We start from the raw sequence: 144,179 nt of genomic DNA, 5'->3' as shown, positions 1-144,179 counted from the left end.
CAGAAAAACAGCCAACACTAGCTACTGAAGCTTGCCTTCCTTTGCAACAAGGAATCCCTGCACATCCTTCCTCTTTGATGTTTTTTTGCCAAATATACTCCATCTTGCTTAAGTCCCTAGATTTATAGTCTCCCTACATAGGCTTTTGCTTTAACAACAAAATAAGTTTTGAAAAGCCATTCTGCTCTGGGGCTTTTTGCTCTTCCATTAGAAAGAAGACAAAAAAACCATCTTTATCACCAAAGAGAAATATTTTCTGGACCATTGATTACTAGTAGAAAAGCATTCTTTTAAAATGACCTGGAATTGAGGAAGTAGAAAATTGTTAGGAAGGTTTCAATAGTATGGATCTCTGTGAACATCATAGGCTGAGATAATTGGGATTAAAATTTAACACTTAGGTAGTTAGCAGAAATTACCCTGAGAAATAGGCTCAGCAAAACCCAGTATCATCTGGGAATTAGAATGGTGTCTTTTATCTGTCTGGCTGGGCTTTTGATCAGAATAAAGTCTTCAATTGTTCTTGGAACACGGGCTCTGACAAGACACCAGGGAGTCGGGGGATGGAGCATTACTGTCTGATCCTCGACTCAGAGGGCCTGAGATCTGCTGAATTCGTGATTAACTGCAATGAAAACGCAGAAAAGGGAACCTAAGATCAAAGGAGAACGGGTAGCAGAAAAAGCATCTGAACAGCCATTCCAAACACAGGCTACTCCACGAAAACGTCGTTCTAAAGGACACACGGATATAAGGGAGCAGAGCTATTGGGAAATGATCGGGGGAAAAACTAAATTGGAGAGAGTGGATGCTTATCCCTTTTATATTACAATCAAATGGTCCCAATTTCTTATATACACAGGTGTTTTCTTTTAATTAAATGTTGCTCACTTTTGGAAGAATGGTTGTCTCGCGATCTCTTTGAATAAGATAAATGGTAATGACTCAAAAAAAATACTCTGTTAATTGAGATGACTGGAAGTGCCTGCTGACCGGCCGAGCAAGGAGTGACCATGTTGTTCTAATTGCAGTTCGGATCCCTTGGGAAAAAGCGAAATTGAGTCAGAAGAAAGCATATGTCCCCGATTCCTTATCCTTCTTTCTAACATGACCTGCCGCTCTGGAGTGACTTCTGCATTAGAAGCAGGTGTTGGCGAAAAGTGAAGAATTGGGGCTGGAGAGATAGCTCAGCTGGTAAAGTCCTTGCCTTGCAAGTGTGGGACATGCATTTAATCACCAGCACCCATATAAAAAGTGGGGGCGTGGCAGCATTCCCTCATAACCCAGTTGCAAGGGAGACAGAGACAGGCAGATCCTTAAAGTTCCCTGGCTGGCCAGCCTAACCAGAAAAATCCCAGGTCCCAGTGAGAGACCCTGTCTCAGGAACCAAGGTGAATGACTTCTGAGGTTGACCTCTGGCACGAGCGCTCACGTTCAAGTAGGCGCACAAGAGAACAGTCTGTACACCCCTGCTCTAGACCTTCTGACACAGAATCTGGGAGAAAAGACACTTGGGCTTCAAAATACAGGTATGTGAGATTACATGTAGATTTTTAAGTGCACCGTCCTATTGCGTTTGATGAATGTTTACATTCTATGTAAATATCACCCGAAGCAAGACTTCTAATACCCAGAAAGTTTCCTTTGGTGCTTTGGGGTCAGTCAGACACCCACTCTCAGGAGCAACCACTGCCCCGATTTCTACATTGTACGCATGCTCTCAGAGGCTGGGATTTACCCCCCATCAGCAGAGGGCTCTGGTTATTGGTAAGTATCATTCACGTGAAAATGCTGGACGATCTTCACGCACTCACCCGCTAATGAACACAGGGGTTGCGTGCTCCTTTTTCTTAAGACCGCCTAATGAGTGGCTACAAATGTAACAGATTAATCGGCCTGCATTTATTATCATTTCTATAAGCTTCCGTCTCCAGCTTTTAGCTCATGTCTTTGTATGGACACTTGCTTTCCCTTTTTTTAATTATAAAAATCACTTTATTGAAAAAAATCACTTTATTTTAAAGAACTTTGGTACAGTGAGAGAAACCATTTTCTGAAGTCGCAGAGCTTCCATTTGGATTGCACAGTTTCACTATCAATTACATTTTAATGCACTTACCCACAACCATGAAAGAAAATAAAAAAAAAAAGTAAAACCCAGGCCAAAGCTAAGCTAGGAAAGCAGCTAGCTTTATAGCCCCTTTACGATGCGTGTGTCCTTTATCTCTCATCCCAAGAGGCTGCCCTTTCTGTTCTCCTTCCTACATGCTAGAGGAGATGTTCTCCTTCCTACATTTGTTATGGTTATTTTTTGCACACTTGACACAAACCTAGGCGTATCTGAGAAGAGGGACTCTCGTTTGAGGAATTGCCTCCATCGGATTGGCCTAGAAGCATGTCTGTGGGGCATTTATTTTCTAGACTGATTTATGTGGAAGGGCCCTGCCCACTGGAGGTGGTGCCCCCACCCGAGAAGGTTGTGCTGGGTGGTGTAAGAAAACAGGCTGACCAAGTCATGAGAAACAAACATACACAGCTTGTTTCGTAGAAGCAAGGCTTTGGTAAATAGTGTTCCTCTACGGCCTCTGCTTCCGTTCCTGTCTCCGTGTTGCTGCTTTGAGCTCTGTCCTGACTTCCCTCAGTGATGGACCATAACATGGAAGTGTAAGCCGAAACAAGTCCTTTCCTCCTTCAGCGGCTTTTGGTCACAGTGTTTTACCACATCAATGGAAAGCAAACTGGGACAAAATGAACCTTATGCGCTAGGACTCACAGACTAAGGAAAACATGCAGCTTTTTAATTCTGAGATTGCATGGCCTCACTTAACGTGATGCAATTTGATTAGTATTATTTCACTTTGGTTAAGTGAATATCTAGAAAGCGAAGTGCTCACTTTCAGGGCTGTTTCCTATTGAACTTCATAAGGAAATGCCAGATAGTTTTTCAAATAGTGATCCCACGTTAAGGCCGGTGAGCCGGCTCGGTAGATAACAACACCTACTACCAAGCGTGATGACCTGAGTCCAGTCTCCAGAACCCACATGGTGCAGGAGAGTACCAGTTCCTGTAAGTTGTCCTCTGACTGGCACATGCTCTTGAGCTCTCTCTAAATAAATAACTGAAAAAACATGATACCATTTCCCTTCGCTCCTGGCAACGCGAAGCTCAGCATGTTTGTCCTATACGGTTGAATAGAGAGGCAGCGTCATTGCATACAACTGAACAGAGAGATAAACAAGGAAGCAGGGTTACTATATACACCTGGAGAAGGAGGCAGGGTTGCATACAACTGAACAGAGAGATAAACAAGGAAGCAGGGTTACTATATACACCTGGAGAAGGAGGCAGGGTTAGCTAATTCCAGCAGGAGCAGTCTCTGTAGGTGAGCAAACTTCTCGCCCTGGGGAGAAATCTATGGTGCGCATTTTCTGCACACACTATCAGCATCCACACATAGGTCAGAGGAAGGCTTTGCCGTCCCTCGAGCCCCACCCTGGGGAGATGGGAACGCACAGAGCCCTGGGAACATTTTGCAGGGCCTGCTTACTTCATGGGGAAGTACCAGACTCCTCCAGGCTTTTGTCTGAAACCAGCATTTTTACAAAATCATGTTCATGAGACTCAATTGAGTTGAGTTTGTCATTGAAGTGCAGTGTAACCCTTCAGACTAGGACAGTCATCTGCCACGGAGGAGACCACACCGGGAAATGCTAGGTATCTTGCCAACGCTGGAGTTGAATGAAATGGTTGGCTGGAGGTACAAAAAAGACAGCTGCTCCACCTGACCACTGGGGCCTGGTGGAGCAGTGGAGAATCACAAGCCCTTCGCTTATCTCTTTGAGATTCATAAAAGTTTTCTTTTACTAAAAATAAAAGCAGTGTGTCAACAACCCGTAACCAGGGGATCTTGAACAGTCTGGGGAGATAAACCTGTTTAAGCTCCATGCTATTCTGTTTCCAAGTAATGTGCTCAAGAATCTTTTCTTCGGTTCCCAAGACAGTATTTCAGATAAGCCTTTCACTTTTCAGTACACTAACTATGGTTCCAATAGTCTGAGAAACATGGAAAGACGGTGCTAACTATGCTTTTCCCAGATGAACAACTGGACTCGGTTTAAATTGAGAAGTCTTTCATCTATTCTGAAAAGATCAAATAAAAATAGATTTAGCACGGTGTTGGAAATAAGCTTGGAATTAGCTTGTCTATGCTGCCCAACTTTCCAAACTCTGTACATTGTTTAAAAGCAGGGAGGGCTGCTGCAGTCAGGATTTCACCCCGTTTGTCCAAGCTCTTCTGAGGACTCTTGGGTCTCAGGATTCATAATTCACCTATTGGAGGCCAAGTTCATTTGCTTGCTCCTTCAGGACAGCAATTGTAGGGTTTCTCACCATGCTTGGTTGCTCATGGACTTTCTACATGCCAGGCATGGTGGCACACACCTTTTATCCCAGGCAGAGGCAGGCGAATCTTTGTAAGTTCAAGGTCTGCCTGGTCTACATAGTGAGTTCCAGGACAGCTACATAGAGACCCCGTCTCAGAGAGAGAGAGAGAGAGTCAGACAGTAGGACCTTCCTAATATTTCCATTGCAGCTTGATTCTGCTAAGAATGGGCCTCTGAGCATTACAGGTTTGGGAAACATTTTTGACACCAATGGACACTAAGATCCCTCTCCTGAGATAGATGGAATTTCATACTCAGTCCAAACTGAAGTACTTACATAACCATGAAGATCAGGAACCCATATTAAAAAAAATAAACAAAAAACCAAAAAGTACCACTTACTTATTTTGCCTATGAAGTTCTTAAAAACAAAGATTTTGTGTTTTATTAACTCCAAACACATGGCTGGCTCTGGAAACCTGGGTCTTGCACTCAAGTGTTTTGGAAACTGGGAGAGAAAATGAGGAGTCACCAGAACAGAGAAGGAAGAGAAAAGCCCTTTAATAATGCTTGTGTTATGGAGCTCAGCAATGGACGCAGGAAGCCAGAGTCCCCGTTCCCTTCAGCTGACAGCAAAAGCTGTAAAGGGAGAGCCAGCTGTCAGTGCTGTGCTCCTGTCTGTGTGGCTGGGCAGGAATTGATGGTCCAGGCATGCGTTCCGGGGCTGACCTTCCCTTGCAGGTGAGGGTACAAGAGAGGATGCGGCCACGAACACTGGGATCTTCTCCATCGGTGTCCAGGAGGCATACAAGTTTTATTTTTTAGTTTCAATGTTACTTTTATTATACATTTACTAACCCATTTTGAACAGGTGGGTAGATAAGAATATGCCACAGTATAAACACGAGGACAGAGAACAACCTTTAAGGCTCTCTTCTTTCCTGTCACCATGCTGGACCCCAGACTGGAACTCTGGTTGTGAGGTTTTAAGAAAAGTACCTTGACCCGCTGGGCCAACATGCCTGCCCTATATTCTACTTCTACTATAAGGAGCCGGTCACATTTCACATCTGTTTTTTACAACAGAGCATCAAAATGATCTATTGCTGCTTGTAATTTTCTTCTAAAATTGGGTACAGTATTAGATCACCTTTGAAAATACTTTTAAGTATAGAATGTCCTTCACTTCCAAGCTCCCAAAATATGTAGGGAATGAGTTAGTCATCCTCAGCCCCAGCTCCCTCCCACCACCATCCAAGCATCCCACCAGTCCTTGCCACATCTACTCACCATGCTGATGCCTTTATTGTCCCCATCCTCACAGACAAAAAGGTAAGCAAGGCATTCCGCGTGCACAGATACACCCTTCACCTTGCATAGGCTCTCGTCTACTTACAGAAGCCTCCCGGGGGCTTCGCGAATAAGAGAAACTGGTACGGGAGAGAGAAGACGTGAATTACTGATCACTTGGGCACAACCTCTCAGTGAGATGAGCCTGAGCAGTATCTCAACCCTTGGGAAGCAGTTCCCAGATGCATCATTTACATCTTTAGTGAATATGTTCTGCCTGGCTTCATACTGGGTAGACAGCTGCTCACAAGAGCCTCTTTCATGAGACATAAGGCATGCACACATGCATGCTTTCTTCTATCCAATAAACACGGTGACTTACTAGGCTCTAAGTACTATGCAAAGTGCAGTGGATGCTTCCGTACCAGAGGGAAACACAGGGATCTTAGAAGCTGGCAGGACCAACGCTGCTCCCAGACATGGTGGCTCTATCTGTGCTTCAGATGGAAGACCTAGGGGAATTAGCTGCTGAGTGGTTGTGGGGCAGTGGAGAGACTTGGGTGTCTAATATAAGAAAACAGTGAAGCCCCCAGACCAGAGGTGGTGGTACACTAGAATCTGCTTTTATAGACTTCAGGAGCTGGTGGTCTGATTCTCTTCCCAAGGCCACGTCCATGGGTATCATGTTAATAACTTAAAACCAGTCACGGGGAAGCTTTAACACAGATAACATCATCATTGGCTTCATTTTTTTAATACCTGAAAAGCAAATTGATAAATATTTACCGACAAAAGTCAAATTAGTATGGTAAGCTGAGTGAAACTGCCAGAAGGTTAGAGTATTACACTGTTCTCCATGACCATAACCAAAACCCCAGACTGGGAAATATTTAAAAGTAGTTTAATTTGCCCCCAGCTCCCAAGGCTCGGAATTCTGAGAACACCGAGCCAGCATGTCCTAGGGGAGGGCCTTCTTACTGGGTCACAACGTGCAGAGCATGGCATGGCAAGGCAGACTCAGTGCTCCGATTTGGGCTCTTCTCCTGTTTATAAATATGATGACATTGTGGAGGCTCCACTCTCGCGACCTGTTCCAATCACCTCCCAAAGGCCCTACCTCTAAATACCGTAAATGCCACCCATATAGGTGTTAGGAGACTTTTCTAACAGGTGGTTTCTAGGGGACTTAGATCCCAATTATAGCATTCATCCTGGGTGCTGTTGGTGACACCAGATAGCAGTGGTGGGGACTTGTTACCTTCCTGTTAGTATGGCAAATACTTGAGAAAATCAACTTTAAAAGAAAAAATATTTACTTGGGCTCACAGTGTGAAAGCTTTCTTTTGCTGAGGGGCTTCGGGCAGTGCCTAGATCACAGGTTCTATCCTGATTAGTGGGGACTCCACTAGGGGACTCATGGCTTCGTAATTTGATGGCCGTATGAGGAGCTGATAGAAAGCAGGAGGCAGGGCCATCTTAGAGGAGATCGCGCTCAATGGGGACAGACCCTGGGAAGGTCTGTTTTTCCCAGTACCCTTTTCTCCTGCTATCTCTCTGCTTCTTGGTGGCTCTGCTTTTTCATACCCTGCTCGCCATGATATTCTGCCTTACCTCAGGCCCAAAGCACCAGTCAGCGAGGGGACGAAAATCCAGAAACCATGAGCCAAAGTGAATCTTCCTCCTTTTAGTGCTGTGGCGTGTTTGGTGTTTCTACTGCAGTGACCAGTGACCGGCAAGTACTGGAAATATTTAAAAGTAGTTTAATTTGCCCCCAACTCCCAAGGCTTAGAATTCTGAGAACACTGAGCCAGCATGTCCTAGGGGAGGGCCTTCTTGCTGGGTCAACAAACCTTGTAACTGCCCAAGTCTGAAAACACAATCTCTGGCTTGTACAAAAGAGTTTCATTGGCTTGTGTGCATGGAAAACTCGGGTTGGGGCTGGTTTTACTATGTGACTTGCGTGTTTAGAGGACATCACCAACATTAAGAGTGCTTTTTTGCCAAAAAAAAAAATCAACACATAGCTTCTTACGTCCAAGTATGTGGGATCCTCATTGCACCCCTCAGATGTGTCCCCCAACTTCTCTGCGCTCTATCCATTAAATGGGAGTAGAAAGGATGACTCTCCCCTGGACTGTTGTGAAGATTATCTAAAAACAGCCTTTCCCTCTTCTTTACAGTAAGCCATAACGCCTTGTCAATCATCTTTCAAAAGTATGTGAGAATGTTAATGACGATGAAGAAAAAAGACTACATATTCTAATTTAAAGTCCTGAACTTTTCTCCGCTGTGAGCATCGCCACTTCAGAAGCCCCTTGCTGCACTCGGAAAGGGTGCTTTTGAGCTGGTGCTTGCACTGGATTTAATACCTTTTATTTGGTCAGGTCTTTCTCATATAGTCAGAGGCAACAAACTCATTGGTGGCCCATCGGTCATCACTGTCCTTGTCAAACAGGGCTAGTTCCAACCTTCCATGTGCCGGTCCCTTTGTAGTCTCCTGCTTGCTCTTATATTGATTGGGTAGGGGATGTCCAATGTAAGATCTCTGAAGTTCAGCTGCAGCAATGTTTATCAAACTGTCATTCTCCAAGCGATCAGAATCGCTCACAGTGACCGTTCACAACGGGGAATCCTGGACTCTTTCCCAGAAGCCCTCAGTGAGAATATCTACAAGGAATGTGCACTTCAAACAAGAACCAGGCTATTCTCCTTCTCATGTTGGAGACTCCATGTTAGTGTTTTCTTTTGTGCAATCCCTAATCCCAGCTACTTGTTAATTCATTCAACAAGTTGTTCCAGTGGGGCGGGCACCATGTAATGTGCTGAGAATTAGCACAGGAACTAGAGTCAGCCAAGTCTAAGTTCCTGTCTTTAGGGGCTTACAGTTGGTGGAGGCAATAGGTTATAGAAGAAATTGTGTCATTTTATAAGAACTAAGGAAATAAAGCACTGGGGAATTAGTAGGGGACAAGTGGCTCAGTGAGCCCTTTCCATCACACGCTCAAAAGGCTCAATGAGAGGGAAGAGTTCCAAATGAGATGTTGTCCTATTGTGTTGTGCCTGCCTAAGTATTCACATTCAGGATAAAACACACATAACACACAGACACATGCACACAGTTAGAAAAAAAAATCCTGAAAATTTGGTTTGAGGGTACTTGAGCTATATCCTCACACATTTTAGCGAACATACCAACCACGGTGCCTACCCCTAGAAGCTGCTCCTAAGCAGGAGGGAGTCCAGTACTGCCCTGGCTAGAGCCCCATGATCCACTTCCTCGATTATACCAGCCTGCAGCCACAACAACCAACCCTCAGGATGTCAAGCAACAGAGTCCTCCCTGCCCTTGGATGAGGTGTTCTAAGCCCCCAGTGAATGCCTGGCCCAGAAAACCCTATAACTAAGCGCTTGCAGTTTGAAATATGACATGAAAACCAGCAAATTCCCCTTCATGATTTCATAGACTCGTTCTTACCATAACAGATCTCAGTAACAGCAGCCCTTTTTTTTTTGTCTTATTAAGTCAAAGGTCTCCCCTTTTACTTAAGGAAGACACGGTGGCTTCTGTTGGCCAGACCTGCATTGCTTCTCTCGCTCCACCTGTGCTCTAGGAACATCACTGAAGACAAGGCGTACGCCAACACAAACACTGAGAGCTGTGCCATCTTTCAGCTAAGGTAACCGGCAAATGACAAACAGGCAGGTAGGATACGCAGGTGTGTATGCTAAGGAAAAGGGATGATTCATGTCCTGGGGGAGATGGAAAAACAAAGATGATTCATGTCCTCGGTGTGGTGGAACAGGGTGACAAGAGCTTCATGTGGCTACTAAAACAGCTGCCAATTTTTACATCTACAAATTACTTACTTATGGAATTTCCCACCTGATAATGTTCAGGCTGATGTTAACCGTGAGTAATCAAAACCACAGGAATTGAAACCACAGGACGGAGCGGCTACAAGAGAAGATGAATTGGGCTATACAATTCTCGCTAGAAGCCAGAATGAGGAAGCAATGAATGAGGGCAAGAGATTTGGCTCTGGAGCTGGAGGAGAGCACCGAGAGAGATCACAAGGTGCCATGGGGTCCACACATGAGCAGAAAGGCTAAAGGAAACAGAAACTATGAGATGACGAGGCAAAAAACTACAAGAAAGCAGAAATAACGAGACCAGGAAGAACAGACAAGTGTCACTGGAGGGCGGGAGCTGGCCAATTCCTCCTTTATCTTTCACCTAGCTCTGCTACAGTTCTTATTCTCTTGGAGGCTAGGATACGTGGGTCTTCCTGCCCCCCCCCCTGATTCTTTTCAAGTCACCCACTGAGGCAAAAGAATCGCTACTTTCAACACTTGCTGAGGTAACTTGAAGTATCGCTGTCCGTAAAATTATGCAGCCTTATTTTGAATGATGCAGGATTCCAGCTTTAAGCCCAGTCCCTTCCCTCTTTGTGCCTGCTTCCTAGATGTGAACGTAGTGAGGGGGGTGTGCACATATCCCTTTACACAGGGCTTGTAGAATTCCGCATCTCAAACAAGGGCCCTGAGCCTAGCTGGTCCTTGCCGTATTCTTTCTAACTTTTTCCCTTGGCAACTGAGCATGGAAACAGGCTGGGTCTGTAACAGCTTAAAAACTCAAGAGTTCATTGATCCCAAATAGTACGAACACTATGCAGGCGCTCCTTTCCTTCTGAAATTACTCAAACATTTATTAGGTAGCAGTTTGCTCCTTAAAAATAGTTTCTAAAAGTGCTTAAATCTTTCCAACACACACACACACACACACACACACACACACACAGAGAGAGAGAGAGAGAAAGAGAGAGAGAGAGAGAGAGAGAGAGAGAGAGAGAGAGAGAGAGAGAGAGAGAATATATGTAAAAGAAAATGCATTTGGTGTCAAGCCCCATTCCCATTCCCTTTGTGTAATATGAAAAAGAATTATTTTTGAGCAGTTGAGATATTTAGCTCTGAAAATTACCCAGTAAGGACCTACTTGGATAATGTTCAGCATTTTTTTTTTTACAAACTCCCCTTTGAAATTAAGCAGACAGAGGTTCCTTTCAGTTCCTTGGGAGTTTTCAGCAACAGGAGAAAGGAAGACTTGATATGCTCCGAACAGCGTCGGAAGCCATGCGTGGACTTCCTAGCACTCTCGGCCATTCCCCAGGGCTGAGGCCCTGAATGTGTCTTCTCACTATTGCCATTGTTCCTCTTAGGCATCAGCCTGGCAGCTGAGCCCTCTGAAGCCCAGAGCCTTTGGTGTATGGGAAGATGTCAACATCAGACAAGTTGAAAGACTCCACAGAGAAGAGATGAGCCAGGAACTGGGGCCATGAGGAGAGGAGGAGCATAAGGCTGTCTGTACACCCTTCTGAGGGCTAGACCCCATGTCCCAGGCCCAGGCTTCCTACATGAAGTCTGGAAAAGCTTGTCATAGGGGCAGACCAAGTCCCTGTGTGTGACAGGTTCTGTTTCCACAGCAACTGTTGCCAGCTTCACCACTCCTTTCTGTCTTCATCAGTTTTTCAGCCGTGAGTGAATTCCCCAAATATCACTTCTGGTAAGAAATGAGTAATCCAGGATGAAAGAACCTCAAGAATAACCCTAAAGGGGCCCCTGTGGTTGAACCAGAGTACATGGGTGAAGACTAGCCATGCTTGGCCTTGCTACATTAGCCAAATAAACCCCCATTCCTTATCTTCTTACCCCCATAATACATTCTGCTCTAATGTAGCTCTCTGGGCTTTTGAGATCTGGAAGCAGAATAGTCTCTATAAGGAGGTGCTGAGTACAACAAGTTACAGCCAGCGGACCTGTGAAAGGGAAGTTGCACTTGCAATATATTTCCTTCCACGTATTAAACTGAAAGCTTTCAGGCTTCAAATAAAAGGAAGATAAAACCATGGCTTAAATTACTTTTACTGGGGAAAGGCAAGATCAGACTTTAGGTGGTGGCGCAATGATGTCACAGAATTACATGCCCTAGTTTTCTGCTCAGAATCCCATAGGAAGTTAGCTTTTCCCCCATCACACCATTGCCTGAAGGTTACATCTTCATACTGCAGAAGATAAGCACAAAAGGATGCAATCTCTCTAATGATCTGTTTCTGTATCTGGAATGGAAGTCACAGCAGAATCACATGTGCACCATTTAAAAAGTCACGATTGGAGAGAAATCACATCTCTATGCCCGAAGAATCTGTCATGAGCAACCTCAGGACTGTGAATTAGCATTGGTCCAACCTTGCTTCACTCAAAGCAAGACGATTGGTAGTTCTTCAGTGAGGAGGGAGGCTTGGTACACTAGTCAGCCTGAAGTAAAGACTGTAACCAAAAAGCTTGCTGATACCTGGAATTACGTTTCAGTTTTTTTTGCATTGCATTAATACATTAATATTTTTCCTCCTCTTCCTCTTCTTCTTCTTTGTCTTCTTCTTCGTCGTCTTCTTCTTCTCTTCCTCCTCTTCTTCTTCTCCTCCTCCTCCTCCTCCTCTTTCTTATTTGCTTGTTTGAGGCAGGGTTTCTCTTTGAAATAGTCCTAGAACTCACTTTGTAGACCAGTCTGGCCTCAAATTCACAGAGATACACCTGCCTCTGCCTCCCAGGTGCTAAGATTACAGGTGTACACCATCACCACCCTATAAAATTTTTAATTAAAAGAGATTTTGTCCCAGCCAGGCAGTGGTGGCACACACCTTTAATCCCAGCACTTGGGAGGCAGAGGCAGGTAGATATCTGTAAATGTGAGGCCAGCCTGGTCTACAGAGCAAGTTCCAGGACAGCCAGGGCTGGCATGACATACCTATAATCCCAGCCCTGGGGAGGCTGAGCAAGAAGAGTCAAGAAAGCTAAGTTCAAGGCCAACCTGTGCTACGTAGCAAAACCCTATCTCGACTCAGATGCAGAATGAGGAGGAGGAAAGAAAACTGAATTCCAAGGAAAAAAAAAACCTTCCATTCATTAGGAGCATTGATGGACTACTTACAACGTGTTGGCTGCCAACTGAGAGGAACCCTGTTTGTGACTGCTGACATTTATGGAGTGAGTATCCCTCCCATTGTCCTTCTAAACTGCCAATCATTCAGCAACAGGCTAGCAGAACTCCTGAAAATGGAGCTGTCAACTTTTGTAAGCATGTGTCAATGAATTCCAGCAAGATATTGACCCCCGGTGTTCCCAGGATCTTGCATTGCACACTTCCGTCTGTGTGGCCCCGCCTCTTCTCTAGTGTGCACACTAAGCTAGGCATTCCCATTGTGTTTCGAGGACGGAAGTCTAGTGCCATAAAGTGCAGATCTTCCCATCCCACCCCAGCTATAGGCTACAACCCAGTGTTTTTTGGTTTGTTTTTATATTTTTTATTATTAATTTTATTCTGAGCACAATAAGAGACCCATGACTCTTTCAATCATTTGAAAGGGCCTCAAATACTGGAATTTTACCCAGGTAGCATTAGAACAGTGTGTGTGCTGGAAACTCTTAATGGCCTTGGGATAACAAAGACTACAACAAGCAAGGATCACCAGAAGCCTTTATTCTTGTTTGGAAGAAAATAAAAAAAGAAAAATGTAAATGATCTCATCAGAAGTCTCCAGGACAGAACGCCTCCCACTCCTGTTGTGAGTGCATTTGAAAAAAATTTTAGGTTCTTCTCATTTTTTTGTAACATCAAAGAAATTTTCTAAAAGCACCGAGATTGGTCCCCCAGCTCTGCCTCCGTACCAAGGAACAGCCTGAGATGCAACCGTGAAGTTTTTACAGCTTTTTTATTTCCTTATTTTGGAAACATTCCCCGGCATTTCTGCAAGCTGAGGGGCTCATTTCTCCTTGGCCTGCTCCAGTTGGTTCAAGAGAAGCACAAACTATGAATGTTGCAAATGCATAAATGTAAGAAAAAGAATAGTTCAAAAAAGCAAATGCTTCTGAAAGTGTGAAGTACACTGTTCCTCTGTAAAGAACAACTTGGTCGAAGTTGAGATTTCTACAATAAGTTTTGCCTCATGAGAAAAAGAAATACTGGTTTCCTCTCCTCTTCTCCACATTTGTTTCACTTTTCTGAATGGATTCCTCTTCAGTCTGCTGATACATCAGGTTGAGAATACTCTCTTGGCTCCAATTCATCCATGGGATCCTAAGAATCTCAGTCATTGACCACATGGCAGGGAGCTTGGGCAAACGTTGACCCATTTCTCAGATTTAAGAGCCATATCTATTCCAATGCTTCACCACCAAGGTCTTAAAGGAAGACACGTTGGTTTTCTGCTGTTTTGTGGTCACTGATCTGGAGATAGGGTGAGGCTTTGGTGTGAATCTAGTTCCCAGGGTGGATTGAGTCCTGCCCAGAGGGCCACCTTCACGGTTTAGATCCCGAGAAGATACAACAACAGCTGAGCTACACTGACGTGAAGAATTTGATCTGTCCTCTTCTACTTTCCGATTCGACCTTGATAGCACTATCACCAAGGTCCCCTCCCCTAGGGCTATCCGTGCAGGAACAGATCCCTATGACTCTCCAATTCACTTCAGCTTGACTGTGAATAACTCCTGGGCTCCGCTCAGAGAATGACTCTGCGGCTCTGACAATATTTAAAAGGATGAATGTGCTCTTCGTTTTAAAAAATAAAGCCCCTTCTGCCAAATATAAACTTGACTTTCTCCCAACATCGTCTTCTGCCAGATGTCACCACATACAAGCAGCCGTAGCATACACTGTAACCATCCTGGAGCGACAGACAAGATGGGACAAAACTGGTCAGAAGTGAGAGCTCAACTCATATTGTGGGGAGCAAGGGAATTTGTAGCAGCAAGCAAATTGGGATTACCCAGCAAGACACGTCCGATTTCTCCTCAAAAGCATGAGCCAGCTGTAGTGGTCCACACTTTAATCCCAGGACTTGGGAGTACATGGCTTTCCATGAGTTCTAGGCTAGCCTGGTATCTAGTGAGTTCTAGACCAGCCAAGCTTACATTGTGAGACTCTGTCTCAAAAACAGACAAATGACTCATTTTGTGTATCCTGAGACGTAGGAATCTGATTTGTGAAAGCCAGCAGAACATAGCAACCATTGAGATGGGCCCTGAAGCATTGTCCTCACAGGCCAAGCAAGGCAGAGCTGAGAATCATCACCACTACTTCCAGATGCTTCCAAAGAGGTTATCACAAAATCATGTGTCTTGCTTATAAATAATTTCTGCTCGCCCACATTTTCTTTCCTCCCGTGGTTCTTGAGCCTTCCTTCGGTTTCGGGTTTACACTGTTTAAACGTGCTTTAAAGGTGTTTACCTGAAGCTAGAAGGTAATGCCACAAATTTGCAGAAGGCGTTTGGGAAACTGATTAGCAAGTAGGTGGATACAGCCAATCTTGGGGTGATCTTTAGCCTCTTAGATAAACATACAAGCCTTCCAAGGTACTAGTAAGTCAAAATGGTTTTCATTATAACACAAGATGCTACCAACAAGGCTCAAAAGCTCGTTGGGTTTCCTTAAGATTAATTAAAATTTTTATGTATCATTTTTATTTTATGTGTGGGGAGGGTCATCATGCAGGTGGAGGCCAGAAGACAACTGTGTACAGCTGATTCTCCTTCCACTTTTATGTGTGTTCTAGGAATCAAGCTCAGGTCATCAAACTGGGTGGCAGAAACATTACCTGATGATCCATCTCACTAATCACAGTTCTCCATCGTTTTCAAGAGTATCTTTTGGGTTCCAAGCTGAGAAAATTTGAAAACTCTAAACTAGGTACGTTGGAAAGCTAACTAGAAAGCAATAAAGTCAGGCTAGAGAAATGGCAGAGCAGCGATGAGCACATGTGAATCTTGCAGAGGTCTGAGCTTAGTTCCCAGGACCTACATCAGGTGCCTCACGACCACGACTATCACTCTAGCTCCAGGAAGACGTGGTGCCTCTGACCTCCAAAGGCACTACACTTGTGCGCATACTCCCCATACACATAACTAAACATCTTTTAAAAAGAAAAATAAAACGGAGGGAATGGACAGATGGCTTGGAGGTTAAGAGCACCGACGGCTTTTCCAGAGGACCCGGGTTCAATTCCCAGCACCCACATGGCATCTCACAAGCATCTGTGGCTCCAGTTCCGGGGGATCCAGCACCCTCACATAGGCATACATGTAGGCAAAGCATCAAAGCACATAAAATAAAAATAAATAAATAAAAATTTTAAAAGGAATAAAACCATTCAGCAGAGTGCTAGGATTTGTCAGTCAATGAATTCTTTTCTGTAGGTTGTACACAGCTCAGGACTTCTGCCATTGGGCACCCATTTAGATCCCTGCATCTTCTGTGCAGTGTGTGTGCGCACACATACAGACACACACATGCATACATATATACATACACACATATATAGACACATATAGACATACACACATACACAACATACACACATGCACACCCACACATCTTACCACCACCTTATAATCAGAACACATTTGAACTAGAGTTCATTATCTAATCATGGCCAACCTGCTTGCTGTAAATTTGACCTAAATAGATGCTTATCTCTCTTTGAAAAGAAAGTTTGTTTTCTCAGCAGCAAGCAAACACTAAAGAACACTAGCCACAATTTAGGTAGCGTATGGAAACTTGGGAGGTTTTTTGATAAGAAGGGTGTCCAAAAGGAGACCATTTGGTACTTCATTTAGAAGAGATTGGCTGAATCTTGTTTTGGTGAATTACCAAGCTAACTGATGGGAATGTATTGCTGAGTAAAACAGACCCAGTCCCAAATCTTATGGAGCAGGATAAAACACTAGACAGGTAAGTATACACAGGTACACACATATGCAGGGATTAGCATAACAAAGGGAAAAGGATTCTGAGAGGAAGACAACAAGAGACTATCCCCTGACTGGTGAGCAGGAAGGCCCCTCTGAGGAGGAGCCACAAAGGGTGCAGAGTAACCCACCATGTCCAGAAAGTTCCCACCTAGAGGCGCTGCTCATGTGAGGGTCATAGCCTATGTACCTGGCACCCGTGGCTGAGAACCCAGGCACACAGTCTTACTGCCTGGGCTTTGCCCCAGCTCCACTCCTAGCTAACTATGCAGACTTAACCATTTCACATAAGAAAGAGATATTCCTTGGGGGTTCAACAGAGAGAAGCGCTGAAATTGATTTCAGCTGAAACATCTTTAGTGACACCAGCCCTTGGTAACAGGGCAAACTGAGTTAGGAGAGCCAGCACGCACAGAATAAAGGTGCTTTTATAGACTTTAAAGGAGAGGTGTCCCTCACTGGAAATAAGGTGGCTTGACATGGGGCAGCCATGTGCCGGGAGCTCAGCACTTAGGAGGGTATTAGGTAGGTTACGAAGGCCTGGTTCCGGTTTCCTTGAGCCTGGGGTGGGAGAGAAGTCACAGAGAGACACAGCTAATTCTCTTTACAGCAGATACATATGTTCTAACACGTACTCACTGCACCTCTATTGTTAATAAAATAAGAATGGGAACATTCATTCACAGATATATATTCCTGTGGATTCTAGAAGATATTTTATGCCAAGTCCTGAGATCATAAGGAAAAAATAAAACAATAAATGTCATCAATACTATGTTGGCTGCAGGTGGTTTTGGCAAGGCTCAAGTATCCTAATGGTAGTGTCCTGAACTTGGTTTAGCATCAACCCCTGTCATGTTCTGGTTACCATACAGGAATCATACATCGAGAGCCAGGACAGTGCCGCGGATCCCAAACAATCCAACTATCGTGATACACACCTGTAATCTCAGCACCCAGGAGTCTGGGGCACATGCCTTTAATTCCAGCACTCCAGAGACGCAGAGAGAGGCCAGCCCGGTCTACAGAGAGTGTTCCAGAAGAACCAAGTCTAAACAGAGAAACCCATCTCAAAAGAAAAGAAAAGAACAACAATGCCAGGCAATAATGGTGTACGTCTTTAATCCCAGCACTCGGGAGGCAGAGGCAGGCAGATCTCTGTGAGTTCGAGGCCAGCCTGGTCTACAAGAGCTAGTTCCAGGATAGGCTCCAAAGCTACAGAGAAACAGAGAAACCCTGTCTCAAAAAAAAAAAAAAAGGAAAAAAGAAAACAACAACAAATAAAGAAAAGGAGGATGGGAGGGAGAGAGGCAGGGAAGAAGGAAGAAAGGAAAGAAGGAAGGGAGAGACGAAGGGAGAAAAGGAAGGTTGGTTCTGAGCACAGCCAAGCTAAGACTAGAGTTTGTAGAAGAGACCCGTGGAAGGCACTGATAGCTAAGGCTGAGGTCACTAAACACTGAAGTGAGCAGGTAGGAGCATAGGTGACCATGATCATCAGGTCATGCGAGATGGGGCAGGCAGAAGTAGGGGCTTGGTCCCAAAGTGCAAGGGTCACGGCACCAGTGGGGCTCGGCACTCTGTTTAGAAGAGCGGCCTCAGCTCTTGTGCTCCGCGTCTGTCTGCGTGCTCGTCTACTGCGCAGGACTGCTCTTCTCTGATTCTCCCAGGATAACCTAATGAAGAGGTTCTCAAGAGTTTCCTGGAAACAAGAGCGAGGGCAGAGGAGTTCACATAGAGCCTGGCAACTCTCGGCCCGCATCTCCTCTGCATTTTCCTCCTGGAAAATAATCCCTGGCCAGATGGTCATCTGCTCTTTGCTTTCTTCCGCAGCCCACATGAAGGCTGGGGTAATTTACGGTGTCTGTCCGCGCAGCTCCATTTATATTTAGAAACAAAATTGGGAGGCAGTTTAAATCTTCTCTTAAAAGCTTCAGGAAATTCCAAAGGGGAAAGACGTTGTATTGCACCACACATGGGCAAACATCTTATCCTTTTGACCCAGTTAGGGTCCGAAGGTCCTTCTCGTCCTCCAATCAGCTGCATTTTTCTCTCTGCTTCCCCTGCAATTTCCTCATACTCTTACACATACTTTAGGTCTTGATGGCTCTCCTCACGTCTCTCTTTCCATCCCAGAAAAAGGGCAAAGGGGAAGCGGTGGTGTTGTGAGACCTCTAACGCCCTTGCCTGCAGGAGGGAGGCAGGTGTGGCGTTTAGTTTAATTCCTCCCACGTATTTGTCCGAGCTCTGTAGTGTGACAGGCAACCGCAAGGACAATGAAAGTGACCAAATCCCGTGACGTAGCCACGCACAGTTTCTTCATGATGTACCAACTTTCAAAGTATATACCGTCTCCTAATTGTTTTGTTGGGAAATCCACGTTCGTTTACAAATCGCTGGCAGTTAGGACTGCAGGAAGGTTTCTCTGGGATCAGATGTGTTTTCTGCCCTTTCCTGTGCTCTCTGGGATGCTGGTAGCTCCAGTGGGCCACCTTGCTGCTTCAAGACTCGATTGCTATCAATAAAAGGGAGCAAAATGAGGCAGCAGAGAATGGGAACGTTGACTATTGATTTATTTCTGTGCTCTGTCACCCCTAGTCACCTCATCCCTGTTCTGAAGGCCACAGACCACTGTGCACAGCCGCCCTCCCCATTCTGTCATTACCCCTTAGGCAGAAAGAGAGAGAGAGAGAGAGAGAGAGAGAGAGAGAGAGAGAGAGAGAGAGAGAGAGAGAGAACCAGAGAGAACCAGAGAGAACCAGAGAGAACCAGAGAGAACCAGAGAGAACCAGTTCCTTTCACTGAACTTTAGTTACAGCACTGGCCTTGTGGTTTCCTAACACACTTTGTAAACCATCTCTTATCGTGTTTTTATTTTTCCTGCCCAGACCCTGACTCCTAACACCCTTCAAATAATAAACAAGACGAAGCATAAACAGTTTAGAACAAGTTTAGGATCTTTTATTTGGAAAGGTGTCATTGATAGCAGGGAGATAAGAGAAAACGGTTTTTTTTTTTCCTATTTTGTTTACATCTCCAGAAAGGAGAATGATCTATTGGGTATTTATTGAAGGGGAGGAAAACTGCTTTTGTTTTGAATTTATTCATACATACAAAATGTTTGAGAAGCCGGGAGTAAATTCTTCACTTGTCCTAGGGTCCCTGGCCACTGTTGTTTGTCATCGTCCAGATCAGAAAGTCCTTCTGTAGACTAGGACTTTATGGGAACTGTGGGTTCTTCAGGGTGCCAACCTCCATCAAACACTTACAGCAAATACAAACAAACATCTTTGTACGCCTGTCCCTTCATTTCCCCAAGGGCTTGTCAGACTCTTCTGCCTTGGTTTTTATGGATGCTCTCCCCTGTCTCTCGGGGTTTTCAGAAAGAATACGAAAAGCCCCCATCCTTTGCAAACTACACTGTTGTTTAAAGACCTCTCTGGTCACGGGGACACACTTAGGATTTCTTGGAGTTTTCTAGAACTTTGCTATCGAGGCAGAAATTATCCATTTCTTTTATGAAGCCAGGCATATGAGCCAGGAACTGTGCTAAGGACAAGGCACAGCGCGGCAGGTCTGTGCTGTCTCGGCTCTGCTAGCCTAGGAACATGTGGCGATGGTTGATTCTAGGTGTCAGCATGCCTGACTTGAGGAATGTTGAGAGAACTGAAAGGCATTCATTACTGCTGGATGTGTCTGAGAAGGCATGACTGCAGGAGAGTGGCTTGTGACCCAGTGGGATGAGGGGGAGATTTACGCTAGACTTGGACAGGAACCATCACAGCAGTTGGAGGCTCAGAAAGAACAAAAGGTAAAGAGAGGGAGAGAGAGAGAGAGTTCCTTCCTCCTGGGCCTGAACACTCCTCCTCCTCTGGCCATTGGACTTCAAAATCGCAGCTTGCCTGGTCCTGAGACTCAGGATTTGGATCAGTAGTCCCAGGAATCTCCAGCCATTGGTGGGGACTGAGAATGATGCCATCGGCTTCCCTGGCTCTAGTCTTGAAGCCCTTCCCCTGAGAGCACCCACTACCCGCTTTTCAGAGAGCCAGCCCAGGGACTTCTCAGCCTCCATGAGCACATCAGCCAATTGTTCTGATGAAATAAATCCTCTGTGTGACTCCTATTGGTTTTGTTTGTACAGAACTCGAATATACATGCTAGTAACTAGATAAATGCAAATCTTAGTATCTATTCTGAATGAATTGCATACACTATTAAAAGAACTGAGAATGTGGGTCTGGAGAGGTGGCGCAGTGACTAAGAACACTGGCTGCTCTTGCTGAGGATCCAAGTTCAACTCCTAGTGCCCACAGAGCAAACTAAGCAACCGTTACTTCAGTTCCAGAGAATGCGATGTCCTGTTATAGCTCCAAGATATTCACAAGGTGCACAAATACACATGAAAGCGAAACACCCACACCCATAAAATAATAAAGTAACAGGACAGGGCATTTGATCTAAGGAGCTCAGAGAGGCTTCAGATATATCATAGCATATTATCTAAAATCTAAATGATAACCGGAATTAATTAACTCAGCTATTTTCAGCCAATAGTGATTCTGCCCTGGAATTACCGGTCAATTGTTTTGAGCCATTTTTCATCATTACAATGTGTGGACACTGCTGGCATCTAGTGGGTAGAAGCAACGGATGCTGTGGAATATTCTGATACCATGAGACTCCCCCTCCCTTTTAACAAACAGGTGTGTCGTTCTAAACATCTGGAGAGCCGGAATTGAAATCTCTCAAGTAGATAAATTATTATAGCCGAAGAAGAGCGTGTCTGGAGATGTACCCTCACACTCAGCCCGGTACAGAGACAATGCCAAAAACTGAACTGGATTTAAGTTTGAATAGGTTGAAATATTACTTCCATTTTTCTCTTTTGTTTCTACTTCTATTGGGTAAAATTCTGTTTACAAGTCAGGGGTAGGAATGACTACGGCAAAACCCATTCCTCTTCCAAATGTGTGTGCAGCTGAAACCTTGATGTCAGCAGACGAGTGAGAAATGATTGACGGGCGTGAAAGGCTTCATTTCACTCCACACTAGTGTTGCTTGAAAATAGAGTACAGCTTTTGACTCCTGACCCAAGACATCCGGGGCTGGGCTGGACTGAAATGGACATGGTGGTTTTAAGAACTAAGTGGAATAGGCGATCAGAGAAAGGCTGAAAGAGAACCAAGGTTTGAGGAGAATTTTCTGAAGTTCAACTCTACGGGTACATTGTTAATCCATTTAACAAGTGTTTATTACGTTCAACTGTTCTAAATGTAATAGCTAGGAAGAAGAAGAAAAAAAAACAACCAGAGGACCCTGGATGTGATGTGGAGATCAATGAATAACGACAACGCGCATGGAAATTACTGCACTATCTTATGTGTGGGAGAAATGTTGAGAGAGTAACTGAGTCACCAAGGCCAAGGGATGAGCAGTATCACCACCAGCTGTCTTTGTGGGAAAGGGGCCGATATTTGGATTTGATGGTGGACTGTAGGGGCATTGAGTGGGAAATCCAGGGAAGAGCAATGCAGAGAAGGAATTTGCAAAAGAGCATGTTCTGCTGGCAGGGCAGTGGTGGGCACCAGCATGTAGGGAGTTGTCACCAGGACTTGGGGTAGGCGCGAAGGGGAGAAGTGACGAAGAAGGGAGAGATTATAGAGACCAGTATGGCCCACACGAAAAACAGGAAGCGTATGCCCAGATTAACACACAAAATAGCCATTCTGATACTCTGTGGAGATTGGGAGGGCAAGACTGGACAGGTGGAGACACTATGCAGGGGACTGGGGGAGTTAGATCAGGCAGAGCTTCTGCTCGTGGGGAAACGATGCCACAAGATAAATGATTTGCTGGGCAAAAGCAGGAGGATGCCACACTTCCAAGAAGTCTAAATGCCATTATGTTGGCAATTAAGTTTCCACACAGGCACTTTGAGGGGCATTCAGACCGTAGGACTTGAAGAGTGTTCAAAGGCTTCGCTGCGTCTCGTGCTCACAATAACCCTGTGGTTCTGGCAGATGCTTATTCCACCATCTGCCGTAAGGAACGCTGGAAATGAAAGAAGCTAACTATGTTGGCGACATACTAGGTTATTAGTAGGCCAAACCTAGCCTGGGAACATCACTGGCTTATCGGTACATGTTTGCACTCCCTCCTCACCGCTCCTTGGGTTCCCGAGTCTGGAATGCCTCCCATCCTTCTTGGGTGTGCTTGCATGCACGCCCTCTTTTCTCAGCCAGCCACAAACTTCCCATCCGTATCTATCTGCTTACAGCTCTTCCAAAGCTCAGGTCATGTTTCCTCTCTTCGACTTCTCTGACATATCACCAACCCCATCAGCCGGGAGCAAGCTCTTCGTAGTTTGTCTCCCCGTTGTGTTTAGGGTCGCATTTTCCATGTGGTACCCGTCACTTTGCATGCTGCCGTGTAGTCAACTACGTTCACTTACACCGTATGCCCTCTAGCAGGCAACTGGCACCAGAAGAAAAAGCATCTTCTTCTGTAAATCCTCAGAGAACTTGGTGGCAAGCCTTACTGAGCGGAGAGCGGAAGGCGTAGTAGACATTACTGATACTGGATAAGAGGAGAAAAGTCAGTTCCAGGGATGTGACGGTCAGGAGGAAAAACACATTGCATGCTTTTCGTTCTCCCTGATAGCCCCTCTTTATTTATGGAGAGGAGGAATGTTCTCTAAAGATAATAGGAAGCTGTTCAGCTAGCTGACTTCCTAATTTTCACGGAGGGCTCTTCTGTAGACATTTCTACTGGGACTGAAACTTTCCATTTGCAGGGAAGCTTTGAGAGAGCCGGGCAAGCTGCTCAACACAGCTTCAGGAATTCCCTGAAACTGACCAGGTTCCCTGGGCACCTCCCTGTGTCAGAACACAGACCTAGAATGGAGTCATGCAAAGTGAATTCAGAACGCTTGTGAGAAAACCCCGAGAAAAGAAGACAAGAGTTTTGTGACCTCAGTTTCTTTAAACCACAGAATTGTTCTTGTGATATGTTTTCACGCTCCCCCCACACCAGGTGTAGCAGATAGGAGTGAGTTTACTTCAGATTATTCATTATTGCTTGCTGTTATTGAATTTAATGTTCATGCCTCCGTAGAAAGAACATGTTTCTGCCACATGTGGCGTGTCCTTGTGATTGTACAACTTGAACACCGAGAATTTATGTGAATTTTCTTTCTTTTTCATTTTATTATTTTATTTTGAAATAGGATTTTTCTGTGCAGCCCTGGCTTCCCTGAAACTCACTTTTGTAGAGCAGACTGGCCTAAAACTCAGAGATCCGCCTGCGAGTAGATACAGTTTGCATCTCCCCAGGAAAAGTTTTGTCATGCTATTAGAAGCTGCTCAACCTCTTACATAGTCACCCAGGAATAGAACATCTGAGTCTAGCTATCTGGAACACCCCTATGATCCTTGGATCTTGTACGTATATCATTTTTGATTGACAGCAAGGACTCACTCAGGGCCATGCCAGGGAAAATCTTACACTGGGTTTTGGAGATACCTTCCTTTTGCTTACTAGTTTTACCCTCATCAGTTCACAACTGTCTATAACTCCAGTTCCAAGAGACCAACACTTCTTGTCTCCAAAGTCACCTTCACTCATGTGCACCCCCACATATACGTAATTAAAAATTAAAATAAAGCTTTAAAAATTAAAATATAATAAAAACTCACTTATTCTTATCATTACGCATACCTGATCTTGTTTATCTTGAAGCATCATAAAAGATTAATATAATTTCATTTAGCATAATGCTAGCATCAAAATGAGCATCGTCAATAACACCCTCCCTTTGATGGGAATGGGCAATGAGAGCTGAGAGGTTGCTTGGTGTGCCAAGGACCAAGGTTAGCTAATGCTAGGGGCAGGTGTAGATGCGCTTCCTCTGACTCCTAAGTCAATGTTCTTCAAACAATATTAGTTTACTATGTTAGAAAAGTGCATTTGAACAAGCCTCTGCACAGCAGAAATAAACAAAAGCAGTAGAGAAGACGGAGATCAGAATAGTGACTGTCGGGAAGTGAAGGCAATAGCCGCTCTAATCCTAGGTCCCCTCTGAGCATTTTTAACGCAGCTTCTTTAAGTTGGAAGGACTAAATCTGGACATTTGCAGGCTTTAATCCAAAACCCGTGCCCATTTCCCCTGGCCTCTGGTGGCTTCCCTCTGTTAACCGTGACTGTAGAAAATTAGGTGGCCTGAGTGTATGTCACAGTTACAGGGGCATGGGGAACACAGTGAGGCCAGGTACTGTTTGATAGTACAGTTGAAGGTGACGGAATCGGTAGTTGTCTTTCTTCTTCATTCCGCAGGTCTCCCCAACCAGTCTCCGCATCTCTACTGCCACCTTCCTTCAATGACTTCCTTCCATCCTGGGAGAAAGAAATTAAAAGGAGAAGAGAGAGAGAGAGAGAGAGAGAGAGAGAGAGAGAGAGAGAGAAAGGAGGAGGAGGACGAGGAAGAGGAGGAGAGGAGAGGGAGAAGGAAGACAGAGGACAGAGAGAGAGGGGAGAGATAGGGAGAGAAGGGAGAGAGAGAGAAAGAGAGGAGAGAGAAAAGAGAGGGTAAGGGAGAGGAAAGAGAGAGAAGAGAGAGAGAGAGCACAAAGAAACATAAGAGAAACAAGAGGAAGATGAAAATTAGAGGAAAGAGTAATCATGAAAGAGGAACCAAAGCAGAGACAGTGTAGCTATTCTGAGGCGGAATCACCTGTATTGTGAAATCGTTCACTCTGGGCCACATCCCAGATTAGCCAAATTGGCATCCATGGCAACAGCATGATTTAAGAGTAAGCGTTCTGATAAAATAATTACTCCCCTTTTTGTTAATTTGATTTCAAATTGTATTTTATTCAAAATTTAAAATCCATTTGCTTTTTTAAAGCTGAAAAAAAAATAGTTCATCTCCTCGCCTAAAAGGCTTTTCTCTTTAATTCGCTTGATAACCATTACTTTGGCGAAGATGTTGGTGTGCTTCCGCGCACATCAAAGCATCCCTGAAAACGTAGCACCTCTCATCAGAAGGCTCCACTCTGAGAACAGCAGCATGATGTCAAAGGTGTTTTCTCCTCTGCCACGGGCACTGGAGCTGGGCATGCAGAAAACTCGTGAACCGCAACAGTGTGTGTCTTGCTCTTTCCTTCGGTCCATTTGCTGGGGTGGTTCCTAAGTATGGATCATTTGTTCATTCTTAGACATTTTCTTATGGACACTTGGTAAAAGTAAAGATCGGAAGCCCCCTGACATCTCGTCTACAGGTTCAGAGTGAGGGGGTTGTCTACCATGCCCATTTTTCATGCTGAAATTATAGTGCATAAAAAGAAGTTAGAGGGGGCTGGTGAATTGGCTCAGCATGTAAAGACCCATGCTGCCAAGCCCGATGACCTGGGTTGGAGCTCTGAGATCCGCGTGAGAGAAAAGGAGAACTGACTCCTAAGTGTTGTCCTGTGACCTTCACATACATGCCATAGCCTGCCTGCCCTCCTTCCACAAAACAGGCAAATAAGCACCATTGAAAATGTTTTAAAAGAAGCAATATTATTGTTACATAATCCTTTAAGATAAACCGAGGCATGTGTGCAGTATGAGATAATTTCTTTTGTAATTGCTTTTTATCTTTGCTATGCCTGTTTCCAAATTTCCCTATGACAGAAACTGCTGTGCCATTGAACAGGACATTGCCACCTGAGTGTGCTGAGGAGTTAGGTGTTCTGTTGTATGTCCTCATCAAACCACTTCTGTAGAAATAGTGTCGAGTTTCTGGTGCTCACAAGTGGCCTGGTATTCGAATCAGGGCTAGTTTGGTGGTTGAGGAGGTGTGGCTTTGTTAAGGTAGTTATGGCCTTGTTGGGGGAAGTGTGTCACTAAGGAGGTGGGCTTTGAGGTCTCGTATATGCTCAAGCCATGTTCAGTGTCCGAGACCACTTCCTGTTGCCTGCATATCAAGATGGAAAACTCTCAGCTCCCACTCCAACACCATGTCTGCCTGCACACTGCCATGTCTCACCACGATGATAATGGATTAAACCTCTGAGCCATCCCAATTAAATGTTTTCCTTTATAAGAGTTGCCGTGATCATGGTGTCTCTTCACAGAAATAGAAACCCTAACTAAGACAGTTAGGGTAGGGGCCATGTTGAAAGGGCCTGTTGGGCAGTGATCCTGTGGTCCTATCATATTGGACAATGCCTGCTTGATAAGAGATCAGGTTGTATCTGAACCTAGATGAGCCTGCTATGATAGTGACTATGTTGTATGTAAGTGCATGGCTTCTTTATTATTATAGATTATGTGGTTGATCAGATGAGAAACCAATTGTGCTGGTTCATGTCTCCTAGTTGTACAACTGACAGCAAACATTACCTTTGAGGGTATGAAACAAATCTTTGGTTTGAGGAAGAAAATGAAGTTAATGCTTCCAGTTCTAAGTATTTGAATTATACTTCTGCTTCATGTAACAAGTTATTTGTAATTGAAAGTGGGTCTAAAAGTGATGAAATACATATAGACTTAACAGCGATATTAAAATTTACAAATGACATCAAACTTGACTCAAGTTTATTTAAGTAGAACATTGGAGCTATTCATAAACTCATAAAACTAATAAAGAACAAGTACTCGTCAAAGAAAATAGTGACAAGCAGGATGTTTATTGTCCTTTTATTTTACTATTTTATTTTGCAAAATTCCAGCTAGAGGAATTTTCTTACTTCCTAGGATTCAGAAACATTGGTAAAACCAACTAAGCCTACTAGCCTTATATCTCAAATTTTCCGTTGAATTTATTTATATCAATGATAGATAAAAGGGGACAAGGAAGGACTAAGGCTGTAGCTCAGTGGAAGAGCAGTGACTTGCCTAGCACACACGTGAGACACTTCTTCAAGTCACAGGACTGGAAAAGGAATAACAAACAAACAAACTTTTTTGATAACAGAGGTCAGAGGGTCAGTGAGTAGGATTCTATTGCTTTTGTTTTTTAGTTTGTTGTTGTTTTATTTTTGTTTGTTTATTTTGGAGTATGGGTCTCATATCCTAAGTTGCCCTTGAATTCCTTACCCTCCTGCTTCTGCCTCTCAAGTACTAGGGTGATAGGCCTGTGTCACCACCACACCTGACCCGGGAACTGGTTTAATAAACACACAATATGTGTATTCAACAGTAGCCTCTTTCACAGGGGAGACCTGGGAACACTCCCTCCATCCTGGGAACTCAGTTTGGAAAGGCATTCAGAGTTAGTCACAAATCCTGTAAGCCAATCGGTCTCTGACCCTCATGACAGGAAAATGAAAAGCCCAAGCCGAGGGCCTAGAGAGATGGTTCAGTCGTTAGGAGCCTGCAAAGACTGGAGCTTGGATCCCTGCACCACAGAACAAGTCTGGAATATCAAACTCCCCAACTCTAGAGTCTGGGGTGGGGATCTAGTACCCTTCCAGGCCCTCATGAACACACACACACACACACACACACACACACACACACACACACAGAGAGAGAGAGAGAGAGAGAGAGAGAGAGAGAGAGAGAGAGAGAGAGAGAGAAACATCTGGTCTTTTATTTCAGCATTCGTGAGACAGAGGTAGGTGGATCTCTGTGATTTAGAGGCCCCCTTGGTCTACAGAGCTACCCAGTGAGACCCTGTTGCAAAAACAAACAAATCATCCTTTAAAAATGCAAACACAAACAACAGCAAATAACCTAGAATCTAACTGGAGTTACAGATGGTTTCGGGGTGCCATGTCATCACTGGGAATCAAACCAATTCCTCCGCAAAAGTAACAAGCGTGGCTTTCCAACCTGGAGTAGAAGTTTTGGCAAGTCAGGCTTTTTAGAGCAATGATGCCGAGACCTTTAATCCAGTTCCTCATGCTGTGGTGACCCCAACCATACAATTGTTTTCATTGCTACTTCATAACCATAATTTTGCTACTGTTATGAATCATGATGTAAATATCTGTGTTTTTTGATAGTCTTAGGTGACCCCTGTGAAAGGGTTGTTCAGACTCTCCCCAAAGGGGAGAACTGCTACTTTAGAGAGTCTGGTTCAAGGTTTAGATACAAGTGGACCTCCATAAATATATACTTTTTCCCTAAGAAAGAAATACTTCTCTTATTCAAAATTCTAAGGTCATCACTTTTGCTGGGCCATGAATATTTGTGTGTGTCTTTGTGTATGTGTGTGTGTTTACTTGTATTTGTGAGTAGTATATGCACACAGATGTGCATGTTGATGCAGAAGCCATAGATTGACATTAAGTGTCTTCCTCTGTTGTTTTCCACCTCATTTTTTTAAAAAAATGTTTTTATTAATTTATGTGTAAGGACGTTTTGTCTGCATGTATGTCTTTGCACCGCTTGTGTGTCTGGTGCCTGAGGAGGTCAGAAGAGGGCCTCAGATCTTTTGGAGCTGGAATCACAGACAGTTGTGAGTTGCTATGTGGGCGCTGGGGATTGAAGGGCCTTCTGGGAGGGCAGCTGGTGCTCTAACCGAGCTATCTCCCTAGCTTCCTTTACCTCATTTTTTTTGAGGCAGGTCTCTCATTGAACTTGGAGATTCCAACTGGCTAAAGTGGCTAAAGTGGCTAAAGTACCCAGGATTCCTCCTAGGTCTGCCTCCTCAGCTCGGGAATTACAGGCAGGTGCCACAGTGCCTGGCTTTTTACATGGTTGCTGGGTTCTCATGCTTGTACTTTATTGGTTGAGCTATCTTCATAGCCTCCCTGCCCCCAACATATCCAACCATCCATCCATCATCTGTCCGTCCGTCCATCCGTCTGTTCGTCCGTCTGTCTGTTTGTCTGTCTGTCTGTCTGTCTACCTCTCCATCCACTGAAACAGGTCTTACTATGTAGCCCAGGCTGGCCTCCAACTTGCGCTCCTCCTCTCTCCTCCTCCTGAGTGCTGGGATTATGAGTAAGAAACCTCTATACCCATCTTTGGCCACCATGGTGGCAATAGTTGGTGCCTACACCTGGCTAGTTGATAGGAGCCAAAAAGGCACAGAGAAAGAGGTGTTAAAGCAAGGGTGAGATAGAATGTTTCATTTTGTTAAGTTTTAAATACAAGACAATTACATTTTAAATGAACCTTGTATAGTTACTTTTCTCCTTTCTGCAACAATATAGGTCACAAGAAGCAATTTTAGAAAGGAAGGATTTGTTTAGGCTGACAGTTGTGGGGGGTCTTAGTGGGTGTTCTATTGCTGTGAAGCAATACCATGACCATAGCAACTCTTATAAGACAAAGCATTTAACTGGGGCAAGCTTACAGTTTCAAAGATTTAGCCCATTATCATCATGGCAGGAAGCATGGTGGTATGTAGGCAGATATGGTGCTGGAGAATTGGTTGAGAGTTCTCCCACTAAGGGGATATTTTGGAAAAAAATTCCAGCCTTACTTCATGCCTAAAGTAGGCTTTAGGAACTGGAGAGATGGGTCAGCAGTTAAGAGCATTTGTTGCTTGTGCAGAGGACCTACGTTCAATTCCAACACCCACATGGTGGCTAAGAACTACTTCTAACTCCAGTTCCCAGGAATCCAATGCCTTCTTCTGACACCAAACACCCAGGTGCACATATATATGCATGAAAAACACCCATACATTTAAAATAAAATAAATCTTTAAAAGTTTTAAATGTAGTTTTCTGGGCCCGTGAGATGACTCAGTGGGTTCAAGCAATTGTCACGTATTATAGTTGACTTTAAAACCATGTACATCTAATAACATGAGTTCTATGCCAAGAATCCCTTGTCTTCGCAGGGCAGGTCCACTTCTGTTATTTGAAGATAGTGGGTCTAGGTCACATGTAGGCACAGGCCCTTGTATCTGTCTTAGAGGGAATGCCAGCCTGGGGGAAGTGTGGAAGACAAGGACTTGGTCCCCCAGTGGAAAGTGGATACTGGGTACTGTGAACTCAGTTTCTTCAAGACTACCCTTTGCACAGTCTGATGGGCTACCGAAACTTTCCATGGCAAATACAAGAACACTTTTTCAGCATCCCCTTCCCCCAGTGCCATCTAACCTGAGAGGGCAATACCTACCTTAGTTATCCAGGGTCAAATTGCCTTTTGGCTCTGCCAGGGGTCACACCCTCAGGTCACTGCGAGATGAAGCCCTGGTCCTCGTTAAGCTCTTTTCAGAGAAGAACGCCAACTCGATTCCCTGTAACATGGTCATTTGAGGCCCGTGAGTGTAATTGGGCACTTAGGAGAACCACACTTCAGGTGAAAAGAACAGAGCCCAATTTTCAGCTCAATCCAGTTTATCAGGAGACAGTAGAGAGAAAAACGCATTGATGAAGAATTGTCTGGGGGTCATGGTGTCCATTTACCCTGAAACCTGTGTGGGCTGGTGCTCATAGCCCCAGACATCCCAGGCTCATTTTACTCTTCTACTTTACATGGAAGGTCACTATAGGAAACAGCACTAGGGTACCCTGTTGTGTCTATTGTAAAAATATTGTTAAGATAATATCACGCCACCTAACTATTCTGTTTACTCCTGCACATTCTGATTGAGAGCAGTGGTAAATATCCGGAGTAATCATATTATCTAATGAACACCGTGAACTGTGAAACTGACACGCTTATAATTTAGGATGCTAGGAATTTAGAGTTCAAATTGCCATCGTACTATATACGTTAGCTACCTTTTAATGCCACATGAACCTCTTTCTGAAGCAAGGTGAGTGAGTTGCTTAGGTAAGCCAGTAAAAATGCAAATAATTAGCGTTTTATTTCAGGGGTGTGTTTCTTTCCAGCAAAGTTTCCTCTAACTGCAGATGAAAGGTAAGTAAATGGCCCTTTGATTTGGACATACAGAGTTTCCTCTGTGCCTCCTGACGATTCATGGTGGGATTCAGGGGGCTCTCCATACCCTGCAAACGCCATGTTCTGGGACCACAACAATAAGGTCAACAAGGCACGATGACTCGTATTAAATCAATTCACCGTTTTCTTCAATTCACGATTCCAGCTGCATACTTTATTCACAAACCTGCGTTTATATAGTAAACACCACCTCTTTGTTAGTGGGAGAGATTAAAAATCCAAACCAAAACAAAACAGGTAAGAGGAAAGGAGCTGGATTTAAAGTAGCTGAGCCCCAGTTTCCTAGCAATGGGGTCCTCTCAGCTAACACTGTCCACCTCAGAGAGCTGAGTGCTCTGAGCCTGTTCATGGTCAAAGAGACCAGGAATGGGGAGGAGAGGGAGAATGTGAATAAATGAATATATCTTCCCAGCTACCTTTCCTGGGTGCTTAAGAAAATGATGAGCCGGTAGGGGAAACTGGGGAAGGCATCTGAGATGAGCCTGTTACAGGAGAGCTATCCAGCAGCAGGCTTGCAGCTACGGCCAGAAATACCTCAGGTTCTTCATTCCCATGCCTTGTAGGAAAAACACAAAAGGTGCGGGAAGCTCTCTGAGTTGAGGCGGTAGCCTTAGCTACATGGGAGAAGTACTGAAGGTGGAGATTGTTTTCCTCAAGTAGCAGCGCTGAAAGAGACCCTATTTTACCATTCATGACTTTGCTTGTATTTCTCGGTCTCCAATTCATTTTTTTCCAAACAGAGCTATTAAAATAAGTAGTACCATATTCATCAGCGGAACAGAAGAACCTAGCGCTTCTAAGAAAATCAAAGTCCCGATATTAAGTAGCTCTCTTGCTGGCATGCGAGAACACAGATCAAGTAAAAAAATAATAGCCCTATCACAAGAGTTTAATTACTTCTACCCCCTCCCCCACTTAAAAGCCTGAGTGTACGGTGTCAATCTATTCCATATGGGGGACATGGTGTGTGTTTTCCGGTCAGGGGTGGGGAGACAAACGAGACAGGCTGTCAGATTTAAAATCAAGCGTTGTAGATGCTCTGGAGTTGGGTGTTTTCAAATTTGTTTCCTTCAATTAATTTGTCCCGTCTCTCCTCTGTTAATGAGATGCAGGGGTTTGGGGCCGACTATTTTTGAGTCCGTCTGGAGGCTTGGTGGAGCGCGGAAGGAAATTGTCAGCTTATACACAAGGTGGCACCCTGTGATTCCAACCAGGTCTGAGAGAGGAGATGCTGCTCCCGTATCTGAGCCGCAGGGACGGATTTTTATTTACTGTCTCACGTTCCCAGTGGCAAGTGGAGGGTGGAAGTAGGTATTTGTCACGTGTCCCCTCAGCACGGTCTCTCTCTCCCAACATCTCAAAAAGATCAAGAGAGCTCTCCGTCAAGCGCACTGGGACTGCAGGACCGATTCCAGTTGATGGTGACGAATGCAGACTCCCACGATTAGATGACATACGGGGAACAAGGAAGCTTTATTAGTACGAGGTTCATTCCTAGGCACGTGGGGAGGGGGAGGGTGGAGATGCCGTCCACATACCAACCCAATTAACTTTCCGTTGGGTTTGCGGAGACTTGGAATCAATTACAAACAACGTGACATTTTGCAAAACCCTGAGATCGCTGAATAGCAACTGTGTTTACTAGTTTAAAGGTTGTTTTCAAAAAGTGACTTGTCTAGTACTTGGAAGCCCTGATTACGGTACTGGGAAATGGAAACTGACATATAATTTCAATTCTTTACAGTTACTTAATATGTGTATTTTTGCATGGTTATAAAACCGGTTCTAATTCTTGACGCTTGTATATTGCATTCGCTAAACTAGATGACTGTCATTTGGACTGTCCCAGAATATATTTGAAGTCGACTGATTTTTAGGATGGCTGTACATGTATATATGTATTGCATATGGAGATTAGAGTGGGCTAGGCTGCATATACATGTGCGTAAGCATTGTATATGGAAATTAGAGTAGGCTAGGCTGAGTAACCATTTGAAACAGATTTTGATAAAGAAGTTTCCTAAAAGGACTTACTTCAGAAGTTGAAAAGATTTCTGTGTCTTTAGCTCTAGCAAACAAAAGTATTTAACAAGTAGAAATAAACTTTATTTATCATAAATAACATTTTTTTTTTTCGAGGCAGGGTTTCTCTGTGGCTTTGGAGCCTGTCCTGGAACTAGCTCTGTAGACCAGGCTGGTCTCGAACTCACAGAGATCCGCCTGCCTCTGCCTCCCGAGTGCTGGGATTAAAGGCGTGCGCCACCACCGCCCGGCCCATAAATAACATTTGTAGACAAGTTAAAACCACTTTTCAGAGGTGAAACAGGCATTTGGGTTTGGGCACTGAATCAGAAGCTAAGGGCTTCTGATCACAATCAGACTGTGGCTCAGGTGAAAGAGCATCGGGACGTTTGTGTCCAACTGTTTTATTCTTAGCTCTGTGATCCTTGCCTACGCCTCAAAAAGCAAAGGGGCCTTCGGGGAAAATTTGTTAGGTGTTCAAAGCGAAAGAACAACAGCAAGCCGACTATGATGCACACGCCGTTCCCATGGTTGAGTTTTACACTAGGGAAAAAGAGTTTCTCTAAGATGTTCTTGCTGCTTCTAAAGTTCTGAGGGCCAAAGGTAAGAATCCGAAGAACAGGGCAGGCCAAAGAAGAAACATTAGCATCCATGAACTTGATGCCAGGTCAGGAAGACACTCCTGCTCCAGCTTGGGGTGGATCAGGGTCCGCAGTACTGCGGGTCTTCACGGAACTGACATGATACGAGTTCTTATCAATCGGCAAACGCAGCAGATGCCTGCCTCGTGTGAGGTGTGGAACTAGGTTCATAGGGATGAAAGGGGAGATGCCATTCTTGCCATCGGTTAGGAGTTCTCACTAATTAACTTTGGGTCGGAAACTTTTGAACACTAGACGGTCAACAGATCACCTAAAGTATCCCACTGTGAGCGCAGAGTTCTGGACTCAGGATAGACCCAGATTTGAATCCAGCTCTGTGACCCACTAGTGGTATTGGAACTTGACAAGCTGCCTTATTAGTAACTTGTTTCCTTATTTGTAAACATGACAGTATTTGTCCCTATGAGGAGTGTAGAGCTGTAAGAATTAAGGGAGCTTCAGCAGCTTGAGACTTCACCACACAATCTGAGCCTGAGAAGGGCCAGGCATCCAGATAAAAGGCCCGGGTGACTCATTTTTTTCAACTACTATCTTCCCCTGCCTTTCAGGCCTGAACTCAGCAATGACACCCCCCTCCCCCCCCATCTAAGAACTTTTTGTTCTTCCTTACAAAGGATTGGAACTACTCCAGAGGGTAGCACCCAGAGCAGGACACATCCACAAGCATGAAAAAGGTATTGCTTACAAGAAGGGAGTCACAGCGTTTGCACCGTTCCCAACAGTGGACGTAAAAACAAGCCCCTTGAACAATGCTCCCAAGTGCTGGTGGGACAACCTGGCTAGGTTATTTAGATGTTCAGATTAACCATCCTGCCTACAAAGGGAAGGGTGGAGACAAAGGGGAAAGAGGGAAGGAAGAAGGGTAGAAAAAACGCAGGCAGAGAAGGAAGTAGAAAAAAAAGCGGGTGGCAATGAAGAAACATAGTTGAGACAAGGTTTCTCTGTAGCTTTGGAGCCTGTCCTGGAACTAGCTCTTGTAGACCAGGCTGGCCTTGAACTCACAGAGATTCGCTTTTCTCTGCCTCCCGAATCCTGGGATCAAAGGCGTGTGCCACCACCGCCCAGCGAGAAATCAAGTTTTTACAGCTGGACTTTAGCAAACCATCTACGTACCCTTTTTTGAGTTAGGTTTTTTGGTCAATGATTAGAAAATGATAAAATTCGTGGAAATTTTCCGAAAAACCTGCAATGCTTAAAGACTAAGAAACTAGGCAACAAAGAGGTTTGTGTCAACAGTAGCTGTATTTAATTATTTTGCGGAGATATTAGTCTACCTCTTCTGGCCAAAGCTAGTCTCCTTCCTCTCACCGGTCACAGCAACTGTCTGTTGATGCCCCTTGGTAATTAGCGTGGCATTACTCTCCTGTACCATCTGTATCGTTTTCTCCAAGTATTCAGGCACTTATCTATATATTTTTGGACTATAATCTTTTTCAGCTGCCCCTTTCTTCAAGTATTTACGACTCTTACTGCTAATTATTCAACAGTTGTAACACAGTAACACGCAAGTTAATTGGATTCAGGAACTTTATTAAACTCTTCGAGTCGTCACAGTAACCAGTATTTTTGGCAAAAGATTTCAAGAGGAACCTTTAAGAACTCGCGTTTTCCTCTTTGAGATCAGAGAATTCCCTCCCATCCACTAAATAACTAGGGAAGTTTGGATGACAGGTGCAAGTCCGCTTGTTGCGCCCAGCAGTCTCAAACCATAAATCCTCAAGGCTACCACTAGCATCCTCCCGGTGAAACCGAGGGTGCCTAACTTTGGGGCGCTGTTTTAGTCGGAAGGAGGGGGGGGGCTGTCCGATTTTTTTTTTTCCTCCGGGCGCGAGACGCAGCAGGGCTGTGTGCCTCTCGGCGTGGGCAGCCGCAACGGACTTTTCGTATCTTCCCCGGGATGCGCAACCCCGGGGCGCGAATCCGGCCGCAGGCGCCCCGGAGACCCGAGCTCTCGAAGCGCAGGCTCGAGTGGCCGCCGGTGGCCCCGGGTGGCCCGGCCCCCTTACCCCCTGGGGCGGGCGGTCCTGAGCGCCGCGCCTTCCCGAGGGAGCCCTGCGCGCCGGACGACTCGGCGGCCGAGGCAGAGGCGCCTGCTCCGGCGCCCGGGCGAGCGCACCTGGCACCTGCCGCCCCGCCTGCGCGCCGAGCGGCCGGGCACCCGGCTTCGGCTCCCTGTCGCCCGCTGGCCGGCCGGCCGGGCGCGCCTAGCCGAGCCGAGCCGAGCCGCGCCGCGCCGCGGAGAGAGTGGGTGGGCAGGCAGGGGAGGGAAAGGGAGAGGAAGGAGGGAGGGAGGGAGGGAGAGGGCGACGCGCGTCCCCGCGGCGGGGGCGCGCTCTCGCGCGGGCTGCCGGGATCGCTCGCCGCCGCTGTGGTAATGTCCGCCATGTTGGCCATGGCGCAGGGAGCGGATCGGGCGGGCGAGCGGCGGATCTAGAGTGTGGAAGCGGCCGCGGGCGGCGGGGGGCTGTTCTGGGGCGGGGTGGGCGCCCATGCTGGGGCCGGGGGCAGTGCGGAGGAGGAGGAGGAGCGGGCCGGCCGCGCTGCACTGAGGAAGGAGGTGGAGGAGGCGGCGGGAGTGCTCCCCCCCCTCCCCGCCCGCCCCGCCGCCGCCGCCCGGGCTGTTCCTGTAAGGCGGGGAGACAATGAGTAAACTCTCCTTCCGAGCGCGGGCGCTGGACGCCGCCAAACCGCTGCCCATCTACCGCGGCAAGGACATGCCTGATCTCAACGACTGCGTCTCCATCAACCGGGCCGTGCCCCAGATGCCCACCGGGATGGAGAAGGAGGAGGAATCGGTAGGGACTCGAGTGTTTATTACCCCCCCCTTCCCTCCTCCCCCCTCCCCTTTGTCAGCCGGGCCTCGCCATTCACAGAGCGCTCTACGCTCGCTGGAGGGCGCCGCTGCCGCTGCGCGCTCGGGACCCTACGCCGGCGGAGTAGCGTAAACCTGTCGGCCGGCGCAGCGCCCGCCCGCGGCCGCCATGTTGTTGCGTCCCAGTGTTGTGATTAGCTCTCGGCGGCGCTTACGCTGCCGTAAGGGGGCTCTGCCGTAAGCAGCGGCCGGGAATGGCGCAGGGCTCCGCCGGGCCGCACTTGGCGTACGGCCTCTGTTTACCTTGTAGACCGGTCCCCGGCGCGGGTTTAATTGATGGCGAGGTGGAGGGGGAGTCGTTTAGCTAGGAGATCTTTTCGTTACATTTTAAAAATTTTTGTGTGCATTCGAGTGCTTTTAAAATGGCTTAGGAAAAGTAAAGCCTTTTCCAGACAAACAGCCTTGGTGCTAGCAGGGGGACGGTCCGTGCTGGCAAGATGACGGTCTGCGCTGCCCGCTGGAGGAGATGCGGCGGGACGAAGCGGTGCAACCCTGCTCCGGAGCAGGGACTCCCGAGCGGGACTCTGCGTTAGCGAGCCCGCTGCTGCACCGCGCGCGGGCTTTGCCTGCCGGGCTGGCCCTGCTCGGTTGCACGGCATTAGGACGGAGCCCGAGCGCTAGAAACCAGCCTCCGGGCCCGCGCTTCTCGGTGCAGCATCCGGGGAGGTAGCTAGCATGCGAGATGGCCATTTCCAAGTTGAAAGACTCAGCGCGTCCACATTGACAGTTGCATTTTTCACCGGATGCTTTTTTTTTTTTTTTTTTTTGGCAAAAATGCTGTTTCCCTCTTCCCAGGGGTTAAATTTTACCTAAGAATGACTTTCCTCTGGTTTGACAGTGTTTACGACTCTGGAGTGTTGTTACTTGCGTGCGAAGTTCATAGTAACTGCACCCTGAAGAATTTCTTCAATGAACCTTCAGTCCCGCCTTATTGTCAACCTCGGGTGTGTGTGGATTGGTTCCCTTGCTTCTGTGACTGTCAAAAGAAAGCTGGAGGTTTCTGTGATTGGTTTTCTCTTTTGACTATTAATAGTGCAGGAAATGCATTAAAGTCTTTGATTGGCTGCTCGAATTCTGACCTCACTGTGTTGGTGCTTTGAGTTAATCACATTTCTCTTTGGTGTTTGCTTACCTGACTTAACGTTTTCAATAAAAGATAAAAAAAAAGCCTCTTTTTAAACCTCCAATTTTTTTTTAAAGGGCAAGTTTTTATACCTAAGATTTAGAGCTTAGTCGTGTTTGGCAAATTTACTTAGGTAGTCATTGACTCAGTTTTGAGCTACCTTCTGGCAGTGTCTTGCTATGGTAATTTAGAAGTTGCTTGCTTTTGGTAGCATTTACTGTCGGTGCTGGCCACATATTTCTCGTAACCATTTCTTTTGACATGTGAGTGTCTTTCCATTGTTTTCTTCTCCTCCTTATGTTGTCTTTTGTCTAAGGCTTGCCAATTGTCGACCTGAGTCTTCATCCCAGTAGTGCTCCTCATGGTGCTTGGTCTAAAGCTCTGTAATTTATTTTTACTCCAAACCTGAAAATCAGGTTATCAGTTATTCTGTTTCTTCATGAATGTTGTATAGTGGTAGCTATTGTTTTTTTAAATCATTGCTTGTCGAATATTTAGATCTCAGATTCTGTGCTAAGAATTCTAGGTATTTTAATATAAACATTTTTTAAACATCTATTTTCCTGAGCTGTAAGTTGGGAAAGATGCAGCAGTTTACAATAAAGATTTAATGAGGTTTCACAAATGTATACATGCAAGAGTAAGAAACATTTCCAACTTCAGAAAGTGTTCTTGTCTCTGTAGCTAATCCCGGGACTATAATTCCAGGAAACTATCAACTTGCTTTACTGTAGATTGGCGCTGCATTTTGAAGTTTTGTATAAATGGAGGATGCCTATATGTGTATGGCTTCTTTTGACCAGCATGATGCTATTAATAATCCGCTCTCTTGTTCCATACATCATGTATTCCTTTTTATTGCTGAATAATTACAAATAATATATAATCCATATGTACTTGTTACTAGACATTTGAGTTTTTTCCTGGTTTATGATTATTTCTTAGTCCTAGTAATGACAGCCTTGTGAGTTGCTGCAGTTTTCTTTTTATAGATAACCTTTTAGGTTATCTATAAAGGCTAGATAGTAATGGTCATCAAATCCTTGCCTTTGATGACGCAAAACCCCATTGTCAGAATCCCCATTCTTTCATACTTAGGATTCTTATAGATCCCAGAATTATCTATACTATTATATTTATTAGATCCCGAGTTATCTATACTATTATATATATTTATTAGCTTTCAGAATTATCTATACTAGTATACTTATTAGAATTTTTGTAAATAATATATTTTAAAATTCTGAGAACTTTCAGAACTGATACTGACTTGCTCAGACTATTAAGTTATTAAGTTGGGTTTTCTCATCACTTAACTCTGTCTGGCTTGGCTGCTTTATTTTCTTTTGCAGGGCTTGGGATAGAACCATGGGCTCTGGACTCTTCCATTGAGCAGTTTCCTCTGCTCTGCTTTGCTCTTTGTTGTTCAGATTCTCTTTTTTTACTAGTAGTTACTTGAGTTTGCTTCTTATTGACACCATTATATCAGACACCTTGTTTCCTTAAGTGTATAAGAAATGTGTGGGAAACAATCCTCGTTTATTATTTAGATTTTTCTCTTGTTAGAATATGACTCTTTTTTTGATTTTCGAGACAGGGTTTCTCTGTAGCTTCTGGTTCCTGTCCTGGAACTAGCTCTTGTAGACCAGGCTGGCCTCGAACTCACAGAGATCCGCCTGCCTCTGCCTCCCGAGTGCTGGGATTAAAGGCGTGCGCCACCACCGCCCGGCTAGAATATAACTTTTGTAATATTCTGCCGATTTTGTTCATTAATATATTCCAAGTGCCTAGAACTGTGCCTAGCACATAATGTATATGCTTGGTAAATGTTTGTTGGATACTCTTTTCAATATTGAGACCTGTTTTTCTGTGGACATTTACTCTTGTACTTATTCATATACATTTTCTGCCTCTGTGTGCATGTATATAGAAAATTCAACAAAAACTAGGAGGTTGTAGAAGCCTTCTTTTGTTGCTTTACTTTGATGTTGCACACAACCAAATATGATTTCATTTTTCCTATTAATTTTGAGGCCATTTTGCTACTCAGTTTTTAAAAATTAATTTGTTTATTGTACATTGTTGTTTTGCCTGTGTAAGGGTGTCAGGTCCCCTGGAAGTGGAATTACAGACAGTTGTGAGCTGCCATGTGGGTGCTGGGAATTGAACCCGGGTCCTCTGGAGGAACAGTCAATGTTCTTAACAGCTGAGCCATCTCTCCAGCCCCCCTCAGTTGTTTTTTTTGAACACATAGGTGTGACCGAAGTATTATTTTTTTTGTTCTGTGTTAAATAACTATGTTATAATTATAAGCAGGTTTCTGTGAAAGAGATCTTTATATGCCCAAGCAAAAGTCTACATGAATCATGATTCAATATTCATTCACATACATATACATACGTACATGCATGTACAGTGTTTTTAAGACAAGAAGAGTCTTGGTTTGTGGCCATCTTGGCCTCAGACTCACTGTCCTCCTGCATCCTCTTCCCATGAATTTATAGCAGTGTCCTCTGCACCTTTTAGCTTATTTTCAAAGAAAAAGAACACAACTCATTTAAAGTTGTAATTTTCCCCATTATTTCTTGATTTTTATCATTTGTCTTTTAAGTGATATTCCAGTGTAAGAAATATATTGAGTCTTAATATCTCTTCAGAATTAACTCAGGCACTGATATTTTTTATGATTTATAATAGAATGTAAAGTACAGTTTTATAAGTTGATATTGTAAAAAACATGAAGTATTTTTTTCAACAAAAGTGTTATATGCCAAGTATTACCTAAATAAGACATTGGGATGTTAGTTATTGAAACATTGGACATCCAAGTTTTATATATATAAGCCAGTGTGCTGAAATATTCTTTGTTCTTCAAAAAAATACATATCTTTATTTCATAGAATTAAAATTAGTCATTTGAAGTAAAAATCATTACAGTATTGGGAAAGTTAGCAAAAACTAGGGGGTCAGGTTAACATGGCAGAAATCAGGGCATGTCAGAAAAAGTTAAATGCCGCTACAGTTGTGAGGCATGAGTGAAACTTCCTGATGTATAGAGCAGGCTACATGCAGAAAGAGAATTTGTTTTCTTTTAAAAAATATATTTGTGTGACTAGTGCATACATGCCAGGGTGTTCCTGTGAGCGTGGAGACAGCTTTGTTACATCATTCTCTTCCCACATTCATGTGGGATCTGGGGATCAAACTCAGGGCACCAGGCTTGTGTAGCAAGTGTCTTTACTCAGTGTGCCATCTTGCTTACCCCCCCTCCCCCACTTGAGCTTTCAAGCTTGGCTGTACAATATATGTTGGTGCAAATACTTGAACATGAGGTATTTAAAGAAAGGTCTGTGGCTATTACACAGACAAAAGGAAGGCCCCTCCAGAGCCACTCGGGCCTGTGCAGCCCTCACTTTCCTCTCGCTGATCCATAATTTAGGAGAGGGCAGTGCTGTTTCTAATTTTATTATTCTTTTAACTTTTTCTTATTTTTGGATATATAGACATCTTTTATTTATTTTCTAACTCATCCTATCTGAATGCTTCCTCTCCTCAGTGATGTTTAAAGTATCGTAGAAATTCAGTAAATATTTGGTAAGTGATTGATGTAAATTGAGCAAAGCATGGGACTACACCAGATTCTAGGTGGCTTTGTGTGTTAGGCCCAGGAGCTGATAGAGTAGTCTGGAAGGGATTTTTCTGATGTGGTTCTGGAGTCAACTTTTCTAGTTCTGGTCATTACGTGGCTTTTAATGAGGGAAGTTGCCTACCTTGTCTGAGTCTCAGATTGCTCATCTTATGTAACCCCGCAAATGTGTTAACACATGTATTGAATGTGTGCCAGGTCTTTGTTAAGTTCAGTTAACTTCACTTTGTTAAGTTCAGGGTTTAGAGCTCATTATAGCACTAGGATATATATGTGCAAATGTCTTATTTCCAGAGGGCAGAAATAGCACTTTAGAAATTAAATGACTGTCCAACACCAACTCTCTAAGTTAAAATGCATTAGTGTCAAAGGCTGAGGTCTTATGTCTGACTTAGGTACTCGAACCTCACCTTTGCATTGCTTCATCTCTTAAATTAGTATTTAAAACGGTATTATTGAAGACACTAAATTGCTTTTGTACATACATTCCTTAAAAATGTTAAGGAGTGCTTGATCTGTGGTGTGAGTTTAAATATTTGTTTCTGGTCTCTTAAAATGAGGCCCTATATTAACATTTACAATTGATTTTGTTGGTTTTAGGTAGCAGAAAACAAAGCTGACTACTTTAATTAATTGTCCAGGAGACTCCAAGAAATGGTTGAGTAGTCAAGGCCAGCACGGTTGTGCTAGTCCTTTTAGCAGCAAGTGACATTGATATCACTGATAACCAATTATCTCTGAGAAGCTCCTTGGTTAAGTGTACCTGTTCCCTGTTCAGGCTATCTAGCTTTGCCTTCTTGGACATGCTACTGTTTATAAGAGTCTATCAGTTTGTTGGAGGATGAATTGCAGTGTGTTTAGAAAAGTTAACAGTGGCATGAGGTGAGCATTCACTAAATATCAGGAATTACTATCTTTTAATTTAAATTTAAAAATTAACTGCAGTTATTTAGTCTGTGGCGCGCGTGTGCACACACACACACACATACACACACACACACACACACACACACACACACACACACACACACACACACATCTTTAGGCTTAGCAGCAAGCACCTTTACCCTCTTAGCCATTTCACCAGCCCTCCTGTTTTCATCATTGCTAATTTTCTCTCAGTTTAAATATTCAGATTCTTCGAATATTGAATGTGTTACCTATCTGGCTTATATGAGATTGCCGTCTCTAAGCCTGGTAGTTACAGAGGTGGTCTATTCCTAGATAGGAGGTCTACCAAACAGCTACTACTGATGATATGGAACACTTAGGGAGCTTAATTTTTTAAATGTTTGTTTGTTTGTTTAGAGACAGGGTTTCTAAGTGTAGCTTTGACTGTTCTGGAACTCTCTGTAGGCCAGGTTGGTCTTCAACTCACAGATTCTGCCTCCACCTGGGATTAAAGGCACATGCCACCTCTTTCAGGCTTATTATTTTAAATCCATGGTTTGGCACATAGTGAATTCATGTACTTAGTTTTTACAAGCCATAAATTTGAAAGAGGTTATAATGAGAGTAGACTAGAAGAAATCTCCAAAATTTATTTAAAGAAAGCCAATCCTTCATACTTTGCAGAACTGTAAGGTATGAGTTTCTGGGATTCAAAGAAGTTACGGAGCCTTCTTGACCCTTAGTGTCCTTATTTCTGAAATTGAATTAGACTAAGCTTTAGATGGCTTTTAGCTGTAAAATTAACTTGCATTGTGAGTTTCCATTTTGTCTAACAGTCTAGACATAACTAGATGAAGAGAACTAACAAATATAATACTGGGGATTAGGAATACCCCTTTAGAAGATTGAACTCTGCAGTTCTTGAGGCCATTGTTTTAAATGAGAATTATGTTTATTCACTATCTGATATTTTCTTATAAAGGGATAGAGAAGTCTACTCTGTATTTCAGATATTTCCTTAGCTTTAGTTTTCTTGCATGATCTTTACTGCTGTTACTCATTGCTATTAACTGTTTTTGTCAGCTTTCTCGTGTCTTGGGTTTGAGTGTAAAATTGTATGAGGGGAGAGAATAAATATACATTTTCCCAATTAGACTAATTGGCATAAGAAAGTTATTATGTTTGTTTTATTAACTACCTTACACAAGCTTGGTATCCAGCAGGAACTTCTGTCACAGCTACTTTATATGATGGAGGACTTTTAATATAGGCATTGCCATGGTCATAGCTACTTGGTTGAATTTGATTGTATGATTGAACATACATCCCTGCATCTTCATTTTAAGTAGAGTGGAAGTGGAAAGATGGTAAAAAATGATAGGACCAGTAGAGGAGGAAGAGCTGATAGGAATAAGTCACGAGGGAGGCTAGTACAGATGGCAGAAGGTTTCTTACAATTTTGGCTTAAAGTTAGTCTTTGATTATTTGCCTTGCCTGTACTATATAAATAGAAGACAACTGTACTATATAAATGGAACAGGACTGTTCTTTGTGGAGTTAATATTGTGAAAGTAAATGGTGATCACTTCCAGGTTTCCCTCAGCAGCATTTTCTTTAGCCATCTACTCTTAGGCTCCTTTTTCCCATAAACTAATATTGTGTTGAAATCAGAAGACTGTAGAGTGAAAATCAGTCTGTCATTTTTATTTGACCCTCCTTGGGCGAAGGGTGTAAGACTTTGGTTGAACTACAAAGGTAGTTAATAGTACTATAAATATGACAAAATAACCTTGGCCTTTGCCTCTTCTCATGGACAAAATTAAGTGATAACTTTTAAAGGGTCGTTTTTGTTAAGATTTATTTTTATTTAATGCGTATGAGTGTTTTTGTTCGAGTGTATGTAAGTAAACTGGTACATATCTAGTGACCCCAGAGACCCGAAGAATGTCCGATCCTTTGGACCAGGAGTTACAGGTGGTCATGAGTTGCCATGTGGTGCTGGACTAAACCCCAGTCATTTGCAAGAATAGCAAGTGCTCTTCACCACTGAGCTGTCTCGCCAGCCTCTCAGAGGATAGTTTTAAATTTTAAGAGTTTATTTTTTAGCAAGACTTAAATCTGCCTTATACGCTGTTTGATTATAATAAAGTAGGAAGGAATGGGAAGAATAAAATATAAAGTATTCCCAAACACATTCTTTCCTATAGTTTCTCCCAGTTTCTCTTTCACCTGCCGATTGAAAAACTATTTTTGTTTTTAAAAACTTTAGTTTTTAAAGCACTAGCAAATTAATAATGTATATTTTTCTCTTTCCTTCTCTGTTTTATGACAGTAATTGTTAAATTGACTTAAAAATTAAAAGTTTTGAAATTACTGGCTAAGAGAACTAATTTTTTAGCTACTTCTAAAGCAGTAATTGGGCTCTAAATTAATAGTTGAGTATTTGTATTTGTTTTTCAGGTTTTTTTTTAATTTTAAAGATGGGATAAGTATATAGTCATGAGAGAAAGTAGATTTGTGTGAGGACAGCCTCTCCAGTGGTTGGTAGACACAAGAAGAGTGGCTGGAGAAGACAGTCTGGTATACTAGTGAGCTCCAGTGTTAGCATATTTAGAAAACTGGAAAACAAGGTTACTGATGAGGGGAGCTATGCTACATATTTATTCTTGTAATATTTTTCAGCTGGAAGATTATTAGCAGTTCAGTCTGTAGTGACTATTGCAGGCAAAATGAGAAGTTTTTACATCTACCCACTGCTCATTAATTTCTGGTCGCATTCCAGTTTGGATAATTAAGAAACGATTTCTCTCTAGTTTTCAAATGGAAGCTGTTACACTTGATGTGAGAACCTTTATCTTGGGATTCTCAGCTTTTTTTGTGTGATGAATTCTTTTGGCAGTCTGATGAAACTTCTTAGAATGATACCTTAAATATACAAAATCATAGGAAAGTTATATTGGAAAAATTGAAATAATATTAACATTAAAGCAGGATGCAGAGTTGGATCTGGTTATGTTAAATTTGAGTAGTGAAGGGTATAAACAGTATTTTGACAAGTAGCATTGTAATATGACATAAAAAGACTTATACTGCTTCTTACTGTCAATCACATTAGTAAAACCAAAAGAAATGTTAAATTTGCTTGAGGTTAGGGCAATTAAAAGATTATTATTTTCTCATCCATTCTGAGGGCCCTTCAGTTATTTTCTGTGACTTTTTTGGCGATCTATGATTCCCAAGGAAAAGAAATTTATGAAGGATGACATAAGAAACTTTGTTGCTTGCCTGTCATATAGGAGACGCATTGATTTCCCGTCCTTTACCATACAGCACAGTGGCTGATTTCCTAGACGGAGAATGAGGTTGTTCACATGCAGTACCTGGTAGGTAGGAACTAGCTTAGCAGGACTTGTCAGGGCTTCTGTAGCACCCCAAGCTAGTGTAAATGGATTGTTCAGCAATTCTCAAATGTTTCCATGTGTCAGATTCTTTGGAAGGTTTATTAAAACAGATTTTGGGGGTTGTATTCTCCAGTGTCTCAATCAATAGGTCTAATATGTAGCTTAAGAATTTTCATTTTTAAGACTTTCCCAAGTGTACTAGTTTTTTTTTTTATTCCTGGTGTGACAAAATAATTTACAAAAACAACTTATGAAGGGTAGGGTTTATATTTGATTCATGATTTAAGGAGAGCTGCATTGCACTGTGATGGCAAAGGCAGTGCACAGCAGGAGTGTGGGGTGGTTGGTTGGTCACATTGTGACTGACCAGCCAGGAAGCACAGAAGAATGCTGGAGGTATGTTTTTTTCAGTTCACTCACTTAAACCTTTCTGAAAACTCTAGGCGAAGTCATTCTGGGACTTAGGTCACATTCAAGAGCAGTATATGCTAACTATTGGGCTGTCTCTCCAGCCTCTAAATATTTAATTTTCTAATTGCAGGGTTTCTTTATCAGTGTTTGATGGTTCTTACTGGAGAGATGTATTTCTTTCATTAAATATATTTAGTCCTAGGCATTTGTTTTGTGGTCCCCCCACCCCTTTTTTTTGGTAGTTGTTGTAAATGGTATTTGTTTTGTCATTTTGCTACTGGAGATACTTATGGTGTATTGCTCTGCTATTGATTTTATTTTGTTGATTTTGCATTCTGCAATTTTGATGCATTCTAGTGTTTTGGTGTTGTTGGGGCTTCTTGTGTATAAGATCATATCATCTGTAGAGTGACCGTTTAGATGCTCTTCTTTTTCTTGATTACTTTGACGTCTAGCATTGTGTTGAGTAAAAGCAGTGAAAGTGGCACATTTGTCTTGTTACAGATCTTGGTGTGAAAGCTTTAAACATGTCCTCATTCCTTTAGTGATAGGGGTTGGCTTAGTGTAGGCTGCCATTAAATATTGCCGTCTGTTTCTTCTGATCCTAATTTATTTAGCACCTGTCTATGAAGGTTTGAATTTTCTTAAGTGCCTTTTTTGCATCTGTTGAGCTGATCATATGGATTTATAACCTTCAGTTTGTTTATGGTAGATTGTCACTTTTATTAACTTGCACACCATGAACTACAGGTGTGGAGTTTTCCACATGTGGTATCCTTTTGGGTTTCCAGATTAGATTCATGAATCCTTACCCATTTTTCCATCATAACAATATTGTATATGTGTAAAGATGTCCAGAATATACCAGAAAAGTATGGGGGGTAAAAACAAAACCCGTAGATCTCAGCCACCTTGAGAAGTCCATGATTGGATTTTGGGGGTGAATGTACTGCTATCTTTGCCTTTTTCTGTATAGGTATCCCTTTAATAAGAGAGAGGGGAACAGATGCTTGTTTTGTTTTGCTTTTTAACTTGTTTCTGTTAGATTGAAAATCTGAGAAAAGAATCTCTTTAAGTCTGTGACGTCTTGTCATGTTGGGTTAGTCTAGTCACTGATGCCTATGACGCGGGTGGTGCAGAAACAATCCAGTATTGTTTTTGGATCATTGCTCTTAACTTGCGCTTGGGATGAATAGTGGTTCTCAAAAGTATTGACATGCAGTCAGTAAGTTTAGTTCTGAATAAAAAAAATGTTTCTGGGGCTGGAGAGATGACTGCTCTTTCAGAGGACCTGGGTTCTATTCCCAGCACCTACATGGTGCCTCATAACTGTCTGTAACCTCAGTTTCAGGGGTCTTGATACCCTCACAAGGACATACAACAGGCAAAATACTATGCTCATTTAAAAAAAATATTCTAGTTAATATAATTAAAGTTAAAGGTCCCTCTCTATGATTATTAATTACCTTAAACTTTATTATAGAATTTCCATGGTTTCTAGTATGTGCTATTTTGTTTGTTTGTACTGGGATCAAATCCAGTTCTTTGCTTGTGCTAGACGTAGTGCTCTTCACTGAGTCACATCCTAAGCCCCTAAACTTTCCAATATCCACCCTGCCCAATCCAGATGGATATTCAGTTGTTTAAAGAAAAAACAAAGTCATTCGTCTGAAGTTTCTTAGGTGTTGGGGCCTTTGAGTTTCTTGAGATAGGATTCTTGTGTTGCTCTTCTATCATATCCAAGCTGATATGTGAGCCTGGAGTGTAGGTTATAGGTGTATGCCAGCACACCCCTTTTACGCCTAACATAACTTTCTCTTTGCTGATTTATTGAGCAGAATGTTTACTGCTTTCATTGTTGTTTATAATTTCATCATTCCATTCCATTATTTTTTTACCTCTTATAGGACTTTTCATCATTGCCTCTCACCGCTCTGAAAAAAGAGATTTCCTAAGTACCTTACCATTGCATAGTTTTCCATGTGAATTTTATAATTATTTTGCCAGAATCCAGACAATAGCGTTTATATTTGTCTTAGTTAGGATTTTTATTGCTATGAAGAGACACCATGACTGCAACAACTCTTATAAAGGAAAACATTTAACTAGGTAGCTTACCATTTTCAGGGGCTTAAGTCCTTTATCATCATGGCAGGAAGCAAGGTAGCATTCAGGCAGACATGGTGCTCTTACATCTTGATCTAAAAGCAATGGTCTGTCTCATTGGAAGTGGCTTGAGCATATATGAGACCTCAAAGCCCGCCTCCATAGTGACACACTTCCTTCAATAAGACGGCACCTATTCCAGCAATACCATGTCTGGAGGCCATTTTCTTTCAGACCACCACAGTGTTTTTGTTAGGACTCTACGTACAATGATAAATCAACTTACAGAGAATTGACTTTTTATCCAAGAACATAGATTGTTTCTTTATGAAGCCTGCTTATCTTTGAGGAATGTTCTTCCAGATTTTTTTTTATGTTTTCATTGACTTATTTGAAGGAGTTTTATGTGGTTTTTTTTGTAAATAGCATTTCAATATTCCTTCCCACTTGTCATTATATTTATGAATGTGATTGATTTCTTGTAAAAAAGTTTTGTATGTGTACTGTGAGTGCCTAAACGTATGTATGTGCACCCTGTGCATGCCTGATGCCCTTGGAAGCCAGAAGAGGGCATTCCCTGGAATGACAGTTATATAGACCATTGTGAGCTGCCTGATGAAGGTGTACTGAACTAACCCTAGGTTGTATGCAGGAGTAGCAAGTACTTTTAACCACCGAGCCATCTCTTTAGTCCATAGATTTCTATATGTTAATTTCAAATTCTATTTACTTTTTATTTTTTTGGTTTTTCGAGACAGGATTTCTCTGTGGCTTTGGAGCCTGTCCTGGAACTAGCTCTGTAGACCAGGCTGGTCTCGAAGTCACAGAGATTCGCCTACCTCTGCCTCCCGAGTAATTTCAAATTCTATAACATAACTAAATTACCTAATTGTACTAGGTTTTGCATTGATTCCCTTGGGTTTATTGAGTTAGATATCTGCTAATATACATCGTTTACCTCTGCTTCTCAAACACTAGGCCTCAGATTGTTTTTCCCTTTTTTTTTTTTAACAGAACTTGCCTCAAGTTTATTTGTAAAAACAGCATAAGGTCCTGAACATCTGCAAATACTGTGTAGGTGTTCACACCAGTCCATCTGTCTTCACATTGGCAGACTGCGACCTTTTTTATGGGGCCTTCACAGGGGCCTGGGCACCTTTGGGAGCCTGAGCTGCAGCTGAGGCCTCTGCCTTGGCTTGAACCTTGGGCTTTGTTTTTTTGGAGCCTACGACCCCTGGCCATGTCGCTTCTAATCGGCTTCCCAAGCTTGGGGTGAGCAATTAAAGCCAGACGGGTGAGTTCGCAGGCCCTTGGGCTTCACCACCTGGGGCTTCACCAGGGCCTTGATGGCCTCCGCACATGGGCTCATGGCCTTTGCATTATTTGCCTGCATCTTCTTCAGGCCTTTCTTGTGCTTCTTGGCAAAGCGCATGTTCCTCAGGAACTTGGGGTCAACCCCCTTGAGAGATTCGTATCTTTGTGACCGGGGTTTCTTGATGCCGTTTCTGTGCCATTTCCGGGACTGGTTGTGTGTGGTGTGGTTCTTAGACTTGGCCATGGCTGGACGGTAATCGCGCCTGCGACCGGAAGAGAAAGAGAGTGTTTTTCCCTTTTTAATTCTGTTGGTAAATACGTCTAACTTCAGGTTGAAAAATTGTGGAGAATAATGAGCATTCTTATTTAATGTCTGTCTCTAAGCAAGTATGTACAACCCAGGGGCTGGGCATGCAGCCAAGGGTAACTTTGATTGTATTCAAAAATAACTGTAAATTTCTTTAAATTGGAATTTTTTTATTTTGTAATTCTATTGTGTGTTTTTTATTTTTCTTTTAATTTATTTTGTATGTGTGTCTGAGTGTATGTCACATATGTGTGGTGCCTGTGGAGGCCAGAAGAGGAAATTGATTCTCTAGGGCTAGAGTGACAGGTTGATGAGCACCTGCTGTGTGTACTGGGAGCACAGGAAGTGGTCTTAAGAGCTGAGCCATCCTCTCTAGTTCCTACTATGTAGTTCTTGAGGGTGAACTTTGAAAATAACAGTGTTGTGTTGTAATATCACCAGATTATATGCCCCGATAGTATTTCTCTGTTAAATAAGATGTAGATTATTCTTCATTGATTTATAGATGTGGAAAAGCAAATAGTTACTTTACGTATTAATAACAGAAAATACTACATGTTGTACATGTTATGTGGTACATAAAATGTAAAGTGTATATAAAGTCTTTTATATGTCTATTGTAAATGAGTGTAAATATCTTTAAATGCTTTTTGTTTCTGTAGATTTGCCACATGAGTTTTCCCTTCACTAATGATGAATATTGTGAGACTGCACTATCCTAGCCTTCTTGGAATGAAGTCTATTTGGCAATGAAGTGTTTACCCTTTTCAAAAATTAATTTAGTTTTATTATCGACAAAGGGTCTTAACAGAGCTTTCACATCTTCTTGACCAAATATGGTCACCTCAAAGCTTCTGTAATTCATTCTTCTAAATTACTGACAGATGCAATATGAGTGGCTAGTTCAGGTCATATATCTAGTTGATTCAGTTAACTGTGACTTTGGGCATGTGAGGTGATTGGCTGATGGCCATAATTTGTGGGAGAGAATGGGAGTTTAAAGAATGGGACAGAAGCCTGAAGAGATACCTACTACAATTTTATATTTGGTAGTACAAAATTTAAAGCTAAAGCTATTAATGCGAGTTTGACTATCCGGATTGTTGTTTCTCTTCCTGGTAACTGGTGTCAGACACCTGGATCACCGATGACTGGCTATTTTACCTCACAATACATGTGCTTTATGGTAACTTAGTTCTTCATTTCTAAATGACCTTCAGAGTCAACCACCTTCCTTCAACCCTTTAAAAGACCTCTTATATTCTTAGTTGAGGCATACTTTTGAATACTATGTGGTTTTCAAAGACTTAGCATATACCTATATTATATACAATAACCTATTTAAGCTGGAATTTAGTATTTGAATGATAAACTTATTTATACTTGAAATAGTATATATATGAAGTTATGTAATTGGATAGTGTTGGCATTTGTGTCCCTGTAAAACAATGCCACAGTCAGAATCATGAATATAAGTGTTCTCCCTTCTACCTTGAGTTGTAAATAAACAGTCTTCCTATCACTGGAGATTAATGGCACTTTCTAGAGTTTTATGTAAATGTAGCATATTTTTAACCCTCTTATGGGATTATTCAGCATTTTATTGTTTTTAAGGTCCATACGTATTATGACTTTCATCCTCAGGAGACAGGCAGGAGGATTACCACAAATTTGAAGTTACAGGCCTGGCAGTGATACATAGTGAGACACCGTTTCCAAAAAGCCTTCTCACTTCTGAAAGGAAGCTTTATTCTTTTTTTCTCTTGCTGAGTAGTACTCCATTTTATAGTTTTAGTACAGTAGGAACCTGTTAGGTGACATTTGACTGTTAAAAAATAAATTTGCTATGAGAATAATGACTTTTGGTAAATAAATGCCTTAAGCGAAATGGCTTCAGGTAATGGTAGCAAAAGTTTGAAGTGGCAAACTGTTTTCATAGTGTTTCTATCATAGTGATGCCTATTTGAGGTGTGTATATAGTTGAAAACCTTGTTATTCAAAAATTTGGATAGAGATTTGGTCCTACCTGGGAGAATGTTTAATATATTAAATATCAGGTCAAATCCTAAGGGTAGACAGTCAAAATGTGCACTTTATAATGTAATTTTATTATTGTTATGATTCCCTAGGTAGTTCAAATGCTTGTTAGGATTTAAGAATCTTTGATTGGAGAGCAGAACTTCTCACGTTTCTGTTTGTTTGTTGTTGTTTTTCTGCTAAAGAACACATAAAGGCTTTGACACATGTTTGGGGGTAGTTGTAAGATTGTAAAAAGTTGTAAAAAATTCTTTTAATTTAAAAAGTATGATATAATATTGGTAATGGAGAGTGTTGTGGCTAAGGTTAATTGTCAGTTTGACAGGATCTAGAATCACCTGGGAGGCTGGTTTCTGGGCATGTCCAGAACATTCCCAGAACATCTCAACATTTCCACCAACTAGAGAGGAAGTATTGAAACCTAAGCCTGTAGGGCCATTCTCATTCAAACCGCCACAGCTGGTGTGTCAGACTGTTTGCTAGCCATACCCTTTCCAGCTCTCTCCCACCCACTGTGCCTTAGTTACTGTTCTGTTGCTGTGAAGGTTCGTCATGACTAGGGTAGCTTACAACAGACAGCATTTAATTGGAAGTTGTTCTTAGTTTGGAGGATTAGTTCATATCCGTCATTGTTGGAAACATGGTGGCAGGCAAGGCACAAAGTTTACATCTGATCAATACGTTGCAGGAAGAGGGAGTGTGGAGAGAGACTGGGCCCCCAATGGGCTTTTGAAACCTCAAAGCCCAGTTCCAGTGACAACTTCTCTAGCAAGTCCGTACCTTTTCCAAACGGTCTACCAACTGGGAAATAAACATTCAAATATTCAAATATATGAGCCTATGGGGGACCAATCTTAATTCAAACCACTATACAGTAATGCAATTCTTAGTTAAAATTCTTTTTTTGTTTTGTTTTAAATTTTGGTTTTTCAAGACAAGGACTTACTATGTAGTTCTGGCTGTCCTGGAACTCACTTTGTAGACCAGGCTGACCTCAAACTCCCTGAGACCCGCCTCTGTTCTTTTTTATTTGTGTGTTGTAGTAGGTATGTCTGAGTGTGCCAGCAGCTGTGTGGAAGCTAGAGAAGGATGTCAGGTATCCTGTGCTACCACTTTCCACCTTATCTCCTCAGGATAGGGTGTCTTACTGAACACCCCACTCCCTTTGTTTTGGTTAGGTTGGCTTGGCCAGCCAGCAGGGATAATCCTCTTGTCTCCATCCTCTTTTGCCTTCCCAAGCACTGTGGTTATAGGCACACATGTCTACAACTGACTTCAAATTATTGTCTTCATGCTTGTTGAGCACCTGCCCACTAAGCCATCTCCCAGACCACAACTCTCTTGGCTGTTTTTAAATGTAGGTCTTGAAATACTGTATGGGATTATGTGTCTATTCTTAGTGTTAAAAGGATGGAAGATAATTTCAGAAATAAGTATAAAGCATTGCATAAATTAATCATCAAATAAGTCTTTTTTAAAACAAATGTCAGTAACTTGCCTGTTGGTTTGAATCTTTTGCTCATTTCTCTGTTGAGTAAATGATTAGACTAAATGACATGGATGTTGTTTGTGTTTCCTGTTGTTGGTGTTGAAGATTTTGTTCTTAACTAAAATTAGGAAATACACGATTCAAAACAAGGTTTCAGAAAGTTGGATACAGTAACAAAGGATATTTGTTACTTTATCAAGAGGAGCAAGTTAATGTTAAAGTAACATAATAGGTTTTTCAAATGTTGATCTATAAGTCAAATTGTTTAGAATGACATTTCCACACAGTGGGATTGCTTCCAGTTTTCCATCTATGTTTACAATGTAACACACTGCACTAAAGTCCCTTACTCCCACCTTGCCATCATACACCTCCCAGCTAATTACAATAAAAAGAGAAGCTGAGGATGATTCAGTTCTGAGTCACTTAAAATGTTATCAGCTGTTTTTCAAGAGAGAAAAATCTCTACCCTGTTCTTCAATCTAAAGGGAATTCATTGCAAATGAATACTTAGTTTTCTTGATAAACATCCTTAAATATACATTAACAAAAAGAACAAAGTTTAGTAATATAATTATTTCAAACTAAAACCTGTTTCCCTCCCTTCCTCCTCCTCCTCCTCCTCCTCCTCCTCCTCCTCCTCCTCCTCCTCCTCCTCCTCCTCCTCCTCCTCCTCCTCCTTTTTTTTTTTGAGACAGGGTTTCTTTGTGTAGCCCTGGCTGCTCTGAAATTCACTTTGTAGATTGGGCTAGTTTCAACTCAGAGCTCCACCTGCCTCTGCCTCCCAAGTGCTGGGATTAAAAGCCTGCATCACCACCGAGCACTTGTATGTTTCTTAAGGTGGCAATATTAATGAAATAAGTAAATGTTACTTTCAAAGACAGTGTATGGTTAAAAAAATTAGCCCCCAGATATTTTGAGGAACATTTTTATAAACATTAATTTTAATAATTTTATGGCTATACCTTTTGATATGTGGGATTTCCCTCTGTGTGTTGTGAATATCATTGGTTAATAAAGGAACTGCTTTGGGCCTATAGCAAAGCTATAGGGGAACAGAGCTGTGGGGTGGAACTAAAGGGAATGCTGGGAGAAAGGAGGCAGAGTCAAACAGAAGCCATGGAGCTGCCAGAGACAGGTGTGCTGAAACTTTGCTGGTAGGCCACGACCTCATGGTGAGACACAGATTAATGGAAATGAGTTAAATTAATATGTAAGAGTTAGCCAATAAGAAGCTAGAGCAAATGGGCCAAGCAGTGATTTAAATAATACAGTTTCTGTGTGATTATTTCAGAGCTAAGAGGCTGGGAACCAACAAGCAGCTCCTCACTACAGCCTTTGTCAAAATACAAATATGTTACTAGGAAATTAAGTAAAAGAGATAGAAAATACAAAAGCACATATTTTAAACATTTGGTTGCACCAAATTGCTACCAGATTGCTTTTAAAGTTTCCAAATGTTTATTTGGAAGTTTTGTGATTACAGAGGACCACATTCTATGAGCTCTTCTGCTTTAAGCAAGTGGTTCTTAAACTGGTGGTTCTCAGAGTGTCTTGCAATCCCTAGCATCATTATCTTGTGGGAACTTGTTAGAAGTGTGCAATGTCTAATTTCATCCCAGATGTCCTAAATCAAAGACTGAAGTTCATATTAGAGTTTGTTGAAACAATTCGTCAGATCATCCTAACGGTCACAAATGTTTGAGAGCCATGATTGGATTTTCTCCATTTCAAGATGCTGATCATCTATCTAGGATGTGCTTAGTCAGAACTGGAGATCACTCTTACTAAGTCTTAATTCTTTGAATGCCGATTTTGTAAATAGAAGACTTAAAGGTTGGGTTGGTTATGACATTTTAATCATACACACACACACACACACGTGCACACGCATGCCTGCATCTGTACAAGTTTTGGAGATTAAACAGGGCCTTAGTTATGTGAGTGCTTTATCACTGGGCTACAGCCCTGTTAACAGATTCTTAGGAAATAATAGGTGTAATTAGAATTCAAGATTACACTGTTGAACTACGTGCTAAGTGAAAAGGAAGAGTCAAGCCTTATCCCTCTAGGATCATGAAGAGTCATGACCCCCCAGCTCCACCGTCACTTTTTGTCACTTTTTAATCTTCCAAAGCCATATATATATCATATGGATGACACTGCCACATTTGACTGCCGGCTTGGGATGAACTCTTGTCCTCTTAGGTCATATTAGCATGAGCTTTAGTGTGCTGTTACTTTTAGGAGCTGAAAACTCTTAGGCCTTTTTCTTTCACAGGTTGGAAGCTTAGCTGCATAGGTCCTTGCCCTCAGGGCACTTCCCTTTGTTCCAGTGCAGAGTAGGCATCTCCCTAATGGCATCACTCTCCTTTATGTTACAGTCTTTCTGTACCTGTCTTCCCACCGTAAGCTTCCTATTGCACTTTTTCTCTCCAAATTATACAGTTGTACAACCATACAATATGATCTGTATTTCTTTCTGTACTTCTTGTTATATTTCATTGCAAATCTGCGTAAGAGCTATTGGTAATAACTATACCACTGATTAAACTTATGTTCTCTTGAATTTGCCAAAAAATTATCTTTAATTTTGCCCAGATAAGTTCTTAGGACAAGGGCAGAAGGCAGCCAGATTCTTTGCCAACATGACAAATAAATGGCTTCTACCCCAGTTATTAATATTGCTCCCCTATGAAACCTCTTCAGTAGGACTTATGCTACCAGAATTATTCTCAGCCTTGCTATCTTCCAGACTGCTAATGGAACAGCTGCATAAGCTTTACTTACAGCATTGAACCCCTTCTTAAGTCCACACTTCCAGAGCCTTCCTCCAGGAAAGAACATGGCTCAGTTTTTTCACAGCAACAACCCACTCTTCTGGTGCCAGATGCTGTATCAGTTACTTTTCTGTTGCTGTGCAAAAGCACCATGACCAAAACAATTTACAGAAAGAAGAGATTTTTTTGGCCTTGTTATTCCAGAAATAGTGTTCCCAGTGACAGGGGAAGCATCACAATATGTGGCTGTAATAGGAAGCTTAAAGAGTACATGTTCAAATGCAAAACAGAACCACAGAGTGTAAACTGGAAGTGGGGTGAGGTTGTGACCTCTCAAACCCACGCCGCCGCATATGCATGATCTCCAGCAAGGCTCTACCTCCTACAGGTTCTACATCCTCCCCAAACAGCATCACCAATCAGGAACCAAGTGTTCAGATATGTGAGCCTGGAAGAGGTGGGGAGCATTTCTTACTCAGATTACCACAAGTGATACATATAGCTGAGTCACATGGTGGTTCTAGTTTTTTAAAGTAACCTCTATACTGATTTCCATAATGGTTGTTCTAGTTTGCACTCCCACTAGCAGTGAATAAGGTTTCCTCTGTTCTCACATCTTCATCAGCATTTGTTGTGCCCACCGGGCTGCCCGCCCGCCCGCCTTCCCTCCCTCTCTCCCTCCTTCCCTCTCTCCCTCCCTCCCTCTTCCTGATTTTATGAAGCAGGTTTTCTCTGCATAGCCCTGGCTCTGAAGACCAAGCCGTATTTGAGCTGACAGAGGTCCACTTGCCTCTGCCTCCCAAGTGCTGAGATTAAAAGGCGTGTGCCACCACCCACTTAGATTTGACACTTTAAAAATTAATTTTATCCCATTGAGTTTTATTTTGATGGGTGGTAGATATTTTTGTACTCTCATGAATGTTCTTAACATTTGTTTCAGGGGAGGGTATAGCTGAATTACTTGTAAATAGTTTAATACCTTTAGGTTTTGCTCTATTAATTTGTTAAGGATTTTGGATCTACTCTGTTGTCCCACCTTCCTTAAGCTCTTTCTTCTCTCTCATGTTCCCTGTCTAGTGTTGTGACCTACAAACACACAAATAAGTGCATACACATATTTAAATTTATTTTCTGCTCATCTTTGAGAGAAAATGTGGTATTTGTCTGAGTCTCGTTTTCTGTAGCATTAATTTCCAGTTGTATCCATTTTTGGCTGGAGGTGATTTTAATTCACCACGGGGCTGAAAGTCAGATTTAAAATGTTCTAGAACTGCAAATTTAATTAGAATAGGAAAATGACTTCTAGAGTTTTGTTTGTCTTTGTTTCTTGTCTATCTTTCTTCATGTGTTCCTTTCTTTGATTTTGAGCAAAACTGCTAAATACATGTAAATAGTTTGAAACTTTGGTGCTGATTGCTTTTTGTAATACCTGCCCTTTGAGATAATGTAGAAAACACTGAAGGACTTGGACAAGGACACTAGGAACCAATTACAATACCTGATATTTGGGCACATTTTCCTCAGACCTTTTTTTCTCTTTTTCTGTGTTTCTTTTTAATATTTCATTCACGCATATTACCATCTCTCATTCTGTGCACATCACTACTTATTGAGATTATCCTGGGTGTATGACTTGGTTTCCTACTTTCTCTACTTAATGCAAAATCATTTTAAAATGTCTTTAGATTAAGCCAGATTTATACTTGGGAGGCAGAGGCAGGTAGATCTGGCCAAGTTCAAGTCTATCCTTTCCTATATAGCAAGTTCCAAGATACCTGTAGCTGTCTATAGCTACATAGTGAGACCTTTTATCAAAAATAGTTCTTAAATTTTTCAAAAAGTGTTGAACGGCAGTGTAACAGTTTCATGTGGACTGCAAAAATAGAATTACTCTAGTACTATAGATAGGTCACTTCCAGTTACAATAATTGCATGATTAATAAATTAACTGTTAGTTTATTAAGGTAACATCACAATATTACCTTTTGTTTTGTTCATTTCCTAGATTTCTTTTCCTAGATCTTGAAGTTTATAGAATACTCTGAACACAATATTTCCTGCACAGTTCTGTGTTTTAGTAATGATTATACCACTGTAAATACTACACCAGTAATGATTATGTGCATGATGATTTTATTCCATTTTTAACCTGCATGCTTTTATTTACACCAACTAGACACTCAAGTAAAATGGTGACCAGAAATAGTGAGTTTTGCGGTATTTGACTTGTGCTGCCTTTGGTTACATAATGTGATGTTAGAGGTGAATTTTCTATGGTTGTTTGTCTTCTATCAAGTTGAGGAAGTTCCTGTGTTTGAAATTTTAAATATAGATGAGTTACTGAAAGGTTTTCAAAAGTACTTAAACATTTTAATTTTTCTTTTTTTTTTTTTTTTGCTCTTCTTAAAATTCCATTGTTTTGTTTTTCATGCCTTTCCTTGTTTCTTGAATCTTAAGGTTATTGTGAGTTTGTGATTGTCGATGGTCTCTAAAAGCTAGAAAGCACTATGTAACTGTAGGAAGGTGTTACTGTGGGCCTGACTTTCTGGGACCATGAGGTGAGTTACTCAGCAAGGTTATAACAAAATACAGCCTTAGGTACTAGACATTACTTATCCAAAGCTTTGCCTTCCAAAATGCAGTTTGTGTTGTTTTTATGTTATCCTCATAATCATTTGGTTGACTCAAATTTGTACCATCAATATAGCATAGTATTAGTTGTTAGTATATGAGAAAATGTAATTGGTGAGCTTGGGATCCTACCTTGTGAAGAAAAGTGCATTGAAAGTGTGGAGACAACTAGTCCTGTCCTCAACTACCTAGCTTTTGTTGCTAGGCTGCACCTTTATCCATTTTGTTCATGTCTCTTTTGCTGCCTGGAATTTTTTTTTTCTTTGTCAAATTGTCAGTCTTCCTAAGAGTCTCAATATAGATATTATATATAGATAATTACATATAGATATATAATCTAATTATATAATATATATTACATTCTTTGGGCATCTTTTCTGTTCTCTTGAAATACTGGTTTGACTATTGAGAGGAGCCATATTTGTCAGGTTCAAATAGGATTGTAACCTGAGTGTTTCACTTCTATCAAACAAGCTTCTTAATAGCAGAGGCTGTGCTCATTCACTCTCAGATTTTTGAGTGACAAGATAATATCAGTGTACTAACTGGTTCACTTAAACTTGTTAAAAGGATGACTGATAATAAATAATTTTAAAATTTATCTATTTTATCATCTGATCTTCATTTGTATTAGATAGTATACTTCTGTGTCTTGAAGCTCAGTTTATTTTTGTATGTGTGTGTGTGTGTGCTGTGTGTATTAGTGTTTGAATATGTTTGAAAAGCTTAAATAGCATTTAAGGTCTTACAATATTTCCATTAAATTGGTCAATGCTTTCACATAGAATAGGAGAAAAGAAGAAACATAGGAAGGAGGGCACTGGCGAGAAGAGGAGTAGTCTCAGCTGTATGTTTCAGACCTGGATAGGAATGAGGGTGAGGGGTGAGTTTCATAGGAAAGTGGAGAGGTTGAAAAACTGAAGCTTTTCTGAAAATTGGGGAACAAACTGTTGATAACAGATTGGAGATGTATGTGGAATTAAGGTTGGAAAGTAGAAATTGTTTCTCTTCAGGAGAGGGCCAGGATTTTGAGAGGCAAAGGTAGGTAGGAGGATGCAGAGGAAAAGGTAGAAAATGTTAGAATTTTACAGGTCCCTCTTTTTGCCTCCCATCACCTGTACCATAATTTGACAATGAACAAAGGAAATTTACTGCTTTGTATTAACTCTTGATTTATTTGTGTCATGATCTTCATCAGTATCTCTCATAAAAGTGGGAGTAGCCAAGTCTTATTTGTACCATCAGTGTTTTCGGCATCACCAAAATATCTGTGATTAGCTCTATGCTTCAGTTCCCCTTGGCTGTAGGCTTGTGAGACAGACGGACTTTAGACATGCCTTCCTATTTTTTCAGAGCATATTATGTCTACCACATTGTTTAGTAAGTCTACTGTCAAAGTAAATGACTTTGATTTTTTCTGTGTGCCTACCACACTTAAAAAAGATTGCTTAGTAAGTCTACTATCAAAGTAAATGACTTTGATTTTTTCTAAGTGTCTTACCACATATCTTGCTTTTATAATATAATCCATCTGAATTATTTTTTCAGTTCTAACATTTTGTCTTTATGATATCTTTGATACTCACTAAATTTGGCAATATTCTTTTGCATGTGATATCTCTTCAAATCATAGTTTTCAAAAGTTTGGATAGATTCCCAAAAGTGCAGTGCCTTCCTATGTGCTTTGACACACTAGTCATCTGCCACTGTTTGATGACTAATCCTTTTCTTCTGCAAGTTTCCTTTGGACGCTTTCCTTTCCTTTTCTTCTCAGCTCTTATAAAAGCCATGCTAGTACTTAAAAAATAATAGCTAAGGGACTATATTTACTTTTATTATGAACATTAATTGACAGAAAAGCAAAAAGCCCTTCCGCACCTCAGCTGCCAATGCAGCTCAAATGGATTGTTGCCAACTTACAGAATGCTACGGATGATGTTTGAGGCATGACCAAGGTGTGGAAGGAAGTATTTTAATAATCAAGTATATTGCCTTTTGAATAACATTAAACACCTATTGTTTGTAATAGTTGGCTAAAATATTATTGATAATTGTTGCATGTCACTTACCGTGCCGCCATGAGCACGTGTAATGTCTGATGGTGTAAATTCGATTGTGCTTGGAACGCGACACTGTAAAGGTGCATACCACCTTCAGACTGAACCCATGTATACATACAAATAGTGAGACTATAAAGTTTATTTTGCATGACACTGTGATGGTATTTAATGTATAAAGTACATGGTTGAGAACCACTCACTTGAATTATTAAATATTATCAAGATCTCTTAATGTTTTAAGTAAGGTTATGATTTTGTGTTAGGTCATATTCATAGTTATCTTGTATATTGTCAACCTGTGGTTGTGACTGTGCCTGGGACTGGACACCCCTACACAAAAGACATGAGTGAAGTTACTATCTAATTTCTTAGATCCTGTAGAACTTCATAAATTAAAATGGTATAAAATGATAGTGTTAAGAATTTGACTTTGCTCGTATATAGCCAAGTTCATATCTGTTTCGCCACTTAGAATTATGTAGCCACGACAAGTTATTAAGCACATTTAACAGCTCGGTTTTTGTGTCAACAATACATTTTTGCATTCTCTGAAATATTAGGAATATAGTAGGTTTAATTTATTAAATATATATTTAATAATAAGTATGTACTGTTTTGTGTAATTTATAGATGTAAATATTTATAGAAGAAGCAGAAATAGCTGCTCCCTAAGAGCATGCTTAATGCTTAGTAGGTAAATGGAAAAATGAGATTTTGTATGTGTGTGTATCATCTGTAGCTAAGTTGAATGGAGAAAAAAACAAAGCTTTCCAAGGTGTGATGGGCAAGGTCTGTTTTAGATGAGGAAATCCTAGGAAGATGAAACTAAAGGATTTTAAATGTAGGCTATTTGGATACTACTTGAAAACAGGAAGAAACATTGTGGCTAGAGCAAAAGATGAGAGGTTGAGGTGTCAGAGAAATACTACAGAGCCTTAAAGGTCATTGAGGAATTTTAACCTTTACACTGATATGATAGAAACGTTTGTGTGAATCTGATTTATCTTCCAAAAGGGAAACTGCTATAATGGGAATGAGTATAGTAGGATATTCAGAGGCTATTGATGAGAAGTTATTAGAACATGTGTATATTTTATAGGAACTATTTGTTTAATATTTATTAAATATTTCCTGTCATGGTTATAATACTATTTGTTGGGCATAATTTCATCTTTGTTTTTTAATTATTCAGAATGTTGTACTCATTAAGTTTAAAGTGTAGATATTTAAGAATTAATACCTATGACTTGAATTTTTTTTCTTAATCTGGTAGTGGTGACAAATACCTCTACGTATTTAGCGAACAAGATATAGACTTATAATGGAAATATTAAAATTCTAGGTTATGAACATATATGGGTTTGTCTTTTTTAAACTCTATTAAGTTGTGATACTAATAATAAGCTACAGTTATTAAGGGAGAATGATGGGAAACCTTTCTTGGGTATGCAGAAAAAAATCCTATGACTTAGCAAAGGGGGACTATTCATAATTGATTTTTTTTGCAGTTAATTAACCAAGAAGCTTTTAAATAGAATTATGCTTTGAGTTACTATCATCAACACAACTTATGTTGCCTACTTTACATTTTTCAGGAACATCACTTACAGCGAGCTATTTCAGCACAGCAAGTATTTAGAGAAAAAAAAGAGAGCATGGTCATTCCAGTTCCCGAGGCAGAGAGCAACGTCAACTATTACAATCGCTTGTACAAAGGGGAGTTTAAACAGCCCAAACAGTTCATTCACATTCAGCGTAAGTTTGCTAATTGATTGTTTTCTGTTTGTAATTTTAAATTATCAATTACTGAAAATCTTTATATTGTCTGAAATTTTAAGCTTTCAGTTCATATATTCTGATTAATAGAACGTTAAACATTAGAGATTTAAATTTGTTTATATTTTCATTTGAGCTTGAAAATCACTCTAAGTTTTTTTATTGAAAAAAATTTCCAACTTTGAGTTTTAATAATATTTGAACTATGTAATGTTTATATAGTATATGATTTTATAGAACACAGTTTATTATTCAGGTAAAAAGATGGTGGGCTATATTCCTCAATAAGATTTGTTTTTTAAAAGGCCAGTGTTTATAATGCTTGCTAATAGGGCTTTATCTTTAGAAAATTCAAAATAACATTTTTTGTTTTTATGTTTTATAAACTCTAATTTTTTTACTACTCTTCTCCCACTGTTAATGTATAAATGGTCATCATCTTTAACATTATTTTGATGATCTCCTAACTATAACATTTATTACCCCTTGTTTTCTGTTCTTACACTATTCTGTCAGCTCTACAAAGTTTGCCTTCCACCAGAGTGGTCTTCCAACCTTTTCAGTCTGATTCAATCATGTTCTTGATTAAAATTCTACTGTTCCTTATTGCTAATGTTATAGACACAAGTGTCAGTGCCTTCATATCTTGCCAGAATTATAAACAAATTTTTCATTTTACATGTGGATGACTTGTTAGGATGAGACTCCAGGGCTCTGTTTTGGGAATTCCTGCTGAAGTGCTTACCTTTCTGACTCTCCTTGGGCATGGGGACTAGAGATGGATATTTTGACATCATTGGGTTTTAGATCTGGTTTTAGATTTGTTGATGCCTGGCAGGTACTATACCCTTGGATGCCATCCTCTCAGGAATGACAATTTTTAATAAAGTTTCCTAGGTAATTCTGAAATGTCACACTTAAGATTGATTATTTTTTTCATTGATCCTAAGACGTCCATCTTTGGTTTTTTTATCTTTGAAATGAGTTTTTGTTTTCAGTTGCTGTTGTCCCTAACTGAAGTTTGCCCCTCTGAACAGAATCCTCATGTATTTCAGAGAGACAGCAGGGTACTGCCAACTTAAGACTACTTGAAAATAGTTGCTTGTTTGTTTCTATCTCTTGCTTTGGTCTATACTGTTAGCTTTAATTCATACTACAGATGGACTCAGAGTTCAGTTCTCAAAAGGATTCCTGCCCCCCTCCTCCTACCATAGTAAATTGAGCAATCCAATTTTTTTATTTGCTCTCCCTCTGCATGTTTGACTTATCTTACATTTAAAGTAAACTATTAAACATTTTAATAGTAGGACTCAGTCATAAAGCTTTAGGACCCATATAGTAATGACAGTTCAGATAGAATCAATAATAAATATATAACCTTCTTAGTGGCTTGGGTCATCCCTTAATCTTTAGTGTCATTTCCCGATATTCTTCCCCTCACTCTGTCCTAGGGAGTACTGCAACTCACCTACATTTCCTTACCTGTACATACTCAAAAGCTCCTTTCCATCCCACAGCTCATTTAAGACTAAATTCCCCTAGGAAGTTTACCCTGACTCTTCTCATTCTCTCTCTCATCTTTGTTTATCTTGTGCTTGTGTGTGGAGGTGAGGGTGTATGTCCTTTTCAGATTTTCTATATGTAGTAACCATTGGTAATCATTCTCTTGTTTATATGCTTATTGACTCGTTTCCAAATGATACTAAAAATTAAGCCCTGTGGGAAAAGAATCATTTTCTAGTGACCTTTTTTCATTTTGTTTTCTTTTTGTGCTCAGGATGGAATAGACCTAGGCAAGTACCATACCACTGGGCCACACCCCAGCCTTTCCTCTGAAGCATTCAGGGAGAATATGTTCACAAACATTATTTATGTGATTTGCTTTCTGTGTTCTTTGACTTTTAATCCTTTCAGTTTCTTGAATTTGTCTTTACCTTTATATCAATAAGGAAGGAGACAGATTTTCACAGTGGAATCTTAAACATTTTTCCTAACCTAAAAAAATCAGTTGTTTTGCATTTTAATAGCAGGGCTAAATACCAAAAACAGCTATTAAAAATATTTCTTGAAAAGTAAAACACTAAAACTAAGTGTAACGCATTTGCCCCATTTGATGCAACAAATATGTCTCTTACATTGATTTTTTTCATTTTATTTTATTCTAAGTTTGTCAAAATGTAGTATGTATTTTATTATATATCATATTGTACGTGGTAGTTTTATATTCTACCTTTCTCCCTTAAATTTTAAGGTTGTGTATATATAACCTGTCATTTTAAGCTTATACGTAAATTTTATATAACTTCTTTTTTTGTTACATTTATTGGTGTTTTGTCATGTGTTTCAGTTCCTCTGGAACTGGGTTACAGACACATGTGAGCTGCCATGTGGGTCCTGGAAATTGAATCGGGTGTTCTGGAAGAACAATCAGTCCTCTTAACCTGCTGAGTCATTTCTTCAGCCCTAAATACAACTTCTTACAAACCCTATAAATATAATGAATTTTGGAAAATGTCACTAAATTTTTCCCTTCCTTCTTACTAAAAGATTTGTAAGCATCCCATTTACCTAGCTAGGGGAAAAAAATCACAGTGGTAGGCATTGGCTAAAATCTTCTGTGACTGTGGGTTTGCTTGACTGGAGGACTACTTGGAATAAAACTAATAGAATGCATCCATCATGCATATTCCTATAATTGTGACCTCCCATTTCCGGATCTCTCAGCACCTTGCTGTTGCCTATAGAACAGAATATTTAGTATACTTGTAATGACTTTCTTTCACCTCTCCAACAACGTTTGGCTCTGTGTTTTTACTATAAAGCCAACTTTATTGAACTGCATTAAAATTGGGTGTCTTTTTCTTCCTCTGAATTCTAAGCTCATTAGAAGGAGCCCATCACATTTACTTGAGTATTTCCATTACCCATGCAGTCTGAAGCTGCTCTTTCAGTGAACTTTGGTTTGCTAATTCTTCTGACCTTTCATGTTTTGAGCTATAGGGGTAGGAAACTCTCTAAAACTCACTTTATATATAAAATACCTTATTTGCTTGCACCTTCTTAGTCCTTCTACTCTTATTTTTAGATAAGTGTTGTCCCTGGGATTGCTTTAGGAGTGTTTCATGTCTCCTTTCAACAAAGTTTTTGTTGCTGTTTGCTTAAAAACCTCTTCAGTTGCAAAGAAGGCAAAAGCTTTTTGTTGTCTCTCAGATTTTTAAAATCTGAATCTCATTGCATGCTACTTAACATGATTTTGATTAACTTGAATGTTTGTTGAATAAATGAGTAAATGATTAAAGATAAATGCATACATGCCTTGATTGTTCTTAGTAATTTTGCAGGACATAAAAATTGTATACTGAGTTAAATATAAAACTAAATTATTAACACATTCAGTGAAATTTGAAGATTTGCTCTGTGGCATCCAAGTTAGAAATTAAAAAGTGTGTTCCCCTACTCATCAGCAGTATTATTTTAGGGTAGAAGAATTGAGAGTAGGTCAGGTTTTATGGCACATATGTATAATCCCACCATATGGGAGGTAGAGGCAGGAAGCTTGTGCGATCAAGGCCAGTCTGAGCTACATAGTAAGATCCTGTCTCATAAAACCAAAAGCCTGAAATGTAGCTTAGTGATAGAACATTTGTCTAGGATGTACAAAACCTTGGGTTTGACTCCCAGCACAGACTCCCTATCTTACCCCCTACCCCCCAGTGCTGAGAATGGAATGAATCTGGATGTGAGATAAACATCTTGTTTGTTCCTATCGTTTTCAGTGTGTTTTCTATAGTCACCACACTGGCATTCTGAGAATTTACTCATAACACATGAGGGTATTCCTTTTGGACTTGAATAAGTTAATTAAATTTGGGACCCTCTTGAGGACAGTATTGGTTACTTGCAGTCAGTTATTTAATTTCCCATTACCCCTTTTATTTAGTGGGGAAATATTTTACAGTTGTTGTCAAGTGTCAGAATTATAGAACATGAATAAATTTGAAATGTTGCATTAATGTTAATTTTGCATCTGCTTTTACAGTTAGCTAAATGGTCTTAGTAGCAAACCTCTATTCCTTGGTTTAAAAGGAAGGTCCATCTCCTCTTTCACTGTACTACCTTTGGCCATATATCTGTAGATCATCTCCCCTGCTAGACCAAAGAGAGTTCAGGAGGAAGAGTTGGTGAAGTAGCTCCTTGTTACCTGTCAGGTCAGAAACACACTCAGAGAATTGAATTGTTCTAATCTGCTCCTAGGATCCTGACGCCTGGGAAGATAAGTATGTGTGGCCACTGCTTTCACTTCAGTATACTTGGTGTAGGCTCCTTGGGAAGTTGATTATTTTCAGTCTGCATTGAAAAAGGTGAATCGACACCCAGTATAAACTAGACCGTGATATTGTTTTCAGCAGATGTGTGAAATATATGCCAGACTAACATCTAATTTTACTTTGTTATCCTTGAAATATTCTTCATTGTTTTCTCTAGTGAATAGGACTGAACATTGACCCTTTTCCTTGAGACAGGGGCAAGCATAGTTTTATTGAAAAGAGTTAGGGATGATCTAAATTTCCTTTGATTGAAAGAACAGTCCAAAGCAGTTGCTGAGTTTTATTGCATTTCTACATTAGAATTACACGGCAGAAAGAATTATTTCAAGGGGCATCTTTTTTTTTTAAATGCCATTGAATATTAAGAAATCAAACTGATCATAGGTTGAATGCAATGACATCCCCTATTCAAATACGCAAATTCTAGAAAACAGTGCCATTAGTTCAAGGCAGCTCATATCAGATTTGTGGCAAACAATTTTCCAGGTTAAGTTGGCCCAGGCATTTAGAAGGATGACTGACAGAGTGAGCAAGGCAGACACAGACAGTAGTCTCAGCTGCTGCTGAGATCAGCCCACTCTGAAACTTAAAGTGTTTGGATGGCTGCTAGTTCAGTAAGGAAGAATGTTCCTAACCTGGAAGATACTACCCAGTGAAGGTATTTGGGTTAAAGCAAAATAATAAATCTTTTGGTCATCGTGGTAGGGAGATGAAAATGTCTGGAGTTCAGGAGAATACATGCTTCTTTGACCTCAGTGAAATTTGTATATCTGATACTTAAAATGAGGGAGATGGAATTTAAAAAGCAAAAGAAAATAGATTAAATATCATGATTAAAACTCAGAGAAATTAAAGCCATTCTAATAGTTAACTTGCATTATTGTGTGTGGTCGTGGTTTATTGTTTGTTTTGGCTTTTCAAGACGGGTTTCTCTGTGTAGCCTTGGCAGTCCTGGAACTTGCTCTGTAGACCAGGCTGGCCCTAAACTCAGAGATCCATCTGCCTCCCATCCGCCACCACCACCACCTGGCTGTGATACGTGTTTTATGGCTATTTAAGTATATAAAACACACAAAAAAAATAAGATTGGTTGTAGAGAACATGTTGCCTATTGATAGAAAAAACTGATGGGACATATCTTTTATTTTATTTATTTATTTTTTGCTTGCCTGGCAGAGTGTCAGAACATTGTGCATGAGAAGGATTAAGGTGCCAGGCATGGTGGATGGGGTGGGGCACTATTGTTTACATGCAAGCACTTAGAACTTTCCTGTGTGTCTTCCTACAGAATATACTGTGGAAAAACAGAACATGTCTGGTTGTGCTAGTAGGAGTTAACCAGGACACTCACCGAGCAGCTAGCATCTCTCCTGATGATGCTGTGCCATGCTACCTGGGGCGTTGGCACCATTCGATATCTTGACTCCCTACCTTGATTAAAATCTAAGGGAAGTTTGCTTTCCTGCCTTATAATTCTTTGGATTACCTACCTATAAAAGTGTTTTCTGCCCTAAAATTTCCTGAAAATGCTTGTTTCTTAGACTCTTAATAGGAAACTAAACCTTTCTTCTTATATAGTGAAATAGTTCATGTTAACTGACCTGTGTCCAGGCTCTGTTTGCTGTTATACATTTTAATTATACTGGGCCAGTTGTTTCTTATACGGTTGCCCAGAGTTTTAGGGTATTAGCCTGCACACTGTCAACCACAATAAGTTCAGTCACCCATCCTCTATATGTCAAATGAACAAGTAATTTTGTGAAAAGTATAGAACAGATTTGTTGAGTGTTGCCACAGTGGGAAGAGAAATAGATGTGGGGGGTGTCTAGTGACCCATAGAGCGGTTTTTAGGATACAGGGCATGAAATTTAGGTTTAAATCGAGGGCAAAAGCTTTGCATAATTAACTGTACTGATTAGGATGTTGTTTTGCCCATCGCTGAGTCATCATTGTCTTTGATCTGGTCCCATAAGTTATCAAAACTCTGTGGCAATCCTTTTTTGGGAAGGCCAGCTCCTCCTGCTGTCTGGCAGGAGGCTTCAGTCTTTCCCTTTCCTCAGCATGGAATTCCTGGAAATTTTAATTCTTTGGGATCCATTGTTTCAGCAGTATGCATAAAGGAAGGGCATCATCTTTAGGATGTCTCCTCTCCTAGCAGAGCAATTATAAAAGGAAGGCTGTGAGGCATCTTATATTTTGACACTCATTTAAGATTGACACCCAGTTTAGAACCCAAGATTTTACAAAGAGCTCAAGATAATGCAGCTAATAATCAAGTAGAGTTAAGATTTGAATTGAGACCTAATAGCTCTACTATTTGCCTTTCTTTTTTTTAAAATCATTGATACTGTCTCTCAGTTGTGGCTTATCATTGTAAATTCCAAGTTCTGATACACTGTGGACATTATTATTCTAAAGGGGTTGTAGTAGAACCAATGGGGGACAAACCTTTTTTTTTTTAGATTTATTATTATGTATACAATGTTCTGTTTGCCTACATACCAGAAGAGGGCATCAGATGCTAGTAGAGGTGGATGTGAGCCACCATGTGGTTGCTGGGAATTGAATTTAGGAACTCTGGAAGAGCAGCCAGGACCCTTAATCTCTGAACCGTCTCTCCAATCCCTGACCTCAGTCTATGTAAGAATTTTTGCTCTCATTCTCTACTTGCCAAAGTTGAGAGTGAACAAGAATGATTGTCTAGAGGGAAAATAGTGTCAGATAGTAAATAGGAACCACTGACAAAGTGATTTTTATGTTCACAAAATAAATAAGATGGCTTTAAATAAAACATGGCATTTTGATTCTAAAAGAAAAAAGACATGTGAAACAAACATCATGCATGCTCATCCTGCACTGCAGCCATGCTTATGGTGAGCTACTTTATCAATTCCTATTGTCCTTTCTCAGATAAACTCCCCTGGTACACTCTGTGGGTATTCCTCTCTTTTTAAAAACTTATTACACACACACACACACACACACACACGGCACCTGCCATGCGTATTTTGCTTGTATGTATGTCTGTGCACCACGTGTATGTGCAGTGCCTAGAGAGACCAGAAGATGTTAGATTCTCTGGGACTGGGGTTACAGAAGGTTGTGAGCTGTCATATGGGTGCTAGAAATTGAACCTGGGTCACCTGGAAGCACCCAGTACTCTTAACTACTAAGCCATCTCTCCAACCTTCTCCCTCCCTCCCTCCCTTCCTTCCTTTTTCTTTTTCTCTTTTTCTTTTGCTGTTTTAGAGCTAGCGCTGTAGACCAGGCTGGCCTCACAGAAATCCACCTGCCACTGCCTCCCACTGGGCTTAAAGGTGTGCACTACCACTGCCCAGCATGTGCGTATTTTTCTACTCCTTGCTTTTTTATGTTTAAGACTAGTTTAAAAAGTTATAGTATGAAAATAAATCATATATTGGCATGTATAGGGTGTCTTTATTCTTTTTGTTTACTCCAGAGTAATAGGCCTATGTGCATGTGGAGAGTAATGTATGCCAGTTAAATATCCAGTTTCTTGTTAAAGCAGATGTGTGTGTTTCTGGTCTTTAGTGAAAAGTCTTGAACGTGGACTTCATAGAAGCGTGATTATATATATTTGTCACCAAAGTTTAGATGTAGTGTTCTTGGAGATTTTACCATTTTATGTTGATGTGAAATGGTTATTTTTCCATTGTTTAATTAAAAGCTTACTTTTAGTTTTTGTAATTTTGTTGATCTAATTGTTGAAAAATTATATGCCTTGGAACAGTAACTGTTATTTTTTTTTATTAAAAATTTCCACCTCCTCCCATTTCCCTCCCCCTCCCTCTCCAATCCAAAGAGCAGTCAAGGTTCCCTGCCCTGTGGGAAGTCCAGGGTCCTCCCCGCTCCATTCAGGTCTAGGAAGGTGAGCATCCAAACAGACTAGGCTCCCACAAAGCCAATCCATGCAGTAGAATCAAAGCCCAGTGCCATTGTCCTTGGCTTCCCAGTCATCCCTCATTGTCAGCCACGTTCAGAGAGTCTGGTTTGATCACATGCTCCATCAGTCCCAGTTCAACTGGCCTTGGTGAGCTCCCATTACATCAGCCCTGCCGTCACAGTGGGTGGACACACCCCTCACAGTCCTGACTTCCTTGCTCATGTTCTCTCTCCTACTCCTCATTTGGACCTTGGGAGCTCAGTCCAGTGCTCCAATGTGGGTTTCTGTCTCTATCTTTATCCATTGCCAGATGAAGGTTCTATGGTGATATGCAAGATATTCATCAGAGTGGCTATAGTATAGGACCAGTTCAGGCACCCTCTCCTCAGCTGCCCAAGGAACAAGTTGGGGACATCTCCTAGACACTTGGGAACCCCTCTAAGTAACTGTTGTTTTTTTAAATTATAATTACATCATTTCTTCCTTTGCTTTCCTTCCTCCAAAGTCTCCCACATACCTCTCCTTGCTTTTTCAAATTCATGATCTCTTTTTACATTAATAGTTGTTACATGCATATATGTATGTAGTAATAGGCGGCGGGCTGCGTCCCGCCACCCAGCTAGCTTTACACCCGAAATAATTACACGGAAACTGTATTCTTTTAAACTCTGCCTGGCCCATTAGTTCCAGCCTCTTCTGGGCTAACTCTCGCACCTGGACTAACCCATTTCTAATAATCTGTGTAGCCCACGAGATGGCTTACCAGGGAAGATCTTAACCTGCATCTGTCTGGAGTGGGAGAACCATGGTGACTCCTTGACTCAGCTTCTTTCTCCCAGCATTCTGTTCTGTTTACTCCGCCTACCTAATTTTATGTCCTATTAAAGGGCCAAGGCAGTCTCTTTATTTAACCAATGAAATTAACACAAAACAGAAGACTCTCCCCCATCATATGTATTTATACATATATGCATATGCATGTACATATATATTCATAAATGCATAGTCTTAGTCTGTATGTTACTTATGCATGTTTTCAGGACTGACCATTTGATCCTGGATAACCAGTTTCTGTTCTTGCTCATCCTGGAAGTTATTTCTCCTGCTCTCAGCATTCCTAGTTTTCAGCACAGTGACTTTTCTCCTGTATATGTCATGCCTAAGCTAGCATGATATTTTTAAAATTAAATTATTAAATCCTTTATTTTGGAAATAGAATTTCTATTTCGAGAAAAAGTGGTACAAATGGTCCCTGTACACTGTGATACATTTGTTCTTACTCTAGTACCTGTGACTTCTGTTTCTCTTGGTAGCATTTTGACTTAAATTTTTTTTTAACTTAAATTTTTTTATGGATGAAGTTGAATGTCTTCAAATGTTAGGAGCATTTTTAATTTAAAAAAATGCCATCCTCCATAGAATTTTCTCTTGAATAACAAAATAACCAAAGAATGAGATTCTAAAAGAAGAGAAGGAAGACTGAGAAGATCATAGAGGGGAAATAGAAAAATTATCTTCATACTCTCTAACTCTGTGATGTTTTCAGAACTGACCGTTTGATACTAGAAAGCCAGTTGGTGTTCTCTTCTATGGTGAAAACAATTTCTACTGCTCTAAGCATTCCCTAGGGTTCTGTGTATCGTGGGCAAGTGCTCTACACCTGACCCCAGCAGCCCAGCACCTTTCTGAGGAGGAGCTGGGTGTTCTTTGCTATATCATATAACCACACTGCTCTCCTTCTTTCAGTCTTCCTGCTTCAGCAGCCCAGCCATACTCTTTTAACTAAATTACTGTTCTTTGGTTATCATTGAATTCTCTAGTTTGTTTAATATTAGGCTATGTGTTCTGTGTAATGATAAAAGTCCCAGCTTGAAAGAATTCAAGATACCAACTTACTCGTTTTTGTTGCTTATAGTTCTTTTTTTAATTTTTGTAATTCCCATTAATTTAGGGCAGTGATATTTATTATGTATATAAAATGAACTTTTTGAAGTGGGAAAGAAGTATAGGTAGTTATGACCAAGAATCCTGATTATGGAGCTTTTAAATAATCAAATTTTAAGTGGTTTGAATGGATTTTACTACATAACATTGTAGAAAAAGCTTTAACCTTGGCTGCAGTTCACTTTCTGTATAAGTGGGAGATGGGAGTATGAGCACCACCTGGTTAAGTCTTATAGTTTTAAGGATTATAAGTTTGAGAGAGTCACTGCCTTCTGATTACTATACTCAGACTCACTTGATGGTTCTCAGCCAGTCTTGTGTGTTGAATCAGAACCTTGGAGAGCTCCAAACTGGCGCTTTCTTTGCTTCTATTGTAGCTTTCAGTAGCTGTTTTAAAAAGTTATTTTAACCCAGAAGACCTGAAAGATCTACAGATTCTTGAAATTCAGTGTATTTTACATTAGACACAAAAAATAATTCTGAAGTTTTAGAGACCACTTGAGTTGTGGTTCTTAGAACACAGTCCAGTATCACTTGGAGAGTTAGAAATACAGACTTATAAACCCCACTGTAAGCCTACTGGATTGCAGATAAGTGATTAATCACAAAATTAACAAGTCCTCCATGTGATTTCTGGTGAATGGCTAAGTTTGAGAGAAAAAACTGATTTCAAGACTGATGATAGCCATGTAAAGAGGGACTTATATCTTATGTGAAATCTTTGGAAGGTGGTTTTATTCCACTTAACTGAGATTTGGAATATATATATATATATATACATAGAACGTTTTTATGCTAAACTTGTACAGCATTTGGTTCAGATGTATGTCTCATCTATGCTCATAAAATTTCTTTGGCTATGTAGTCCTGTATACTTGTTTTACTTTGAAGGTAGATTTGGGTCACATAGCCACTTGTCCAGTCTCATGTTTGGCAGTTTATATTTTGTAGTTAAATATGTCTCTTCTACATTTCTATCCTTGATCCTTTTAATCTTTCTAGAATGTCTTTGCATTTACTTTCTCTGTGTTTTGTAGTATTGGGACATTGCTTGTTTCCAAGAGGAGCAAGCATACATGTTGTACTTGAGGAGTCAATGTTAACTATTATTAGATAAAATGAAGTAATAATGGTTTTGAAAAGTCATTAGAAAGAACTGAAAAATTGAACAGAAAACATAGCCAGGTTAGTCTAAACACATACTTGTCTTGGAAAGCGCTGTTATTAGTGCTCAAAGATGAGCCTTTCGGGACAAGATGTACTGCTGTTTCTGTCTTTGTTGCCTAAAGTTAGAGGGATTTTTAAGGTAGTTTCCATAGATAAGCATTTAGGAAATAGATGGAGATGACTAATGCATTCTAAAACTGTTACAATTCATAGAAAAATTTTGGAAGTATAGCACATGTGTGGAGGTCAGAGGAAAGCTTTGTGAAGTCAGTTTTCTTTTTCCACCTTTAAATGAGTTTCAGGGCTCTAATTCAAGTTATCAGCTTATAAGGCAAGCACCTGGATCTTCAGAGCCGTGTCACCAGCCCACTTTAATCTTTTTACTGTCTTAGGCTATTAAATGTAATTTGTAAGCTTAAATATTTAAATTCAAAGTCAAACAAAAACTATCTTTTGTCATATTCATGTCTTTATTCCCTTTTGATGATCCAAATACTTTTTCATTACTGCTAATAAGACTAGATGGATGTTATTTAGCTTTTGTGCATAATTAAAATACCAGTCTTTATATCATGATCCTGAGGCCTTTGCTCAGCTCAACAGGGTTCTTGACCATTTTCTGAGCTTAAGCTGCAGTGTTTCAACTTTAAATTATACAACTTTGCTGTGTTAACACATAAATAAATTCCTATGTCTGCCTTCTTGTAACATCATTGCTCTTTTGAAAATAAGACCTCAGCAGGAGTTTTATAGTGAAACATGGCTTCTCTGTAGAGCTCTGGATAGGACTAGGGATTAAAGCCACATAAAACACAGTATTAGAAGAAAAGCATATTATAGCTGCATGGGGAACCTTCATAGGTAAATGAAGACCAGAAAAAATAGATGGATCCAGTTACTGTTGTGGTGTTTTGAATATGGAATAGCAGTTGTAGAAAAGTAATTAAATATATGAGGAAACTAAATGCAGATAACTGGTCTGTTTGTAACCATTACTCTTGACCATCTTGTTCTGCATCTCCTGTTTGGGAAGGTGTCTTCACATGAGAGCTTTGTTTGCTTTGGGAAAGAAAAAGGGAAGGTAGTCATGCTTTTCTTGGGTCTTCTGCTTTCCAAATGACCTTACCTGGGAACACTTTAAGGGCCAATATGGCGTATTTTGAGATGGCATACTCTGATTGTTTCTGTATTCCATACAGAATAAAATGGTGGTAGGGAGAAAATAATAAAAAATAAAAATAAAAAGTTTGTTTAAACTGGATTCCACGAATGAGTAAGCACAACAATCAAGTTTAAGACTGATTTTTTTCTTTATTACATATTACATGAGTGACCATAGTTAATTGTATAGTTTTCTACACACCTGTTGTTTTTCCAGCAAATATGAACATCTGGGCTCTGGTCTGTAGGGACTATTCACTTTTAAGAGTTCTTAACCTTCTTCCACCACAAGCCTCCATTTCTAAAGACGAACTCTAATCAACTTGACCCATTCTTGGTCTTTGGGTTTGAATAGAGGATTCATACAGATGACAAATATATATTGACAAATTATTGGTTTTGTTTTTCTGAATAAACATACTGAGGTGGTTTTGTGCATTCCTACTGACAACGTTGTTGAGGCTATTAGCAAATGTGATGGTTGACACCCCCTTTTGTTTGTCTTCTAACTATCTCGGTGTATGAATTATGTGTTACATAAATGTATTTGTTTTGATGATTTGTTTATTATATATGTGATGTTTTTTTTTCTCTGTCTGCCTTGGTGGGCTTGCTTTTGAGCATGTAAAATGGTTCTAAATGTAATGATACAGGCTGTATTCAAAGAAAACCAGATGTTTCCCTGTATTTCTCTACCTCCTGCCCCTACCACCATTCTATTTCTTCCTTGTAAATTAATCCCTTCCTAAAATCATGGTTTAGGATATTGAACTTCCATTCAGATATTTCAGGAAGACTCCCACAGGAGTGGGACTTTGATGTTAGAGAGTCTCAGTCACTTTCTTATTGCCGTGGCAAAATTCCTGACAATGGCAGCATACGGAAGGAGGGCCTTATATTGGCCTGTGGTTTCAGGAAAAACAGTCCATCGTGAAATTAGAGACGACAAGGGCAGGAGGTCATGTTGGATCTGCAATCAGGAAACAGAGAGTGATGGTTGCTGGTGTTGACCCAGTTTTCCCTATCTTAATCCAGCCTATAGAATGATGCTACTCATATTTGGGTTGAGTCTTCAATTCTGTTAACTTAATTTAAATATTCTTTCACAACCATGGTTAGAGGCCTATCTTCATTGATATTTTGTCAAATTGGCAATTTTGACCTTCTTAAAGACCAAATAACCATTGGAGATCATTGGGAAAGGGTGGAAGTATTTGGTAGGTGGTACTAGGTCAGTTAGTTTTTCATATGAAAAATAACAGAAACAAAGAATAAATATGAACGGCAATACTAACAGTTTTAGAAGAGATTATATAATGTTATCTTCATGATTTAAAAGTGCAGACAAGATATATATAGAAGACAACATACATACATGTACTTCTGTGTGCATATGTTTGTGCATGTAGAAGCCTGAAGTCTTCCTCAAATGTTGAGCCTCTGTAACTCTCCACATTGATTTTTTTTTTTTCCCTCCTCGCTGGCCTGTGACTACCCAGTTAGGCTAGGATAGCTGGGTAGCAAGCATGAGCAAACCACTACTTCTACATCCTCAACACTGAGTTTATAAGCATACCTGTTTTAATTTTTGGTATCGTTTTGTTTTTTAAGCTCAAGGACAGTTTTATTGTAGTTTAAAAGAAAAACAAAACAAACAGGGTAGGCAAGCTGAAAATCTCAGCAGCTCCCTGGAGGAGAAGTGGAGGGAAGACCGTGTCCTTTAAGCTTGGCATGGATATCAGGCGTATAGCCCACAAACAGCTACATGGTGGGGAGGGGAGCTTAAGAGAAAGAGTAAGAGAACCCCAAAGTACCCCCACCAAAAAAGTATACTTCCATTCTGGCTGGTATTTAAAAGGCAGAAACAGGATGAAAAAAAAGGAAAAAGGAAAAGAAAATTTATATTTCCAAGACCCTTCTGTTAGGACCTTAGAAAGGCAGACAGACCCAGCCAACCTCATGCTGCTCAGCTTGTAGGGATTGCCAATACCTGGTTGTTGACATGAGTGCCAGAGATGAAGCTCAGGTAGGAGGTCCTAATGCCCACATGGCAAGCACTTTACTCACTGAGCTATTTCCCTTGCTCCTAATTTTTCAGGCAAAGAACATAAACTGTAAAGGCAAAGACTACTAAAATTTAGCTTTCTGATAACCAAGACATTATAGAACTCAGACTGGAGGGAGACACTAATGAATGCACATCTTCCAGGCAGCAGGGAGTAGAGGGAAAATAAAGTATCTTTTCCTCAGAATCCAGCCAGGTTGGGTACTAAGAATGTGTGATTTGACGTAGGCTGATTAAAACACTTCTAGAATCTTAGTGACAGTATATACAAATGAAATTAAAAATAATTTTCCGGATTTGTGGATTAGAAAAAATGTATGTGGTCAGGCAGTGGTGGCACACACCTTTAATCCCAGCACTCGGGAGGCAGAGGCAGGCGTGAGTTCGAGGCCAGCCTGGTCTACAAGAGCCAGTTCCAGGACAGACCTCAAAGCTACAGAGAAACCATGTCTCGGAAAACAAAACAAAACAAAACAAAATGAAAGAAAAATATATGTACAAGTGCACAAAAGAAAAACATCAGAAGTAAACAGTAATTGTAATTTGTATTATTATAATATCAATGAATTAGGATTCGATTAGGTACTTAACTAGAAATATTTAGGCTATAAAGAAATCAAAGGATAGCTTCTACCCTCTATCCTTACCAAGATTGTTAGAATTAGAAAAAAAGTTCAGCCTTTTGAAATGGGTAAAATATTTTCTAAGGATAATTTTCCTAAGACTAATGACTATTCCAGTAATGAAAACAGAAATCAAGAGGGGTTATTGAATGGATTTTTTTGTTGGGGACTAGCCTCAACAAATAACACCTCTTGCCAGGGTGAGAGCATGGGAATCAAAAATGTAAGTAAAAAATATGAAGATATGTTTAAAAATAAACAGAAAACATAGAATAGTACTAGGAGGGGGTTCCAGTGAATACTGAAATCTCCCATGTTTAATTTTGCATACAGTTTTATACCCCAGTACAAAAGGGGGGATGTCGTAATAGGAGCGGCGGGGCTGCCTCCCCGGCACCCCGGCTGCCTGGCTAGCTTTTGCCCCAAAATAGCAGCACACAAATTGTATTCTTTTAAACACTGCTTGGCTGATTATATCTAGCCTCTTCTCGGCTAACTCTCGCACCTGGACTAGCCCATTTCTAATAATCTGTGTAGCCCACGAGGTGGCTTACCAGGGAGATTCTAGCCTACGTCCATCCTGGGTCATCGTGTGTGTCTCAGAGAGCAGAGCTCTCGCATCCGCCCGGGAGAGGGGAGCATGGCGTCTCTCTGAGGCGTCTGCTCCCGAGAGGAGAGCTGTCGAGTCTGAGCTCACTTCTTCTTCCTCCCAGCATTCTGTTCTGTTTATTCCTCCCACCTATGTTTTAACGTATGAGGCCAAGCAGTTTCTTTATTACTTAACCAATGACCTTCCTCCATCAGGGGGAGACTGCTTCTTTAACATGATACAAAGGACACCTCTGACAGTTAATTGCTTTAACACTTTGAAACATCAAGTCATTAGCATTCTGTTGTTTAGGCAGTGAAGCCACTCTAGACCAAGTATCCTGAAGGCAGCCACTCCCCAGGTAATATTACAAAAGAAGGAGCAGAAGTATGTTTGTATATCCTGACCATCTACTAGGTTGGAATGGATCTACCTGTATAAGCCTTCTTAATGTCAAAAGAACCAAGTAACCACATCCTGATACAGAATGTATAGCCCTGATTTTTGTTAACAGTTGAGCAACTTCAAACTCTCGGACCTCAGACAGGTTGAAAATAGGCTCACATTTTGGGGCCTCCACAATTTTTAATGCTTGTGAGCTGGATCTAGAATTATTTCTCCTTTTTCCTCCCCATCCTTACTGCTTCAAAGCTGGATCTTCCATGATCCCTATTTTAAGTTGCATCTTTGCTTTCATCATTAACTATTATGTCTGTTTTGTTCTCTTAGGGTTTACTTTAAATTTATTTAAAAATGAAAGCAATACATATAATATTAAACTTAATTAATTTTTTTTCTCACATAAGTCAGTCGGGTGTCAGACCTGGACTTGCAGATACAGCACGGCTGTTGCACTCCTGAACTCACAGCAACTGTGATTGCATGTACAAAATCTACCCAAGATGGGGCCTTTTTGTACCCTGTAAAGCCTCATGGGCCCACTCCTTTCTGAGGATTTACATGCAGTTAAGGTTGATAAGGCAGGTTGATGGAAGAAGCACTATTAAGATGCTCCATGTGCCTGTAGACAAATCATAACACATGCTCCTAGAAATACCTTTAATGCAATCATAGAACCACATGCTCAAAGACATGAAAGTAGAAGTGGGATTGCTGGAAAGAAAAGAGGACTGGAGATAGTGGTAGGAGAATGAGACAGTAAGAGCTTGGGGTGCGAGTTCAGTACATTAGATGTATGAAGGTTATCAAATCTATTATCATACATAATGTATGTAATAAAAACATCTTAGAAAGTCAGTCTCTATTGAAGTAGCAACTATTAATCTTAGCATATGATGTTTAGTTTTAATTGTCAATTTAACAGAATTTTGAATGTCCAGGAAAGGGAGTCTCAGAGGGATTGTCTATTATATTAGCATGTCTTATGAGTATGTTTGTTGGGCCTGCCCACTGTGGGTGGCATCATTCCATTGACAGGGGATCCTAGATTGTAGGAGTGTGGAGAAAGCTAGCTGAGTACTAGCATGCATGCATCATTCCAATTGCTCTCAGCTCCTTCCTGTCTTCCCTACTGTGATGTAACTTGGAATTGTGAACCAGAATAACCCTTTGTCCCTTAAGTAGCTTTTGTCACAGTATATTATTATAGAATAGGAAAAGGTTTGTCTTCAAAATTCCAAATAATGATACTACTCTCTTCTATTTTAAAAATGTTATTTCCAGCCAGGCAGTGGTGGCCCAAGCCTTTGATCTCAACACTTGGGAGGAAGAGGCAGGTGTATCTCAGTGAGTTCCAGGCCAACCTGGTCAACCAAGTGAATTTTAGGACAGCCAGGATGGTTACACAGAGAAACCCTGTCTAGAAAAAGCCAAAAAAAAATCTTACTTCATACTATTTAAGATTAGAATTTAGTTTTCAAAAATGTCTCAGTATACTCAGCTGATACTGGTGATTAGCAGTGATTTGGTGTTGTTTCTTAAGTTGTAGTTCCAAAGGAAATGGCTTTCTTCTCTTTGTATCTATTACTGTGCTGATTAGTTTTATATAAACTTGACATGAGCTAGAATCATTTGAGAAGGAACCTCAGCTGAGAAAATGCCCCCATCAAATAGGACCATAGGCAGGCCTGTATGCATTTTCTTAATCAGTGATTGACGTGCCACCCGTGAACATGTTGTTCTGGGTTGTATAGGAAAGCAGGCTGAGTAAGACATGGAAAGTAAGCCAGTAGTAAGCAGTGTTTCTCCATGGCTTCTTCATTAGCCCTTGCCTCGAGTTCCTTCCCCAACCTCCCTCAGTGATAGACTGTAAACTGTAAGCTAAAATAAGTGCTTTCCTCCCCATGTTGCTCATGATCTTGGTGTTTTACCGCAACAATAGGCACCCCTGTTTGTTGTCAAGTAATCTATGAAAAGGTATCAGACAGAACTGGGTAAGTGTCCAGGGCAGGGTAGACTTCTATAAATACAAGATGATTTGTGTAAAGAGCTATGAATTCACAAATAAGTAGAGAGGTGAACAGTACAGGCTTTGTTATTTGTAAAACCTTGATTTTTAAGGACTCTGATTGGCAGTACAATATGTCAGAGAATACTTACACTACACATGGTGCTGCACTCTTACGTCAATAATAAGAGCATAAGTAAAACAAATGGAAGAGTTGGTTGTATTATCTAAAGACCATGAGGTGGAGACCAAATTATAGAAAATAAAACGTTTTGATATCAACAAATAAAAAGGAGTAGCAGAAAATATTGACTGTTTAAAAATACTATATTCGGCAAAATACCATTCCTTTCCCTTTCCTACTTTAAAATTGAGAAACAGTTTTAATAGTACTTAAAGTAGCATCAGAAGTTAAAAAATAATGTGTCTTAAATGACTTTCTAATTAAGACCTTCATTAGAAACGCTTATTGTACCACTCGTTACTGAAGCAATGGTGGCATCTGGTCTTCACTTGTAGGTGCTTCAGCCTCTTTTGCTTACCATTCGGTGGAGGCTTAGAAGGAAGGAAGGGAGGGAGGAATAAAGGAAGGTAGAATAGACATACACGAGAGATCATATACCCAGTTAAGTTCTCCCAGCTCCACCAGTCAGGAAACTGTGAAGGGGTAGAAAGAAACTTAATTAGTATTACCATTCCTTATCTTTCCCTCCTGGAGATTGAGAGGAAAAATAGGGGGAGAGAATAAATGTTTCCCCGTACCATGCAGCCTGTAATGAGCATGGTAGTCTATAGTAGTTAGCTGTCATGTTGCTAGTGCTACTGTGAAGTGATGAGAGCAGCTGCCTCACTGTTGTGTTCCACTGAATTGGATACCACTCGCGTTTTACCATGCTTAGTTAGCTACTTCCATTGGAAAACATCTCGCCATATTTCAGCTATTGAAAATATGATCTTCCTGGTTATATGTGTTTTCATTCCATTAGGCTACTGTGCTTATTAGATACTTGGATATGAATATGGCCAAATGCTAACTGACTTTGAAAGGTACTCCTAGCTAAACTAAGCATATATTCCTTAAGATATAACTAGTCAACTTGAAGAGAATTTATATATTCTGTCAAGAGACTATACAGAATTTTTTCCAATGCAGCAGCTGTTGCTCTTCTTACAGAAGTAACCAAATTTTCTTGGTGGACACTGAAGGGAATTTTCTGCTTTCTTTCCCGCTTTATTTTTTCCTTCTTAGCATGATTATGCACATCTTAAATCCTCTTGTTTCTTTTTTTTGTTTTGTTGCTGATACACTTTTACCACAAGACATTTGCATGCAGGGACATATATGTCCCTATTAACCTTGTCGATGCCTTTTTATTTAAATTTTATTTTTTGAGGTTATGACTATAGCATTTTCCCCCTTTCCTCTAAGCTCTAAACTCTCCCATAGTCGCTCCCTACTCTTCTTCAAATTCATGGCCTCTTTTTTATTATTACAATCATATATGTGTGTGCATAGGTATTCCTAAATATAATCTGTTTGGTCCATATTGTGTTACTTGTGTGTATATATATATTTGGGGCTGACTGTTTGACACTGGACAACCAATTGATGTGCTCCTCCCTGAAGAAAATGGTTTCTCTGTTGCCCAGCATTCCTTATTTGCTTGTAGGGTTACCTTGTGGACTTTTTGCCCCATCCACGTTAACATATATTGTTGTCATTGGTCAGCCCATGTTTGGTCAATCATGTTGATGAGAGGTTATGGGTATAGCTTCTAACATAACTAGAAGACACAGAATCAGCGAGCTCCCTGTGCCTCTGGCTTTTAAAATCTTTCTGCCCCCACTTCCTCAATGTTCCCTGAGGTACAAGAAAATTTCTAGCTCTTCCAGCTCTCTCTACCTCTCTTTTTCTTGTATATAGGGAGTGTTTACTTTTTTTGTTTAATTGACTGACCTGCAACACTAACCCATTGTTTATATCATTTGTTATATAGCAAGAAAAGATGTTTTCTGGGTTTCAAAAACTGAGTTCTCAATAAATTAGAAATATTCTGCTTATAGTTTGAGTCTTATACCATATTTAACAAATACTGTTTTAGCCAACAGCCTTTAGTATTCATTTTCCCCAAGTACTAGTAGAGCTATATAAATAACAGCTGTTACAAGAGAGTCTGCCTTTTTATCTGATAACATAAAGAACCCGTGCATGGGGTAAACAGAATGCTGAAACACCTGTACCTGGTTTGGAACCAGCAGAAAGTTGAAGTCTCTAATGACGCTTGTATAGTTGTCAGATAAAAGGGAAAATGGTAGTGCTAGAATAATTAGAGTGCTAGTTTAAGCTAGTCTTTGCCCTAATTCTGATTTAGCGCATTGTCAGATCTCCTGTCAATTCTCACCATTAATTTTTCTAAACTATTTCCCAGCTTTTCTTGTCCTTTCCCCCCCCCCGCCTCACAAGTGGGGGTGCTGGCTTTTGTCAGCATAGAATCAGAAGATAGAGCAGATAGGAGGTGGAGGAACAAGAGGTGAGTAAGATTAGGTAGGTGTGTACAAGATGGTCATGCAAATTTTATATATAGTCTTGCCCTTGAACTTTTGGGAATTTCTGATGACTGGAAAGTAGCATATTGGGTTAATGCTGCTTAGTAGTTAGGAAAGTCTTTCTTTAGCTTCTACTGTATCAGCTACCAGGTTAACTGTTGTTAATCTGCATTACAAAGGTGTTCATTGTGTGCAATTACAAATAGCATTTTCTTATGGAAAAAAGACTAGTGTTTAGTAATCTGTATAGTTTATAGGTTCTATAATGTCTCTCATTGAGTTTGATATGAATTGGGCTGCCTTTTTGAATAAATGAAATCATGTAAATTTAAAATAATTATAAAGGCTAAAAACTACATTTTTTAAATTTCAAGTGTATTTTTAAATCAATCATAAGTTCAGAGCAGTATGTCCTAAGTTAATCAATAAAAGTCTAGAATCCTGACTTTGTAGTTTTCATTGTGTAGGATATAGTACAAGTTAAATACACTAACATTGTAAAATTTCAGAATCTAAGACTCATTGGGGCATCAAATATCTACTACATGGGGAAGCTGAGACAGTCTATTTAGTAGACATAAAGCACACTAATTAGCTATTGCCTAGTCCATAGTAATTAGTATAAAAGTATATAAGTATTGGCTAACATTTATTTTTATTATCGTTTTTAGTGGTAAAGTATTTTAAAGAATGAATTAGAGTTCAAATCTTATCTGTAGTGACTGGTTTTATTAAAGTTAATAAGCATATACCCCTATTTCTGTTGTCAGTATTGGGAATTACCCCTAAGAATGTCATGCTTAATTGTACAAATAGTACAGATGTGGAGGATAGTTACATATGGGTTCAATTTCATGTGCAGGCAGCATTAAGTAACCAGCACGCTAGTGACTGACTTTTCTTACTGCTTTGTTCTCAATTCTCACCACATATTTTCAATACTTACTTGTGCACTTTAGCCTTTTCAGTAAAGACACAGATATTTTAAAATGCCTAACAATGCATATCAGAGAAAAAATTGGTATTCCCTTTTCCATCCTTGAACTTCTATCTTAATAGCCTCTCTTGAGCAGAAGTAGCAAATTATCAGCAACTTTTTTTTCCTCAAAATACTCTGCACACATGTGCGTATGCCCACCCATGTTCTTTCTACACCTTGGCCCTCTGCACACATCCTTTCAGCCTCACCTCATTGTGACTGCTCACAGCTCATTCCCGCCTGGGCTTTGGTTAACAGTCTGAGCATGTATCCACTGTCTTTTCTCTTTTCCTCTGTAGAATGCTTCGTTTGCAATTTTTTTTTCTCATAGTGTCACAAAAAAAAATCCTTTATGTATTTTTTCTATGTAAATTTAAGTTATTGGAATTACTATGTCAGAGAATATGTATTTTAATTGGTAAATACCAGTTATAATTTGCTCCTCTTATCCTCCAACTAGCTTAATGTCAGCTTTTATATCTTATCTAGCTGATGTGTGACAAATATTGTATCTGTGTCTGCCTAATTTGCATGTTTAAAAATCCTTTGGTATTCTCCACTAAAAATTCTTTGCCAGTTTTTTTAAGATTAGTTTTTTGCTTATATTTTTGAGAAATCATAAGGAAAGTGGCTCTTTATGTGTTACTTTACCCTTAGTTCTTTGTCTCTTGACTTATTGTTATAAAACTTTATATAGAGAAATTTAAAATTTTATGTAGTCAAGTATTTTAAATTAGTTATTATGGTGTTTGAATTTAAAATTGTCCATATATTTTCCTCCTGCAATTTCTTCTTATATTTTAGTGTATCTTGATTTTTTTTAAATAGAGGGAGATATAGGGAGTAATTTATTAACTTTATAATAAGAATAGGAATTAGCCTTAATTTATATTGTAATTAGTTTGCCATTCTAACACCATTAAAACATTTTTATTTTACATTTTATCTTCAGTGATTTGCATTATATGTTGTATGCTAAGCTTAATTGCGGATTTTTAATGTTCTCCTGTAGTTCTTTGTATAACTACTATTTTATATTTTGTCCTATGTGTAGGGTACTTTAAAAATAGTTTCTCAGTTGATGTTTTACTCTGTCAAACTTTAAATCATGTGTAAAGCCATATGCCTGCTCTTTTACAGTCTCTAAAACTGATTTGTGTGTGTACAACTTCATGATTTCAACTCAGTTTAAAGAATTATTCTTTTTTTTCCTAGCTTTTAACCTAGACAACGAGCAACCAGATTATGATATGGATTCGGAAGATGAGACATTATTAAATAGACTTAACAGAAAGATGGAAATTAAACCTTTGCAATTTGAAATTATGATTGACAGACTTGAAAAAGCCAGTTCTAACCAGGTACTGTACCATGTAAAGGTGTCTCTTTATAATTAAACTAATTAACACTTTAGCTTCCCCTCATCCAAGTGTGTTGTCGGAATGTGCTGCATTTTACTGTTTGTTGAATTTCTTTCTTTTTCTGACATCCTAGAATTTCTGTGTGAACTAAATATTTCATCATTTTCTTGAATAGGAGCATGGAGAATAACGTCCTGAGTTTTTCCATATGGATTGAATAGTGTTTGAGTGCCTTGATCCTTTGCATAGTTGCTATGTTTTTGATATTTCCACACCTAATTTTGTTTTAATTGGATTTCTGAGGTAGTTATCTTAAATCTTGCTCAGTTGCCCAAATGTATACAAGTTTCCATTATTTTCAATGAGTTTTAAATTTAATAACTGGCATATTATTCAAAATGCTAAGTTATAGAAAATCATTCACAAAGTAATGAGAATTTCTTTAGTAAGCAAAATTTCACAAGGAATTTAGAATAGTAGCTGTCTTTCTAGAAAGAATTAAACTGCTCATGTCAGGAGACTTTAAGTGCTTATCCTTTTGACTTAATGACCTCATGTCTAGAATTATCTGCAGAAAAATAGTATTTAATAGGTTAATAGAAGAAAAACTTAAAAAGAAAGGCAAGGTTTCTCTGCTCCTGTCATGCTGGAGGTGGCTGCAATGAAGTCTTTTTTGAGACTGTTACCAAATGCTGTGGTTACTGTCAGTCTTCATCTGTTGCTTATTTTCTGTTCACTTACCCTTTTCCCCTCCGTGGTGCTAGAGCCTGATCCCAGGACCTTGTGCATGCTAAGAAATTTTGCTACTACTAAACTCTCTTCTTTATCATACAACTGTCTCCAGCATTGTTCTTAAGCAGCTTTGTCTTTTCTGATTTTATTTCTCTGAGCTGTACTCTGCTTCCTCTTGTTCTGTTTGTTTTATTTCTTTGAGGCAAGACCTCTCACCTTGTTTGGCTGTTCTGGAGCTTCCTGTATAGCTCCGGTTGGCCTCAGCCTCCTTGAGTGCAGCTGACTTGTTGAAATTTTATTCTCAGTGTTTTTACCCTGTGTATTTGGGAGTGATATCACCTTTTTGCTGATTTTAATGGATATAATAAGCCATGTACCTCTGCTCATGACTTCTTTGAGGGACTTCTGGATTTTTTTTTTTCTCCCTCTTCTCATAAAACCTCTTGGCATCTCCACCAAGACCCTTTAAATTAACTGTCTCATCCCAGATGGTCTTCCATGTCTTTTTAAAATCCTCTTTACTTTGAGACAGCTAATTCCAGTTCCGGAACTTAGATCATACCTCATACTTAAAAGGGGGAAATAATAGAGTCATATTTTTAATTACTTGGCAAAATTATAAATATGTAAATATATAGTGTAAATATAAATGTTGATAATTACATGTTGGTAATACCAGGCGGTGGTGGTGGACCCCTTTAATCCCAGACTTGGGAATCAGAGGCAGGCGGATCTCTTGAGTTCAAGGCCAGCCTGGTCTACAGAGCTACTGTCTCTAAAAATCAAAAGAAAAAGATGTTGTTAGTTTAGATAAAAGTATTAAAGATAACAGTGGATGAGTCTAGGTCTAAAAGTACACAGGTGTTCTTTGAAATGGTTTATTCTTGTAAGCTTCTTTGTACGTTTGTAGTCATTTCTAAGTGAAATGGTTTTGTTGTTGTTTTGCCACAAGCTACCTTAAGTAGCGTTCTCTTTCTTTGACTTTCCTCTCAATATCAATACCTTAATAAAATACTTTGTAAAGCAGAAGGTCTTTTTTAGGCTGGCCTTAAAGTTGCTGTAGTTCCTCCTGCTTTACCTGCTGGGTGTTGGGATTGCTGGTTTGTGAATCATGCCCATTTTTTAAAGCAAACATTTTCTAGAATGATTTTTAATGTTTTCAGTTATAAATCTTGTTATCTCCGTAAACTAACACCCTCTTCTCACATGCTTTCTAACACTGCTCCTCATAGGAAGACCATTTACGTCTTGCCTTCTACCACCCCTGCCCCAGTTAGAAAGCTTCTAACAGTATGTGGGGGAAATAGAGACCCATCACCCATGAATTGCAGTTTCCTTCTTTCCTACCTTCGTATCTCTTTTTATCCTCTTACAAAGGCAGACTCCTAGCCCTTCCTATTTGCTTGTATAACTGTTTCTTACATATCTCATTTTTACTTACCTTTTCTCACATCTCTTAAGTCTTTGTCTTCTCAAAAAAGTATCCTAGGATCTTTGTTGCCAAGATAACTCTTTCATTTAATCTCATCTTTTCCAACAAACTTCCATCTTGTCTCTCTCTTTTTGTCATATATTAATTTTCAAAGGATAATTTGAAATACTTAGTGCCTTCTACATAGCATAATCTTTTACTCATACCACTGAAGTCTTTAAGTTCCAAGTAGTCTCCAGATTGTCATCCAGGAGCCTCTTTCAGCCTGTGCTCACCTCAGTGTCCCTGTGTTATATCAGATGATATTAGCCACATTTGATGATTTTGGTTTTCTCCTGTTCCTTTGCCCTTTTCTGTCATGCGTTAATATTCACATTGGTGTCCTGTCCTCAGCTTACTCTTTTATCTTAAGTTCCCATCAGCTTCTTGCTGGCCCTCAAGTTCTATTTCTACCTGCTAAGCTCCAGGCAATATTTCTCTATAACATTTCTAACATAGCAGAATTTTCAAATTCATCATTTTCACACCCATCTCTTTCTTTCTTAATTAAGGGCATTGTCTCTCGTAGTTGACCAGCATTGTATGCGATGGTTGACTTCTTTATAGCCACTCACAGCCAGTGTATCCTAAATAAAACCAGTGGTTTTTGTTCTGAAGTGTCATGTTGTCTTATCCACCTCTTCCATTTTTATGGTGTCTCATCTGGACTTTTCATTATGCTAGTCGTGGTTTTATTAAAAACCTTTTTTTAAGAAGGAGGAAAAATTATTAGGTGGTTTATGATAAAGACTCTTCCACCTGGCTCCCAATGCTCTGTGCCTCTTTATAGATCTTCCCTGTTCCCTTTGCCCAGAAGGCCAGGTCTGCATTTCTAACCTGTGGTTTATACGCAGTCGTCTAAATCTCAGTCTGGTGACCTTTACTAAACATTTCACAGTTGCTTAAAGTCCATCATCATAGCCTGAAAAAGTAGCCACACTGACTTCTATCCTGCTCCTTCTACTCAGCTAAAATCCATAGTGAAGTTCCAGGATTTGTATCAGTTCTATTTTCCTGGTGCTAGATTCCTGCCAGAAGCTATGAGATGAGAAACAGAAGAGAAGCTAGAATTATGGCATCTTCCTGTGTTGTGGGAGCTCAGTCTGTTTAGCCAATGACAAATATGGGTGACTATTAATCTGTAATTCTTAATAACCTATATAGTTTTAAAAACTAAAGTTTCACATTATAAAAATAAACAATCTGTAAGCAGCTGTACAGAGGACAATGACCTCAAAATTGTGACAGTATACAAAAATATCGTAATCAGAGGTAGAAATGTGTAGTGCACTGTGACATAAATATCCCTACTTTGGGGCTGGAGAGATGGCTCAGAAGTTAAGAGCACTGATAGTTCTTCCAGAGGTCCTGAGTTCAATTCCCAGCAACCACATGGTGGCTCACAGCCATCTATAATGCAGTCTGGTGCCCTCTTCTGGCCTGCAGGCATACATGCAGATAGAACACTGCATAATAAATAAATAAATAAATAAATAAATCTTTTTAAAAAATCCCTAATTTACATCAATATACAAAATATCCTAAACATAAGTATAAACATACATACAATAGGACAAAAATAATCTTATACTTAAAACAATGTGCAAAATATTTTAAGAGAAATAGAAATATATATACAATGACATAATTTTGCATTTGTGTCAATATACAAATTATTTTAAACAGGAATGGAAAAATAATTTAATTTTTTTTCAATTAGCCAAAATCCATACCAATATAAAGTATTTTGAGTTAACAGGTGTTTGGGGGGTTAAAGTAGATTTTATTATCTACCTTTTATCATTTCTGTATCATATTCCTGGGAAGAGTCCTAGAACATCTTGAATAGTCAAATGGTTCTTTTTCAAGAAAAGTATCTTGATACTGGGCTATTTTGTTGTCTCGTCCTCTCTTTGGCTTTCAAAACATAATTTTTAATAGTTGTACTATAGGCAGTGATAGTTTTAGTGCTTGTGTGTTATCAAATCGATGAAAGAAATTCTAAATTTAAATTTTTTTAGATTTTTAAAATTTTATGAACAATGCTGCTTGCCTGTTTGTATGTGCTCCATGTGCATGTCTGGTGCCTGCAGACATAAGAAGTTGTTGTATCAGCTGGGACTGGAGTTCAGGGTGGTTGTTATACCCATGCAGCATTGGGAAACAAACCAGGGTCCACAGCAGAGCAACATGTGTTGTTCACTGCGGAGCCATCATTCCTGCCCTCAAATTTAGTGTTTATAGTTTCCATTACAGCTCAGAGTGTTGTTACCCCCAGGTTTGTTTTAACTTTGTATTGCTGGGAAACCAGCATTGTTCTCATTGCTGCAGAGGGTAGTTGTCTTAGCACTATGTGGCTAGGAAAATTTTTTTTTATAAATGAAAGCTGTAGTGAAATCTTTGAATGAAAGGATGGATTACATAGATTTTTCTTTAGTAATTTTCTCAAATATACAGATAGTGGAATAGTGTGATTTATTTGTTTGGCTTTTTGGGTTTTTTGTTTGTTTTATTTAGGGTCTCATGTAGATCAAGCTAGCCTAAGGCTCCTAATCCTCATGCCTTTACCTCCTAACCGTTGAGATTACAGGTGTTTTGCCACTAAGCCTGGCAATCATATGAATTTTAATGGATTAGTTTTGGTTCCCTGTGAACAAGGAACATACTGTTACTTAGCTGTTTCATTAATAGGCTTAGAATTGAAATAGAAGACTTTTTTGATTTGAACGCGAGTCTTTTGAAAAGTAATTCATGGCTGATGTTACTGTGCTTTCTCAGGAATCCTGTCCTTGAGACTTTGTGATTATGTCAAATCTTCATTGCTGTAGTTTGAAAACCTTTTCCATTTTCTGGGCCCTTAATAAAAGTCTTGCTTTTTCTTCAATTTAATACATGTATATTACTTAGTGTGTTACAGTGTATATTTCTACTTAATTGAATGCTGATATTTTTTCCTTGCGTTGGCTTTCCATAGTCGTGTATTTGGAGTCATTTGATAAGTAGAAATGTTTATTGTGTTATCTACATAAAATTATGTCATCCTTCACTATGTTCAATGTAAACCAACCTTTATTGCTCATTCTTGAAGAACATAAAGTAAAAAAAATACCATTTAGCACTTTAAATTTAATGTAGGTAATTATAGTTATACCAGCAGATTTGGAAAAAGAAAGGTAAGACAAAGATGGTCTGTAGTGAGTCACCCTCACAGAAAAGAAATGTAACCTCTCCCAGAGGAAGAGTTCTTGCACTGTCTGCCTGTATCTGATTTCACCAATAATCTATTCTAAATTCCTAAATTCTCTTTCAGCTTTGTGTTTGTCTTGCTTTTATTTACATTTTGTAAGTTTCTCTAGAGAATTTATCTTAGTTTATTTTCCCCTTCTCTACAATCTGAACTAATGGTGAGCTGGTAATATTTTTTTTTGCCCGATTTACTTCTGTAAATAAAAAAACTTCAATTTTCTTTTGTAATTTATTTGTTTATTCAAAATATATTGACACTGCAAGGCCTTGGGTTTTTATCTGCCAGCAGACTTAATGGTCCTTGATACCACAGAGCTTGTTGTTTCCTCCTGTCTGTTGATACCCAGGTGACCAGGCAGCTCAGAGTAAATTTACTGCAGCCCCTACTCACTCCCACTGCTTTTTAGTGACTACAGTGCATGCTAAGTGACGGAAAAGCCCAGCATACTCGTGCCTACCTGTAACTGCACAGTGAGGAGCTGAGGACCACACGTCAGCAAGCACCAATAAGTAAATGGCATAGGGTTTTGATTTTATAGATTTTTGTAAAATATAGCTGACATTGGAAAAATGTCAGTGTTTAACTATAAATTGTATGTTAAATTATTAATTGTACTATAGGATACTTAAAAAGAAAACAAAAGGACATTGTAAGCTGGAGCAAAGAGCACCAGAAAGGAGGAGCAAATGGAGATGGTTTAGTCTTCTGGCACATGCAGAAGCATAGAAAGTAGTCAGTGTGGTGTGGGATAGGAATCTCTATTGGTCTGTTGACTGGAAAGGAGCTCTTGTTCTCCTCCTCATTCTACAATAGACTAAGTTGTTGATTTAATTAGCAAAGATTGCAAAATAGTATTAGCAACACATACAACATAGCACAGCATTGTTTTTCCTGGCTTCTAGAACACGAGAGCAGCCCATGATGCTGCTGTGATGCTGTCAGTGTGAAGTAGGATGTTATGAGCTTTAGGAAGTCTGCTCTGGACAATAATAGTGTGTAGGTCAGTAGATAAGCATTCACCTAGCCTGCGTTAGGTCCTAAATTCAATCTACTACACTCTCCCAAAGACACATAGATGTACAAAGAAATCTGAGAGAAACCTCAGTTCTTGTTCTAGTCCTGTTCTTGTAGACTTTAGTACTCTGTTACCATTCCAAGAACTTTTTTTAACAATTTGAAGCCATCTAAGGTCATGTTTAGAGGGTCAAGGAAATGGCTAGCAAGTAAAAGCAGCAACAAGTCTGATCATTCAGTTCTCAGAACTCAAATGCAGTGGCCTTAATCTGTAATCCTGATACCTATAGGATGGTAGGTAGAGACAGGAAATTTACTTAGAAGCTTGCTCACATGCTTGCTAACTTAGAGTTCACAGTGCAGCAGCACAAACAAGGCCCTGCCTCAACAAGGTGGAAATTGAGAACCTACTCCTGCAAATTGTCTTCTGCCTCCACACAGGAGCAATGGCATGCTCAGGCCTTCATTTACATAGACTCATACAAGTTAAATAAACATAATTTTTAAAATAACTTTAAAAAAAGATCATGTTTAGAAATGCTAGTCCTTTTTTATACTCAGTTGTCACATGGACTGGAATACATGTGTTTATTATTAGTATATTCTCTTCCTTGTATGAATTGCATATATAAAAGTAAACCCAATACTCGGGCTGGCTTAATACAAGAAATTTCTTGTTCTTAACTGTTCCCTGGCTCAAGATACCATCGTGTTTGTGACAAATGCTTTCCATAAGAGCTCTGACATAGGCTTTAAAGGGTTTATTTCTCATTTATGAATTCAGCAAGCATAATGCTGATGTACCTGTAAATAAAATGTGTAAAAAATTTGCTTAATCATATATACTGCTTTATTCTTTGAGAAGATCAGACCATTCATTTAGCTTTTTAGGCAGAATGCAATGCAGGTGTCAGTTGCTTACAATGATCTCTAAATTACAAAAAGATTATGTTGTTTTAAGGCTGGGAAACGTTGAAGTGATGCAGCAAGGTTTTAATGGTTTGGCTGAGTGGAGCTTGGTAGTGTTTGCTATCATTAGTCATTTGAGCACAGTGACATTGAAGAGCTGCTGAAAGCTTACTCCTCAATTGATCTTTTGACCATGTGTTTACAGTATTTGTTTCGCATGTCCTAGCAACCTTATCATAATTAGTTTAGACTTCCAGCTGTAGCAATAGGAAGAGTTTTGTGTGTGCTTGTGTGTGTATATATGCATGTATATGGTAGGGCAACCGAATTATAATGGACCAGTTACTCAACTCAGAGTCACTGCATAGATTTAGGGAAAGCAGTGATCAGTGCATTTATTCCGTCAAGCTATGTATGTCAACACAGGAACTCATATGAGAAATGTTTTGTTGAGTCATATCTTTTTGAATGACTATATATAGCATACAGATCAATGTGTAATATTAGTGAGAAAATTCCCTGCTTATTTTTGACTTCTAGGGAACATGTCTTAGGTTCTATCTCAACTTGTGAAAAAAGACTCTTCTCTAAAGTGACTTGGGTGGTATCACTTCAGCAAGGCTTCCCAGCCTTAAAATGGCATTATGTTTTTCTAATTTATAGTTCATTTAAGTAAGTGACACCCCCATTACATTCTGCTAAAAAGTGAGTGACTGGTCTGGTCTTCTCAAGGACCAAAGAACTATATACGGTTAAGCAAATTTTTATACATTTTAATTTTGAGGAACATCAGCTTTATGTCAGTATCTTGAACCGGAAGTGTTGAGAACAAGAGTTTTCTAGCGTTTAGCCAGCTCTACTAGTGGAGTTACTTTTATATGTAATTCGTACAAAGGATTCAAAACTTGCATAATTTTGAAATCTGTCCTTTTATTTATCAGTTTCAAAATAGTCATCACAATATATTTTGAAGGTAGATAAAAAGAAATTCATATCTTCTAGTTTCTACTGAAAACCAAACAGATAGATAGATGCTAATAAACTTGAAACTAGGCAACTTCAAATGTTGTAGAATCTTCTTATATAAGAAAATTGGAAGACTTCTAGGTATCTTCTATTCCAGCATTTATACAAGATATATCAATGGTAGTCCTTCCAAGTATCACTCGTCCAACTTTGTTAAATATTTGCATGTGTGTGTATGTACGTGTTTGTATGTATGCGTGTGTGTGAGTGTGTATAGTCTAGAGGTTTACACCTGCTTTCTTCTTCAATGACCCTCTGTCTTTCTAGTTGTAGTTCCTTACTGAACCCCATGTCCTGAGCCCCTTATCAAATATTTTAAATAGTAGAACCACTACCGCCCTGGGCAAAATACTGATTTTTTTAAAAAATAGCATCCCGACTTAGGTGTATTTTGTTAGGTTGAATAGAATTACATCTTCATCAGCAACTCCAATATCTAATTGTAATTATTTAAATGGATCACATTTTCTTCAGTTGCTGTAGCTTAAACTGATTTCTTTCTCAGCATTGCCCTTGATGACATCTTGTGCTTTCTGTTTAGCTTGTAACGCTTCAAGAAGCAAAACTGCTGCTAAATGAAGACGATTACCTTATTAAAGCTGTATATGACTACTGGGTAAGAAAGCGGAAAAACTGCAGGGGGCCATCCCTCATCCCCCAGATTAAGCAAGAGAAAAGAGATGGCTCTACCAACAATGATCCTTACGTTGCATTTCGGAGGAGAACGGAGAAAATGCAGACTCGGAAGGTAATATCCACATTGTATTTCATTGACTGTAGTTTGATTGTGTTTACTAGAAAACCGTGACACTGATGACCTGGAAGCCTGCCTTTCAGTTGATCTTTTGAGCATTTGTTATGCCTGCCTTAGCAATCTGTTAATAACTAGTTTCGACTTCCAGTTGTAAGTATAGGAAAAGCTGTGTGTGCCTATACACTTGCAGGTTTTGAGTTCACTTATGAATCACTTCTATTGGAGAAGCTAAGAATCTGAACACTACTTTTCCTTGGTTGCTGGGAAGTTTTGAAATGGCATTCTTGTTCGTACAATTGAAAATGGTCTTGTTGCCTTTAAGTTTTATGGTCTCTTAGGAAGTAAGGAAAACTTCTTTAAAACCTGTTCTGAAAATTACCAAAAGTAACAATGGCATCTTTTCCTCACTTTCTTAATTTTTAGTTGTGTTGGATTATAAATTAATAGACATGTCTACATCTGAATTCCAGAAGTGTGAGTCAGATTTTAAGAGAACTAAAATTTTGGGCTGTGGAGTGATATATTAAAAATAAAAATGGAAGTATTGTTTCAGAGGATTGTTTGCTGACTTGCATTTATCATAAGGAAGGAACAGTAAATACAACATATGGCATCATAGTCTGTTAACTTCACAAGAAAACAGGAACACTTAAGATAAAAACTGAAGAATTATAATTTGGAACAAAGCATTTTCTGTGGATTCTTGTTTCTGTTGACATTGAAAGCTTATCTTTGTCAGCTGTTAATGTAACAGCTGTGAAGTACAGCAGATGCCAGGATTTGTATTATTTTAGGAAAAACTCTCCTACTGGTTAATAATTAGAATTTTTGTATGAGGTTTTTTTTTTTTTTTTTATGAATGTGGTTTTCCTAAACATAAGAGGATGGATTTCCCAGTAATATATGGCTGTCACTAGCACAGACCTATTTCGTAGTTTAGTGCCCCAGTTTTAACAGAGAAGAGCTAAGGATTTGGGGGTTGTAACATCTTAATTAGAAAAGATTGAGATGAGTTAAATTTGTGACCACAGTAACTGTTTGTATGTGGACTGGCTGTGAAGAAAGGCTTGTCAGCATGGGCAATCTGAAGTTGTCTTTTGAATGCAGTGTTGTTGGTTGGGTTACACCGTGAACATGACTGTTAATGATCGTTTCTTGAGGGAAAGTGGGATTGTGCTTCTTCTAATGAGAAGGTGTGAAAGCTTTGAAATTGATGATTTATTTGCATATAGGTGACATTCCGGATGTAAAAGTATACTTAGATCCTTTTTAGCTGCGTATTGTTAAAAATTGCTAGTAATTGTTTCTTAAATTTGGCATGTCACCACCCCACAATCACCAAACCAATTTTTCTTGACTTTGCATCTCACCTTTGTCTAGCTCACTATTTTCATTTTCCTCTGTAGGGTACTACATTTTCCTTTTCAGTACTCATTGCTTTTCATTCTTCTCTTCAATTGTAGACTAGATGGATTATCTCTGCCACGCACTGTGTGCTATAAACAAACGTTTATTGTGTTTCAAAATTAGAAAGATGGGGAAGTGCTTCATAGATCATGCACACTAGGTATAGAAGAGGTGGGCAGGGTGGGGCATACAGGGATAATACTGTTGGTCATGAGGCCTTGCTCCCTTTCTTTGCTTCATTAAATAAACTAGAAAACACTTATACCTTGTTCAGAGGTCAAAAGGACTACTGTTTGCACACCAGTGCTTGCATGGCAGTCTAGAATTTAGCCATAAGTCACTGAACTAAAATTAACTTCGACATTAATAAGTGCTTTAGGACGTTTTTTACATCAGATGATCTTATCTGAATGTACTGGTTAGAAAGTCCTAATCAACACGTGTATTTAATATGTTAACTACATAGTTACAGTCTTATTTATTGCCTGTGCCATCTGTCTACCTCTTACTCAGAAAAAATAATTGGGTGGGAAAGGAAACTCCCAGGTTCCCAGTTCTACCTGTGCACATCAATCATCTGTGAATCATCTTTTATTACAAAAAGATCTGCAGTTGATTTCAAATGACAGCATTTTAAAAATCACTTCCCTAGGGATTTGATGGTAGGTACAGAAGTATAATTTTTAGCTGCATAAGAAGAGTTAATCCTGAGGAGCTGGAGAGATGGAGCAGTTAAAAGCACTTGCTGCTCTTAGAGAAGACCTAAGTTTGGCTTGCAGTTTACAACTTATGTAACTTCAATCCCAGGATGACTCAACACTAGGGCTTCTGTGGGCACCTGCACTCATATATACATAGGTGCACACACATACCATTAAGATAAAATAAAACATAAATGAAAAGGTTTTTCAAAAGAAGCACGAGTTGGCGCCGAGACAGTTATAAGAAGGGGTAAAGAGTTAGAAACTAGAGAGTAAGGCCATTTGAAGAGAACAGAAACAATGTCAGTGTGAACTTGTTTTTAATATTGATGAAGCATAAAGATAAGCCTGGGAGAAAAATACTGCTGTGCAAGAAAATAACCTTGGAGCCATAGTAGGACATAGGAGCCGACCTGAAGAGATCCAGGAAAGTTTAAGCATCAAAATAATGAGAGTAATGAATCATAACTTATAGAATAGCCCGTGAGCCCATACTTAGATAAATGGGAGGTTAAGGTGGAGACTGGGTACATGTAAATGTTTTTAAGTCAATACTCAAAGTGATGTCTTCCCCCATTCCTAACACTGTTCTCCACCTGCTGGTCCTCTTCTTAACACCTGCAGATAGTCTTTGTCTTAGGGTTTCTATTGCTGTGAAAAGACCATGACCACGGCAACTCTTATAAGGAAAACATTTAACTGAGAGGGCTTGCTTAAAGTTTCAGAAGTTTAGTTCAATATCAACATGGCAGGGAGCATGGTGGCGTGTAAACAGCTGTATTGCTGGAGGAGTTCAAAGTCCAACATCTTGCAAACAACAGGAAGTCGACTGACAGTCATACTGGAAGCTTGAACAAGAGACCTAAAAGTCTGCCCCTACGTTGACACACTTCCTCCAACAAGGCCACACTTCCTAATAGTGCCATGCCTTTTGGGGGCCATTTTCTTTCAAACAACCAGTCTTCCTTTATGTTCTTTGTCATATTAATATGACATATTAATGCCTCCCTTCAAGATTACTCATCCTTTTTTTGTTGTCATGACTACACATGTACACATCTGTGTACACACAAATTTAAATCTAGATTCTACACATTGGAGGAAATGTATTTGTCTTTCTGAGTCCTGGCTTATTTTATTTAACATAATGATCTTCAATTTTATTCATTTTCTTTTAAACTTAATTTCATTTTTATAGCTGAAAAAAGTTTCACTATGTATATGGGCTTTTTCTTTATCCATTTATTACATCTTTTTTTAGATGTCATACATAACTTTAAAAAATCAACAGAAATAGTTTAAACTTCACCATTTGGCAGCCATAATACTAATAATTACTCCAGGTGAAAGAACCATTGAACATTAAACTCGTGAGAAAAAATTTAATGACAAACAAGGCTTATGTAATTATACAGCATACTAGGTTAGTTTAAAAGAGAAAATAATATTTTAGCAGGTAAACCTGACAGGCACCATCCTAATTGAGTAATCAGCAATAAGAGGACAAATTGTGTTATCTAACTCTTGATAGGGTGTGAGACAGAGTCAATATCATTTTTGTGTTAATTATGTGAAAAACATACAACCTGAATGTAATCATGGGAAACGTCAATGAAACTTAAATTGAAGAATACACTATAAAAATAAATATTCTCTATTTAAAAAATGGGGTCATGATGATCACAGACAGAAAAAGGAACTTGTCCAAATAAAGAGTATTAGAAGCATAGGAACTAAAAACTGTCTTTAACCTTGGAGTCAAACTTAAAAAAAGTTAATTTTGAAAATTACCATCTCACTAATTTTCTATTGATCTTAGTTTCCAGATTTTGGTTGCTCTGCTGTGATTATATAAAAACATTATTTTTGGAAAAGCAGATTAGAATATTAAGGGACATTTGTTCATCTCAAATTTGGAAAATACTGCAAATATTATGTATATTTATACACCTAACTAGAGATTTAAAAAAAAAACGTAGTTAAACTTTAAACCTTTGGGAGATCTGGTTAAATATCCATGGAAAATATTTGTGCTGTTTTTGTAACTTTGTAAGTTTGAAATCATTTTAAAATAAATGTTTTGAAGAGTAGAACAGACAGAGCAGAGAAAAGAAAAGGCTAAGAAGGGTAATTTAAGTGGGTGTGGCATCGTGAATGTTCACTTTTTGATTCTTTGTATCTCTTGTGCACATTTGGGAAGCACACAGAATATTAGCAGAATAGTAGGCATTTTAATGTTTGCTGTTGATTGTGTTCATTTTTTTTTCAGTTAAAAATTATTTCCCGTTTATCCTCAAATTGCTTACAACTATGTTCTACATGCTACCTTTTGTTACTGAGTACTGATGTGGGGGAGGGAGATAAGGTCAATTTTCTTTTGATAAAATAAGATAATCTGTTAGCATTTAAAAGTACTCCATATGCAGTAACATAAAAATATGATTTATGCTATTTTCATATGCAGTAACATAAAGGAATATGATTTATGCTATTTTCAGCAGAGGAATATTTTCCAAGTCCAAGAAACTATGCAAAAAAAGAAAAATAAAACTCAGGACTTAATATTTTCATTCATAATCTCTTGTAAACCCTTGATATTCTTCAGATTCTTTCTAATATTATATTTAGTTGTTAACTCAAGAGTGAGAAGATTGCATAAGTGTAGGTCTGCCTAGCAGAAAGTATTAGATGAGAAGTAGGAAGGGTCTGTATTTAAATGTGGCTCTGTATAAGTCAGACACTGTGGGGACATGGACTGAGAGCACACGTCACTGGTGATTTTATATTCTCATGACTACTGCTTATTACAATGAAACCATCTTTTATTGAAGTTATGTTTTATGCTTAAAAGTTAAAAGTTACCAATGTTTTGAAGTCTAAAGTTTTTGCTAGATCTCTTTCATCCCCTTCAATGATGTATCTATCAAAGCATGAGAATGCCATTTCTTGAGGTGCTATCAATGTACTGTTTTTAGTTTTCTGAGTTGCTAAAAGTGAAGCTTTGTCATTTTTCTCGAGTATATAGACTTAGTCTATTTTTTAGGTACCTTGATCTTGGTAGAACTGTTTTTATCATTGGGTAGCATGTTACTGTAGTAAAAGGATTTCATAATTTTTATATACTACATTTTGTGTCAGTTGGATTTTTTTCTATATTGGAATTATTCTTTTTGTGCCATTAATTATCAATATACATAAATTTTCAAAGTTAAACAGATGAGTTCTTGTGGAGTTACTATTTGGGTATTTGTTTGTTTGTTTTAATAATTTAAAACTTACTCAGATTTAGTAAGAGCTTGTTAAATAAACTGGAAACATGGATAATTTCATTATTCTCTAAAATTGTTATTATTTCCAAAGAACCGTAAGAATGATGAAGCCTCTTATGAAAAGATGCTGAAGCTGAGGCGGGAGTTCAGCAGAGCCATAACAATTTTGGAAATGATTAAGAGAAGAGAGAAAACCAAAAGGGAATTATTGCACTTAACTCTGGAAGTCGTGGAGAAAAGGTAACATTGCCACTGTTCATACTAGGGCCATGCTAGCCAGGCTTTATGTCCGTAGAGAGTGATTGTATAGTGGAATTTCATTTTTAGCTTACATTTGTAGTAACTAGTTGTTTTTAAAGTAAACGTGCTATGGTTTAGACTTCATTTGGGAGAATTTTGGTATAGAGAATTAATCTTTTTAGATATTGTCAGAATCATTGTACTTCTTTTTTTTTTTTTAACAAAACCGAGGGATTATTTTGCCCTTTTCTTTATATTAGTTTTTCTTCAGCACTGTTTAAAGGAAATGAATGGTTGAAAGGCAAAATTTCCTGTTTCTATTCTTCAGAATTAGTATCTACAAAATATTTTCCTCCATAATTAAATAGACTGAAGTTCCATTACTTTTTAGGGAGTTTGTGTTACTGCTGAAGTAAACATTCTAAGGAATATTCCCAGTGCCTGATTAAAAAGTACTTTATGTGAGAAATTCATTTATCATATGCCTTAGACTTTTTAAAAGTTTCTTGTTGTGTTTTTAACTGAATTTTAAATATAAAGTTTGTTGTTTCTGTAACTTTTCTCTTAACAATAATCTGATACCCTAAAGCTAGGCTTGGTGGTCCATACCTGAAATCTGAGCGGTTGAGGTTAACACAGGAAGATCAGGAGTTGAAGCAAGTTTGAGGCCACTTGAACACTTGAGGCTCTGTCTCACCCCTTCCCATCCCCCCAAATTGATAGTTCTATTTTGCTCATTCAATTACCTAGAATGGCCTGGAGATGGTAGCACACGCCTTTAATCCCAGCACTTGGAAAGCAGAAGCAGGCAGATCTCTGTGAGTTGGAGACCAGCCTGGTCTACAGAGTGAGTTCCAGGTCAGGCTCCGAAGCTACACAGAGAATCCCTGTCTCAAAAAACAGAAAAGTTACTTTAAATGCCATAATTTTTAATATGTTTTTCTTAATCATTAAACTCTGCTTTATTTTCTTATACTTTATTATCTTTTCAAGATATCATCTGGGAGACTATGGGGGTGAAATCCTTAATGAAGTAAAAGTTAATAGATCGGAAAAAGAGTTATATGCCACACCAGCAACTCTTCATAATGGAAACCATCACAAAGTTCAAGAATGTAAAACTAAGGTAAATAATTCTTTGGAGAGAATCATGGGTATTAATCACATAATATGGTGGTAAAGGAAGGAAGTAAATGGCATGGTTTGTTGTCATGTCATTACTCTAAGCGAGGTCTTTAAATATAGCTGACCTGTAGGTCACCTCCAGTACTCTACCTCTGTGACACTAGCTCATAGCTAGTGTTTACATTACAGTTTGAGGTCATGTCTACCAAAGTTTATTGTTTTGATGTGTTGTCTGCTTCTGTAGAGAACAGGGTCATTGCCAGAACCAGCATTTGCCAGTTACATACCTTGGTTGACTTTAGAAAGTCCTCTACGTTCTGGAATATGGCTTATTCCAAGTAAAAGAGCTAGCCTTGGTGAACATTTTATTTTTAGGTTAAAAAATTGTTTTTATTTAGTGCTCATTTGCTGTATTCAAGTATTATTTAACTTGGGTATGTAAAAATTCATAGAGCCTTTAATAATAAGTTTAGATAAGCATTGACCTGAAGCATCTGAACAGTAAGTAGAGACTACTCTGCAGCAAGATTTTATAAGTGACTTGGGGTGTTTGTGGAAAATTCATCTTTTAAAAATGTCATTGTTTTTTATGGGTTCATTTTTAAACACTAAGGAAGAATGTGGAGCAGTATGACTCCTCCTCATTCAACTCATGTCAGTTCAACCAGCAGGTTCTTATTAATCACAGGCATCTAGCCCACATCGAATTCCCTTTGAATCACACTCACAAAGATAGCCAAAAAAAGTTAGCAGCAACAAATGTCACTTTGAAAACTACTTTTTAATCCACCTTGTATTAGTCAGAGCCTTTCCTAAGAGTATGATTACTAAGCATTTGAATATAAAATTTTAACTCATAATTATTGACAGAATTACATTGAATCAATCTTTAGATCTTATCTAAGTAAATAGAAATAGCCTAACTATTATTTTTAGAGATACAGTGTAATATATTATTGTCTTACCCTGCACACATAGTTACTATATTTAATTTTCATTCATCCGACCTTAAAACATGAAGAATTACTGAGAATTTGGAGATTTCCTTTTGATCTAATAGTTTATACCCAATTATCCATCTCTATCAAGCAGCTTATATTTCACTAAGTATGATCTGTCCCTCAATCAGCATTTCTGATGTGTGCACTGTTTCTCATTCTAAGGTAATTTTAATATCTTGGCTATATGATTCAATATATAATTTCCTTAATAATTTTACACTTTTAATATTGTTTTTTCTTTGTTGCTCAGAACAGTCTTTCCAGCATTTTTTTTTAAGTGGCAGTTCTCCCTTTATCAAAAGCAATACCAGCCAGTGTATAAAACAGAAACAGGTCTCTGCTTTGTGGAAAGAAGGAGGGCCCAGCCCTTCAGTAGGCCCCTTTGCCAGATGGACTCCACAGAACCCTGGGGTACTTGAGGACCATTTGATTATTGTTCAGTCAAGGCAATAATTATATGTTGTAAAAAATGAAAGTGTTTGTTTAGCTCATAAGCTTATTTTTCTCAAAAGATTACCACATGTAGACAGTTTTAAAATTGGACATAAATGTAGAACTAAATTAATAAGTTTGTGATCTATTCAGTTACTTTTAAAATAAAGTAATGAATTTTGTTCACCAGCACAGTGGATTTAACTAAGAATTAAATTTAAATACTTTAAAACACTGAATGGTTTGATAATATAACAATCTAAAACTATTTATAAAAACAAACTTAAACACCATAATTATTTTTCATTATAAATTACAGAAAGTAAATCTAAATCATGTTTCAGTTTATGACCATAATAAAGTTTTCATACTTAAAACAATAATTCAGATTAACTCCTAAAGAAAAGTGTATGTTTTTCAAAGAGCAGCATAGTTTTTCATGACTTCTAAAATGATTTTCATTTCTTCCTTTTGGGGGAAAATCCGACACGTAAACAGCACCCTCATCATTTGTCTTTGAAAGAAGAGGCTTCTGACGTGGTTCGTCAAAAGAAGAAGTACCCAAAGAAGCCTAAGGCAGAGGCTGTGATAGCTCCTCCGCAGCCCACTCCTGAGACATTGCCTGTGATCAATAAGAGTGACATTAAGCAATATGACTTTCAGAGCTCAGATGAAGATGAATTTCCACAGGTGCTTGTTTGAAACTGTTTTAAACACATGTCCTCCTACTCTTTTGTTTGCTGTATTCTGCAACGTAATTGGCCTCCTAGTTGTTGTTCTGCTTCGCTCACATAGTGGTATAAAACATTTTCTACATATTCATGAGTGTACATGGATACACACATGTTGCCACTCAGTGTTTACTCTGGTTTTTCTGTCAGCTGTAGAGATGTATTCTGTGGGACATTTGGATAGTTTCAGGTTTCCCCTTTTATAAAAACAAGCATCTTTGTCTTCTTCCTGTTGGTAAAGTGGCCTTTTAGAAATAACGTTACTGAGTCCAAGATGTCGGTATTTGAAAACATTTAAACATGAGTACAAATATTTACCAGTAGTTCACTTTGTGTCAAATTCTACCAACATGATAGTTTTTTATATTTAATGTAAATTTTATTTATTTGTCAGGTAATAGCTATTTTACTTTAAAGAAGATTTAAAAGAACTAATTAAAGTTTTTACTTGTGAAAACTTGTCAACTATTCGACAGTTTCATAGCAAAGTATTTAGGATTAATTTTTTGAATTTCATTTCATTAGTGTTATTTTTAAAACAAGATTTTTATTTTATATATTAAAGGATCAGGTTATTTTTCACAAAGCACCTGGTCTGACAATAATCTATTTTTCTTTCTATATTATGATATAGAAAGCATTCAAAAGAAAATACTGTAAAAGCTTGAATCTGCTATCAAATGTGTCATATTTTAATATTTTTATTTACTTAAAATCACTTTTCTTTTAAAAGCCAACATCAGAAATATAACTTTACAAGACTGCTTGTAAAGACTTTTATTGTTCTAGCCATTTAAAATCCCAGTTCGTAAAAATGTGCCTTCTGTGGCTATATTATTTTTTTGCTATGTCACTGACTTTTCTCTCCTAAATGATATTCTGATATTCATATGTATTAATAAATGCACAAAAATACACTCTATTTTATATGTTACTGGGAACCACTTAATGAAACCAGTCATTACATTTGTCAGAAGAATTGTCCAGTTAGTCTTGGATAACCATTCGCAGGCATAGAATGGTCATCAGATGACGATTTTTGAAGAAATGAGAAATGTAACAAATAGTGAATCTATCAAGTTCTTCCATGTAGAGGAAATAAAGACGCTGGAAACAGAGATTCAGCATTGTGAGATAAATGCGACAGTTTGCCATTGCTGAAGTCAGAAGAGAGAGGAAAAGGTGGAAGGGATGAGGTATCAAGAGAAGGCAAATGGGAAATTATTAAAAGCTTAAGTCATAAAATGACACGGTTAAATAAATGCATGTAAAACTTGCAGAGTAGGTTGCTGTCAGTACTTGTGAGAACCTAGAAAGTCTTGCATATGCTCTGTGTTCTATAAAAAGGATGCCATGAGACACTGTAACCATAAGGGGAATGTGTTCCTGATTGCTATTCCATCCACTGCCTTAGATAAGGGCTCACTCAGCATACATTCCTTGTATATCAAGGAATCTTCATTTCAGCTCAAAATTTTTATATTTATTCACATAATCCCCAGCCTCCATCCCCACATTAAAATTGCATTATACAACTTTTAGGGTTTTCTGGAACCTTTTACTAAGTCTTAGTCAACTTTCATTAGTTTTTAATGGTATTTTCACGTTACTGAGGACTGCTTGCCTGTTTCTTGCCATCACTAAATAATGTGATGTCTAAATTCTTCTTGTAAATTCTCCCAGGGGTGGATTTCAGGACACATAGGAAAAGATAGCATGTTGTCCAGTAGAAAAGGAACAAAGGAGTAAATAACTTTAAGAGAGCATTGTAGCCAGGCTGACTAACAATATTGTAGTTGGGAAGAAGGCCTATGCCTATTTTGAATATAGTTCCGGTCCTACTGTCATCATCGCTCTATGGAGCTACCTTTCTGTGCATGTTGGAGTATTTCCCTAGAGGGAGTGAGTTGGGAAGAAGTGCTTCATGCAAAGAATTGTTGGACACTTCATATCACTTCTTATCTGTTTTAGAAGAGTTAGATACTTGCAAAGGAATCAAAATGTAAAGTTAAGGTTTCTTTATAGTTTTGAGTTGGGAATTGATACCTCAGGAAGGAGAATTAACCTTGGCTCTCTGTGCCTTTCTCCTCTGTGGGCAATTGAACAGCTATGGAAGCTCAAACAAATGCCCTTTTCCCAAGGTGATGCAGTTTGCAATTAATGTGGAGAAAAGAAAATCCTCTCTAAAAAGGAATAAAGGATTTGTGATTTTAAAACTGCCAAGTAAATATGATAAAGCAGACATCTGTAAGAAAAAGATGTACTGCAAAGTAAAGTAAGACAACAAAAACTTAAGTGCTAAGGTTTTTATGGTATTTAACTATTAGGGAGGATGTTTATATTTATTGTTTCTCTGATGTATCAAAGTATATTTTGCATGTCACTTAACCTGTTTTTATGACATAAATTGTGCTCTAGTGAGTCAATGCTGCCCTAGGAGTCCCCATCAGATTATATAAGGATATTTGACTGGTAGCGTCTGGTCCTGGCAAAATCCTTTTTAATGTAGCAACTCAAGTCTTTATACTTTACTCTACTGTTGTGGTCTTAAGCTTTTTCTCAGCAACGAATCTGTTTATAATTTAGCAAATGTCTGTCTTCTATTTTGTTTCTGACCTGTTAAGTTTAAGCACAGATTTAAAGGGCTAGAAAGATGGTTCAGTGGTTGTTACTCTTAAAGAGGACCTGGGTTTTTTTCCAGTACCTACAATGTGCCTCACTGCTATTTCTCTGGTTCCCAGGAATCTAATACCCTCTATTTTCTACCATTTGACAAGTTTCCAGATAAAAATACAACTACTGATAGGGGAAGCATAATTGTCATCAAGTATTTATGACTGCACAGTTTAGAAAAATGGGATATATAAACATATCATTTTTAAGTCTAGTCTTTACATTCAGAAACAGAAAAACAATACCATGTGTACTTAGATGCAAGAGTGAATCTTAAAAATATGGATTTATAGCCACAGAAAACATTTACCAGTTATTAAATGTTTAGGACAAATTAACTACTCACTGGACGTAGGCAGGTGTATTGTGATCTGATTTTATTTTTGATCATTATGTACATTCTTCAGTTAACTTGATAACTGCTAAATAGAACACCTGTTTTATCCAGGTACCATCTCCAGCATCAGAACCTGAGGAAGAAAATGATCCTGATGGTCCCTGTGCTTTCAGAAGGAGGGCAGGATGCCAGTATTATGCTGTAAGAACTTTGTTTTTTGTGATATTTTTGTGAGCTGGAATTAAGAGAGCATTCGTATCAAGGTAACTTAGGCTGAGTCTAAAAGTGGGAAGTGCATCGGTATTTTGCGATATCAAATTCTTTCAAAGGATATTAGAATCCATTACTTGGAAATAGACAATTTATATTTTAAAAATTATTTCATTTGGAACTTTAATTCTAGCTTTAGCAATTTTGAAAATTGCACATGTCTAAGTAGTTTTTGGAACTTTTGTGGTTTCTAGATTTTCACTGAAATTGTGTGTGTGTGTGTGTGTGTGTGTGTGTGTGTGTGTGTGTGTGTAGTATAAAATTCCCTGTAAGTATAATTTTTAAACTTCTTTCATGAGAGTGTTGTCTTATAATTGTATCCATAAATTTTAGACACATTTAGAAACCTCTTGTTATTAGTGTCATATTTTGGGTGCAGTGTTGAGAGAATGACCTTGACTTTCCAATACTAAAGCCATTAAGCATGGAGAATAGAGCAGTGAAGGTGGTTTTACCCTTTTAACGTGGTTTATAGAAACCATGTGATTGCATTGTTGTGTGTACAGATAGACAGCTTTTTGGGAAGTAGACTTAATGTAGGAAGGGTGGAGATTTGTCCTCAAGTTAGAATGATAAAAGAAGATAAGACTACTGTGGAAGGGTGACAAAGTGATAAGACAGAAAAACAGAATGATACATATAATGGGAAGGCCAAGAAATAGGCTCTGCATTCTTTAAAAGTAAAGAGAAAGCTTAAGCTTAACCTGTGCATACGCTTCAAGTTTTTGTTGTCTCTAGCACACCCCCTGAAAAAATGCATTCTAGTTTACCACATAAAAAAATTAATTAATAATTTTATCTACTCCCTGTATATAAGTAAATACTAAGATATATTCTTCTTAGGATTTTTAAAATGCATTACTAAATGTATCTGGTATAGATAATTTGAACAGGAAACTTCTTATATAATTTTATAAATTTTAACTGGTTTAATTAATACATTTAAACCCCAGTTTTACAGTTTTTCAGCTTAATTTTGGTTATTCTCCTGATACTACCTTCAGTCATTTCTATCATGATTTAACTTTTCTTTCTTTCATAATTACTCTATTTTCTCTCTCTCTCTTTACAGCCTCGTTTGGACCATACATGTGAAAATTCAGAGCTGGCAGACCTGGATAAGTTGAGGTATAAGCATTGTCTTACAACACTTACAGTTCCAAGAAGATGTATAGGGTTTGCACGGAGGCGAATTGGCAGAGGTGGAAGGTAAGCTACTTTGACCTTGTTTTCATTTTCTAGCTGAAAGGGAAGTGATTAAAAAAACAGCTATGTATTTAATATGTGATATACACATGCACATGTATGTCTTATTGTTTTACAGGGTCTTAATGGACCGAATATCTACAGAACATGACCCAGTCCTCAAACAGATAGACCCTGAGATGCTGAATGGTTCTTCAAGCTCTTCCCAAACTATAGACTTTTCTTCTAATTTTTCTCGGACCAATGCTTCCAGTAAACCTTGTGAAAATAGACTGTCCCTTTCTGAAATATTAAGCAATATCAGATCATGTCGACTACAGTGTTTCCAGCCAAGGCTACTAAATGTACAGGACATTGAAAATGAAGAATGTACCTCAAGAAAACCAGGGCAGACTGTGAGCAGTAGAAGGGTTTCTGCAGCATCTGTAGCTTTATTGAACACCAGCAAGAATGGCATATCAGGTGAGCGTCAAAGGTCTGTTGCCACCCTTCTCTTCATTTCCATTATATGATAAATTAATCCATAATCAATTGTGGAGACTTATTTTCTGCTTCTACTTAAGAAATACTTATTTTTGGTTTTCAGCATAAGAAACATAACCCTATTGAATGGCTTGAATTTGGCATGTGAATGTCTGGTATGGCGAATGTGTGGGCTGAACAGTGTCCCTGTGAGCTTACTGCTTACTATCTGCCTCCTGATAATTGTACAATGCTGTCTACTTATGTTTAAACAATGTATATTCATTAACTTGGAGGGAATGTAAGCATTGCTCCTTGAGAATTCTTTTGAAAGCCTTTCTGGCAAAAAAAAATTAGAGGAGCCTCACTGGATAGTGATTTTGGTCTGATAGTTTACCTTTTTAGTTGAGATCAGAAAGATCTTTTTCATTTTAAGAGATACTGTGCTAGATGTGATGGAAGGTAGAGTCAGGAAGATCAGGAGTTCAAGATCATCCTTGATTATATAGCTAGTTTGAGGCTCAAAAAAAAATTACACACACAGGATATGAGTTTGTGGTCAAATTAATTTAGTGATTTTATGATGTATATATTGTAAATAATTTCAATACCTAGACATTCTAAAATGTAGTTTTGATTTATTTTATTCTGTGGATAATCTTATCACGTGTTTACAAGTATATATAATTTATAAATGTGTTTATAATGTGTGCACTGCAATTATGCATGGTATTCTGTAAAATGTGTAATTTAATACTGTTAAGTAGTAGCCTTTCTTATAAAACGTGTTATTTTATTTTTAAAATATTTCATTTTTCCCTTTTTCTTGCCTTACTCCAAGCCCTCTCAAGGCTTCTCTTCTTCCCACCAAGTCCCTATCCCAGTTTCCTGTCCTTTTGTTTTGTTGTGCTTTTAGTTGGGGGTCTCACTAGATTTAACCATGGTCCCTGCTGTGGGCATGGGTGTGAATCTATCCACTGGAGTGTGAATGACTCACCAGTAGCTACATCACTGAAGACAACTGACTTCTTCCAGCAACCCTAGATTGCCATTAGCTCCTGTGGATGGTGCAGGGCCCATGAGATCTGCCCCTCTCTGTGAATGTTTGTATTTCGGTTCATTCTTGTATATACCCTATGCAGTCCGCCACAGCTGTTGTGACTTCCTAAATGACATGACCACAGTGTTGTAAGCATAAGGCATATTTCACAGCCTCTCTCCCTATTGTTCATGTCTTAATTCTCTCTATCCCCTTCCCTTGGTGTTCCCTGAACCTTGGATGGGGTGATTCGCAAGTGTGGTTTAAAGCAGTCAGTTGTTCTTTACCTCTTGACTAACTCTGAGTCTCTCTGCATTAACTGCTGCTGGCTACAAGCAAATGTATGCATATCTGCAGTTATAGTAGTTATAGTAGATTTCTTTAAAGTTATTTTGAAATCCTTCAGTTTGGAATCTGATGTTCACAATCTTGTGTGTATTGAGCTGTTTTCCGACTTGGTGTAGACATTCATCCATTTAAACATTGCAGTAGAAAATTAGAATTGTTTGAGTGAGTGGAAGTTGACCTGTATTTCCCCGAATATGCTGATTTTATTTTCTCCTAGCTGAACTTTAAGAAACTGATGGCCATTTATCTGAAATTAGCTATGCTGGCTGGCCAGTAAATTCCAGAGATCTGCCTGTCTGTCTCTCGGGTACTGAGATTACAGGTGCTTTCTTCTTCCCCCTGCTTTCAGCCTGGGAACCTGAATTCGGGTCACCATGGTTGTACAGCAAAGCACTTTGCTAGCTCTGCCATCTCCACAGCCCCAGAAGCCAGTCTTAAAATTAGGTCTCTGTATTTGTTGGTAATGCAAAGAATTTATTTCCTTCTAGATTTTCTGAGGTCCTCTTCATCCTTGATCTTGAGAGTTTTTATTTTAAAAAACTTGTTTTAAAATAGTGGGATTGGTGGCTGGCGATGTTGTTCAGTGGTAGAACTTCCCTAGCAGACCCTAGGTTTGGTTCCTTTTACCACTGGGGTAGAGTTAGGGTCAGACATGGGAATGTAGTTACCTAATGAGAAGTCATTTTTGTAAACAGCAGCTGAATAACAACTAGAAGGGAATTCCATTAAATTGTTAAATTTTGTTATTTACTCATTTTAGTGAGCTTTAGTCTTGAAAGCTATACATTGTTAAGACTAATAAGACAGGCACATATTTTTACCTGTTGGAGAATATTTCTACATTATTAATGCTAAGTTTTCTTTCCCAGCTGAGAAATTTTAATAAATGAAGTGTTTAAGCAGAAATGGAATCTCATGTACTTAGCAGTAGTGTTTGTTATGGCATGTTCTTAGTTGTTAAGGAAATCAGGTAAGGGCTATATTGTATGCATCGAGGCCAAGTGACCTAGCGTCTTCTTACTTTCATGTTACTAATAAACATGGTTAACTTTAAAGTTACTGTGTTAAATATGTCTTATTTAATATATTGATTATTTAGAGACAGGGTCTCTGTATAGCCCATTCTGTCCTCAAACTCAATGATCTTCCTGCATCAGCTTCTGAAGTGCTAGAATTAATTACCTTCATATCTAACTTATATTTATTATTTTTATATGTTTCAAGAAAAATTTAAATGTGTGCCCTAAGTATTAGACTAAAACAGAAAACTTGTTTTGAATTAAGTGACAAACATTATTAATTACTACATAAAGATCTTCCTCCTTCTTTCTTCTTCCTCTACCTCCTTCTTCCTTATTCTTCTCTCTTTCTTTTTCCTTCTTCTCTGTAGACCAGGCTGGCCTCAAACTCAGTAGTTCACCTGCTTCTGCCTCCTGAATGCTGGGATTAAAGGCATGCACCACCACCATCCGGCTAAAATAATCTTTCTTAATTTAAAAACTCAACAGGACAGAAGAAGTAAAGACAGGCTGTATTTGAACAAAATAAGTGAAAAAGCAGAAAAATTATTTAATACAAAATTGTTTACATTCTGTTTTATGTAACAAGCATGTTTTTAACAGTTGAAAAGTGAGGAAGAGAAAATATCTTCAAGGAGCTTATAGCACATGGCAGTATTGCATTCTTAATATAAGTAAAGCATACTAATTTATAGTCACTTAACTGATACTGTCAACTTTTTAGATTTTTTTTTTCTGTAGTATAAAGTTCAAAAAATATGTTAAATACATGAAACAGCTTTACTTGTTCAAACTTGAAGGGCCAGATTTACATGTAACATGGTTTCACTGATACAGTCAAGTTAACTTGCTACCGTTTTCTTTTGCGTTTTTAATAGATACCAGCAGATACCCCACTGTCATTAAAAGTTTGCTCAGTGTTCCAGGAGGAATTCTTGAGGTTTTATTTACTTAGTTTCTTTTCCATTCTTACATTGCCATGCAGTGTTTATAACCGTAAAAAGTGTTAGCAAATGAAACTGCTTTAACATCTAACATAAATACTTATAAGGTGCATTTGGGGAGATTATGATTGCCTCAAAGGTAAGAAAAAGGCTCAGACCCAAGGTATTAAAATATTTTAGTGTGCACTGTTTTAATGTTAACAACTATGCTTGGGCATCAGAAGTCTGTTCTCATTATCCTTGTATCCGTTAGTTCCTCATTTCCTGACCCTTGCAACACTTAGAGTTATTTTTCTGTATCTAGAAGTTATGTTTATAGAATGTTTGTAGGCTTATACGCTAATCCAACTTCCCTAACTTCCCTAGTCATTTATGAGGACTGCCACTTACTCTGCATTGTGACATTGAAGATTTAAGACAGAACCTCCCTATCTGCCTACCCCAGTTCAGACCCAGATCTGTCCTTTAAAATGAAATCCTGGTGAAGTCAGTGTTGATTTAAACCTATAATTCATGACAAAGACCTTCCCAATAGAAAATACAAGATAGCATAATATTTACCACATTAGGTTCTTTCCATTAATCTGAAAACTCATTCTAGGACAATATTTGAAAAACCATGCCTTCTCAAGAGTACATCATCTTGGCCCAGTTTAAGAAACACTGTTAAAAATTAAAGAGCAAAGGTGGACACAAGTTTAAAAAAAAAAAAAGCTTGGTATTCAGTATTCTGTTATAGGATGATTATTGCAGAGTATCTAGAACATGTTTCTGTTTTTTCTCTTTATCAGTGGACAGCAATACACAGTTAAGAAATGCTAAGATATATTTCATATAACCACAAGAATAACTCTGTGGATCCAATCTTAGGACTTTGTAATATGTTACTATAAACTCTGAAGTATCCCAGAGTAATTTTCCTGGGTCACTGTCCAGAAACTAGGAGAGAACAGTGCAAGGAGGTTAGCCCAAGCAAGGCACCATAGAGAAAGCATACAGCAGGAAAGAATAGAATGGTGGTTGGTGGCTGTAAAGAGTGTATGGATTCATTTGAACAATCAAAACTATGCTGGTACAAGTGGGGTAGTAAGTTTGGTGCATAGAAAGGGTGCTTTTGGAGAACACTGCCAGTAATACACAGACAGCTGGAAATGCAAAGGTGCTACTCTGTGCAGACTTCAATACAGAAAGGGAGAAATTCTTGAGTAGATATACCAGTCTCTCAGAGGATGTTTGCCAGGAAGACTTGTAAAGCCGTTCACTTAAGGAAAAGAATGCTTCCCATTTACTTAAAGCAGTCAGTACAGACAAGTTTATAGTAATTGTGACCTAATAGAACTATGGGGAGTGAGCTAAATTTCCTCTTAAGCTACCAACTTGTAAGATAGAAGGGTTCATTTGGCTGCAGGTGAGAAGGGAGCTTATTATTTGGTCCATCCTCACTTTAGCCTTTGCCACTACAACCCTGACCAAAGCAGAATTCCTTTCCTGCATTGAATCTCAAGTGGATTCACTCACTGTTAACTGTGACCTTTCTGATGCATTTTAATTGTGCCACTAGATGACCCCGTGTTAAAAACAAAAAACAAAAAAACACACATCTCTTCGAAATAATCCAACAATTTATGAAAGGAAAAATAATCCATTTAGGAAGTGTTTTGAATCTTACGTTTTACTCTTTTACTACCAGTAGTGAGCTCTGAGAAACAGCTCACTATTATGTCTGTAGCATGAAAACTGTATCTCTTACCACACTCTCTGGTAACAGAGGAATCAAGATGTTTGTGCTGTAGTTGGGCGCATGTTTATAATAGAAGCAGGAGATCACTGGTTCTAGATCATCCTCCACTGCATAGTGAGTTCTGGGCCAACCTGGGTGAGGTGAAACCTTGCCTTGAAGGCGTTAGGAGGGAATAATTGTTGCAACTCTCCATCCTGATTACCATTTGTTATTTTCCTCTAAGGAATTTAAGTGATGCTAAACAGTACTGTAGAAAATTGTGGATAAAGAACATCAGTTTGTTTGAAACACCTTAGTAAAGGACTGGGTGTCAGGAATGGAAACAACACACTAAACTTGGAGTAAAGCAGAGAGGGTATAATTTTAAAAGCCTATCTATATTGTAGAATTAGGTTTTCTTTGATTTTAGGTTTTGGGTTTGGTTTTATTTGTTGTTGTTTTATCAGTGATTCTTAATCAGAAATGGGATCAGGGATGAGCATTTATAGTAATATATATGTATATATACATACATTAACACATACCCTATATATGCCCAAAAGGCCACTTGCAGAACTCTTAGTTGGCAGTAATTTGTTAGCCATGGACTAACTCAGAAATAATTGTTCCCTGTGTTAGCCTTAGCCTTGCTGCTTTAATGGGATCACAGCCCGGTACCACCATACTCAATGCCAAAAATTATTTGATTAAAAATGACAAATTATTCTCTTTACAAATTTAGATATAGTTTACTGCTGTATCTGAAATATTTCAGGGGACCAAAGTCTTGTGAATTTCCAAGTTTTTTAATATTTGTGTGAACTTAAGTGATTAAACATTCCTAATCAGAATATCTGGAATTCACAGTGCTCAGATTAAACATCCCTAGTCAGAATATCTGGAATTCAAAGTGTTCAGCTCAAAAATCTTTAAATGTGTCAGGTCTTTGATTGCAATGAAAAGGTTCTGGACTGTAGAGCATTTCTGATTAGCAGTGTCAGTCACTTGTCTTTTATTCTAAATTAGAACCATTTTACCAACTGCCTCACAGGCTTTGGAAAGGAAAAAAGAGTCTTATTCACTTATCTGTTTTTAAATACAACTTTTTTGTGTGTGATGTCTTATATTTTATCCATAAGTTAACCACCATGGGCCACACTTTTCCACAACATAAAGCTCAGCTCTAGTCAAAGAGCAATGTCTCGTTGAACTGAGCTAGCTCTGGATCCCATGCCTTTCCTTTCCAAATGGCCCAGCACTAGAAGACATGTAATACTTGCTAAATTTATGGGTTTTCCTCCTGCCTTTATATTTAATAAGCTATTTTTCCCCAAGGTTTTCAAACTGGAAATTCATGAATACTTAACATTTTCATTTGATTTTGAAGATTATAACCTTAGAGTTAATTTTTTTTCATTTAAAAATAGAACACTTGAATTTAACATATACAAAGAAACACATTTGATTTTTGTTGCTAATTTAGTAAAATAACTATTGTGTACTTCAAAAATACAGGTAAAGATTCTAAAGTGAACAGTATAATAAATATAGCAGAGTTTGAAATCTTCTTGAAACAAAATATTTTTCCCTTCATAGCTCAGTAGAAATTATGATGATATATAAGAGAATTGAAAATATGTCTAAAGCTTTGTCCATCTCTGGACCTAATTCTCTTTATATATTTTTTTTAAAAAGATAAGACTTTCTAGACACAGTTTGGCTATATGTCTATATTACTATCAAAATGTTCTCATTTGATAATCTTACTAAACAGAAACTTTGGGGAATAAAGTAGCCTTGGCTGTAGCTCATATTGCTAGATCCCTTAGCACATATGCAAACATTGACTGGCACTTTGTTTCTTTCCATAAGAAACTGTAGGACTTTATTTAACCCTTTTCCTAATCTGCGTTCCCTTTAGTCACGGAAATTCCTAGGGCACCATTCTGCATGGGGATAGATAGTAAATTATTACTGAGATGTAGCTCTGTGGTGGAATCTGCTTAGCTGAGCATGTGGGCCCCTAGCACAGCAAAGAGAAAAGAAAAGAAGAATGAGAATTAGTCTTGAAAGTATGTGTGTGTTCTGGTGTGGTGGGACATTGGATTCTAAATGTGTGCTCATTTCTACGAAGAGCCTTATGTTCGCTAAGTCGGTCTATCAGCACCCACTTAAATATGAAACTTGGTTTACATTTCTTTGAGAAAAATTGTCTTTTTTGAGCTGATCCTTCTGTCAACTTAAGAAAACTGGTCTCTTGATTTTACTTGAAACCTATAACTTCACACACTGGTCAGAGCACTGCTGGTTGCATCTGAAGGTCCATTGTGACTCTAGTTTTCTGAAAATAATCTCATTTTCTGCCCTTCCTTTGGTAGAATTTATTTTAGGTGTTGAATGTGTTGGGCTTATGGTTGCTGAATATCTTCGTTTTGTACTCCAGTTTAGAGTCAGAAAGGAAGGTATTTTCACTTAGTGTCATGAAAACTGGCAGAAGTCACTTTGTCTTGCAGGTGGCCCTCTCTTACTAAGGCTGTGATTTGGTCATTATTAATATTTGCATTAGTAAATGTGAGAATTTATCATCATTATTACTGTTACTTTACTACTGTTACTCCACGGGAACCCTAATGCGGAGAACTAAGAGAATCATAAATGCACTAAATCTGAGGCCTCCATGAAGGCTTGCCTCCAGTCGTCAGGATGGTGGCTGGAGAGAACCTGCTCCTGCAAGTGTCTCTGACCTCCATTGTGTGCACTGTGGTATGCACACCCACATGCTAAATACATAAATCATGTCAAAAGGAAAAATTTCAATCTGAGTAAATGGTAAATTCCTCATGCTAGAATCAAGTTCAAAATTGCAAAGGCATGAAGAAGATGTAGACATGAACGCATACCACACTGAAAGACTTGTCGTTATGATTTTACTTTACAGATGTATATTGTGATTTGTGGGGTTTTTTATCTTAATTGCTTTGCATTGTATTGTACTTATGTCATTAAAAATACTTTAATACTCACTTATTTATCCTTCATCAGTAACAGGGGGCATCACAGAAGAGCAGTTCCAGACACATCAACAGCAGCTAGTTCAAATGCAACGGCAGCAACTTGCGCAGCTTCAACAAAAGCAGCAATCCCAGCATTCCTCACAGCAGACACATCCAAAAGCACAGGTGACCTCCTGCTCCTCTTCTCCCATTTCCTCCAGATGATTTTATACCTCTATTCTGGAGTTTGACATAACCCAGATTTCCTTAGTTAGCTCACCTATTTTTGAATGGCTAGTTTATAGCATAGTCTCTGGTTATTTTGAGAGCCAAATGTACTTTGGATATAAGAAAGAAATAACTAGTTCTTGGAAGGATTGTTGAGACTTTATAAAATTATTATATATTTTTGAAACCATCACTCCTTACCCTTACTTCCTTTTTTTTTTTCAAGAATATGGCTTTTCTAACCTCTTCCTCAAGTTTGTGCTTAAGTACTATGTCAGTATAGTGCATAAGGAGAAGGAATTCCATTGAATTGTGCAGTATATCTAAGCTGTACAGCCCCCTTGCCTCTCTGAACCACTTTTTCCTGAAGGGAAAAAGAAATGCTACCAGAAGTTTATAGCTACGTATAAATACAGACTTGAGTGATATGAATGAGAATACTATATAAGATTGCAAGAAACCAACACAGCAAACACTTGGCATGAGCCTTATAAGATTCATTGTGGACTGTGACCTCTGGAACTATGCAAGAATATGATACATTGTTTTAAACCATTAAAAGCCAAACAAGAATACAAAGAAATAATCTCAAAGTTGAATCATCAGAGAATAAACTTCACATTGTAGATTGTAACGTGTGGGGTTTCTGGCCTCCCACCAGGTCCCACAGCCATGTAGCCCCAAAGAAAATCACACAGATGTCTACATAAGTTATAAACTGGCCCATTAGCTCAGGCTTCTTATTAACTCTTATAACTTATATTAGCCCATTATTCTAGTATATGTTGCCCACATGGCTTGGTACCTTTAAGTCTTGAGTCAACATCATGAAAATCTTGGTGACTCTGGTTGCTGTCCACACACTTCTGATAGTCCCAATAGATCTGGGCTTGACTTGGAGTCTATGACCGTCAGCATTAGTAACGGCCAGTTTTACACAGAATCATAGAAGAGTGGCCACTGTGTTTGGTTTGCTTTGCTTTTTTGTGAGCCTCTTTGAATAACTAACTTGAAGTGTTTGCAATCTGCTTCAAAGTTGGGGTAGTCTATGATTTTTACAGTGTGACAAAATCATGTCTGTGATTTTACCTTATTTATGGTATCTGCTCATCAAAAAGTGTTCATTATTACCTAGAAAAATTAATAGAGCATGGATTTTTCAATTTAGAAAAATTATTTCTCAGAAATAATTACTTGCTAGTTTTAGTGATTTTCATGCTTCATAAACAAAAAAATCTAAAGTCTTATGCCTCTAAATATAGCTATTCACAATTAGACAATATCATTTTGGGTTCCACACATTCTTTAATGTTCTCATTAATCACATCTAACAAAACTGAGAATATAGGATGCTGGCAAGATGGCCTAGCGGGTAAAGGCACTTGCTGCCAATCTGACAGCGTGAGTTGGATTCCTGGAACTGACATGGTGGAAGGACAGAACCAGCTCCTGACAGTTGTCTCTGACTACTGCATGAACATGATGTCCCCCTTACTATTGAGGGGTTAGATTAGACAGACAGACAGACAAACATGGAAAACTGAACTCTGCTCCTATCCATTCTATAGGGCTCAGGCACCTCTGACTGTATGTCTAAAACACTTGACTCAGCCAGCGCCCACTTTGCTGCATCTGCAGTAGTCAGTGCTCCCGTTCCAAGTCGCAGTGAGGTATCCAAGGAACAGAACACTGGCCACAACAACATGAATGGTGTCGTCCAGCCTTCAGGTACAATTGGGGTTTCACATAATACTTAGTAGCTTGAAGTTGCCACTTACTAAGTTGGGTTTGGTTTTTATCATGTGCACAGAGGAAGTGTATGTTCATGCTCTTCAGAATGTGTTGGGCGGATATGGATGAATAGCTGGGTGATTCCCAGAATTCTCACGCTGTCTTGTGTGTACGTGCCTCCATCCATCCTGATTTCATCCTCAGACTATCAGTTGTCTCGCATGTTAGGAAATCCATTGAGCTCATTATCAGCCACTCCTATTGATTCATCTATGAATTGACTAAAAAGTCAAATACAGAATGGCACAGTTAAAAAGCTTGAGGTCACATTTACTTTCCCATGTGCATGTGTTCATAAGAATAATTCCCCTGACTCCTCCTCCTGTGATAGTGTGGCTGTGAAAGCCTCTCTGCTGCTTACCTCCTGCGCTCCAGAGACTGCTGCTCTGTTCCTCACGGCTGTCACACTCAGAATTCTCAAGTTTTCTTCCTTTAGTCTACCCTTGCTCATCCTTGTATGCCTGTAAATCTTTAGGGCAATACAGCTATCATTTTCATCTGTCTTAGTATATTTTTCTCCAAAGTTGACATGTAAGGAGGTAGCAAAATGCTTTGTTAAGTCTCTTTATACGACTGTGATATGCAAAGTTAGCTTAGAATTTATTGAACTAGAATATGAGTACATTTACTTTTATTACTAAATTCCTAATTTTGTAGGAGTTTTTTTTTTTATTTGTCCCATGACACCAATTGAATAATTTCTCCCCTCTTTTTTGCAGGACCGTCTAAAACATTATATTCCACCAATATGGCTTTATCATCCAGCGCAGGGATTTCAGCTGTACAGCTTGTAAGGACAGTTGGCCACACTACTACAAACCACTTGATCCCTGCGTTGTGCACAAGCAGTCCTCAGCCACTTCCCATGAACAATTCCTGCCTGACCAATGCAGTGCACCTCAATAACGTCAGTGTTGTTTCTCCTGTCAATGTGCATATCAATACACGGACTTCAGCACCATCGCCAACAGCCTTAAAACTTGCCACAGTTGCTGCCAGTATGGACAGAGTGCCAAAGGTTACTCCCAGCAGTGCCATCAGCAGCATGGCCAGGTGTGTGGGTGTGGGGACCATTCTTGGGCTTTGCACCAGCTGTGCTGTAGGAAGAGAAGGGCCTTTGGCTTTTCACTGCTCAAGGCACTGACAGACTTGATTTTTCAAAAAGCTTGAGGATTTGCTGAACAGAAAGAAACGTCTGTGCTTACAGACACTCGTAGCATCCTTAAATGCCAACCAGAGGTGTAGAAAGAGAAGGTCAAGCTGACTGATACTTTAGAAGCTTCAGTCACTCTCATATTTTTTTTAATTTTATAAATAATTTTTTTAGGTGTATGACTGTTTGACCTCATGCATGTGTGTGCACCGTGTACATGCCTGGGGCCTGTGGATACCAGTGGAAGGCACCAGATTCCCTGGTACTGGAGTTACAGAGGGATATAAAACATTATGTGCTAGGAATCGAACTAGGGTCCTCTGCTGAGCCGTCTCTCCACTCTTCATCATATCTTTATAGACTGATAATCTAGGTTGGAGCTGTCATTGGTTCATACCAGAGCTTAAATTGAAATCATACTCTGTGACCTTGACCTTTATATTTTTAAAAACAATTTTTATTTTGATATTATGTGTCTGTGTGTAGATTTTAAGAACTTTCTAAAACTAAATAATATTTTGCAGGGCAAGTTTTTATGTAAAAAGGACAGTGAAGCAGAAAGTAAATTTCTTTGTACGGGTAAATAAGTTTTTGACCATAAGCCAATAAAAAGAAACTTGGATTAGTCATGTTATATATTCCCTATTTTATCACTCGTATTAGAAATTACTAAAATTTTTGGGCTGAAGGAAAAAAATCTTCATTTCTGCCTGGAAAAGATGAAAATTGAGGGTTTTATGTTTAGTTATAGTTACTTAAAAAATGTGGCCTATCCATAAATTCTCAAGAGTTCTAAAGCTTATTCTATCTCTTTGTCTTCTTATAGAGAGAACCATGAACCAGAAAGATTGGGTTTAAATGGAATAGCAGAGACAACAGTAGCTATGGAAGTGACATAACCTACAGCATGTGGCTTTGACCTGTGTGGATGGTGTGCAGTCATTCATATTCCAGCGGAATACAAAAGGCAACACTCTGTGGATCACAGAGCAGAACAATGGACCTAAATGGACTACAGTATATCAGATGTTAAATCGATATATGATGTATATTTTGTAAAATTGGGAAAATCACTACCTTGTAAAATAGTTTATTTGTATCATCAATATTATTTCTGTTACTTGAATAGTAGATATTCATCATCATGCTTTTGCACTTGAATTTGCAACTGAATGGATTTTAAAAATAATTCTTTAATGGGATCATGAGCATGAAATGGGATCCTGCATCACTTGTTTTAACTATTTATTTTGCCATGTTTACATTTTGTATCTTGTAAAAAAAAAATAAATCCAACTTTGTGTCTAAAAAGTTAAAGATTCATAGCTAGGAAATGAAATTCTTGTAATTTTTTTCTAAAGGAACTGTAAAGTTTTCACTTGGTTCATTTTGTTTCACAATTTGACTAGATGGACTTTTTGGTAAATACTTTAGTGGCATTTCACTGTCAAATACGACTTCAAGGCAAAATAGTATTTTCTATTACTGTGCAGGGGAAAGGGATGGATCGATACATGCAAATTTAATGGAGTAACTCACTTTTCCATATATTTTGAATGTATATTTCTATTTATAATACCAGTTTATAAAAAATAATTACACAGAAAAAGTGGACTAGGAAAATTATGCATCTAGCACATTTAAACTGTGCAGATATGAAAATTTTTCATGGATTACATTTTATCTGAAGACTGCATATTTTAACTGGCTTTAAAACTGTAACACACCACATAAAAGATATTTACCAGGTATGTATTGCATTATATCATTGCAATAATTATTGGAAGTCTATATATCGAGCCATCCCAGGTTTTGGGAGGGGGGAGGGTTGTGGCAAGATTGTCTTTTCAATTTTGGAGAGTTTTCCTGTGGCTACAAGGCAAGTAACGGGTTGGAAAAAGTCTGACTGTAAGTGTTGGACACCTTCATAGTGTAGTGTTTTAGTGACTTTTTTTATACGGTTCTTGTAAATTAGATACGTGTAGTGGTGTTTCAGAATGTTTGTTTATGCACTAGTTCAGACAACTTTCCCTGTTACTTGTTCTTGATAAGTGAAAACTGCAGGGAAATAAAAAATACATATCAAAACACGGCCATGCTGCATATGTGTTTATTTCACAATGTGCACACAGGACAAGGGAAACCGAAGGACAGGCTAGCCCGTGGTAGCACTTGTCACCTCACAGTGCACCCAAGCGGTAAGCCAAGAGTTCTAAGAGGCTCATCTGTGGACACTTTTGGGTTTCAGATAATCCAATATAAACTACCTTTGCTATGAAAAGTTCTTAAAATATTTTACAGAATGTAGGTAATTTGCAGTATAGCAGTCATTGAAATCTCATAAATGAGCCTGATTTTATAAATAAATAGAATATAGTGTAGAATTATATTGCAAGGGGGTTTTGGAAGTCCTGGGAAATGTAAATATTTTTAATGAATACAATTAAAACCATTTCAAACTGAACATAATTTTATACCTTTTTTATATCTGCAGTCTGAAAGTTGTAAACTTATTGTCAGTTAAATTAATGGACCAGGATTTCTGCTGAAGAGTGGTTTTTATTCAGATCCTAAATGTAAAGCGATTTATGGTCAAAACCACAGGGAAAAAAAAAATAAATTACTTCATTGGTTGTGACCTGTTAGGATCCATGCTCGTTTCTGCCATACTACCTCTGGGGTTCACTGCTGATGATATAAAGGAAATAATTTTGATTGATATGTATATGACTGTTCATTCTGCTTACAGATGGATGTATCTTCTTACTATTAAGAATTTGAAACTTCAGTGCCAATTTCAGAGAAAGCTTTTTCCCCCATTTTGCTGAAGTAAAGCATGAAGTTAATTTGCCTTATGTGATATATGTGTGTGTGTGTGCGTGTGTGCGTTTATGTTATAAATAAGTAAAAGTAGAGCACTCTTTATTTGTACAGTGTCTGGAGGTGATAGCAAGTCCAGAATTTATCAAAGACTGATGGCCAATTTGTTCCTTTTGAAGTAAAATAGAAAACCTAGGCCTCCCTTACTTTGGTGGTTGTACCTGCTTCGTGAGAGGTATTCCAGTTATTCGTGTGCGTGGTTCCCAGAACAGGTCTGAAAGGAAGAGGTACAGTTAATTAAGGGGGTGGCTTGTGTGTCTACTCAGCATGCTGCCATCTCCACCATTTCTTGGAATATTTCAGAATACTGCGGAAATACATTCCTTCGGAGGGTGTGGGGACAGGAATAGATTTGACTTGTATGTATGCCTTGGTTTAGAGAAGAGTAACTTGTGTGTTGGATCATCCTTTACTTGGTGTAGGCAGAATATCTGACAAATTGTGTTTTTCTGCCTTACTGCATAATACTCCCTTTCTCAGTAAATCAAAGTCAATATTACCATACAGCTCCTCGTATATCGGAGGACATAGTGTATGTTTTTGCAAAAGACCAAAAGGAAATAAAAGTATTTGCACAGTGCATGTTTTAAGTGTGTACGTATAGCATTGTAGCTGGCTGAAAAATACAGGGCACAGTGTCCTTGACTGTTGAGTAATTTATGGTTAATATGGCCCGGGCTGGATGGAGTTGAGAACAGTGAACAGAGTCGACCTTTTAGAAACTTTGACTTGGTATGTTCAGCTGAATTCGAGTATGATATTACACCTCCTGACATAATATGTGCTTATTGTCCCTTGACTCTTTGACAAACACTTTTACAAGGTAATACCTCATTTTGCTGGTCAGAGGAGGTTTGGAGCAAGCTGAGCTCCTGAGCCGGGGGTTAAACCCAGGTAGTCACCATACTAGTCGATACCTGCCACCTCCAATGTGAAAGTCCCCTCCCGAGCTGCCCCACTGTGTTGCCCTGTGCTTGGCTTTTCCCCAGACAACTTCCACCTCACCCCCACTCCTTCACCACCAAGCTGCATGCATTTGCAAGCCTTGCTTCTAGCTGTCCCCGGTCCTCCAGATGTAGCCAATGAGTTTTTCAAAACCTTCAGTCTGCATGCACCTTTGGGAGCAGGACTTGGCTGAGGTTGCCCTTTCGGGACATTTTGCCAATGGCAGATCTAAGTTTCTAGAACTCTTTGAATCATGAATGACAGAGAAACTGACTAACGGTGAGTGTATTGCAGCAGACGTCTAGATAAACTCATGTAGGGTAATTGTAACCAACTTAATGACTATAACCAACAGAGAATGCAGAATGTGGAGTACAAATTTTCTGCTCTTATTCCTGAATTTGTATCATTTAGGCAGCTCCTTCTCAAGGCATTCCCTGCCCTTGTCAGTATCCATTGCCTTCAAACCATCATACAGTATCAATAACAAGTCCGGTATGTGCCCTCCTATACTTCATACTGTCTGAAGAGCTGTCAAAAGTTTTAACATAGGTGAGAGAAAGGTAACAGCCATGTATTTCAGTAATCATTTGGTGCTTATTTTAGGTTGTTCCAAAAGAGTCTGATGCCATATCAAATATTTCATCTTCTGTATGAAAATCCAAACCATTTCAGAAAGCCACACACCCAGAGCAATGGTATTCAAGCCCTGTAACTACTCATATAGAATGCTTAATCTGGGCAATCAGGACATAATGGCACACAACTTTTTAAGAATGTGTTCGATGCACTTGTCTCACTGAAGAGAGTTGATTTTGTTCCATAACACAGAGAGGTCAGGTTAAGAAAGCCAAGATGTAGACTTTGGGTTTCAGCATAGGATACCGGTATGTTAACACTGCTGAATAATATCACTGCGTAGGTTTGGAATTGCTGCAGTGTCCTGGTACCTGGAGCATTCTATTCTAGCCGCTCAAATAGAGAAGGGTCCATTTCCAACCTCCTTAGGTTGTAACCATTCTTTTCCTTGTGGCTGTGAAATTCATAGTTTATGAAACCAAACCCAGCTGCCTGGTGAGTTCCATTGAGTGATTCGGGCTTTAACCCCATCTTCCAAACCTTCGTATTTGCTATATCCTATTGGTTTAAAACAGGTCAGTGATCTTGCACAATTTTGGCATAAATAGCAGGAATTAGAAGGTGTGTCTGCCTCACCCACTTAGTGATCAGATAACTGCATCTTGCTACCATTTATTCCAGCATGCCTTCAACTCGGGACATTAGGACACTGAAACGTTCAGAATCACTTGAGAAAATACCTTTTAAATTATTTGCCAAATTCTATAAAGAAATAATTTAAGACACTCAAATACAAATACAGCTGTTTTATTGGGCAAGCGATAAGGTCAGGACTGAAGAAAGACATCAACAACCCCAAAACCTTTGTGGAAGCTGGAATCAGAACAGCAAGCAGCAGAGCCTGAGCGTCTATGTGGGCACGGTGCGGGAGTAGCCAAGGAATGAAGCAGCCAGGTGATAGAACCAGCTGAAGCAGTGTGGGAGAAAGGAGCAATCTGCAAGGAAATTGGGACACAGAAATGATCAAGTAGGGAGATGTGAGAAAGCCTGAGGACAGTTCTGTGCAGCACTCCTGGGCTTCAAGAACATCAAAGATCTGAGAACTGTGTGTAGGACATGGCAGGGCACACCTGTAATACCAGCTACTTAGGAAGCTGAATCTGGGCCACAACAATACCCATCCAAGTGGGGTAAAGATACTGAAGAAAGGTATATGCCCTCGTATGCCAGGCTGATTGAACTGGAGCCACCAAGATTGAGTCAGGGTATTAATGGTGTGTGCTTAAATCATTGCAGTTCTTTGCTAGTGTAGTTGCATGGCTGGGTTGACTGTTCCCAAGTTCCCTTCCTACATAATGACTGCAGCTAAGGTTTGTATTCATGCTAGTATGCAAGTAACTGCTTAGAAGCACAGATTTTATTTCTTTGCCTGGCAAGTGAAAGTGAGGAAAATTATTTCCCTGGCTTCATTAACTCCCCTGAAATACGACAATTCCTCTGACTGAGCAAGTTCCCAGCCACTAGAATTCATGTGGGTTATAAAAAGATTTATAACAACTGCTTTTCTCTACCCCACTTTAAGCTTTTGGGATTTAGGGGGAGGCACTCTATTTCAGCAATCTATTGCAGATCTAAAATGTGGTTAATTAAAATTCTCTACACAAATGTTAGATATACCCATCCCATGCAATCCATGCTTCTAATGAACATTCTCGAATGCCGTTCTTGGAAAGTTCTTCCAGAACATTCTGCTCTAAAAATTATCCCTCTAGCCAGGCTGTGGTGGCGCACGTCTTTTATCCCAGCACTTGGGAGGCAGAGGCAGGCAGATCTCTGTGAGTTCCAGGCCAGCCTGGTCTACAAGAGCTAGTCCCAGGACAGGCTCCAAAGCCACAAAGAAACTCTGTCTCAAAAAACCAAAAAAAGAAAAAAAAAAGAATTATTCCTCTATGGCAGCATGATGAACACTTTCAAGTGTTCGAGGTTTGCAACCCCTTTAGACCAACTTCTGCCCACATACCTTCTCTAATCTGTGTGTGTGTGTGTGTGTGTGTGTGTGTGTGTGTGTGTGTGTGTGTCACTGTCACTGTGTTAGCTCCCCAGTAATAAATCTCAAGATCTCCAGTGGATGCCTGAAGCCCAGGATAGCATGGAACCCTCTACTCAGCTCATCAGTGGGTATGCAAAAGAAATGGGTTCCAGGACCCTAATGGTTATCAGAATCAGTGGGCACCAAAGAAATGGTTCCAGGACCCTAATGGTTATCAGAATCAGTGGGCACCAAAGAAATGGTTCCAGGACCCTAATGGTTATCAGAATCAGTGGGAACCAAAGAAATGGTTCCAGGACTATTGTAGAATATTAGTCAAAGTTGTATTACATTAGTTTATGCTGGGGGATATTTGTTTAATGATGCAAAGATGTGTTGCATTCTTTTATGTTGCATTTGTTTAACTCTGTTTTACTTTGCCTGCCTGAAACACCTGATTGTTCTAATAAAGAGCTGAGTAGCAAATAGGCAGGCAGGAGAGAGAAACAGGCAGGGCTGGAAGGCAGAGAGAATAGATAGAGAAGAGAAAAGAAGGAAGGAGTGAGAAAAGGATAAAGAGGAGCATGCCAGCATCCAGCCACCCAGCCATACAACCAGACAGAATAAGAAGAAAAGAAAAATATATACAGACACAGAGAAAGATAAAAGCCCAGAGGCAAAGGGTAGACAGAAAAATTTAAGAAAATCTGTCTAGAAATAAGCCAAGCTAAAGCCAGATATTCATAAACATGAATAAGTTTCTGTGTGTTTATTTGGGAGATGGGTGGTGGAGCCCCCAAAGAGTTAAAAAAGAAGTCAACAACACAGGACCCTAGTAGGTATCAAAATCCTGGATATTCAGGTCCCAACTGTAAATGCCGCAACAATTTGCACGAACTGACACAAACCCTTCCATATACTTTAATATATTTACATACTTAAAATAATACCATTTTTGAAATCAACACTGCATCATTTACTTCTCCCTTGGTTTTGTGATTCATAGGCATCATAATGGTTCATTCCTTTATCATCATGACAAGGAGCATGGCATGCAGGCAGGCGTGGTGCTAGAGAAATAACAAGAGTCCTACATCTTGTGGGCAACAGGAAGTCAACTGAATAATCACACTGAGGGAAACTTGAGCAAAAGAGACCTGAAAGCCTGCCCTCATAGTGACACCCTTCCTTCAAGTGACACACTTTTCTTCTACAAGATCACACTTCCTAATAGTGCCCACATCTCCATTGAATCACTAGGCTGCTTTTGGTAAAATGGCCATGTTATAATATACTTCTAAGCCATAAGCATAGGAAGTTTTCCCATATTGTATAGGCCTCCTCAGTTTTCATCATTAGCGCTTTCTTTACTGAGCGTTTCACCTCCTTGGTTTGTTCCAGTGTTGGTTGTTTTTTTGTTTTGCTTTGTTTTTTACGTTGTCATAAATAGAATTGTTTCCCTAGTTTCTGTCTCGGTTTCTCAGGAGCACACAGAAAAGCTACTAGTTTTCAAGTGTTAACTTTGTGTCCCGCCACTTAGCTGAACTATTTATCAGGATAGGTTGGTTGATTCTTCATGGACTCTTGTGCATAAAATAATATTATCTTCAAATAAAAGTACCTTGACTTCTTCCCGTTTGTATCATTTTTATTTCCTGCTCTTCTCTGATTGATCTAGCTAAAACTTTAAGTGTTAAATTGAGTCTGAGTGGAGAATGAGCACTTGTCTTGCTTCAGACCCTAGTGGGAATGTCTTGAGTTTTTTCTTCATTTGGCATGATTTTGGCTGTAGGTTTGTCATATATAGCTTTTTCTAAGTTCCCTCCATTTCTCATCCCTTCAGGGCTTTTTAAATTATTATTTTTAATGATTTGCCTATTTTTTTATGTGCATTGGTGTTTTACATGCAGGTGTGTCTCTATGACATGCCAGATCCCCTGGAACTGGAGTTACAGACAGTTGTAAGCTGTGTGTGGGTGCTGGGAATTGAATCTGGGTCCTCTGAAAGAGCAGCTGGTGTTCTTAGCTGCTCAGTCATCTCTCCAGCCTCTCTCTTCTTGGATTTATCATGAAGTTTTGTTATATTTTGTCAAAGGCCTTTTTTTTAAAGCACCTGTTGAGATGATCATGAGATTTCAGTCCTTGAATACCTATGTGACATATTGTATTTATTGATTTGCATGTGTTGAACCATCCCAATATCTCTGTAGTGAAGCCAACTTGATCTTGATGAATGTTCTCTTAATGTTATTATTTTAGTTATTTATTTATTTAGAGACAAGGTCTCACTATGTAGTCATAGTTGGCTTAGAACTCCTTATGTAGATTAGGCTGGCCTCAGAGTCACAGCAATCTGCCACCCAGTACAGGGAGTTAAGATGTATGCTGCTGTGCCCAGCAATGACTTTTCTTTTTTCAAATGTGTTTTTGCATTCACTTTGCAAGTATTTTATTGCTGATCATTGTGTCTATGTTCAACACGTGGATTGCCATATCATTTCCTTTTTTGTTGTGTCTTTTTCTGGTTTGGGAGTTAAGGTAATTAATACTGGCTTTATAAAAATAAGTTTGGAAGCATTCCTTCTTTTTCTAGTTTATGGAACGACTTGAAAAGACTCAGTGGCACATCTTTAAAGTAGAACCAGGACACTGCGATGAATCTGTCTGGACCTGGATTCTTTTTTAAGTTGGGGGAAAAAATGCAATTAGTACTTCAATCTTATTGATCTGTTTAACTTATTTATCTTATCTTGACTTGACTTGGATATGTCATATACATCTAGAAATCCATTCGTTTTTCTTTTTTACATTGTGTGATTTTATAAGCGTGTGTGCATGTGTGTACATAGAGCTGCACACACCACGGTGAGGGTGTGGAGATCAGGAGATGACTTGTGAGGGTCAGTCTATTGTTGAGGATGAGGTATTAAAGTTACCCTCTAGAACTGCCACTCCACGTCCAGTAGTATTAGTTTCCTGAACCTGTATTCCGTGAGTTTATATTTAGAATTGGAATGTCCTCTGGATGGATCTTTCCTTTAGTCAATATGAACGACATTCTTCATTACTTACGACTTTGGGTTAGGATCTATTTTGTCATCTTTATCCTGAGGTTTCAAAGTGTTTCTCTTGAGCCCAGAACTGCTCCAAATCACACTCTCTTACACCCAAGGCCTCCGTGGCACTTCTGTGTGAAGATCTCACACACCAACCTACACACGGCTTTCCATTATCTTCCTAGTCATGGCCACCACCTCTCCATCCCCTCCCCTCCTAGACTTCCCGATCTCAGGGTACGAATATGACCCTCTAACAACCAGATTGAGGGCAATAATTGGAACTCCTCCCTCCCCATTGCTTCCCATTACAGTTCCCACCGCGGTCTTAAGACCTTCATAGTCCTTATCCTGTCTTCACTGCCAAACCCCTGCTGTTCTTCTGCCTCGCTCTGCTTCTCACCCTAACTGGTCCTTGCCTTTAACCACCTCCTGCTTGTTTCCTTGCTTCTGCCTAGAGCACCCTTCTCTTTCTTCTCTTATCTTTTAGTTCTTGCTGGTCCCCTCCAGCTTGATTCATCTCAAGAATTTGCCCTCTGGCCACCCTCCTTTGGGAGCTCGGGGATCATTATTTACTGTCCTGGTCATCCTACTAGGAATACCACAAGCAACATAACTATTATTTGTCCGTTCACTGGCTCTTTCATATGTCTCCCGAGCCTCATAGTGGTAGGGGCTTGTTCTCCATTGTCCCTCAGGCACTCGGCCCGGGACCTGGTGCATGGTAATTGCTGTGACTTTTGTTGAATAAGCAAATGAAAGAATAACTATAGTGCTCTTCAATAAGCTTAGGGGATGTTTCCATGTCCCAATCTATTATCATTTTAAACCAAAATGCAGTGGCCACCAAACACGGCTTTAAATCTTATGCCAGCAGATTTGAGGTCTAAACTAGTTTCCTACTGAAACAGACTGACCCTCGGCGTCAGAACTTGCTTTTCCTTGGGACGCCTTCCTGTGAGGTAGTGACCATCTTTTGCCTCGTTCCTCCACCGTTTAGCAGATGGTTGTGGGTGCAAAGCAGCAGAAAATAGCACCGCAGAGTCCCCAAAGTGGGTTTTCTGCCTCTATTTATACGGCCAAGTATTTGTGTTCAAGTGTGAGAGAATCCGGGAGATTGACAGCAGCCCTACGGCCGTCGTGTTTGTAAGTTAGTAACATTTCATCAGTGGTTCCTGCGAGACACGTGGCAGCCTCTTCCGCGTTCCCTTCTGCGTGGTGTTGTCAAGGTGACATGGCAACAGTGATCCGTCAGTGAGCGGTCAGCTTTCTACTTCTGTGGAAGGAGGCTGCTTGCAGCCATGGGAAGCCACATCAGGGGGTGCAGGGTGGACTCTGTCTCCAGAGGTTGATGCTCAGCAGCAGTTCTCCAAAGCTGGTTTGGCTCAAGCCGATTTGTCATCTATAAACTGCTCTGCTCCCGCCGCTTCAGAAGGAGCTGAGGAAATTTGGTTTTGTGTTTACAAACGCGTGTAAAACCCTTTCCTTCAAACCTTTGCTCTCTTCCATATGACTTTGGGAAGAGATGGCATAGATTTTTTTTTTTTAATGTCTGGAGAAGAACTCTACAGATAATGCAATCCGTTCCTCAACTGGGCCCCAGACAAGTGAAAGAGCTTGTCTGAACCAGGCTGAATGTGCCCAAACCAAGACCCGTGCCAACGCATGCCAGTTCCACGTGCTTTTCTTACTAGACGACAGGCCCATAAATTGCTTCGGTGGCTTTCGGTTCTTAGTTATAATTCAGGTGACACTATTACCCATAACACTGAAACACCTTGTCATATATATTGTATGGGATAGAGCAGTAGTTCTTGATTTTCCCAATGCTGTGACCCTTTAACACAGTTCCTCCTGTTGTGATGACCCCAACCAGAACATTATCTTGTTGCTACTTCATAACTAATTTTTCTAGTGATACAAATTATAATGTAAATATCTGTGTCTTCCAATGGTCTTAGGTGACCCCTGAGATAGGGTTGTTTGACCCCCCAAATGTGTCGTGGCTCACAGGTTGAGAATCATCGGGTTAGAGACTCTTCTTAAATACTACTTTGAACTCAATACTTTTCAATGCGCATTTGCTATTACAGTAAGATTTAAGATTGTTATATCTAAGTAGAAGCTCGTCAGATTATCTAGTTTCATTTGTCTAGTTTTAATTTTTGGGTGGAATCTTCCTAAGTAGCTCAGGTTGCTCTCAGGCCTCTGCATCCTGGGAGCAGGAATGAAAAACATTTACTCTCATGCCAAGCCCAAACTCCATTTTTAGAACAAATATAAAAAAAAATCAAGTTCTAATATATTCACTAGTTTAGCTTAATTTCCATTAGCTTAAAGGCCCTTCTTTGCATTTATCTTTATTACATATATATTTCAAATGGAAGAGGTAAATTACTACAGGCCTAAAATCCAGCTAACCACCTTAAAAAACTTTATAAAATTCTAGCTGTGGCGGCCCACCTTACAATCCCAGCACCTAGGAAACTGAAGCAGATGGTCAACATGAGTTCAAAGTAAGCTTGCGCCACATTCCAGGTCGCAGAGCCGTTTGCGGTACAGTGTGACAGTCCTCCAGGGCAAGACACGGAATTTAAGATTGATGAAGTGATTGCAATGGACATCAGACCAAAATGGCTTCTATTTCTTCATTTATTTATTTGTCTGTGATTTTATTCAGTAACTGCTGACTAGTTTCTGTATGAAAACACCCTGGGGGCACTGCTGAGAATAAAAAGTTTCCAAAGACAGGGCTCCTCCGGGGATGTCTACCAATGGAGAGAATGGAATGGAAGCCGTGGCCTTGGTCTCAAACTTGGCCTTAGCCAGATGGAATGTCCGAGCCCCCAATGTGACGGCGTATGAAAACAAATCCCAGGCCATTGTTTGTGGGCTCCATCTTTATGAACTCCCAGTGTGGACTGACATGTGAGTGACAGCCCCCAAACAGGACCCGTCAGTTAGAAGCAGATACAGCAGCCATGCTGGTGGCCATGAAGAGAATAAAGGGGTGTGTGCACTCACGCCAGGAATATGGTGTGGCTGCTCTCCACAGCGTGACCAACAGAGTTTTTCAACTTCGGAGTTTTTGTCGGTCTGAAAAGTAAGGCCTGTTTGCTCCTGTGGGTTTAATTTCTCTTCTGATGAAGGAGACTAAGCATCTTCTCACCTACTTTCGTCTTCTGCTGGATTGTTGTTCCCTTCACTTGTTACTTAGCACCCCGTTTTTAAGATTTACTGATTTTGCAACATGTCTCAGCACGTCATCCTCTTGATGGCTTCATATTATATGTAAACATAATTATTAACCAATTTGTTGGAGGATATTTTGGACCATTTATACCTTTAGAATAATGTTACTATGAACATGGGTGTGAGGGTGTGTGAGGGTGGGTGTGTATTTGTTGCTGTCTGTGTTTAACTTTTGGAAGACTCACTGAACTCTTTCCAAACCATATGAAGTTGTTATCATTGATGTAAAGATTTCCAATTTCCCTACATCCTTGCCAAGATTAACTTTCTTTTAAAAAAATTATAGCCAGTATGCATTTCCCCGAGGAGTAATGAAATTCAAATACTTAATATGCTTGTTGACTAATTGTATGTGTTCTCTAAAAAAAAAAAAAATGTCTGTTCAAGTCCTCTGCGCATTTTAAAGGCTGTGTTTCTTGCCTTTTTGGTTAAATTATAGGAATTTTGTCTGTTTGTTGACAATATTCACTATGTAACCGTGGTTGGCCTTGTGTGGTCCTCCTGCCCCTGGTTCCCTCGTGCTGGGATTACAGGCTGTGCTGGATAGATTGATGTCAACTTTACACAAATCTAAGTCATCTGAGAGGATTGAACCTCAATTAAGAAAATGCCTCCATAACATGGAGCGGTAGGCAAGCCTGTAGCGCATTTTCTCAATTAGTGATTTGTGGGGGAGGGCCCAGTCCATTGTGGGTGGGGCCATGACTAGGCTGGTGCTCCTGGGTTCTATAAGAAAGCAAGCTGAGCAAGCCACGAGGAGCAACTCAGTAAGCAGCATCCTCTATGCTCTCTGAATCTGCTCCTGCCTCCAATTCCTACCCTGTTTGAGCTCCTGCCCTGACTTCCTTGGATGAGGAACATTGGTCTGGATGTGTAAGCCAAATACACCCTTTCCTTCCCAACTTGCTTGTGGTCATGGTATTACATTAAAGCCATAGTAACCCTAACTAAGGCACAGCCTCTGCCACCACGCTGGGGTCCGCAAGAATCCTTTATATCCTGGATACTTAGATCATTGAGAGCGGCATGGCCTGTATGATTTCCTCTTTCCACACCTGCCTTTTCAGTTTCCTGAGAAAGCCGACGGGAAGTCTTCAGTCCTGAAATTTGGATTATTATCACTGTTGTTGCTCATGCACTTGGGGTTCCCATGATCTAAAAGTACATAATCAAATCCAAAGACATGGAGATTTCATCCTCTGGCTTTTAGTCAGATCTTTGTGTTTGTCAGCTCTTGGTTCATTGATCTGTTTGGGTGAGTTTTTCTTAAGGTGTGAGAAAAACAACTTCATTGCCCGTGATATACAGGGTTCCCAGCCAGAAGTCCAGGCTCCCCAAGCCTCACCTCCGAATAGAGCACGGGGAGGGGGGTGTGTTCTGCCATCTTTCCTCTGAGTCACCCACTCCAGCCCTACTCAACCTCAGGGCTCCATTAGTGAGCCTGGCCCTCTGTCCTTGCTCTAACAGCTTTGGCACCCAATACCATGGCCTCCTCTGCCTCCCACACCCCCATCAGCTGAGCTGTGTTCCTGTTACTGAAACTTGGCCAGGGCTCTGGGATATCACGCCAAGAAACCTTTTGTGCTAATGTCTCTACACGATGCTCCAAACACCTGACCTTGAGAACATCTGTGGAGCAAACGCTCTCCCCAGAGCTGGCGGCCACACAAGAGCTGCCTGGGGGAGGACTGGTCAAATGGGGCGGCTGCGTACCGAAGTTCTCTGCTCATCAAAAACTGTGGTCAGTTCCTCTTTGCTGGTCTGGTTCTACGCAGAGAGTTTCAGCCTCTGCCATGGAAGACAAACAGAGGCGTCCAGGCAGGCTTGCTGCCTCGAAGGCTACCTTAGCCTGAGAAAGCCGTGAATTCAGCCTGGGGCTCCCGGCTGTTGACAATTTGTAGCCACCGAGGCAGATCCCTTTCTTGCCTAGGAAATTTGAGTTTTCCCTTTAAGCCTTCTCAACTTCTTTTTACCTCACAGAAGCCTTTCGGATCCTTATGTGTATGCCATTTTCCAAGGGCCTCTCCTGACTGGGTGCTCACTATGAGTTCCCCTGGAGACTAGACACCTTGTACTCTTGTGACGTCTCCTTAGCAGCTTCGCTGGTCAAGTTTGTGTGTATACAAGCTGTGGTGATATTTGTGTTTTAACAAATAAAGCTTGCCTGAAGATCAGAGTGCAAAGGCCACTAGAGGCAGGCAGTGGTGGCACACACATTTAATCCCAGGATACAAAGGCAGAGGGATCTCTGTGAGTTCAAGGCCACCCTGGGTTACACAAGATTGAATCTGTCTAAAAGAGAAACAGAGCTCACACAAAGGTGATCCCAGCACTTGGGATCCCACGCCTCTAATCCCAGCACTAGGGAAGTGGAGACAGGAGGGATATGGCTGGGCAGAGAGAGGATGTATAAGGTGGGAGGAGACAGGAGCTCAGTCTGAGGTTTGGTGGAGACACTTGCAGTCCAAGGATGTAGTCTGAGATGCAGTTTGAAGCAATTTGAGGACTCTCGTCTGAGGACAGGAATGCCCCTTTGATCGGAGCATTGGTAAAGGTGAAAGGTCTCTCTAGTGGCTGGCTGCACGGCTTCTCTGATTGCTCAGCTCTCACCCCCTAATATCTGACTCCAGGTTTTTATTATTAAGAACAATTAGAATTCGTGCTGCACAAGCTAAATCAAAATCCAGTCCCTCAGTCACACTGGCCCTGCCCCCAGTGTGTGATGGCTGAAGAGCATGCAGATTCTACAGCTAGCGAAGACAGTGGTCACACACGGGCATTCAGAATCTCACTTCAGTATCTTGTGTAATAACTGACCTTTTGTTTTTGCAGGGAAACAGAACCAGAAGTTCTGCCTTGTGGGTTCCTAGCCACACCCCTATGGGGACACTTGTCTCTCCAGTGTCCCCAGTTGGGCAGAGGTTACCTGATACCCCTTTCAATGTCAGCTCCTGAGGCCTTTCACCTACCTCAGGCAGCCAAGGACAGCCCCTGAGCTGTCCTTCATGGAGCTGGGTCTAGGCCTGTGGGCCCTGCCCCACCTACCACACTGTACAGCAAGGCAGTGAGTCCAAGGAGAAGGCTCTAACCCAGGCTTTCTCCCCCTCCAGGCTTCTTCCCAAGATCCCTATGTGACACCATGCCCTCGCTCTCTGTTTCCAAATCTGCAGGCCCAATAAGCTTCTTTTTCACCATAGCCATCTCTGTGGTTAGCTAAACCCGCTAGCACATTAAGAATATCCCGATTTGGGGATCATCTTCACCCCAAGCCCGTCCTGTTTTTCTCCATGCCTCTCCACTTTGGGGACGAAACTCACTTATTTAAGTTCCTGTTTCCTGAGCACGGCCATTGGCCATTGTGGTGTGGCTCACAGCCATCAGCTGGCTGATATTCAGTCTGTTTCTATGGGCTGGGAAGACTTTCTGACATTCCCCTTCCCATCATCCCACTTCCCTAACTTCTGCTCATCCTTTCTGGGTCTATCTGCAGACCTGGTGCACCAGGAGCAGGGTGTTGTGCCTCTCAGACGATTTCCTGCTTGCAATTCAGGAGGACCCAAGCTTTCCAAGAGAGATATTCTCTATAGTCAAGACTCAACCAGTGGTCCATAAGCACTCAGCATCCCTGTAGGGCTTGTGAAAACACGGATGGCTGGACCCAGCCCCAACCTGTTCCAGGTGATGTGCGCGCCGAAGGCCCATGGATCACTCTTGAAAACCATTGCTCTGGATGTGGGGCCTTGGGACCCCACCTGGGCAGCCCATAACTCCTGGATCTGTTCTGGTGAGCAGGCTCCCGAGCTTTCTGGAGAGAGCAGGTCTTGCCGGGACTCATTTGGTTCCCCTGAAGCAATCTTCCATGCTGACTGCAGAGCTGGGTGCCTGGAAACAAACCTCCAGCATCATTTGCATACCGCGTGTTTTTGACACTCCAGTGGTGATGACATTCTTTAGTGCTCCCTGGGAGTCATTCATGAAACTCCTCTTCTCCCTGCCTCAACCAAGTGATAGTGGGGCTCTGATTCTAGAATAAATGAGGGCCAGTGGGGCTCATGGCAAGTAGCTATAAACATCACAATGAGGTACATCACGACAGGTATTATTTTAGAGGAAGCTGTTTGCTAGCTGTTGGGGAATACAGCTCAGTCTCCAAAGCCACAGTCCTGTCAGAAGAACACTGCAGAGCGAAGTGGGGCCCCTCCCCCACCACAAAGCAGCCTTCCTTGAAGCCTCATTAAATGACAGCAAATTGAAAATTGTCCACGAGAGAGCTGTTGACGACGGAACACCGAGACTCGCCTGCAATTGTGGAGTACCAGCGGAGGCTGCCTGACTCTAAGGACACCTTGGATGGCTCCCCGGGGCTGCTGCAGCTTCCAGAATTGGACCTGGTTTCTGGAGCTGACGTCTGGGTGTGCTGCCTCCTGGGAGGTGGGGGTGGAAGACAGAGCTGGTTTTCAAGAGTTCTTAAATTAAAACCTAAAGCGGTTCCCGTCTCACAGCCGAACTGCGTCAGCTAGGAGTGCTCTCGGTGCGCACAGTCTGGGGATGACGCTGGTTACAGGCTCAGGAGGGCCTGCCGTTTAAATCCGGCCTGCTCTGACGGGAGAGCGACCCTTAGGAGCCAAACCTTGAGCAGGGGACTCCAAGAACATTTTGAACCAGACTTTCTGGTCATCAGCATCATCTGAGGAGCTTTTTAAAATATCCGTGTCTGGGAGCTTCCACGGGCCCTTTATATCTGAGCTGCTGAGATCAGTGCTTTGGCAGCAGGCATTTTAACCTCACTTGCTGCCAGGCAGTCAAACTTGCAGCCAGGTTCGAGAATCACTGCTCGAGGCCTGTCTGCCACTTCCCGACTAAAGACATTGGGAGGTTGTTTAGCCCTGATGTCTGATTGCACACACTCTTTGCCTCCATAAGTGCAGTACATGGATATCAAGAACCGAACGCAGCAGAGGATCCTAAGTTAGTGCTCAGGAAATGGACTATTCTATTTGGGCTTGGGTTACAGTGGAGGGAAGACCCAGGATTATAAGAATAACATGAAATAAAACAAAAACCAGGCTGGAGACTAATAGAGGGGTAAAACAGGTACCTAGTATGTGTGTGATTAGGAATGCAATACCAATCTTTACCAAGACAGGAGGAAGGAAGGGAAGAAGAAAAGAAGGAAGGAAAGCAACAAGCTATGGCTTACGAGAAAGTTCTTAAAATATATCTATCTGACAAAGGATTTGTATCTAGAATGCAGAAAGATAGATAGGACATCAACCGAGGGTCAAAGGACACGCACACCACAGCAGAGAACCCAAGAAGAGCTCACAAGCACCTAAACAGATCAGCAGGGACAGGAGGGAAGTGTAGACAGTCGAAGCTACTCCGTAACTACTCTACCTGCCAGAATTCAATGGTCTGGTACCACCCAGAGCTGGTGAGGATGGGGACTGTTAGATTGTTAGCTTAGTAAGGTAGCCAGATGCAGTGGTCTAATCACTTGGAATGATGCCATTCCAAATAAAACTGGTAGAAGTGTCTCATAAAGAATATAATACTGAAAATCCAAGCTCAGTTCCCATCCAGGAGAAATGAAGACAGGTGTCCATAATAAGATGAGGGCTTAAATGCCTGTATCAATTTTATTCATCATAGGCAGAACCTGGAAAAGGTCCAAATGACCATCAGATGGTGGAAAGATTAATAAATTCTGATGTGTGGCAACTCGGTGTTCAAAATAAACAGGCCACTAACAGCAGAGGTAGACCTCAAAAAATACAAGAAAGAAGCCAAAAACTACAGAGTCCCATTCAAATGCTGTCTGCAGTGATTTAAAAAAAAAAAAAAACTCTCTCTGAGTGAGTGGGTAGGATCGACAGGAAAGAGGTGAGTGGGGACTTCTTGTGGATGGAGAGAGGGCAACAGACACACAGAACGTGCGTTTATCAAAAACAAAACAAAGCAAAAAAAATGACACTAGCAACCTGTACACACATGAGACCTGTGTGTGCAAGCTATGCCTCCTTTAGAAAGAATATCTGAGGACAATAAAGTTTCTCACAAAGATTCTCAGCGGTGCAAAGAATAGATAGAGGAAGATGATTGCTCCGCTGCCAAGTTCATAGCTTGCTTTTTGCCTCGGTGATTGGGAGCGCCTCCTGAAAGGAGATGTAGAGTGGCTTTACATGTAAAGAACATTAGCCCAGATGTTGGTCTCTGCAGAGGAGCATGGCGTGCTCTCCCGGCATACAGTCCTTCCTCCTGCCAGTCTAAGAGCCTTTGCATTCTCCAAGGTCTGCACAAAAGAAATCATTTTGAGGGTGAAAGTCTCCTGTGGATTTTTACCCTGCATGGTGACAAGGACTAAGTATAGTGGTCCGCTGATGTCTTGTTTTCGCCTAGCCTGATGTACTATTTAGACAATGGACAATCTGGGCATCACTGACACCCACAATGACAACTACAATGGACCAAAGAACAGCAAATATATCTAAATGCACGAGTGTGTAAGAACAGGAAAATGCTAAGGACAGCAAGAATAAATCTAGATGGTCATCACTGGGGGGATAGAAGGAAATGCAGCCATCATATGGAAAACTGTTAAGTAAGAAAGATAACTAAGTGTTATCCAATCTTGGATTTACTGTGCCATAAGGCAAAACAGTCCTAGACAAGAGGCTACCTTCTCAATAGTGGTCCAACTATTAAAAGAAGAAAGAATAGTTCAGGCTTGCATTCAAGGACCAAACCCACCAAAATCCAGACTTGGGACTGGAGAGATAGCTCAGTGGTTAAGAACATTTCTTATTCTTGCAGAGGACTTGAGCTCAGTTCCCAGCATCCACCTGGAAGCTCACAGTTACCAAATGCTATAGCAACAGAGGATCTGATGCCTTTTTCCAACCTCCTGGGACACCAGACACACATGTGGTGCGTGCATACACATGCAAGCAAAACACTCACACAGATAAAATAAAACAAATCTTTAAAAAAGTTCAAAAACCATGACACAAACAACCAATATTTTTCAACAAATAAACTGGGGGGGGGCATGGAAGAGAACCTAAAGATGGAACAAAAGAAAGCAATTACTTTAACCAATTGCAGCGTATGAACTTTGTTTCCCAACTCAAACAAGCAGCAGGAAAAAGAACACAATGACATTTATGAGACACTTGAGATTCTGGATATTTGGTGTCATTGGTTCGTATGTATAACCTGGATATTATATGTAGATATATAAAATCCATATGCCTTGAAATGGGGGAAATTTTTACAGATAAATAGTATGATATATGGGATATGTCTCAAAATAACAGGGAAGAAATAATGGATCAGGCATGAGTTGGTACATGTGCCTCATATTTAAGGTGCTGAGAATTTGTTATGCTCCATGGTAAATACTTGCCTGGATTAAAAGGTTTCAGGGTCAGAAAAACAAAACAGCCAGCCACTGGCTTTTACCTCTCCCTCGGTCCGAAATAATGATCCTGTCACCAGGAATCTCAGAATGAGACTGACTGAGAACTGTCTCCTCCATTTTATATTCCTCTTTAGTGCTGGGATTAAAAAGTGTGCACCACGACTGCCCAGTTTCTATGGCAACTATTGTGGCTACTGGGATTAAAGGTGTGTGTCACCACTGCCTGGTCTGTAAGGCTGAGCAGTGGGGCTGTTTTACTCTCTGATCTTCAGGCACTTTGTTGAGTGTATTCATCAGCTGTTCAAATTTCCTAATGGAGTCTTTGGGAAATTTGTATAAAATCATATCATTGCATATAATGGGTGGGAAGAAATAAAATCAGGGCTGAAATTTATAAAATAGAAACAAAAAATCCAAGGAGTCAATTAAATAAAGTAGATTCCTTTAAAAGATATACAAGATTGACATACCTTTATCAAAATTAACAGATAAAGGGGCAAGAAGAAAAGAAAAATCTCTTTTATGAACATTGATTCAAAAATACTTGCAAACCTGTTGGGTGCTGGTGGCTCCTGCCTTTAATCCCAGCACATGGGAGGCAGAAGCAGGTGAAACTCTTTGAGTTTTGAGGTCAACCTGATCTACAAAGCAAGTTTCAGGAGAGCCAAGACAGTTCCACAGAGAAACCAGTCTTGAAAAACCAAACCAAATCAAAATCAAACTAAACCAAACCAAAACAAAAAACTTGCAAAAACAAATCCAAGAACACATCATAAGTATCCACAGTCACACAACCTAGGAAGCTGTCCAGCCTGTATTGTCACAATGGCGGTGTATTCATCCTGGCTACTTTAACCGTACTCTCCCCTGTCCATTCCTTAGATTGTACTTAGACCTCTCTATCACAGATCTTGCTGCTGCCTAATGGATTCCATTCAATACCCTCATCTTGATGCACTTTCTCCTGGTTTTGTGCCCATCATTTCTAAGTAATCATAGGCCTTCCTGCCTTATGTATCTTTTATTCCCTTTCTCTCTTCTCTTTGAGCTTCCAGACTGGTACCCGATGGTAGAAGTATCCTGGGGAAGCATCCCCCATCCCCTTAGCCAGTTCTGTTACCAAGGAAACCATTTCCTATGTCACCTCTATTGTTAGAAGTTTCCTAAGTCAGCATATGCTGCAGTTTGGGTCTTGGGTCTCCATGTCTCCTAAGTGCTATATTTCCTAATGGGTTGGCCCCCAGCCTGTGGCACCAATTGAAAGTAGTAGAACTTTTAGAACCTAGGAGATGGAAGTCCGGTCATAATGACATGTCCTTAATGAGATATTAGGAGTCCAGCCTTTTCCTGTCTCTTTCCCTCCTGGCTGCCACAAGGCAGGTTGTTTCCACATGTTTCCATGATGCTATGCTGCCTTACCAAAGCCACAATCCAATGGGGGCAAAATAAGGCTGCTGTAATCCCTGAATCCGTGAACTGGAACCAATCTTTTTTCCTTTTAAGGTGACTTATGTCAGCCATTTGTCACAGGGAGCGCTGACTAACACAGCTTGTAGGTTGCTGAAGAAGAGGAGCGCCCAGCTTTCTCTCCTGTTCGCGACCTCACTCGTCAGTAGTCTGGTTCACAGCGCGTCTCCCACCCCATCTGACTGCTGACTGAATGTGACTGCTCCTAGGAATGGCAGAGGAAAGGTTTACTAAAGATATAAGGGAGAACATAGCCAGAGGCAGGGCCATTTGGGAGAGTCCAGAGTGGACATGACCCAGAGCTATGTGAGGAGGGGAGGAGAAGGGGAGGAGGCCCAAAAAGTCAATGAAACCAACATGGTTGGATTATATAGGGATGATAGCCCAGTCCCCTGGGCTGGAGAGGTCAGGGTAGTGGGAGGGGTATACCAGCTAGAGCATTAAGACAACAAAAGGAAATCAAGGGGATACAAATTGGAAAAGAAGTCAAACTTTCCCTATTTGCTGATGATATGATAATTTACATAAGGAACCCCAAAATTCCACCAAGGAGCTTCTACAACTCACAAACACTTTCAATAATGTAGCAGGACACAAGATTAATTAAAAAAATCAGTAGCCCTCCTTTACACAGATGATAAATGGGCTGAGAAAGAAATCAGAGAAACATCATCCTTCACAATAGCCACAAATAACATATCTCAGAGTAACTCTAACCAAACAAGTGGAAGACTTGTATGACAAGAACTTTAAATCTTTGAAGAAAGAAATTGAAGAAGACACCAGAAAGTGGAAAGATATCCCATGCTCTTGGGTAGGTAGAGTTAACATAGTAAAAATTCAGTCTTACCAAAAGCAATCTACAGATTCAATGCAATAACCACTGAAATCCCAGCAAAATTCTTCACAGGCTTTGAAAGAATGGTATTCAACTTCATATGGAAAAGCAAAAACCCAGGATAGCCAAAACTGTACAATAAAAGAACTTCTGGAGGCATCACAATCCCTGACTTCAAACCCTACTACAGAGCTACAGTACTGAGAACAATACAGTACTGGTATTGGCATAAATACAGACAGGAGGACCAATGGAACCAAATCAAAGACCCAAATATTAAATCACACATCTACGAACACCTGATTTTTGACAAAGAAGCAAGAAATATCAAATGGACAAAAAAAAGCATATTTAACAAATGGTGCTGGCATAACTGGATATCAATATGTAGAAGAATGAAAATAGATCCATATCTACCACCATGCACAAAACTCAAGTCCATATAGATTAAAGACCTCAACATATAGTCAGCCACACTGAACCTCATAGAAGAGAAAGTGGGAAGTACACTTGAACACATAGGCCCAGGAGACCACTTCCTCAAGGCCCAGCAATACCACTTTTGGGTATATATCTAAAGGATGCTCAATCATACCACAAGGACATGTGCTCAACTATGTTCATAGCAGCATTGTTTGTCATAGCCAGAACCTGGAAACAACCTAAATGCTCCTCGACTGAAGAATGGATAAGGAAAATGTGGTACATTTACACAATGGAGTACTGCACAGCAGAAAAACAAAAACAAAAAAACGACATCTTGAAATTTGCAGGCAAATGGATCAAGCTAGAAAACATCATATTGAGTGAGTTAACCCAGACCCAGAAAGACAATTATCATATGTACTAACTCACAGGTGGTTTTTAAACATAAAGCAAAGAAAACCAGCCCACAAACCACAATCCGAGACAACAATGAGGACACTAAGAGAGACTTACATAGATCGAATCTACATGGGAAGTAGAAAGTAGAAAAAGACAAGATCTCCTGAGTAAATTAGGAAAATAGGGACCTTGGGGGATGATTGAAGGGGGAAGGGGAGAGGAAAGGAGGGAAGCAAAGAAAAATGTATAGCTCAACAAAAAATTATTTTGATCTCCAGTTGATTGAGTTCTTGGATGCAGAGACAGCGTACAGGAGGACCAGCTGTACAAAGATGTGTGCATTCACAGGCTGAACTGAGAATCTGAGGTCAAGAAAGCAGGAGAAAAATCTCAAGGACTCCAGCCAGGGCTGGATTCAGAATCCAGGGACACACAGTCCTGCATGGGTAGAAGAGAAGAACAGGCCGTGCATGGTTTCCTATTCATCTGTATCTGTGCGGGCTTGGGCAGGCTGTCAGGGTGTGTGGACAATCAGAGGCAGGCCTCTGAGTCCGTTCTTGCCTTGAGCAGGGTCAGGCTGGGCTGAGTATGAGCCTCTCTGCAGGTCGTGGGTTTTCTTGGTCACCCTCATGTGCGCTTCACTTCTCAGAGACCTCAAAGGTCAAATGACAGCTCTTCTGGACAACACATTGTCTACCAACCATGCTGGCGTGCAGAAGTCAAATG

At 39.9% G+C, this 144,179-nt stretch overlaps 1 protein-coding gene across 2 annotated transcripts; it reads left to right on the top strand.

Annotated features, from left to right (window-relative positions):
- The first annotated feature begins 36,492 nt into the window (after positions 1 to 36,492).
- On the top strand, positions 36,493 to 123,017 carry Epc2 (enhancer of polycomb 2). Of its 2 annotated transcripts, XM_075985268.1 has the most exons (14): positions 36,493 to 36,796; positions 62,665 to 62,824; positions 85,775 to 85,920; positions 94,861 to 95,067; positions 100,542 to 100,690; positions 101,684 to 101,816; positions 103,747 to 103,938; positions 107,101 to 107,190; positions 108,332 to 108,468; positions 108,584 to 108,927; positions 117,040 to 117,176; positions 118,787 to 118,946; positions 119,729 to 120,062; positions 120,989 to 123,017. In XM_075985268.1, exons 1-14 carry the CDS (start codon positions 36,644 to 36,646, stop codon positions 121,059 to 121,061), a joined length of 2,415 nt encoding a protein of 804 aa, XP_075841383.1. In that variant the 5' UTR covers positions 36,493 to 36,643; the 3' UTR covers positions 121,062 to 123,017. The 2 variants fall into 2 exon arrangements, with proteins under 2 accessions (XP_075841383.1, XP_075841384.1); XM_075985269.1 differs by lacking the exon at positions 103,747 to 103,938.
- The last annotated feature ends 21,162 nt before the right edge of the window (positions 123,018 to 144,179 follow it).

This window comes from Microtus pennsylvanicus, chromosome 9 (assembly GCF_037038515.1).
Source record: "Microtus pennsylvanicus isolate mMicPen1 chromosome 9, mMicPen1.hap1, whole genome shotgun sequence".
Classification (NCBI taxonomy): Eukaryota; Metazoa; Chordata; class Mammalia; order Rodentia; family Cricetidae; genus Microtus; species Microtus pennsylvanicus.
This window is presented reverse-complemented; position numbering and strand designations above follow the sequence as displayed.

Coding starts and splice junctions, on each gene's coding strand:
- Epc2 (XM_075985268.1), top strand. CDS start 36,644: ATGAGTAAACTCTCCTTCCGAGCGCGGGCGCTGGACGCCGCCAAACCG. Junction 100,691..101,683: donor CTGGAAGTCGTGGAGAAAAG/GTAACATTGCCA, acceptor TATCTTTTCAAG/ATATCATCTGGGAGACTATG. Junction 108,469..108,583: donor CGAATTGGCAGAGGTGGAAG/GTAAGCTACTTT, acceptor ATTGTTTTACAG/GGTCTTAATGGACCGAATAT.